The 144,179-nt window shown below is 46.3% G+C and overlaps 2 protein-coding genes across 4 annotated transcripts; both read left to right on the top strand.

Moving 5' to 3' along the window:
- Positions 1–13,994: 13,994 nt before the first annotated feature.
- Positions 13,995–68,492, top strand: TARS3 (threonyl-tRNA synthetase 3). Its single transcript, XM_084772907.1, has 19 exons — positions 13,995–14,317; positions 15,397–15,465; positions 16,494–16,684; positions 19,202–19,325; positions 22,053–22,174; positions 26,484–26,601; positions 27,668–27,732; positions 28,731–28,809; positions 30,275–30,421; positions 31,262–31,360; positions 42,348–42,514; positions 44,474–44,636; positions 55,485–55,622; positions 57,858–57,935; positions 58,018–58,118; positions 61,499–61,603; positions 65,263–65,335; positions 66,344–66,458; positions 67,700–68,492. Exons 1-19 carry the CDS (start codon positions 14,048–14,050, stop codon positions 67,846–67,848), a joined length of 2,373 nt encoding a protein of 790 aa, XP_084629033.1. The 5' UTR covers positions 13,995–14,047; the 3' UTR covers positions 67,849–68,492.
- Positions 68,493–69,867: 1,375 nt separating this feature from the next.
- Positions 69,868–79,671, top strand: TM2D3 (TM2 domain containing 3). Of its 3 annotated transcripts, XM_084773955.1 has the most exons (6): positions 70,063–70,188; positions 70,451–70,543; positions 71,718–71,875; positions 74,782–74,956; positions 76,808–76,883; positions 79,360–79,671. In XM_084773955.1, the coding sequence occupies exons 1-6, from the start codon at positions 70,098–70,100 to the stop codon at positions 79,523–79,525; spliced, it is 759 nt and encodes a 252-aa protein (XP_084630081.1). In that variant the 5' UTR covers positions 70,063–70,097; the 3' UTR covers positions 79,526–79,671. The 3 variants fall into 3 exon arrangements, with proteins under 3 accessions (XP_084630082.1, XP_084630081.1, XP_084630083.1); XM_084773957.1 differs by lacking the exon at positions 70,451–70,543; XM_084773956.1 differs by lacking the exons at positions 70,451–70,543; positions 71,718–71,875 and having other exon boundaries at positions 69,868–70,188.
- Positions 79,672–144,179: the final 64,508 nt, after the last annotated feature.

Below are 144,179 nucleotides of genomic sequence, written 5' to 3' on the forward strand. Positions count from 1 at the left end.
CTAGCCTTGAACTTACAGAGATCCACTGCCCGTGCGTCTTGGATACTTGGAGGCCTGTCATTGGGGCTGGCTTTTGGGTATGTGACTCCTCACCCTAATCCCAGCTTGCTCTCTCTGCCTCATGTTTACAGCTCACGATACAAGCTCTCAGCACCCAGTTTGTGCTGAATGCCTTCCTTGCACTGCTGCGCCTTCCTGCTACGATGGGCTCTTGGCCTGCTGGAACCATACGTCAAATAAGCCACCTCTTCCACAGGTTGCCTGGGTCGTGGTGTTTTATCACAGCAAAAGAGAAATAGCGAATACACACATCCACTGAGCCTGGCCCTAGGCTTGCCCATGGCAGACACATGACTTGTGGGCTATACTAAAGCCCAGGGCAGGAGAGGCTTATCCTAGACGAGCTACAGGAAGCGTGGACTGGGGACTGCTCTCTTGGCTGTTTCCTCGTATGCTCACACCTGAACTGTCCTTCGAGTCTGGCTCCTCTTTTGTACTAGATAGACCAGTCTCCCTATCCTGAGAGAGCTCTGCCTGAGAGCTGCTCACTCGGATTACTTGAATGTGTCTAATAGCATGCACCCAAACAATAGCCCCAGGCCCCTTTTGCACTGTAAAAACTGCAAGGTCTCTTTGGCACTGATATAAACTGATGCCTCCTGCACGTAGTGAAAGAAAGAAGGTGGATGCAGCTCCATTCCAGGCCATCAAGAGTGAGCCCCATAGAACAAGATGGGTCACCCAACGCGAGGATCTGAGCCTTTGCAGAGGCCTTGATTAACAGCCCAGAATGAGCACCAGGTAATGGCCCTTACACACTCAGGCTAAAACTCAAATTCTGACATTCAAGTGCTAAGGGAGCATGAACATTTTTTAATTTTAGTTTTCAAAAACTAATACTAGAAAACAACTCTCCAACGCTGGGCATGCTGACACAAGCCTGTAATCCCAGCACTGGGGACACCGACAATGCTGGGCATGCTGACACAAGCCTGTAATCCCAGCACTGGGGTCACCAACAGTGCTGGGCATGCTGACACAAGCCTGTAATCCCAGCACTGGGGACACCGAGGCAGGAGGATAATGAGCTTGAGGTTAGCTTGGGCTATACAATAAAACCCTGTTTCACAACATTAAAAACAAACATGGTTTCCTTAGTTCCATTTTGATGATGTCATTGCTATTATCTTTCCCTTACAGTTTTAAAATTTTTTAAGTCATTTTACAGTTCCATAGAAATGTCCAAAACAGCATGGAAATTTTCCATATAGGCTTTCCTCAACTTTTCTTAACGATAGCATTTTTATTATCTTACACTGATTAAAATCAGGAGATGATGTTGCTGCAATACAGAATTATAGATGTTATCTATCTATCAATCATCTATCTCTCTATCATCTATCATCAGTATCTCTATGTTTATGATAGGGGAACATACCAAGTTATATGGAGGCAGAGGACAACTTTGTGGAGTGGACTCTCTCCTTCCACCATTACATGGCTAGTGAGAATTGAACTCGGGTCATGAAACTTGCACGGCAAGCACTTTTACTCACTGAACCATCTTGCCACCCCTCAAACTGAAAATAAAAAAACTCTTAAATTTTTATTATTTATTATGATGATTTAATAAAAGTACATTACAAGGCTAAAAAGGCATTAGCAACTATAGCCACGAAGCTTAGGTTGAAGGGATTGTGTGACTGTGATGTTTAAAATACCCACTGATTAACACAGGCTTCTTAGGCTTCTGCTTGGCCTATTGATCTGCCTGTTTGTTTTGGGTTTTGGATTTTTTGTTTGTTTGTTTGTTCTTTGGTTTTTGTTTGTTTGTTTTTGGTTTTTTTTTTTTTTTTTTACTTTTTATTGGTGCTTTGTGAATTTCACATGATATACCCTAATCCCACCCATCTCTCCATCCCCTCGCATTGGTCCTCCACCCTTAGAATGCCCCTGCTCCCACAACAGAGAAAAAAAATCTCATTGTGGAAGCTGTATTATGTCACAGTGTGTTCCGCAGTGCGCCCTTTTGTCCACAATTTTTCTGCTTGCACATGCTCATTGCGATGACTTGGTCTGGAACGAGGCCTCTGGCTTCTGCTACTCTGTCGCTACTGGAACCTCCCTGGGACTCCTCTGAGACATGCTATTGTTGCCCTGTGTCACGGAGATCCTGCAGCTTTGGATCTGTGGGACCGGCCACTTCATGCGCTCCAGCAGATCATCGATGGCGTAGATGTTGGGGTCGGCCAACTCAAAGCCCTGGATCTGGGCCTGAGACATCAACATATCCCAGGTGGCAGCCCAGATCAGGGACATCCACCTGTCCTTTGGTGTCAACAGATTCCTGCTGCTGCAGGGTCATGCACCCAGATGTGGGCCTTGGTGGCAGCACAGGCCAGGACCCCACCATGGTCCCAGGTGGCATCACCAACTACTCACATCAGGCTGTTCCTCACTACCCTGGACTCTCCAGTCCTGCCTCCCTTCATTGCACCCACACCCTTCTGCTTCTCTTTCTCTTCCATTTCTCCACCATCTACTCATCCTCTTAGTGGTACCCAGGGTCTCTGGGTGTCTGGCGTCATCTCAGGGATGCTGTGCTAAGCTCGTGCATTATGGCAAATGACAGGGGTCATCTTAGGCATGGTTTGCACCCCTACACCTGCTTGGTGCTGGAATAGTGGTCATCTCAGGCTAGCTTCCTGTCCTGGCTGCCTGGCACAGGACTGGTGGTCCTCTCAGACTTGCCTTTTTCAGGGAGTGTTAGGCTACTAATCACTCAGATGTTCATAGGTCAGAACACTGGGCATAGACATGACCTCTCTCCTCTCTGCCACCTACTGATGCGCATGTGACACAGCAGCCACACCTGCAATGCCTCTAGGGACAGAAAAAATATATTTTTTTCTTTTCTTATATTTATCCATGCATACTTTTGCTTAGTAACACTTTTAAACATGCAGAAAAATACAAAAAATAATGTGATGGGTGTAACTCTAGACTTAAGAAACATTAACATTTTGACATATATGCTTTAGATTTTTTTGTTTGTTTTTGGTTTTGTTTTTGTTTTTCAAGACAGGGCTTCTCTGTGTAGCCTTGGCTGTCCTGGATTGGCTTTGTAGATCAGGCTGGCCTTAAACTCACAGCGATCCACCTTCCTCTGCCTCTGCCTCTGCCTCCTTAGTGCTGGGATTACTGGCGTGCTCCACACACCCGGTTAAAATTGTTTAAAAGACTAAATAAAATATTAATGACATGGTCAACACTTCAACTGAACTATTTTTCTGGCTCTCTTCCTTTTCAGCCATGGTTATTTCTTTGAATAAAAAAAAAATGAAATGAGCAAATTAACCAAACTCACTCTGTATTTGTCCCTTACCTCAAATGTTAAATAGCCACTGCCATATATATAAGGCATATATATATGGCATATATATATATATATATATATATATATATATATATATGTTTTACTTATCAGTATTTTAAATTACACTGTAAAAATATTTCATGGTTTTCAAAAGCATAGCAAATATTCAATAGCAAAATATTTGACAATATAAATTGATTTAATTGATCATAGTCCACTGAAACACCAACACTATGAAGTTAGGCTGGACATCTGATAAATGATCAGATCCACACATGCCTGTGACATACAAATTTATATTATTTTATATCTTAATGTAAGAAGTCACTTATAAATATTCATATAGACTTGATTTGTCTACTGACTATTTTATTGAAAGTTACAAGGCAGGAGGACAGGCCACCTACCATAACCTGTAATCTACAATGTCAATCCTACAAGCTAAGGGCAGAAACATAGAGACAAATCTTAAAAGCCACCACTAGAAAGCTGGTCCCTTACGGTTTAGCTGTGGAGACGTGTCATACACAAACACCACTTCAGGGTGGTCAGACCTCTTGTTGCATGCCCATGCAAGCCACAGCCTCACAAGTAGCAATCCCCTCCATTGGCTTTCCTAGACCAGGCTTTGTCTAGTTTTCCTCTTTTCAGTCCATTGTTGTCCATGTATTGGGCAGTCCAGACACTATCTCAGCAGGGCACAATCTTTTCTCTGCAGAAGAGAGGAGTTGAGAATGTGCAAGTGTCCACTACTACAGGGCTCTCTCCAGAAGACTAAGAGAAGGGAAACAGCAGCTGCTTGTATGATGATTTTTAACTAGCAACTCCATATACATATACTCCACACACCGTAACATTTCTGTTTGTTTTTCTGTGTGCTCACGTGGGTGTGTAGTCTCAGGACTAACTTTTTTCACACCCCATTGCCACAAGCATGCATTCCCTCGTCCTATGCTCCCTGCTCCCAGCTCTGCTCACCAGTGATCTGCTTTATGCCTCTACAAATCTACCTATTTGAGACTTTATTTTCCGGTGCCAGGGATTGAACCTGGGCCTAATACACGCCAGGCAAGGGCTCCAGCACAGAGTCCAGCTCCAGCCCTGCTCTGGACATTGCATGAATAGAACTAATTTCATGGCATTTTGTGAGTAGCTTCTTTCTTTTCTATAACACGTTTTAGGTCCATCTGTGTTGTAGTGTGCACAAAATCTCCAGTACTTTTAATGGCAGAATAGCATTCAATTGTATAGACATGATGCAATTCATTCACTTATCAGTTGATGAACATTTAGGGTATTTCTGCTTTGGGGCTGCCATAAACTGTGCTCCTGTGAATATTTTTAATTCAGACTTTTGTGTGCACACACATTAATTTCTTCCAGGTGGATGCCTAGGAGTGGAACTGCAGAATCATATGATAACTGATGCTTTTAAAGAAACATGGTAATATTTGCATCTTTTGTGAACAAAATTTGAGCCCAGCCTTCTTAACCCATTAGCACTTTCTAGACTGCACTTGAAAACCATCATCAGAACACGAAAGGTAGAAGTCTTTTAGATACTTAGAAACCCCTCGGGCTGTGTCAGAAGCTGTACACGATTTTCTTTGATATCATAGCATTTATTTCTACATTGTAAGATTGTTTTTCTTAAAGCAGTCTGGACATTTTTATAGTAAGCTATAAACCAGCGCTGTGTTGAGACTCGGCACTCTGCAGTGTGACCTGGGCTATCACAGATGTCTGGATCGCCGTTGTTACACTTACTCTCTCTAGAGCAAGTGGTGATCTTACCTTGGTAGTAAAGGAAAAGGGAGGTGAGCAGGTAAGGGCTGAACTCCTCCAGATGCGAGCAGAAGGCACAGAAAGCACCTGGGCCTTTGGAGAAAAGCTTCTGGAAAAAGCTCTCCACTCTTTCCGGGTAGCGGTGCTGGGAGAGGATCTCTCTGTACTCTTTGAGGGAGAACACACCGTCATACACCAAGTAGGGGAGCACCCGGGCCAGCTGGAAGCCCTCCAGCATCTGGTCCTTGTATCTCGTCAGTATTTCTGAGAGCCACTGACCCCTCTTCTCCTTCTCCCTCTGCGTCCTTGTTTCGCAGGAATAAAACCAAGAGGTAGCTCCTCGCTCCAACATGCTGGGCCGTGTAGAGCCGGGGACACGTCTCCCTCCCGGTGGCGGCTGCTCTGCGGCCTTGCAGGCAGGATCTATACACTCAGATGCCTGGAAGCAAAGGCATCTTGCTGTCTGGAGTTATTATAAGTGTGCAGGGAGAAGGGAGGCACAGGATTAGCCTGGGGAGATTGGAGCAAGGACAGTCTTGGCCCAAGAGGATTAGGCTACAGTCTCTCACCCCTAGCCCCTTGCAGCAGCCAACTTCAAAAAGATAAACAGGAGGCAGCCGAGATGAATTCGGTTCAGTTTACATTCTCCCTTTCACCCCATCTTAATCATTTTCCCAGCACCACTCCCCAAATGATTCTTTCGACATAAGGAATCTGTCATGTTCACAACCGAACTGAAATCGTAATATCGGTGGCTGTATCAGGAACTACACTGCTATCTCAATGTGGTAGGTGTGCGCCCCGCCACGCATTTTGGTGTGTAAAACTTTGTGGTACATCTGTAAGGAGTGCAGGTGAGGAGTCAAGGCCAGCTGTTGCCTAACAGCCTCTTTCTTTTTATGAAGCTGTCTCCTGCACAGTGTTTCTTAAGAGCATAGTTATTTTTATTATTTCATTTTTAAAGAAATGTAAAAGCTTCAAAGTGATCCTTTGATTAAATAGCCCCAGTCTCATACAGGACCCCTGTCCCCTGATCCAAGCCCGGTGTCCATTTAATGAAACCAGATTAGGAGGAGGGATTATTGTTGGCTCGGGGCAGGCTGCTGCCACAAACAATGTGTCACTCAAGATTGTGTGGCTATAATACAGTTGTGCCCAGCTAGCCTCTGTGTTTACACCTACCTAGAAACTCTCTGTCCCCAGGGTCACCTCAGGGCAGCACCCTAGCTGGCTGCTTCTGTCAGGCAGACTCTTGACCAGATTCTCTAGACTTGTGTAGACACATGAGTCACTGCAGCAGGGTCTCTCTTCCACTTTCAGTCCTCATGGGACCATGAGTCTGTCATGAGGAGAAATCTGAAGCATCAGTGTTGCTGACTTTTTCTGAGTCAGGGAACTGGTGAACAAAGTCTGCCTCCATCATAATATTCTTGCTAGTTTGGGTCATAGAAGAAACTAGATCTTTCTCTGTAGCACGTGTGTGGATGATTTGTTTGGCAGTAAATCGGAAGTCACTTGAGTGATCTGAAGGCTCACAAGTCTTTGCTTGGCTATGCTTCAACCTCATATGGGACCTTGGGTTCTCCTGCTCTGATACTTTGACTCGCTGGCCCTGGAGAGATCGGCCCCCCTCCCCAGATTAATCAATTCCAGGAGATAGCAAAAGAACTTTCAGAAATATTTGCTTTTCATGAGCAAGCCAACCAACCCAGAACCCACCTCTGATTACCTCTTTACCAGGCTCTTAGGCTTGGGGTCACTGTCTACCTTCTCTCATCAACTTAGGATCAGGTACCAGACTTGAGGAACAGCCCCTATACTTATCTCAGAGCTCTACAATTATTCAAACCTGCCGATCCTAAACTGAATACCTGCCTCCATTGTTGCCATAGAAACCACAATAAAGGCCCTAGCTGCGTTTTCATCCTCCTGCCTCCTTATCTCCAGCTGGGATGTGCCTTCTCTGGGTGGCTGTAATGAGCCATCTTCCCAAAACGGCTTTCTTCTGGTCTGTTGGCTTTACCTTATCTGAGCAATAATAAAACCTACAGTTAATAAAGACCCATTGAACGTACAAAGAGGGGCTCAGCTGTGGCAATATGGTGAAGGACTGTGAATTTCAGAGCCAAGTCGAAGAAGCCAGAATCTGAAGCTATGTTCTCAGCACCAGCAACTTCCCTGATTGGAGAAGACCTCATTAACATTTCTGAGAGAAATGGTGCCACCTTGTGGTGGTTTTTGGCCTCTGGTCTCTTAGGTGTTTTTATTTATTTATTTATTTATTTAATGGTTTGTAGCTTTCTTGTTTTCTCAGCAAAGTTAAGCAAAAAGTTACAGACCTCCATATCTTCCCTGCATGTGGCTTCATTGTTCTTCACGTCCCTGCCCACAAGTGGCCTCACATGTTGGATGCGTTGGTCCAGTGACGTCACTCTCCAGGGCCCTGGCACAGTCAGGGTCACTCTGTTGTTCAGGCCCGTGTGTTTGGAAGGACGGACGACAATGACTGTCACCACTGTGCTGTCATAAAGAACTGCTACACTGTCCCAGATAACTCTGCCCTCCCTTCGCACTCCACCCCCAGACGCTGCCACACATCTTTTGTTGCGGACCAATTTTACTCAAAGGCTTCCCTCAGCACCCCGCTTTATTGCTGTTAGATGCACAGTAGGGAACAGTGATGAATCAGGCAGTTGACCTCCCGAATGCAAGGAGGAGGTGCAGGTTGGGTCAGGTAAAACTCAAGGAGGCAAACGCATGGACTAGTGATCCCCTCCAGCTGGAAAGACTGGCAAAGAATGTTGGCAGAGCTACCGCAAGTAGAGTGAGGAGGGGCACACCTAAGCTAAAAACTCCAGGATGAAAATTAATTAGATTCTGGGCTGGAGAGATGGCTCAGTGTGTAAAGGTGTTTGCTGCCGAGTCTGATGACCTGAGTTTAATATGGGGCCTAGAGGGTAGAAAGATGGAACTGTTTCCTGATGTGCTCTGACTTCCACATGTAATGTACACACACACATATGCACGCAGGCACACACACAATTTTAATGAAAGAAGTCAGAGATTGAGCGAGGACAGAAGATATAGGTATTAATGTGCACCTGGAAAGAGTAGAGCTTGAGGTTCTGACAGCTTAATGAGTTAGCACAAGGGGTTTCAGGTGCAGGACATGGGACAATGTTAGAGGGCACTGGGCACTTGGTCTTGCTGGCACGGTAGGTTCTGATAAGAAGCTGCATGTGATGATTTACCATCAACTGCCAACTTTCTGAGCTGCAGAATCACACGGGAGATCTGGGCATGCCTATGCCTACGCCTGTGCCTATATAGGCCTATGCCTATGCCTATGCCTTTGATTGGGTTCACTGGTATCAGGAAAGCCTGTCCTCTGTGAGTGCCAACATTCTCTGTCCTGAGGTCCTAGACTGTGTATAAACTGAGTGGAGCACAGGTGCCCATCACACTCTGCCCTGGATGCCATGTGACCTCGCTGCCTTCAGCGCCTGCTACCAGGACATCCCCACCGTGATGGACTGCACCTTTCAGCCGTGAGCCAAAACGAAGCACCCGCTCAGGCGCTGCCTTCAGTCTAGGTTTTCAAAGCAACACCAAAAAGAATTAGCATGCTTCATTTGCAGTGGAAGGCTCTGGAAGCCTTTACTCACAGAAGTAGCATAGTCAGATAGATTTCTAAGAAGTGTGATGGCTACTTTTGGGTCAACTTGACGCAGACTAAAATCATTTGAGAGGGGGGAGCCCCAATTGAGAAAATGTCTCCATAAGATTGGGCCGTAATCAGACAAGCCTGTTGGGCATTTTCTTGATCAGTGATTGATGGAGGAGGGTCCAGCCCATTGTGGGCGGTGCCATCCCCGGGCCAGTGGTCCTGAGCTCTGTAGGAAAGCATGCTGAGCAAGCCATCAGCTCCTGCCTCCAGGTTCTGTCCCTGTATAAGTTCCTTTCCTGACTTCCTTCAATGATGAACAGCGATATGGAAGTATAAGCCAAATAAACTCTTTATTCTCCAATCTGCTTTTGGTCATGGCGTTTATCCCAGCTGCAGTAACCCTAGCTAAAGAAAAGAAGCCTACATCTGACGTTACTATTTTACTTTCCCTGTGCCATCTGTTTGCTCTCCTAAAATTTTCTTTCTTGGACCATTTTGGACATAAGTTATATCCCGACTAGGTAGAACTCCTTAGCCTGTTTTAACAAGGACTATAGAGAGGGTCTTATCTAGCTGTCTTAGTTTGCTCTCTATTGCTGTGATAGACTGTCAGGTGTCAGCTGTACCATCAGGGCAGGAACTCAGGGCAGGAACCTGGAGGCAGAGACTAAGCAGAAGCCATGGAGGGGCACTGCTGATTGTCTTGCTCCTCCCGGCATGCTCAGCTTACGTTTTATACAACCTAGGACCAGCTGGCAAGGGTGGCACCGCACCATCCAGCTTTTACTCTATCCAGGATTCAGTCTAGGGTTAGAGACCGCATTTGATTGTCATGACAACAGTTCTCTTTGATTTGGAATGTTTCCATGGGCTTAAATCTTTCATGATATTAAATATTTTTTAACCTGAAATGTTTATTTATTTTTATTATGAAAGGTTGTGTGGTTTGCTTGTTCACTTCTCATTTAGGCCTTGACATTGGTCTATGAGCTAAGCTCTGCTTCTCTTTTTGTTTCAAAGAATTATTTGTTTGTTTTTGTTTTTTCGAGACAGGTTTACTCTGGGTAGCCTTGGCTGTCCTAGACTCACTTTGTAGACCAAGCTGGCCTCGAACTCACAGTGATCCGCCTGCCTCTGCCTCCTGAGTGCTGGGATTAAAGGCATGTGCCACCATGCCCGGCTACTAAAGGATTATTTGTATGAATATGTGAGTAATTATATTTCTAATAGCTTATCATTCATTATGGCTACTTAATCACTTTTTTGTTCAAATGGCCCCAGTTTGGCTAGTCAAAGCCCTGTGAGCTGGGCCCTGTCTCCTTGTGACATGTGGCTGTCATGTTACTGAGGAGCCCTCCCTTTATCTCCACAGCAAGTTGGGCTCCTCCAGGCTTATCATGAGCCTACATGTCCCAACCTTTCCATAGCCCTTCTCCCTGGAGCTCTGGCTCTTCTCCTGTGGAGAGTTGTGAGGGTTCAAACACTGATGCCAGATGTCCTGACTGCCTCTTCATATCTACTTCTCCGCTGTCTCCTTCCACAATCTCTTTCTTCTACAGTGAGAATGCCACATCTCCAGTCAGTACACATCCCCAGTCAGTCAGTACACATCCCCGGTCAGTCAGTACACATCCCCAGTCAGTCAGTACACATCCCCAGTCAGTCAGTACACATCCCCAGTCAGTCAGTACACGTCCCCAGTCAGTACACGTCCCCAGTCAGTACACATCCCCAGTCAGTACACATCCCCAGTCAGTCAGTACACGTCCCCAGTCAGTCAGTACACGTCCCCAGTCAGTCAGTACACGTCCACGTCCCCGGTCAGTCAGTACACGTCCCCGGTCAGTCAGTACACGTCCCCGGTCAGTCAGTACACGTCCCCGGTCAGTCAGTACACGTCCCCGGTCAGTCAGTACACGTCCCCGGTCAGTCAGTACACGTCCCCGGTCAGTCAGTACACGTCCCCGGTCAGTCAGTACACGTCCCCGGTCAGTCAGTACACGTCCCCGGTCAGTCAGTACACGTCCCCGGTCAGTCAGTACACATCCCTGGTCAGTCAGTACACATCCCCGGTCAGTCAGTACACGTCCCCGGTCAGTCAGTACACGTCCCCGGTCAGTCAGTACACGTCCCCGGTCAGTCAGTACACGTCCCCGGTCAGTCAGTACACATCCCCGGTCAGTCAGTACACGTCCCCGGTCAGTCAGTACACGTCCCCGGTCAGTCAGTACACATCCCCGGTCAGTCAGTACACGTCCCCAGTCAGTCAGTACACGTCCCCGGTCAGTCAGTACACATCCCTGGTCAGTCAGTACACATCCCCAGTCAGTCAGTACACGTCCCCAGTCAGTCAGTACACATCCCGTCAGTACACATCCCCGGTCAGTCAGTACACGTCCCCAGTCAGTCAGTACACATCCCCAGTCAGTCAGTACACGTCCCCAGTCAGTCAGTACACGTCCCCAGTCAGTCAGTACACGTCCCCAGTCAGTCAGTACACGTCCCCAGTCAGTCAGTACACGTCCCCAGTCAGTCAGTACACGTCCCCAGTCAGTCAGTACACATCCCCAGTCTGTTTCATTGAGCTCATGTATCCTAAAACGGCATCAATGTTTCCTCACAGTTCTTCTTTCCTGGCCCTTTACTAGAGTTTTTCATTGATAACTTGCATTCTTTTGTTTTTATCGATGTTGATGTTAGCTATAATACGTTCTCAGATCCTTGCACTCCCTACATTTGTAGTATTTCATTACCCTAATTTAAAATCCTGTACCTCTCCACCCACTTATCGCCCTACCGTGTGTGTGTGTGTGCGCGCGCGCGTGTGTGTAAATGTGTGTTGTGCCTGCCCATGAGTGTTCAGATGCATCTGCATGTGTGTGCATGTGCATGTGGAGGCCAAAAGACAACCTTAAGCATTATTCCCCAGGAGCCCACTGTCTTGTTTTTGAAACAGAGCCTTTCTCTAAAACCTGGGCTCTTCATTTAGGATAAGCTGGCTGGCTAGCAAGAACCAGGAATACGCCTGCCTCTGGCCACCAGTGTAATGTCAGGATTACAGGCAAACACCACCACATGGTGCTGGGGATCCAATTCTGGTCCTTATGCTTGCAAGACAAGCACTTCAACTGAGCCATCCTCTCCTCTCTGTTACCACCCCTGCCCCATCCATTTCTTCTTCTCGCCCTCTTTCTCTTTGTTCCTTTTTTTTTTTTTTATCTTGACATGCCCTTGCTATACAGCCAAGACTGGCTTTGAGCCACTAGACACCCCACCCGCCACCCCTGCTTCCACCTCCTGGAGTGATGTATAGGTGTGCAGCGCCACACCCAGCTGGGCTTCTTCTTCCCAGCTCCTTTTACCCAGTTCTCCAGAGTAATTTATCTACCTGTCTGTCCACCTTTCCGCTATCATCCAGCCTTCACTTCCCAGAGTAATTTCTCTGAACTACCCCACACCCAAATAAACCCCATTTCAAAACTCTTGTGGCATTTATTCCCCCATATCACATCACAAGACATGTTTGACTAAATTTACCAATTGTGAAAGACACCAGAGTCTCTGCTTAGTCACTGGTACCAGGTGTCTGGGTTTGAAGCCAGCTCTGTACACAGTAGCTCTCTGACCTCAGTCAAGTGATATGCATATATACATTTGCATATGCTCTCTGTGTCTTAATTTCTGCATTATATATGGATAAAAATGGTAGTATCTCTTGTGATGAAGGTTTAAGGAGTGACTATTTGCAAATAGCTTTATGTATGTCTTGGCACATTCTAGGAACAGAAGAACAGTAGAAGTCGGCTTATGTTCTTGACACAGGAAGCTTCTTGCTCATGGTTATAAGACATGCAAAGTCATATGTGGAATTATTATTGGCGTTGTTAGAGTTAAAGCCTGCATTCCACAAAGCCTCAACCAGAGAGGCTCAGCTACCCCTTTGCAATATGCCAATTAAAAGGACAGTTAACAGTGAAAAGCAGAGAAAGGAGATTTATTCATTGTGGTTACAGTGGGAAGATGAGCAACTACAGGGGTCCAGTGATCCACTCTGAGCCCACCTTTGGAGTGCTAATGTGAATATTACATTAAGTAGAGGACATGATTAAGTGGTGCTGGTGGAGGTGTGGCCCCATCATTGGCTCAGTTCCAGTCTGTGTAACAAGGTTGTCTGGTAAGTTTATGGGGGCTGTGTGAACTCTCTCTCCAGGGCAATTCCTCCCCTGGGGACAGCAGGATTGCAGCCTTTTCCTGCTCCAGGATGAGATGCCTGGGGAAAGATTACTTCTTTTTGGACCGTTGTTTCCATAGTCTGATAGCACAAATGTTTCTACTTAAAATTACCTTTTCTGCCACCACAGTTACAAACACTGTTTGTTCTAGATCCAAATAGTCAGCAATGTTATGCTAGTCAGGCTGAAGTTTTTGTAGTACTCTTCTGTGTATCCTTGCCAAGTGACCGCTGTGTTTGCACAGCCTCGGCATGAAGGTCCGTTTCCAATGGCCACTTTTCTGAACGTGTTTGCACACTGTGGTGAATGCAAGAATTCAAGAGGAGAGTGAGAGAAATTCATCAGGCTTTGCTAACGCTACAGACGATCTGGTCAAGAGACGTACCTCTTCTGTGCTTCAGTTTTTACAACTACAGTTTCAACAGACTGAGCACACTTCCAGTAGCAACCTGGGCACGCCTCCAAGTGCTAGAGATGCCCATCCAATGGTCCCACCCCCTACTGCTTAGGTCCAGAGAGTAGTTGCACCCAACGTTGACCGTGCCCCTCCTCCCCGTGATCCCCACCTCATTCTTCTGCCTTGCTTTAAGAAGTATTGCTCAGCCATCCCATCGTCCCTAGCAGTGATGCCATGCTCTGGTCCTGTCACATCGCTTTGCCTCGGCAATGTTGCCCAACCCTTGCCTCTTCCATTGCCCCGCCTCTCCCGTGATGCTGGCCCCGGCCCCGCCCCTTACCGTCTTATAACCCCTTCTCATTGCCCATTGCCTTATACCCCGCACAGTTGCCCGAAATGGCATGGCCTCTTATTCGCGCATCGCTCCGCCCTGTGCAGAGATACCCAGCCTAGGCCCCGCCCCTTATAGTGATTTCCTTCTCCCTCCCCCTCCCACGCTCCACCCCCACGCAAGGCCCCTTAGCTCCGCCCCGCCCCGTCTCCCTGTCACTCTGGCTAGGTGGCAGCGCCGGTGGCTTAGGGAGGCTGCCATGGCGGCCCAGGCCCTAGCGGCTCAGGCCGTGGCCTCGCGCCTGCAGCGGCAGGAGGAGGACATCCGCTGGCTGTGCGCAGAGGTGCAGCGCCTGAGGGACGAGCAGCTGCGCGGGCCCGAGCGGGGCCATGCCGAGGGCCCCCGCCTGACGCGCGAGGTGGCACAGCTCCGGGCAGAGAACCGCGACCTGCACCAGCGCCTGTCTGACCTGCGGCTGCGCCTGGCCGAGCAGCGCGGCCCCGGGGCACGGCGAGCGGCGGCGCAGGAGGTAACCCGGCGAGCTTCGGGGCACCCGGCCCTGGCGCACTCAGTGCTTCCCAACTCTGTACCTGGGAGCGGGTAGGGCTGCAGGGTGTGTCCCCCACCGGTAGCCTGCCTGCTGCCCACGGCCTGGGGAACCGTTAGGTTTCCACCAACCTCCTAACTGACCAGCTGGTGTAATTTCTCAGCTCTTCATTGGATAGACTTGCAAGCAGCCCCGCACCCCAGTAGCAGAAATGACTGAGGAGCAAGCCTCCAACCCAGAACTCTGGTGCCTGAGGCAGGAGGATGGCTGAGAGTTTGAGGTTGGCCTGGGGTAAAGAGCGAGTACTAGGCCGGTCAGGGCTATGTAAGCAGACACTATCTCAAATAAAACTTTTTAAAAAGGCCGCTGAAGTTTTTAGGATTCAGTCTCCTTGGAGAAGAGGACTAACAGTTTCTGTTCCCTCTGCTGACTGGTTCCCGCGCTATCTAAAACTGGTTATTTTCACTGCCTTGTTTTGGCAGTCTACTTTGAGGGCCTATTTGTGTTCAGTGTATTTAGCAGGAGTATTTGATTACAGTGTTTTCATGTTTTAGAAGATTATTAAATAACAAATTATCTTAGAAGAAGATTTTTCTAAGTTCTGAAGGCTTTAGAAAATTGAGATGGTTTTTAGTTCTTCGCCGGGAGGAGCATGGTGCGCTGACAACATCTAATGAAGTAGTGCGATGGAAGTCTGGTGGCAGCCACACATTTTCCAGTGACATTGTTTGCTTAAAGTTTAAGGGGAAGAGAAAAAGAGACACAGCGACAGTATGTATTGCAGCTTCACGCATACTGGGCAAGTGCTCTATTACTTGGCTACATCCCCAGCTCTTGATTAGAAGCATTTTAAAGTAAAACTTATATTTAATGTGCTTGGACAGGAAGGGCTCAACTCTGAAACTTGATTCCCTGAGGGTTATAGGTAGGTCTTGTTTCCCACAGCCCAGCAGGGACTCTCAAACCACGAGCCCCTTCCATGAGCTGCCTGGGTTCCCCCGCCCCCTCGGGTTTCTAATATGCTGCTCTTACCTGTCATTGGTGTACCGTTTGTCCTTCAGGCTCCTACTCAAAACCAGGAAAAGGACACCAAGAAGAAGAGATTGAAGGAGAGTGAGCTTACTAGGGAGGTAAGTTGTTGCCATAGAAATAACATAAAATGCTGGCTGTAATTTTAAGCATGGGTCTGCAGGACTTGGGGTAAGAACATAATTACTAATGAAATTATTGTTTGCACCAAACCAATAACCTCTTACAGAGTTAAGCTAGTCACTAACTATTCCACCCTTTTCCCCTCCTTTCTCTCTCTCTCTCTCTCCTCTTCCTCCTCCTCCTCTTCTCCTCCTCCTCCTCTTCCTCCTCCTCCTTCTTGCCCCCCCTCTTATTTCTGGAGTCAGGGTTTCTCTGTAGCCCTTGGCTGTCTTGGAATTCCCTGTAGACCAGGCTAGCCTCAAACTCACAGCGATCCACCTTCCTCCTGAGTGCTGGGATTAAAGGCGTGTGCCACCATGCTTTTCCACTCTCCTTAAGGTGAATTAATAGCAGCCCTTGTCAGACACAAAGGAATAATACCTAGTCTCAAAGACACTATCCTAGCTGTGGAGGTCAGACGGAGTCAGGCGGAAGCAGCTGGAGGTAAACTGAGGTGGCACAGCCAGCCCTTCGTGTGCATATACATATTCCTCATCTGTGAGTTTTTAAACCTGAAAATACTTGGGGGAAAATGCTTCTGTGTTGACTTTTTTGGTCACTATTCTCCATGCAATACAGTATAGCAGCTATTTTCTGAGCATTGCATTTCGTTTTTCAGTAATCTAGAGATGACTTAAGGCACATGAGCGGATGTGAGAAGATGTGCTAGTACTGTGTGACTTTATTAAGGGCTTGAGCACTCATGGTGTTCTAGGAACCCAATCCTGGGGATACTGAGGGTTGTCTACCAAGAAGCGTTACACTGTATAACCTTGCATATACTGTATACTGTATACTGTAAATAGTGGGAGAGGGAGGTGTCCATGGGTGTAGCTAAGAGGGGAGAATCTGCCAGAGGGCACATGGAGAGAGGGTGAGCACTGCTGAGAGGTGAAGTGGAACTCCGCTGAGCAGCTAGCTCAGCCGGCTGAGTCCTTTAGCCTTACTGTAAGCTAATGACTTTCAGGTGAAGCAACCGAGTTTTATAAAAGGGAGATTGGAGCTTTATGAAACACTGAAGACAAACCGTCAGCTCTTACCTGCCGCTCAGGACAAAAAGAACCCAAGTGGCGTGATTACAGTGAGGGTGGCTGGTGGGAAAACAGTGCAAGGAGAAAGGTGGAGGACAACACCTTATCAAGTGGCCGCTGAGATTAGGTAAGATCCCCAACCCCCACCCCTTGGACCCCGGAAACATACGCATGCATGTGTGCATGTATGTGTGCTCCTGCACAGACATACACACATGTGTGGACATGGCAAACACAGTACAAAAACATGGGCTTTTAAACCCCACGCATCACACACAGGCTTTTGGCCCACTGGATCCCTGCTGTCCTTTCTTCACTGTAAGGCACTGTCCTTGGTGGCCCTAGGTGTGGGTGGGTGGGTGAGGAGGTTGAGCCTTTTTCTGGTCAGTGGGTTTTCATTTGCTAATTTATAGCCTCTACACACCTTACTCTGCACCCCGCAAGCCTCCCGAGACCTGTGGTCAGGGATCCTTTTGGGAAGCTGAAGGAAAGGATCTATTCCCCATAACCGTTTATACAGTGATTAGAGGCATAACCCCTGTACAGAAGGACAAGGAAACTCTGTTCTAACTATGTGGAGAATCTGGGGTGTAGCAGAGATTTACTGGAACCCCTGCCTCACAAGGAGTCCATCAGGAACTGATGTAACCCAAAAGACTCATTTTACTTTACAGGGACTACAGACACTGGTCCAAACAAGAACCAGCATGATTATGTCAACCAGTGGTTCCCAAAGGGCAAGACTCAGGAAAGCCACATGGCTGTGTTTGGTCCCAGAGAGCAATCTTTATATAGCTTGTTCCCAGGGGTGAGATCCCTGGGTTGTATATCAGCAATGTGGTGAAACACAAAAGAACAATTTTAGGAAGGAAAGCAGTGGTGGGGTAGAGTAAAAGGGAAATGGTGTGAGATTGTGACAGGGCCAAAAGAAAACAAATGGAAACCTACGCATAAAGTCAGGTGACAGCTGCTGGTAGATTTGCAAGTGGGATTTATCTTTGTATTTAAACAGTTAAGACATGCTGGGTGGTGGTACATGCCTTTAATCCCAGCACTTGGGAGGCTCTGGGAGGTTAATGTCTGAGTTTGAGGCTATACAGAGAGAAACTCTGTCTTAGGAAAAAACAAAAAACAAACCAAACAAACAAATAGAAGCAAGCAAGCAAGCAAGCAAACAAACAAACAAACAAAGCCACCTTGTGTTCAGATGATCTTGAGCCGGTGGAAAGTCAGAAGTTTTATTCTAGAGAATAAATTTGCTTTGATCTGCATGGGGGTAGGCTTTTGTTCACCGAGAGAAGGGGTCAGCACATGTCGGAAGATGTTTAAATCTTTGAGCCGGTTCTGCGGTTCTGCTACCTGCAGTGCTTTGGGTTCTATAGGCTATGAGCCTCCCAGATGACTATACACTATAGAGGAGCTGGGGAGGTTAGCCATGGCTCTAGCAATGTCCCCTGCCTTTTAGTGAAGACTGCCTGTGTTCATGCCAGGCTGTTATCAGCCCACACATAGAGTGAGTCTCAAGACTGCAGTGGCAGAAATGAGTCCTTTGGTTTTTGGACATTTCCATTTATAACTGCACACTGTCCAAGGGCATTTAGTGGGATGCCCCAAAAGTTGTCTGCAGTTGTTTGAGTGCAGGCTTTTTACCAAAGAACCTGGAAAATATCAGTCGTCAAAGGTCACCTTCACTGGAGATGAAGTCCCATCCTCCCTTTAGAGCAGTGGGTCTTAACCTTCCTAATGCTGGGACCCTTGAATACAGTTCCTTGTGTTGTGGTGACCCCCAACCATAAAAATCATTTCATTGTTACTTCATAACTAATTTTGCTACTGTTATGAACTGTAATGTAAATATGTTTTCCAATGACCTTAGGTGACACCTGTGAAAGGGTCATTTGACCCACTGCTTTAGAGGTGGCAATATCCACCCCTAACATGGTTTCCCTCTTTTTGGATGGGTAATGCCATGTTTCTTAGGACCCTGTTGAGGGCCAATACAATTTCCCAGCACCTAGCTTGAGCACGGGTTGCAAGGGACCCCAGTGCCTCTGCTCTTAGGAAGTTTGGCATTGTAGACCAACACAAAGCACTAACACATTGCCCTTGACATCATGCTTTTACCTTGAAATTTTTTTCCCAAGGAAAGGATTGCTACAAAAGCATGTGTTCACGAATATTCATTACAGCAACAATAAACCAAAGTCCACAAAAGTGTAACCAAGGTGCCCAGCAAGTCTTCGTCCTGTTGTAATGACTAAATAATGTGCGTGGAAGTCTGTCTACAATAAGTAGTTGTGGCTTTTGCTTTGTTTTGTTTTTAACATGGATAAGAAGCCAATATAGAAAAAGACTATAGAGTGATGTACCCAAATGTTATAAACAGTTATTTTTAGGACTAAGGGGTAAGATTTAGATGAGATTTTAATTTTATCCTTTGTGCTTTCTTTATTTTTTCAAATTTTAAAAATAGCAAATGTATAGGACTTTTGTATATAAACTAATCATTACAAAATAAAAGATCCTATTAGTTCATATTTGTACTTTCTGACTTTTTTTAAACCCTGAAATTATTTTAAGCTTTTCTTATAATGAATTGTAATATGATAAATGTTAACCTCAACTGGTCTTTTTCTCTGACTAGTCAAGAGCTGGCTGAAAATACAGTAATTGCCAAAGTGAATGGTGTGCTATGGGACTTGGACCGCCCGCTGGAGGAGGATTCCACTGTGGAGCTCCTGATGTTTGACGATGAGGAGGCTCAGGCTGTAAGTACTGACACCAACCAGCAGAGTTGGGCCTTTAGGATATAGGAATTATGGGTAACGCCACACATTGGGATCAAGGGTGATGAAACTTTTGCCTTTCAACATTTAAAATTAACAACAGCATTTAATGATAGCTAGTGAATATATCTGTAGCATGTATAATCAAGTAGACCATGTTTATTATTTCTTAAAATAATTGTTATCTTAAGTTAAATGTTTTAGCTATTAAATCAGTGTCTATTCAAAATCAATTTCTAGTCAATTCTTAAATGTATGCGCCTGTAATTTAATATTTGGAACTTGGAAAAAAATCCTTTATTTGTAAATGCAGTACTGTATATGATAAGTACCACATTATGCGTTTTTCTCCGATGTGCACCTCACTTTAGCTTGTAGCTTCTTTTCAACTGGCCTGTTGCCTCTGTAAAAAACCCAGCTACGCTAGCTGAAGTTATATTTTATACTTTCTGGATGGTACGAACTGTAAATCTCAAGCATGCCAAGGCTATTAATTAGTTTTTGTTACTGTGTTAAAACACCATGACAAAAGCAGGATATGGAAGAAAGATGTTTACTTTGGCTTAGGGATCCACAGGGGGCAGTCCATTGGGACTGGGAGGCGTGGCAGCAGGTGGCTGGAGCAAGAAGCTGGCTGGTCATCTCCATCCACATGCAGGAGCAGGGAGAGCAAAGTGAAAATCGGCCAAGGCTATAAACTCTCAAAGCCTGCCCCAGGGATGCACATCTTCCAGCAAGGCTGCACCTCCTAAAGGTTCCACCTCCCGGAAACAGCACTATCCGCTGGGGGCCGAGTGTTCAAATAGTTGACACTAGGAGAGACAGTTCTCCTTCAAACCACTACACCAATTATAACCGTAAAATTGTTAAGCAACACAGTATGAATAAAGCCATGTTCAAAGGGGATTCTGAAAATGGAAGTCTACACACTGTCCACTCAGCAGTCTCCAGGGGGATGCGCTTCAGGGCTGTGTGTTACACCTAAGTGATGTAGATGCTAGAATTTCACCACGAAATTCCTGATTCTAACCACCAAACTTACTCCTGTGTTGTTTGCCACCATGTACCCAGCTCTCTCAGCCCAGACCCTGGTGGTCCATGCCTGTTTATTCCCCTCCTCAGTTCTCATCTCAAGTTGTAGGAGAGCCCATTAGTCTGGACTTTGCTAATGCTTGTGGATCCTGCTCATCTCTCTCCATCTCTGTGACCACTGGCTACGGACGGACGCACCCTCAGCCTATTATGTCATCAACGCCCAAACTGCGTTGTGACTTCGCTGGTTTCTGCTTTAAACTCATAAAACTCAAGCTCCTGCTGTGGTCTGCCTGTCTTTTTTCCTACCCCTCAAACCTTGGTAAGCGCCTTTCTTACCACGGACAACCATGCAGACCTTCCTTCACTGTGAGCGCAGGCTTTGCTACTTATTACTGAGAGCCACGGTCGCCTCATGGCTACCACATCACTAAGGTGTAACTCACAAAGAGCTGAGGTGTGGCTGGCTATCTAACATATTGTTTGGTTTGACAAATATGTAGATAAGGGCAACACCCCCAAAAGATGCAGGCAGGCAGCCAGCTAATTCAGCAGCACCCTGAGTCTAGGTGCTCTGCTGCAAGGAGAGCATTCTTGGTCTGTTACCAGAGCCTATCCAGTCTGCTGCCACAGACCAGGTTCACTCACGGCTTCCCTGTACCTACTGCTTTCCGCTCTGATTTGCCAAATGGCACTGTTAATTGTTAGGACTCAATTATCATTCGCTTTTGGAATCTATATTTAATTAATTAATTAATTTTTTTAGTGACTTGGTTAATTTTAACTCATGAATAAATGAAAATTAATTCCTTATAAACTAAGCTAATCTTGTTTTAGTTTTAGTTACCCCTAACATACTACAAATTTCTCGGGGATTTGAAACCAAATCAGCTTTCTGAATCTGTGGGGATAACTGGCCCCTAGACTGTGGGAAATTAGCCCACACGTGTATTCCTCCGGGGTCTCCAGCCGCTTTTCCTTCTTGAACCATCTTTCATATTCTTTCAAACTTCCACAGTCATATGCTGTTCAGCCTATAAAGACTTGTCTTAGTTAGGGTTAGTGTTGTGACGAAACATCATGACCAAAAAGCAAGAGGGGAGGGAAGTGTTTGTTTGCCTTACACTTCCATGTCACTGTTCATCACAGGACAGGAACTTAAGCAGGGCAGGAACCCGGAGGCAGGAGCTGATGGAGGGGTGCTGCTTCCTGGCTTGCTCATAATGGCTTGCTCAGCCTGCTTCCTTATGGAACCCAGGAGCACACAGTCAGGGATGTGCCACTCACAATGGACTAGACCCTCCCCAACTAATCACTAATTAAGAAAACGCTTTATAGCTGGATCTTATGGCAGCATTTTCTCTATTAAAATTCCCTCCTCCATGTGGTTACTTAGTTCAGTGTTTTGAGTCCATGGGCTGGTTCTGCACAGTCAAAAGCACAGAAGGAAAGTAGAGAGCCACAGTGCTCAGCAGAGCTACTCTGAGCTGGACCTAAGTTCCCCCGGGAGTGCTGGGGCGGATGCAGGGAACATCCCTTCCACGTAGGCACCACCGGGGACTCTCTATTCTCGGTATTTGTCCCCTCGCCATCCGTTCACTGGTTGCCCGTGCTCTTTTACTGCTCATGTCCCGTGATTGTTTGGTAGCTAACAGCTTTCCTGCCCACATCACGCAGGTGTACTGGCACTCCAGTGCTCACATCCTCGGGGAGGCCATGGAACTTTACTACGGAGGTCACCTGTGCTACGGCCCACCCATTGAAAATGGGTTTTATTATGACATGTTCATTGAAGACAGGTAAGGCTGCCCACTGATTGCTTGTGTATATCCCGTTGTTTTATATTGGTTACATCTTAGCTCGTGTGTTATGTGATTATCAGGAGGTTAGCCATTTGTGAAACGTGCTCTTCAAATGAGCTCAGGCTGGAGAATAGCTTTCAACATATTCTTTCTTCTGCCTTGAAGGGTATTGTGTGCTGCTTACCTAATGTAGAACTTGCTAGAACATTGCACTAATTCATATCAGATGGTTGTGCTCCATCCTGGAGAGCAGCTGTGCACTTTTGTTCACGATGAGCCGAGGTGCTGGAAACTCCACTGAATGTCTCACACACTTGAGTGCCAGGTGGTGGTGCTCACAGGGGTGTCACACTCGGTAGGTCTGTGCTTGCAGTCATAGCTCTCATCCACCCCTGTGCTGTATCCCTCACAATTCTTAGGGACACCACCAGTGGCCAAACTGAAACTGTGGATCCTTCTAATTCTTCTATATATGCTACCCGCTGCCAATCTGGAGCCTAGGCCAGTCCTAAATCCCCCATACTCCTCAGCGCCCCAATAGCAGCCCTGTCTAGTTTGCCAACTTTATCTCCTAAACATTTCCATCTTCTTTCATTTGTGCTTTAACTTGGCCTCACAGCTCCCCTGCTCCGGTGAATACTGAACATTTTTGCCTTTGCCCATCACCCCATGCTGTGTAAGACCTCACTAACAGGGTATCTGACATTATGTGGCTGGTGGTTTTGTTTGCTTTTATTTTTAATTTTTTTGCTTGTTTATTTGTTTTTGAGACACAGTCTCACTATGTATGCCCAGCAGACCTGGAACTCACCATGTAGATCAGGCTGTTCTTGAACTCACAGAGTCTCCTATCTCTGCCTTTCACATGCTGGGATTAAAGACATGTGCCACCGCATCTGTCTTATGTCGCTATTTCTTACAGGCTTTGCAAGTTGGAACTGTTTTTACTTCTGAGTTTAGAGTATGTTTATCTACACTACCAATGACCATAAGTGTGTGGGGTTTTTGTTTGTCTTTTTTCTCCCCCCTCAGGCAACATCTGATTCTCCAAGCCTTCTAGATACCAACTAAGCATTAACGCACACCTGCAGCTCAGGTTTCAGTCCTATACGGCTGCCACAGTTGAGGCCTTCTATATCTTGACCCACAGCTCACTACCTGGCTTTAGTGCTTGGTGAACTGGCTCGTAGAAGACTGTTGGTTTCTTTTTTTTTTTTCCTTTATTAATTTATTCTTGTTACATCTCAATGGTTATCCCATCCCTTGTATCCTCCCATTCTTCCTTCCCTCCCATTTTCCCCTTATTCCCCTCCCCTATGACTATTCCTGAGGGGGATTACCTCCCCCTGTATATGCTCATAGGGTATTAAGTCTCTTCTTGGTAACCTGCTGTCCTTCCTCTGAGTGCCACCAGGTCTCCCCCTCCAGGGGATATGGTCAAAGGTGAGGCACCAGAGTATGTGAGAAAGTAATATCCCACTCTCCACTCTACTGTGGAGAGTGTTCTGTCCATTGTCTAGATCTGGGTAGGGGTTTAAGGTTTACCGCCTGTATTGTCCTTGGCTGGTGCCTTAGTTTGAGCGGGACCCCTGGGCCCAAATCTGCCTACCATAATGTTCTACTTGTAGGTTTCTAGGACCCTCTAGTACAACCACTTTGGAAATCTATCTGGTGCTATCTCAGAAAAATGGGAATAGGGCTTCCTCAAGATCCAGCTGTTCCACTCCTTGGAATATACCCAGAAGATGCTCCAGCACACAACAAGAACATTTGCTCAACCATGTTCATAGCAGCCTTATTCATAATAGCCAGAACATGGAAACAGCCTAAGTGTCCCTCAATAGAAGAATGGATAAAGAAACTGTGGTACATATACACTATGGAATACTATTCAGCTATTAAAAACAAGGAAGTCCCAAAATTTGTGGATAAATGGATTGAGCTAGAAATGATCACAATGAGTGAGTTAACCCAGAAGCAGAAAGACTCAAATGGTATATACTCACTTATATCTGCATATTAGCCCAAGGGGCATGTCCCACGAAAGCCTTCACTTACCAGGAAACTGAGACAGAGGGGAGGACATTCTAGTGGGACTCTAGATGAGAGAATCATGGGAGAATGGCAAAGTAGAAGGATCCAGAGGGTCCTAGAAGCCTACAAGTAGAACATTATGATAGGCAGATTTGGGCCCAGGGGTCCCGCTCAAACTAAGGCACCAGCCAAGGACAATACAGGCGGTAAACCTTAAACCCCTACCCAGATCTAGACAATGGACAGAACACTCTCCACAGTAGAGTGGAGAGTGGAATATTACTTTCTCACATACTCTGTTGCCTCACCTTTGACTGTTGGTTTCTTACAAAGGGGAAGATGAGCAGCCAGGAAGGGCGTGGTGCTCTCCATGGCCATGGGGCTGCACCACTTGCTTGGTACCTCTTGGAGTCTTGTTGTTCAGTAGTTTTCAACAGATGTTTTTGTTTGCTTGGTTTTTGTTTTTATAATTTATTTTTATTTTATGCACATTGGCATTCTGCCTCTGTGTGTGTTTGTGTTTGTGTGTGTGTGTATGAGTGTGTGTGAGTGTGTGTGCGTGTATGTGTGTGAGTGTGTGTGTGAGTGTGTGTGTGTGAGTGTGTGTGTGTGTGTGTGTGTGTGTGTGTGTGAAATGCCCTGGAACTAGAGTTACAGACAGTTGCAAGCTGCCACATGGTACTGGGAATTGAACCTGGGTCCTTTGGAAGAACAACCAGGGCTCTTAACTGCTGAGGCATCTCTCTGGGCCTCAGTGGATGTTTTGTAAGATGCACACATTTGATGAAACCACTGGTCATCGACGATGGACTCAGTCTCTAGCCCCTCTCCCTTTCTGGGGCTAAAGTTCTAACCGTCTGCTAACACAGTCTCTGGAGGGCCCCTTCATGTCCTTACGCAGTGGAGGCACAGTCATGGATGGAGACACTCTGATCACAGTAGCATATCTGGCACCCTCCCTTGATACCCTTCTCCCAGTTTCATGGGGGCAACATGAGCTTTTTAACTATTTACCTCATGTTCTCTGGTGCTGGCAGCTCAGCTGTGAATAAGCAGGTCTGTCTTTATGGAGCTGAGTCAGCCGTGTGAAGACAGATGACATAGAAACAGCCAGCTGCCATCAGGTGGTGATGAGTGGAAGAAGGAAAAGAATCCTGCAGATCACCAGGGAAACCAGAAATGTTAAGCATGCAGGGTTGTCCTCTCAAAGGGAAGAGCATTTAGCCTTCTCTTCCACCCGGAAGGCTGGGAACTGGAGGTGATTAACAGCCTGGTGCTCTGCCTTATCTGTAGGGCCAGGCATACCACACTCCCACACCCAAGACCAGAGGTGGCTGGAAGTCTAAATGACTCTTACATTATCTGTATAGCCAGGGGCTTCCCCCAAGCTCTCACAACCAGGACTGGAGATGGCTAATAGTGCAAGTGACCTCTATGTGATCTGTGTGACTGAGACCACACCAAATCCCCCCTAGGCCCTTAAACTAATACAGGTAGCCTATCTCTAGAACCCATCTTCCTGGAAGAAATGACATGTACTTTGAGTTGAGTTTCAACGTAATTATGCCTCATTGTGTACTGGTGATTATATTACACCAGAAAAGTTTACCTCAAATTGTACTGTTTAAATATACTGGCAGTAAATGTCCTGGCATCAGACTCTCAAAATTTGATCCAGCCCAACTAAGTTGAACTGAACCGAGTTTTCATTCTCACCTCTTCAAGAATCATTTTGCTTCTGGCTGGGGCAACTGTAAGGATGCCCCTCCCCCCCCCCCCCACACACACACAGAGGAGTGGGGACTTATGTGCTGCAAGAGGCAGGTGGTTAAAAAAAGCAGAGTGTGCTTGAAGCAGAGGCCAGAATAGAGGAGAGAGAGTCAGACCAGAGGAAACTAAGGGGGAACGTTCCAGTCCTTGCTAGGACTATGTGTGGCTGTTCAGGAGCAGCAAAGAAGCCAATGTGGCAGGAAGGGAGTAAGCTCCAACCAGGAGCAACTGAAAGTTCAGGCTTTGTGCAGAGCGAGCATCTGTGACCACAGCTCACACACACCTTCCTCAGAGGCTAGCTCCCCCAAACCACTGAGGGGAGGGGTTCAGGGAGCCCAGCACACAGCTCCCTGAACAAAAGCATATTTGCCTGAAGCACCAACTCGGTTTAGAAAGCATGTCAACTAGCAGTGAAGGCCACAGGACCGAGGAGGAAGAGGCGGATGACATCTGGAAGACTGTCCTGAAGCTCAGGGCTGCTTCCTCTTCTTTGTTTCTTTAGAGTGGTGTCCAGCACTGAGTTGTCTGTCCTGGAGGACATATGTAAAAGTATCATCAAAGAAAAGCAACCATTTGAAAGATTGGAAGCCAGCAAGGACACCCTCCTGGAAATGTTTAAGGTAACTGGGAAACAGCATAAAATCCTTTCACTGGCACTATTAAGCTAATACCATATACTAGTGTTTTTCTTCCCTCCCTGCAAATTATTGACTGTTGTCCAGCAGCCAGTTGCACTGTCTGGAGAGCTGTTGTGAGGGTATCAGGGGTCACATGCACAGTCTGGAGAGTTGTTGTGAGGGTGTCAGCCATCACTTTCTTTGCTGTTTCATGTTTATTGAGACATTACAGGCAATCAGAGGCAGATAAAGAGCCAGGAGGGCAATTTTCCTGTATGTTTATATATCATATATCAATATCTGACTGCTGAGATTTCTGATCTATTTTCAGAATGAAGTGTTATCTGATTCAAAAGCAGAATGTATGACCAATTAACAGCTGTACTCTGAATTCTATCTTCAATAATATATATTTATAATCGTATACAGAATTCTCTAGTCTACATTCCCTTCCTCCCTCTAAATTGTTTATTTATGTGTGTGGGTGTTTGCCTGTGTGTATGTCTGTATGCTGTGGCTGCAGAGGGCATTGGGTTCTCTGGAACTGGAGTTACAAACAGTTGTCAGCCTCCATGTGGGTTCTGGGAACTGAACCCAAGTCTTCTGCAAGGCCAGCCAGTGCTCTTAATCCCTTCTTCCTCGGTCTTGTGGTCTTCATTGCTGGTTGGCATGCTTCCTAAACCAAGTTAGTGCTTCAGGAAAATATACTTTTGTTCAGAGTGCTGTCCAATGGAATCTGAGCCCAGTGTATAACCTTCAGTCATATGACAGCTGCACTTTAAGAGTAAAACAAAGATGGAATTTTGGACACATAACCAATGTAAAATATGTGTGCATGCCACCTCTGTGGTCCTGTGTGTTTTCACTCACAGTGTGGTCATATGTGAGAGATCACCAACCATATGACACTGAGGTCTTGTACTGGACAGTGTGGCTTTTTGCTGTGAGCACAGCATGTCCATAGTGTCTCAACATCCCGAACACAGTACACGGCCTCTCAGAGCTTCTTTAAAATAGCAGTTTTCCCATTAAACATTTTTGTAATAATACATAAACATTTTCTTTGTAGTACAATAAATTTAAGTGCCGGATTCTGAAGGAGAAAGTCGACACTCCAACGACCACTGTCTACAGGTCTGTGCGCATCAGCTTTAAGTACTGCTTAGCGGGGCCCTGGAGCACAGCAGCTGCTGCCCTGAATCCTGGGAGCTTTCTGGTTTTATCACAGTGATGGGCCAGTTTTAAAAAGGGTTTCTCAACATACATAGTGTCTTCAGAAGATCTTTTACAGCGTTTGAATTTGCATAAAGAGAGCCATCTGTGACCTGAGGCTACGTGGGTTGCTTTTCTTCTTGACTGTAAATTAAAGGTGGTCTCAGACATATAGAAAAGTGAGACCTTTCACTTAAAAATATGTGTCCTGGTCACTTTTCTGTTCCTGTGATAAAATGCTGAACAAAAGCAAGTCAGTGGAGGGAATAGTTTGTTTGGCCTGCATTTGTGGGTTACAGTCAGTCATTGAGGAAAGAAAAGACAAGGACCCGATCAGGCGCTTGAAGCAGAAGCCATGCGGAAAGGAGGCAGAGGCAGGCAGGTCCCTGTGGTTTCAAGGCCACCCTAGACTACAATTGAGTTCCAGGGCAGCCAGGAGTACATACAGAGACTTGTCTCAAACGCCCAAACAAACACGGAAAGAAGGAAAGAAAAAGAGAGAGGTGGTGGGTGGGGGCGGGGATGGGGAGGAGAAAGAAGAAAGAGGGGAAGGGAGAGGAAAAAAAGAAAAGAAAGGAAGGAATGAGGGAGGGAGAAAAAAAGAAAGAAGAAAGAAAAGTAAACAAGCAACCCTGCTACCTGACTTGCTCTCTGCTGGTGTCTTACACAGGCCCAAACATCTGCCCAAGAAGGTGCTGTCCATGCTGGGCTGGACCCGCCTGTGTTAATTAAGACAATCTCTCACAGACATAGCCACTGACCAAACTGATAAAGACAATTACTCTACTGAGATGCTGTGATTCTAGGCTGTGTCAAATTGACCGTTAATGCTAACTGGAACAGTATGATCATGTGGTTTATACTAAATAGTTCAAAAATCTGTAATTATGTCTGGATATGTCTTAAATCTCTCATTATAGGTGTGGTCCATTAATTGACCTTTGTAAAGGCCCTCATGTAAGACACACTGGAAAAATTAAAGCCATAAAACTTTTCAAGGTAAGGTTTCTGTTTTTGTTTTTAATTTATAAAAACAGCAAACAAGGGTACTAGATAAGGAATTTCACTCATGTTTTCTACAGTCTGAACATGATAGTACTTTAAAACATTTCATTTTTATTTCACTAAAAGTAATATATTTTAGAATCATGATAATTAAAACACTAAGTGGCTTTTGATAATTATTTATCCTTATTCTAAATACTATAATACATATCTTTTGTATGGCCATTTCTTAAGATTTATATTTATTGTGTGTGTGTGTGTGTGTGTGTGTGTGTGTGTGTGTGTGTGTGTGTATGTGTGTGTGTGTGTGTGTGTGCGCACGGGCGCGGGCGCACCCGCATCCCTACAGAGGCCAGGAGTGTCACATCCCTTGAAGTCACCACTTGATATGGGGGCTAGGAACAGACCTCAAATCCTCTGCAAGAGCAGCAAATGCTCTTAACTACTGAGCCATCCTTTTAACTTTCCGTATAGTTCTTAAGTATAGTGTTCCTTACTTAGATATTCCCCTGTATTCACAAGTTTCACATACATGGATTTAATCAACTACCAGATAAAAATATATAAAAAAACAAATTGTGCCTATGCTGAGCATGCATAGACTTTGCCCACGTGGGGGGTTGGGAACGGTGGTGGTGTGGGGCAATGGCAGTGGTGCCATTATTTTCTAAACAGTACATTGCAACAACTACATACATAGCATCAATTTCGCATTAGGTACTCCAGAGATGGCTTAAAGGGTGCAGGAGGCTTGTACAGATTATGTGCAAATATACCATTTCATATAAGAGATTTAAGAGGCTGTGCGTTTAGATGTCTGTTGAAGAACAAGGACTGTGGATTTCTTGAATTGCCCAATGAGAACAAGAAATCTTTCTGCATATAGAATATGACCCACAAAAAAAAAAGTAAAAAAAAAAAAAAAAAAAAAAAAGAATGTGACCCACAGGCAAAAGAGAAAAGCAACAGGAGTAGGAACGCCTTGCTGGCAGTCATAAGGAGCAGGGCTGACTTTGAAGCCCTGGCCTTTCTCGACCTTTGTTTTCTCGAGGTTTTCCTTTCCGCCCATTGATGCTTGTCAGTCACCACAGGGCGCCGGCTAGAGAGGCTGGCACTCCCATGAACCTGTGGTGGCTCTGGCTTGGTGATCAAAGCTGCTCCTCAATCTTCCTTCTTCCTGTTCCCTGCCAGGCTCGCTCTGGAATCCACAGCAGACTCTTTACGTGGTTTGGTGATCAGTACTGTCATTTGGATGGGAAGTTTTTTGTTAGACTCATTTTAAGACTCTTCCAAACACTACAAAGAACTCTCTAACTGAGCATTATGGCTGTTATGATAGAAAACTGCATACACGTTGAAAAGTGGTATTACTGATATAGGGTTTGTGTGTGTGTGTGTGTGTGTGTGTGTGTGTGTGTGTGTGTGTGTGTGTTTTAACCAATATCTTGTTGGTGTCTAGAATTCCTCAACGTATTGGGAAGGCAATCCTGAGATGGAAACACTGCAGAGGATCTATGGGATAGCCTTTCCTGACAGCAGAATGATGAAAGACTGGGAGAAGTTCCAAGAGGAAGCCAAGAGCCGGGACCATAGGAAAATCGGGAAGGTACGCCCATGCATCACCACACAGACACGCCTTCATTGTCCATGACTGCATCTCGCAGAACAAAATTTTAAGAGTAATGTTTCTTCTCCTCTCGTGTTTTATTCCATTGGCACTCACTGCCGGCTGCTGAGTTTCTTCTATGCCCACACTCCGAATTCATGCCTTCTAACCGGCTTCCTTCCTCTTTCTTTTGTTAGAGATTTAAAAGCTTTTATGAGAGTTTATTTTTATCATGATATAAAAATAAAGTTATTTTTTTTAATGCTCATACTTGGTGATGTGCTGTGTATTTAGGAGGCAACAGTATGTGGACATAGAGAATAAAAATTGAAAATAGGTGGACCTAGGGCTTTGTTCTCCATCCTGCCAGGCTTGAGCTATGTCAAATGAGGGCCACGTCTGTCCACATCTGTCCTTCGAGCTGTTGGCAGGGCTGCTAAGAGACACACCTAAGAGACACAAGGCATGCTCTCAGGGGGCGACACCATAAGAAGGGTCACATCACTTGGAGCCTGCCCTCGCATCTTGTCAGGTGACCACGTGATGCTTGTATTCTAAATGCATGAAGAGCACTTAGTCAATTAGCTATGGATTTACCCTAAAAAAATTAGTAGTGAATAACACAAGATTACAGAAAAGCCAAGTTCAAGGCTAAGCAATCATAAACATATAATTATCTTCCATGCACTATCATATATGCATATATATCTGGATAGATACTTTGGGATGTCTAACAATAGATGATAGGAGGATAAAATAACATTTTATGATTGTCATATCAGGTATGATAAACATTAAGCAAGAGATGAAATTTGAAATACAATCATTGTTTCAATCTAGGAACAAGAACTTTTCTTCTTCCATGATCTGAGCCCTGGAAGCTGTTTTTTCCTCCCAAGAGGAGCCTTCATTTACAACACACTTACGGACTTCATCCGAGTAAGTTAGTTCTTAAAGTATTTTATTCTTACTCATCTGCATTCTGCACCTTACTAACTTTGCTCATAAATAATGTGCTATGTATTTCATAAAATGCAGGCATTGTCCTCACTCTCTGAGGACGAGGCACGCTAATGAGCTGCTGAGTGCAGAGCTCCTGTGGCAGAGAATGCTGCTCTGAGGGGCTCTGCTTCTCAAAGTGCCTAATGCCCGCTGCCTTCTGCTCACTGCCGGGTAACTACCAGTAACCCGACATCTCCAGGAGTGGGACGTGGTTGTGTCTGACACCCAGTGGTTTAGTGTATTTAGTGTTGCAGGGTTAGGCCTCTGAAGATACCATTCAGAGGCAGGTCATCTGGACTGCTGGAACTGACTTTCCAGTCTTGTCCCGTTTAGCCATTCCTATAACAGTTACAGCGGCAATGTGTGGTGTGGTGTTTCAGTCAACAGCCGACCACAAATCTATGGTGATCCCTTAAGAGTGTGTTGTCCAGACTGCAGCGAGCAGCCTTACGGTCCCATGGGATTTGCTTCTCGTTGTTTTATTAGCTTGTGTGAGGGGGCTCTGATGTTCCCATCATCAAGCTGCCCCTCAGTGAGTTTCTCAGATTAAGCCATCAGTAAGTAAGGTACGCTGTGGCTGTCTGCGGCCTGATTTCTGTGTGCTGATCGCTGATACACTCAGACCCTCTCCAGTGACCACTGCGCTGCCTCCAGCTTATTTGCAGAGGCTCTAATTAGCTCAGTAAATCTTTTCCTTCATGCCTATCCCCTCACCCCAGACTTACCTTCATGCTTATATTCTTGTGACCTCGTGTCTTACTCAGCACCATCTCCTCCTGTCTGGCTTTACCCTGGTCACTCTCTTCGTGTCTCAGATTCTGAAATCTTTTCGGAGCGCCTCTTCCTTGTGCTCATTTCTCCCTAACTCTCAGAGGATTGCTTTCTTCGGAGCTTTCTGAGAAAAGGTGCATTCATGGAATGTGCTGGGTCTTTTCGGTGGCTACTCCTCTCACTTCTCTTCCTTCCCCTCTTGAGCTGTACGTCTGGGGACCTCTGTGGAGTAGCACGCAGCCTGCGGCCACTGCGAGGCAGTGGAGCAGGGCCAGGGAATGAGGCCTGAAGCGTCACTGATGGTTCTGGAGACTGGTGGGTGACAGTGACCGCTCACTGCTGCTGCCTTGACGTCAGCACAGCCCTGGTACCGGAAATGCACTGAATGGACTGTGGAGAGTAAACAGAAAGCCTTTATGGTGGCCTTAAAGGGCTCTCTTATCTTTTATAGATGCAAGACAGACATGGCCGATGATCAGGCCAAGCCTGACTGTGTGGGTGGCTGCATTGGAAAGCATTTAAATATACAACCCCAGTGGTCTCTAATGCTAAGGTAAGGGCTGAGCCCCTTAAATTCCCAGACACCCTTGTATGACATAATTGATCTTATGATGCTTAAAAGAACATCCAGTGAACTCAGCTACTTTTTTATGTTTGTTTCTCACTTGCTGTTTCCCCCCCCCCCCCCCGAGACAAGGTTTCCCTGTGTAGCCCTGGTTATCCTGGAACTCATTATGTAGACCAGGCTGGCCTCAAACTCACAGAGATCCGCCTGCCTCTGCTTCCCGAGTGCTGGGATTAAAGGCATGCACCACCATGCTCAGCCACTTGCTTTTTTAAAAAGGGGGCTCATGTAGCCCAGGCTAACCTTGAGCTTTCTATGTCTCAAAGGATGGCTGAATTCTTGATTTTCCTGCCCCACTGGCCAAGTGCCGAGGTTACAGCAAGTGCTACCATACCCAGAAACTCCTCTGCCAATATGGAAAATGATTATTCAGTGTCCTGATTTGTTTGTTTGTTTTTGTCAACTTGACACAAGCTGGGATGATCTAGAAAGAGGGAACCTCCACTGAGGAAATGCCTCCATCAGATTGGCCTGTAGGCAAGTCTGGGGGTGTTTTCTTAACTGATGACTGAAGTGGGAGGGTCCAGCTCACTGTGGGCGGTACCATCCCTGGGCAGGTGGTCCTGGGTTCTCTAAGAAAGCAGGCTGATCCTGATGGAGCCATGAGTAGTAAGCCCCTCCAAGGGCTCGACTTCATACCTCCAGGTTCTTGCCTTGAGTTCCTGCCCTAACTTGCCTTGGTGATGCAGTGTGACCGAAGAGTTATAAGATGAAGCTAACTCTTTCCTCCCTAAGCTGCTTTTGGTCACGGTCTGATGAGATCAGTGTAGTTTGATTTCATCCTGTTAGAAGGACTTGGTTCTCTGTGCCTCCGTTTGAGAGGCTGATGGGTCTGTGTCTCTTGTCAGCTCCAAAAGACTGGAAGAAAGGCGTCTCTGCCCCTCTCCTGTGTTCTGTCACTAGGGAGTAAACTATTCCAAGTTTTGTCTGGTTGACACACTGCTGAGTGTTCAGTCAGATCTGGTCCAAGTGCAGATGAGGCTCCTTGATGGCAGGTACATTCCCTCTTTATCCTCAGACCTGTGAGCAGAAGATCAGACACCTCCTGGCAGCCTCCCTCTTTCCCCACATAATGAAAAGATGATGGAGGGCAAGGATTTGGTAGACAGTTCCTCTCAGAGAGGGCTGGGGACGGTAGGAAGTACTTGATGGTGACCAGGCTGTAGAAATTCTGATGTCTACAGTTGTCCCTGCCCCTAACTGGTTGTCCCTGTGCTGCTCTCTGTCAACATCGATTAGCTTTTCCTTGCCTGAAACTTCTTGGTGGGACCACACAGCACTTGTTTTGTTTTGATGTTGAATCTCTGAGATTCAGCCAAGCTGTGGTGTTATGATAGGGGTTGGAGGTGTTATTTCGGGCACTCCTTTTTGTGGGTCCAATCCATGATAATCCATTCTCCTGTAGATATTTAGGTCACTTCCAGTTTAGAGATGCTATACACAGTCCACCATGACTTGTGTGTCTGTCTGTACACACACACACACACACACACACACACACACACACACACCTGCCCACTTTTGGTAAATAGAAATCACAAGAAAGTTGTTTGGACTGAGCTTCTATACTAGACTAAGTCAAAATGGAGTCAGCCATGCTAAAGTTCATCGCTAATGAGGGCCTGCTGTTTACCTCACATTCAGAGAGATTGGGGTCAGAGAGAGAATAGACAAATTCCTTGAACACACCATTTTCTATTGGCATAATAGTGACATTTCCCTCTGTTCATTTTTAAATGAAGTACTATAAAATAGCCAAGGTTGCCTCATCACTTGTTTTCTGTCTCCTATTCCTCCTGGTGAGGAAAATAGCTTTGTAATGAGCAGTTCACTTCTGGCCTTTGTTTCCTTCATTAGTCTTTCTCTGTTCTTGAAGCCTGGTGCCTTTGCTTGAGGTGTCAGGGCACTTGCCCTTTTTAAGATAATAAAGTGTGGTTCCATTCTGGAATAGAAAGTAAAACCAGTTAATATAACTAAATTACTATAATTTGTCCTTTGATAATCTCTAAAAAATAGAACTACTAGCTTGTGAGTATTTTTATTTATTGTAAATTTATTTTGACTCACATTCTTACTACATTCACATTTGCCTCAGACTTGCAATCTTCTTGCCTCAGTTTCCCATTTCTGAATATTAAAGATGCATACCACTATACCCTGATAAAACTTGTGTTTCTTCCATACTTTCCTCCTTTGTGTACCTGGGGTGGGTCATAGAAATTGAATGAAGTACTTAATTTATTTTGAGACAAGGTGCCTTTATGTTGAGCTTGGTTTTGTAATAGAAAGATCTCCCATGTTCATGGCTTATGGTAGAGTTGATATTGTAAAAAAAAATCCTACCAAAAGTAACCTATATATTTATTTCAATCCCAGTTAAAGTTGGTATTCTTCAAAGAAATAGAAAAACAATTTTAAAATTCACATGAAAGCACAAATGACACCAGATAGCCAGAGCAATCTTTAACCAAGAGAATCATGGTGCTAAGACATTACCATACCTGACTTCAGTGTGTACTACAAAGCCACAGCAGTGATCATGATAAAAACATGATTGCTTGGCATAATGGCACATGCCACTTGGGAGACAGATGCAGGGATCCTTGTGAATTTGAGGCCAGCCTGGTCTACATAATGAGATCTTGTCTCAAACAAACAAGCAAGCAAAAAAACCTAGCCTGGTCCTGGCATACCCACAAAAAATAGACACAAAAATCAATAGACTTGAACAACCCCACCAGTTACAGTCCATGCAAAGATGCCACAAATACATAGTGGAGAAAAGCTAACTTCTTCAACAAAGACAGGTAAAACTGGCTGTCTGTATGTAGAAACAGGAAACTATATCCCCATCTCTCACCCCACACAAAACTCAACTCCAAATGGGCCACAGACCTCAACATAAAACCTGAAACTTCTAGAAGAGAAGCTAGGGCCTGGGGTGCAGCGGACATGTAGGCATAAGCCAGGAGTTCCCAATGGGACCCCATTCACTCAGGAAATAAGGTTGGCAACTGACCAATGATGTCTCGTGAAACTGAACAGCTTCTGTATAGTGGCGAAAGTAGTTCAGTCACGTGAAGAGGCATTTGACAGAATGAGAGAAAATCTCTGCCAGCTACTGTCTTGGTTTGGGTTTTATTGCTGTGAAGAGACACCATGACCACAGCAACTCTTATAGTGGAAAACATTTAACTACAGTTGGCCTACAGTTTCAGAGGTTGATTAGTCCGTTATCGTCACGGCGGGAAGCATGGCGGCACACAGGCAGCCATGGTGCTGGGGGAGGAGCTGAGAGCTCTGCATCTTGATTCCCATGCAGCAAGGAGGCTGTGTGCCACACTGGAGTTAGCCTCAGCATAGGAGACCTCAAGGCTCAACCCCACAGTGACACACTTCCCCCAGGAAGGCCACACCTCCTAGTAGTGCCACTCCCCACGGGCCAAGCATTCAAACACACATAGCTATGGGGCCATACCTATTTAAGCCAGCAGAACTACTTTCTTGTTCTGTTTTATTTTTTTATTTGTTTGGTTGGTTGGTTTTTTTGCTTTTGTTTGTGCCCTGTACATTCCAGGCTATCTGGTCCTCAAGCTCTGGGCCAGTTCTCCAGTCTCCACCTCCAAACTTGCTCTAAGAATGCTGGGATTACAGATACTCACTACTGCCTCCAGCTTTTAAAAAAAAAAAAAAAGATGGGCTTTGGAAGTCAAACAGAGGTCAGCGGGCTTGTCTGGCAGGGGCTTTTACTCACTGAGCCATCTTGTCAGCAAGTAGCTAACATAATAAAACCAATGGCCTCCTCTGGCTATGTAACATAATGTAACCTGTCAACCAATTCCTCTCCTGGCTGTTTATCAAAGAGAAAGGGAAGGTATTTCTGCACAGTGTGCGCTGGGGGTGTTCTCAGCTTTTTCTTACAGTGACAGAAAGTCACCAGCTTGTGAAAGGCTGGGCGTCATGTTTGTCCAGCAGACCACTCTTCAGCTAAAAGGAACAAGGTACTGACACTAGGTGAGAAAGTCATCTCCAAATGTTATTGAATTATATGCTTGAGACTGGTGAACTTTCTTGCATGTAAGTTGTGCTTCAGTAAGGTTGTTTTGTGATAAAATATACTTAGCATCAGTATTGACAAGTTAGACATTTTAAGCTTACTGCCATCACCAGCCAACACCAGAATTCTTTTCCTCTTATACAGCTTAAATGCTTTAGGGTTTAGTCATGATCCCAAATTGAAATTATGTACCCATTGTACACTAACAGTGCTCTTCCCTCACCAGTGCCTGGCACCACTCTGCTTTCTGCCGTTCCTCAGAAGTATAACCAAAGGATATTTGACCTCTTCCAGACTCTTTAAAAGTCTGTTTTATCACTGATACAGGCAAACCAGCTCTCATATGCTGACATTTACTTAGTATCTTTTCTTAAAATTTTCCTCCTGTTTCTGATTCTTTACCTAAACTATATCTTTTGTAAGAGGAATAATGTGCAATTCACACCCCTGCATTTGCCTACCTCTGCCTGTTTTCCTGTACTCTCCTCTGTGAGTCACTGTTTGGGAGAAGGCGTGCACGGGGACAGATTCTCAGCAATGACAGGTTGCCTCTTGGACTATCACCCACCCAATAGCAATAGCCTTTGGCTTGATGGCAAGCCCGTGTCTGCCCAGGTGAGGGCAGGGAGATAGGGACATGCAGTGGCAAGTACAGCAGGCCTCTGTGGAAGCAGTGTGGACAGGGCCTGTTCCCTCCCAGGCAGAGCTGTGATTCTGTGAAAGATCATGCAGGCAGCCACATGGATTGAGTGGGCAGACATTTTCAGACCCAAGGGAAACTCCAAAGCTCTGAGGTAAGATGACTTCTGCTTGTAGTAAGTAAAGGTGAGGCGCCTTTGTTTCCGTTGGCCACCAACTATGTAGCCAACAGTCATGCATAAACAGTGATGCGCTGTCTCCTCTGTACACTTCTTCTCCCTTGCATCTTGGAATCTACCCACCCACAGCCTCTTCCTTTACCCGTCTTACCTTTTAAAAAAATAATTTTATTTTAAAATGCCATGCAACGAAGTGTACACTTTTTTGATAGCATGCAAAACTGTGTTACCACCACAACAATTAGGCTATAGAACAGTTTCGCCATCTCCAGCCATTCCCTCTGGCTACCCATTCTGAGCTGAGCCCACCCCCTACCTCCTCAATCTTAGGCAAACTCGTTGGATTCATTCTCTGTCCATAAACTTCAGTGTATAAGTGGGATTATAACTGATTGACCTTTTGGAAGTGACTTACTTTGCTTACGGTATCTGCCTAGGTTTTCCAGTTGCCGAATGGGATGCCACAGTTCAGACGCCGCACAGCATACCTATCTTCTTCCCAGTTGAAGGCTGTTTGGACATTTGTTTTCAGTTGTTGGCAATTGTAAATAGTTTGAGATATATATATATATATATATACACACACATGAATAGGTTTTTGTATGCGCATAGGTTGTCATTTTACTTTAGCAAAAATATCTAGAAGGGTCACTTCAGGGTCTCGTGGCACGTTATCCCGAACTTGAGAAGAAAACACTGCACAGATTTCCATTCTTAGTGGTTATTGTTTTTGCATCCTTCCAGCAATGCATGAGGTTCCCGTTATGAATCCTGTCAGCCATGAGTTTTGAATTCCCAGAGCTGTCAGACTCGTTGAGGCATCACTAGGGACCTTATGGGGAGAAGAAGCTCAGCTCATCGGACTAGCTCAGCTGGAGACTATGGGTACTTTTTCCTCTTAGACTCAGTGGAATCCTTTGCAGACGTGTCAAGTCTCAGGATGCTTCCTTTCCATGAAGAGAGGGTCCTGGGGGATGCACTCAGTGGTTTAGCTAAAAAGAGTCTAGAGAAGGGAATAGTGATGGGGAGTCTGTCTAGTCTAGGGGAACTAAAGAGGGAGGGTGGAGCACACAAGGATGTCCCCCGGGGGGAGGGGGGAGTCACTTCATCCTCACTGTTAGATCTGAAGAGGAAAAGGGTCAAGCAGTTATACCCAGAGAGCTGAAAGCCACAAAATAGAACTTAAGAAGAGAACAGCATCAGGACCAGGGGAACTCAAGGCAGAGCAGGAGTAGAGAAGGAGACCAAGAACCCTTCCTCTGCTGTTCTTGGAATCTTTAGCACTTCTCATTGGTCAAACCCAGCCAGAAGTCAGACGAGACGTATTAGGCAGGATTTGCCAGAGAAATAAGACCAATTGGATACATAGATACATAGAGGAGGAAGCTCACTGTGTGGACTTGCTATTGAGAGAGGTAATGATGGGAACTGGAGTCCAAGGACAGAAGACTGACCTATCCCAGCTCTGTGGGCAGTCAAGGGCCAAAGGAAGCAAATGACTCTTCCTTCACATTTCTGTCCTTTTCATGTGTTCAGTGGGTTAAATGCAGCCCATCCACGTTCTACTGAATCAGTCTACTCACTCCACTGTTAGTCTCATCCAGAAACACTTCCTTTGATGCACCTCAAAGTAGCATTTCTTCAACTAGCATTTCTTCAACGGTATTGATTCTTAGGAGCCACTGAGATGTTTTTGAGTTATTAAGTCACTAGGTGCATGGAGAGAGAGAGAGAGAGAGAGAGAGAGAGAGAGAGAGAGAGAGAGAGAGAGAGAGAGAGAGATGACTGGAAATTGTTGCTTCAGAAAGCAAATAAATGTGCTTCTCTGCTCAAGAGTCAGTTTTCAAGATTCTGCAGGAGACCAGATGGAGGTGCACCCTGCTGGATCACGGCTGTGCTGATGTGCTGGAGAGTTTATTTCAACTTGACATAGGCTAAGTCGTCTGAGGGGAGGGAAGCTCTCAATTAAGAAAATGCTTCTATAGGATGGGTTTGTAGGCAAGCCCATAGGACAGTTTCTTAATTAGTGGTTGATGGGGGAGAGCCCATTGCACAGTGGGTGGTACCACCCTGGGCTGGTGCTACTGGGTTCTATAGGAAAACAGGCTGAGCAAGCCATGTTGAGTGAGCCAGTAAACAGCACCCCTCCATGGCCTCTGCATCAGCTCCTGCCTCCAGGTTCCTGCCCTGTTTGAGTTCCTGTCCTGACTTCCTTCAGTGATGGACTCCAATGTAGAAGTGTAAGCCAAATAAGACCTTTCCTCCACAACTTGCTTTTGGTCAAGGTGTTTCATCACAGCAACAGAAACCCTAACTAGGACAGCTGGGCCATGGGTACTGCTTGCTCCTTCCTAGTGCTTGCCTTGCTTTGCTTTTGAGAAGTTGGTAGCATAGTGTCTAACATTTTTTCGCTTAACTTTCCCTTTTGAAAAGTTCAAATCTGTAGGAAAAAGTGCAGTCAACATTCATATTGCTTTCATCGGGGTCTATCAGCTGGTTGAATTTTGAATTTGCTCTACCAATATGTGATTATATTTTATATGTTTTATAATATATAGAGATACATATGTGTGTGTGTGTTTTATATTGAAAATGTAGTATCTATTGACTTCCAGGCATGGTGGGGGCATTCTGGGAGGCCAAGGCAAGGAAGACTGAGTTTGAGGACCAGTCAGGGCTACATCATGAAGCCCTGTCTAAACAACATCAATAAAAGATCCATCCATAAAAACTATGGTATCTCCTGATGCTTTGTTTCCTAGAAAAATGTTTTGTGTGGCAATAACAAAGTCCTAGAGATTTAGAGGCTTATAAATAATAAAAATTCATTTCTCCCAGTCCAAGGGTTAGAAGACCCAGATCAAGGTCCCCACACAGTCAGTCTGTTGAGGGCCTGCTCTTAGTTGCAGACTGCCTCCTTCCTCAGGCTGTAAGACAGAAAGACACCGAGTCCCTTCCGTAGGGTCTCTGGTCCTTTAGAACCTTCATGCCCAAGCCGCTGCCCGAGACCTCACCTCTCAATGCCATCTTTTAGAGTTAAGGTTTCTGCTTGTGAGTTTGGGCTGTGAACATAAAACTTTATTCAGGAGCAGTCTGACACAATTTCTAAGCACCCTAATAAAATATTAATATCTCATGTGAGTGTGTTCAGAATGGATAACTTTTTTTTTTAACCATCTCCTTAGCTCAGCTTCAGAAGAGCTCTCTAATGAACACAGTACACACGTGTGTATACACACACAATTCCAGGATCATTCTGAGGGTACAGGATTGTCTGTCATAATCACCAAATAATTTAGCACCATTTATATGGCATATATCTTTGTTGAGAATTTTTAGTTTAGACAGACATGGAGAGTGTGGGCAAAAACCTTACTGGGTAGCTGACATCTAGGTCCACTGTCCTACCAGGAAAACTCTCTGCTGAAATGCGCCAGGGACAGCTCTTTCCGCTGTAAAAGTAATTGCTGTAGTAGTAGTAGTAGTTGTTGTTGTTGTTGTTGTTGTAGTTGATTTGTGAGAAACACTTTTTAGCTTGTTTGAAGTATGGTGGTCTAGATTTGTGTCATGTGTTCATTATATTATTTACAAATGATTTAAGAGTATCTAAGGAAACTGATATGTTGAATTTTTAAAAAATAGAAATAAACATTTAAAAATACTTGTGGAGTTCTTCTCCCTTATCCCCATGGAGTTTATGAAGGAATCTGCTAATAGGTGGGAGAAACTGCTGTGGCTTCGTAGACACTCACTACTTAATGTGTTGCAAATTAAATGTCTCAGTTTTCTTTCTACTTAAAACTAAGTGGGTCAAAGCTGTAATATGGGACATGGTATTCAGACTTACACATTATAAAATTATTAGGTCTTTTAAATCATAGGAGAAAAGGTGCTATGGTTTGTTTAGAACATAGAACTTTTTTGAAGTTTTTAGTCATGGTGAAATGAGATACTAGGTATATCGACTTTCAGGTACTAAGTTTTAAAGCATTGAAACATTTGTGTCTATACTGCTTGTATCCGTTTGGATTTTTTCTATAAGATACCTGAAACAGTTTAAAAGGGGAGGGATTCATTTAGGCTTCCAGCATCAGAGGTGTCATCCACTGTTGGTTGGCTCTACTCTTTGGGGACTTGCTGAGGCAGGGATGATAGAAGGCCTTGGAGGAGCAAAGCCATTCATCTCCTGACAGCCAGGAACAGGAAGAGAGAGATGCAGCCTCCAAGGAGATGCTCCAGGGATCTACTTCCTCTGAACGTTTCCAGCACCTCCCAACAGTGCCATCAAATTAGAAACCCAAGAGTGAGTTAACCCACTGCTGAAGTCAGAGCTCTCACAGCCCAGTCGTCTCTCAGTGCCTGAGTCCACTGGCTGTGAACCAAACCAAACATATGGGCCTCACAGGGGAAACCTCATACCCAAAGGGGAACCCGGTGCTGTTTTGTGAAATAGACTAGTGAGAAGTTTGCTGTGAGCATGCAACCTTTTTGTTCAAAATCCACAGAACTGCCACCCTAAGCCTGCCATGTGACCCCGAGGAAACACGAGCTAATAGAAGACATGATCTTAAGTTTTAAAATAGTTGCTCATAGTATTTCTCTGTGTGGAGTTGTTCTTGGATGGTTTTCACATCAACCACGTTTGTCTTCAAGGAGGAATACCACAAGCGTAACTTCACAGAAGTGCTGTCCCCTAACATATACAACAGCAAACTCTGGGAGACGTCGGGCCATTGGCAGCATTACAGCAACAACATGTTCACCTTTGAGGTTGAAAAGGACACCTTTGCCCTCAAACCCATGAACTGCCCAGGGCACTGGTGAGTATTGCACATGAAGGGGCCCAGCACGTACACAGCACTGTCATTAGAGTCCTGAACTGTCCCATGAACTGTCCACGGCACTGCTTTGCTTTTTTAATTTATTTTTTAAGTGATTTCTTGTAATGGAGAGAATGAAGGCTGTTCATCACTTTTACTGTGTTATTTAATTCTGGAGAATGTCACCACGTTACTTAATTTTAGAGAATAGAGCTCCTTTTTAAAATATGGCCGGCCTCTGGCAGGCATGGAATGCTAGCTGGGAACTCTCACTTTCTGTGCTTCTCAGGATAAGAGTGCGCATTGATTTTATAGATCACTATATTTGTCTTCCTAATTATACTTCAAATACACATGCTTATAGGCTATTTAATTCTCATATACTATTTGGATGACCATAATAAGATCTACAAAGTCCTGATCAGTGGATGATTCTAGAAGGTACCTTTTCCTCCACATTTCAATATCTCTGAACTGTGATACATTTTAGAATTGGTGGTATGTTAATATTATATCACAGTATAGCCCAAAAGTTAAGATGGCTTTCTGGGTAAAGTGCCTGCTGTGCAAGAGTAAGAACGTGCGCTTGCACCCCTGTTTGTGTCCCCAGTATCAGCATAAAAAGTTACCCATAGTGACACATGTCTGTTGTGATATCAGTGCTTTGGGACAGCGAGGGGCAGTTGCTGGCCGTCCAGTCAGACCAGTCAGTGAGATAAACAGTAAATGAGGTGGCGTGTGATAAAAGAGAGCACCCAACACTCCCAGCCTCCACAGGTAACCGATGGGCATATGTACCCCCACACACGTGTGCACACATACCACACATACACACAAAAACATTGTGTTATTTCTTAGTGGCACATAAAATAAAGGTGTGTCCTACAATCAGTGCGATTTTGGAGTCCATGAGAGATTGCAATTATCATTAACTTAATGTGCAAATTCAGCCTTCTTGTGTAAATGGATTTTATAGATAGAAGTGAATAGACACAATCTTCTATACACACACACACACACACAAGCTTACTGCTTTTTTCTTAGCAATATACACAATTTCTAGTAAAATGACATTAGAAGACAGCTATTAAAACAAATCTCTGAAATTCAAGGAATCCTTATGCCTGTAAAGAAAAGATAAAAAGAAATTAGAATTTAAGGTGGAATCACATTTTTAAAAATGTGTTTGCAACTCTAATATTATGAAAATTGTCTAAATATAATCTCCATTGTCTTCAAACAAAATGGAGCCCAGCTAGTGCCCCACTCTCAGAAGCATTATCAATTTCTCAGGATCCTTTCAAGCTGTGTGAGTGGTTTCAACTCTGAGGTAGGCTGTGTGAAGTAGAGAATGCAGTTTGTTTCTTCCTGCTTCCGGATAAGCAGTTGGGGACACAGTGGCTCAGTGGGGACAAACTAAAGGAGCAAGGGGTGTTTCCTATGGAAGACGAGTCTCTTATTCTGCTGAGATTCTTAGCTGAGTGAGGCTCTCTTAAGCCTGGTGCTAGAAGTCCTCAGGACACAGCCTGTTTCCTCAGAGCTCGGAGGAGACCAAGAACAGACAGGTGATGGTTTGCAGCACTAGACTAGCACCCTATATATATTACACCCAAGGTGTTCCCAGAGCCTGAGGGGAAACTCAGCGCCCTGCCAGGGACTCCCTTTCAGGAACAGAGGGTAGATCCGAGTGCTGTGGTGATGGCAACTCACAGTTGGTATTTCCCAGAAGGCTGTAGCTCTCTGGTAGTTATTATGGCACATACTTAGTGTGTGAGGCCAAGGGTTCAATGCCTGCTGCCAAAAAGATAAATAAAAAAATAATCTTAGAAAAAAGGTTGCCTGTTGACCTGAGACCGAGAACAAGGCATTTTGTACGTCTTGAAACTTAGTTTCTTAGTGTTTAGGTGATCAGTTTTCTCTCCATAATGTGAATTCTGTTTGTTTCCACGTCTTTTCTAGTTTAATGTTTGCACATCGCCCGCGATCCTGGAGGGAAATGCCTGTTAGATTTGCTGATTTTGGAGTTCTTCACAGAAATGAACTGTCGGGAACTTTAAGCGGCTTAACCCGAGTCAGGCGCTTCCAGCAGGATGATGCTCACATCTTCTGCATGGTGGAACAGGTAGGCAAGGACACTGTGGGAGGCTGGCTCTGCAGGCTCATAGCTCAGCCTCTTCAGCCGCTGTGAAGTGGGATGTGTGCCCTTGTCTCTGCACGCTCGCTGAGCAAAACCTTTGCTGGTTGTCTGGTTTAGAGTTAAGACGCCAATCATTTCCTGGCATGAAGTTTATTGTTTTCCTTTGGTTTCCTTCACTTACTTTATTAATTCAAGTTCCACAGCTGGGATATTTTAAGGGAACTTTGGGTTGTTTTTTTCCCCCAGTGTGTTGCCTGGAACTTAAAATCCAAATTAAAATTGCCACACAAAGGTCATTCTCAAACACAGCCAGACTGCTAGACTTCACTGCTTCGATAGAACAGTACACAAACTGTTTGCCAAGAGGTGCTGCACTGTACAAGTCTTGGGAACTTTAAAGGATTTGATAAATTATAATGTTTTTCTGACTACTGAAATTACTGTGAAAACCAATATCAGAAATCTATTTGGAAACTGCACAGCACACTTCTAAATGACCCACAGATCAAAGGAGAAGTCCAAAATAAAACTAGAAAATAAGACCTATATAGTACAAATGAAAACACACGCACCACAGATTATGTGATGCCATTAAAATGATATCTACATGGGTATTTACAGCACCCCAACTTCTACTTAAGAAACCAGAAAAAGAAAAAGATCCAACTGTATCCAGTGTAAGCCAAAGAAAGAAAATAAAGTGATAAGGTGTGCTGGCTATTTTTATGTCAACTTGACACAAGCTAGAGTTCATTTGGATGACAGAACCTCAATTGAGAAAGTGCCCTTACCATACGTTAAGGCAAAAGCTACTGAAACAGAAAAATAAAAGAGGGTGCCAACAAAACCCAAAGCTCATTCTCTGAGAGGATCAACCAAATGGGTAATCTTTTAGACAGACTGAAGGAAAAACATACAGATTCCAGCATTAGAAATGAGAGGTGTTGTTGGTACAGACTCTGAAGATAGTCAAGGAGTAAGGCATATGTTTTTATCATTACAACAGATTTTATCACACCAACAAATAGACTATGTCTAAAGGTTTGGTTAGAAAGCTACCAGGCCTTTTAAAGCAGCTGAAGTCCAACGTCACACACTCTAAGCATATTTATGACTAACTATAGGCTTTTTATCTTTTTAAAACCTACTTTATTTGGGTTTATTTAATGCCTCTACCTCCCTTCCAATCCATCTACCTTAGATAGAAGAGAAAGGAGGTTAATAGGGACAGTAGAAGTAGACCTTTTAAGACTCAGTTCCTTGGAGTAATTCCACTCTTCATCAGAATTCTGGCAGACGTGTTAAACAGCAAACGCTCAATTCAGCAAAAGTGACTGCAGCCATAACAGCTACCTGGAACCTTGAAGCATTCTCTGTAGCGTTTCTCTCTAGGAGCATAAGTGGAGCAATGAACAGCCAGGCAATTGGGAAGTGATGCAAAATGTACAAAGCAAAGCCTCTCTGTTTTTTGGGATCCTATTAATCTTCTCTCAGAGTCCATCCCAGAATGTTTTTCAATTGACAAAGATCATGCCCCCCCCCCACTTCCCCTCACACACAACAGGCAGTTCCTTTTCTATCAGACGAACATCACATGCCCTCACACAAGGCACTTCTACATCCCACACTTGGGATCAAAACAAAAACATGTTTACATCCACTACAAATAACTTGATGCCAATAAATTTGGTAACTCAATAAAGTAGGCAAATCTTTGAAAAACACGAACTACCAGCCTTTATTCAAGAAGTCAATAAGCAGCCTTGTGGCCATCACAGAAGTTAAACTGACCACTAAACCCTTCCTACAAAGAAAGAGCCAGTGCACATTGGTTTCACTGATGAATTCTCCAAACACTGAAGGACACTCTAAACAGAATCTTTAAACAAACAAACAAAAACTGAAGAGGAATAAGTCATTACCGACTCATCCCAGGAGGCTTCCAGCACTCTGAAACAAAACAAGGCAAAGGCTGAGCTGAGCGTAGCACACAAAGGACAATGCATCTTAACCAAGTAAGCTATGTTCCACAAATGGAAGATGTATAATATTAGATAATGCTTAGCATAATAAAATGAGCCATTGTAATTTACCATATTAACCAACTGAAAAAGAAAACTCTCGGCTTTGGTGCTGAAGAGATGGCAGGGTGGTCAAGAGTACTTGTTGTTATTATTCAAGCTGAGAACCAAGGATTGATTCACAGCATCTGCATAGTGCCTCAAAACCATCTGTTACTCCAGTTCCAGGGGACCTGACACTTTCTCATAGCTTCCATAGACACTGAATGCACACAATGTACAGACATTCATGCAGGCAAAGCACTCGTACATAAAAATAAAAATCCTGAAAAAAATCCAAGATGGCAGTGCCGAACATACACCTTGTTTGATCATCAGGAAAGCAGTGACTGTACAACAACCTAAGGACCAATCTGAGAACCACAAAACACCAGTACTGATGACCCATAGGTGAGAGGGGTTGAAACTGTGTGAAGCATGGTTGGGTCCAGGCTCTGGCCACCTGACTAACCCACAGAAAAGTCCTGAGTCCCTGCAGGCATGGGACATGCACACCAAAAGCTAGTGCCACACAACTGACTGGCAGACAGCTTTGGAACTCCTGGGACACAGAGGGAGCTATGGCCTGCAGGGAAAAAAAGAACCCAGCATCTGTGGCTTATAGCACAGAACAGATACCACAGTCTGGAACACAAGTGGATCTAACCTCAGGTCACCCAGCAATCTGCAGAAAATTCTGGGGTCCAAACAGGCACTAGGTGCATGCTCCAACTAGAGACATCACAATGGGAAGAGGTTAGCATAAGAACACAAGCAACAATTCGCAGGACCATTTAATACCACCAGAAACCAGCAGCCCCATAACCATAACAAACCCTAGAGACACTATCACATCCAACACACAAGAGAAAAATTTCAAATCTGAGGTTATGAAAATGATAGAGGCCTTAAAGGAGGAAAATAAATCCCTCAAACTAGAACAAGAATACACAAAGAAAGAGATGAAATAATTGAACAAATAGCTTAAATTTGCAGAAGACAGGAAACTACGATCAAACAGAAGGAAATGAATAAAAGTATTCAAAACCTAAAAATGAAGAAGCACAATACATGACAATCCCGGAAATGGAAAACCTAGGGAAGAGGACAGGAACTACAGTATAAGCATCATTAACAAAATATAAGAGATAGAAGACAGAATCACAGGGCTAGACGATATGACAGAAGAAATCAATACAACAGTCAAAGAAAATGTTAAATCTAAAAAGTTTCTGACACAACATCCAAGAAATCTAGAACACCATGAACAGACCAAACCTAAGAATAATAGGGATAGAAGAAAAAGAAGATTCCTAGCTGCAAAGCCTAGAAAATATTTTCAGTAAAATCATAGAAGAAAACTTCCCTAACCTAAAGAAAAAAATGTTCATAAATATACAAGAAGCCTACAGAACTTCAAATAGATTGGACAAAAAAGAAAAAGAAAGAAAGAAAGAAAGAAAGAAAGAAAGAAAGAAAGAAAATCCTCCTACCACATAATAATCAAAATACTAGACATACAGAAAGAAAGAATATTAAAGAAATTCAAAGAAAGAATATTAAAAGATGCAAGAGAAAAGGGCCAAGTCACATATAAAAGCAAACCTATCAGAATTGCATCTGACTTCTCAATGGAGACTATGAAAGCAAGAAGGGGCCGGACAGATGTCATGCAGACACTAAGAGACCACAGACACCAACCTAGACTACTATTCCCAGCAAAACTTTCAATCACCATAGATGGAGAAAACAAGTATTTCCATGAAAAAACCAAGTTTAAACAGTATCTAACCACAAATCCAGCCCTACAGAAGATACTAGAGGGAAAACTCCAACCCAAGGAGGGTAACTTTACCCGGGAAAACAAAGGAAATAAATAACTCAACAAAACCAAAGAAATAAAACACACACACACACACACACACACACACACACACACACACACACACACACACACTACCACTACCAACACAAAAAAAAGTAACCAATAACTACTGGTCATTAATATCTCTCAACATCAATGGCCTCAACTCCCCAATAAAGAGACACACGCTAACAGGACCTATCATCTGCTGCATACAAGAAACATACCTCAGCAATAAAGATGAACATTACCTTAGAGTAAAGGGCTGGAAAATGGTATACCAAGCAAACGGACCCAAGAAACAAGCTGGAATAGTCACCCTAATCTCTAATAAAATAGACTTTCAACCAAAAGTAATCAAAGGAGATGGAGAAGGACACTTCATACTCATAAAAGGAAAAATATGCCAAGATGATGTCTCAATTCCAAACATCTATGCCCCAAATGCAGGAGCACCCACATTCATAAAAGAAACATTACTAAAGCTTAAATCGCATATTGAACTGCACACATTAATAGTGGGATACTTCAACACCTTGCTCTCACCAATAGATCATTGCAGTGGAAACTAAATGGAAAAATAATGAAACTAATAGATGTCATAAATCAAATGGACCTAACTGATATATATAGAACTTTTCAACCAAACACAAAAGATTTTACCACCTTCTTAGCACCTCATGGAACCTTCTCCAAAATTGACCATATACTTGGTCACAAACCAAACCTCAACAGATACAAGAATATCAAAATAATCCCTTGCATTTTATCAGACCACCATGGATTAAAGCTGGAACTCAACAATAACAGAAACAACAAAAAGCCTATAAACTCATGGAAACTGAACAACTCTCTACTCAATGGCATCTGGGTAAGGAATGAAATAAAAAAGAAATTAGAAACTTCCTAGAATTCAATGAAACTGAAGGTACAACATACCTAAATTTATGGAACACAATGAAAGCAGTCCTAAGAGGAAAGTTCGTAGCACTAGGTGCCTTTATAAAACACTGGAGAGATCCCACACTAGCAAATAAACAACACACATGAAAGCTCTAGAACAAAAAGAAGCAGACTCAAAAAAGAGGAGTAGATGGCTGGAAATCATCAAACTCAGGGCTGAAATCAATATATTAGAAACAAAGAGAACAATTCAAGGGATCAACAAAACCAAGAGCTGTTTCTTTGAGAAAATCAACAAGATAGACAAACCCTTGGCCAAACTAACTAAAATGCAAAGAGAGAATATTCAAATCAACAAAATCAAAAATGAAAAGGGAGCCATAACGGAAAACCAAAGAATCATTAGGTTGTACTTTAAAAACTTATATGCCAGAAAATTTGAAAATCTAAATGAAATGGACAATTTTCTTGATAGAGTCCAATTACCAAAATTGGATCTAGATCATATAAACAAATTAAATAGTCTTATATCTCCTAAGGAAATAGAGACAGTCATAAAAAGTCTCCCAACCAAAAAGAGCCCAGAGACAGATGGATTCAGCACAGAATTCTACCAAATCTTCAAAGAAGAGCTAATACCAATTCTCTTTAAACTATTCCGCAAAATAGAAACAGAAGGAACATTACTCCTTCTATGAGTCCACAGTCACCTTGATACCTAAACCACAGAAAGACTCAACATAGAAAGAGAATTTCAGACCAATTTCTCTTATGAATACAGATGCAAAAATACTCGATAATATACTCACAAACTGAACCCAAGAACACATCAAAAATATCATTCACCACAACCAAGTAGGCTTCATCCCAGGCATGCATGGGTGGTTCCATATATGTAAATCCATCCATTTAATCCATCATATAAGAAAACTTAAAGAAAAAACCCACATGATAATATCCTTAGACACTGAAAGACATTTGACAAAATACAACACCCATTCATGTTTAAAGTCTTGGAAAGAGCAGGGACACAAGGCATATACCTAAACAATAGAGGCAATATTCAGCAAGCCTATATCCAACATCAAACTAAAAAGAGAAAAACTTAAATCAATTCCACTGAAATCAGGGATAAGACAAGGCTGTCCAATCTTTCTGTATCTCTTCAATATAGTGCTTGAAGCCCTAGCTAGAGCAATAAGACAACTAACGGAGATCAGGGTGATAAAAATTGGAAAGGCAGAAGTCAAAGTATCACTATTTGTGGTTGACATGATAGTATACATAAGCGACCCTAAAAAATTCTACTAAGGAACTCCTGCAGCTGATAAACACCTTCAGCAAAGTGGCTCAAAAAAAAAAAATCAGCAGTTCTCCTGTATTAAAAATGACAAATGGACTGAGAGAGAAATTAGGGAAACAATACCCTTCACAATAGCCACAAATAATATAGTGTATCTTGGTGTAACTCTAACCAAGCAAGTGAAAGACTTGTATGAAAAAACTTCAAGTCTCTAAAGAAATAAATTGAAGAAGATATCAGAAGATGCAAAGTGGAAAGTTCTCCCATGCTCATGAATAGGGAAAATCAACATAGTAAATATGGTCATCTTACCAAAAGAAATGTACAGATTCCCTGCAATTCCCATCGAAATTACAAAACAATTCTTATAGACCTTGAAAGATCAATTCTCAACTCCATATGGAAAAATAAAAAACCCAGAATAGCTAAAACAATCCTGTGCAATAAAAGATCATCTGGAGGAATCTCCATCCTGGATCTCAAGCTGTACTATAGAGCAACAGTAATAAAAACAGCATGGTACTGGCATAGAAATAGGCTGGCTGATCAGTGGGATCAAATATAAGACCCAGATATAAACCCACACACCTATGGGAATTTGATTTTTGGCAAAGAAGTCAAATTCATACAATGGAAAAAAAGATAACATCTTCAACAAATGGTGCTAGTCTAACTGTATGTCTATATGTAGAGAAATGCAAATAGGCCCATATTTTTCTCTTTTTTAATTTAATTTTATTAATTTATTCATATTACATCTCAGTTGTTATCCCATCCCTTCTATCCTCCCATTCCTCCCTCTCTTCCATTTTCCCCTTACTCCCCTCTCCTATGACTGTGACTGAGGGGGATTTCCTCCCCCTGTATATGCTCATAGGGTATCAAGTCTCTTCTTGGTAGCCTGCTATTTTTCACCATGCACAAAACTAAAGTCCAAGTGGATTAAAGGCCTGACACTAAATCTGTTAGAAGAAAAAGTGGGGAAGAGCCTTGAACTCCTTGGCACAGGAGACAACTTCCTGAACAGAATACCAACAGCTCTGGCTCTAAGATCAACAACTAATAAATGAGACCTCATGAAACTGAAAAGCTTCTGTAAGGCAGGAGATACTGTCAACAAGCAAAATGACAGCCAACAGACTGGGAAGAGATCTTCACCAACCCTACATCTGACAAAAGGCTAATATTCAAAATATATAAATAACTGAAGAAATTAAACACCACCAAGTCAAATATCCCAATTAAAAAATGAGGTACAGAGCTAAGCAGAGAATGCTCAACAGAGGAATAATGGATGGCTGAGAAATGCTTAAAAGAATGCTCAACATCCTTAGTCATCAGGGAAATGCGAATCAAAATGACTCTGAGATTCCATCTTACACCTATCAGAATGGCTAAGATCAAAAACTCAAGTGACAGCACATGCTATCAAGGATGTAGAAAAAGGGGAACACTCCTCCATTGCTTGTGGGAGTGCAAACTTGTTTGTTTTGGGGGTTGTTGTTGAGACAGGGTTTCTCTGTGTAGCCTTGGCTGTCCTGGACTCACTTTGTAGCCCAGGCTGCTCTTGAACTCACAGAGATCTGCCTGCCTCTGCCAGGATTAAAAGCATGTGCCACCACGCCTGGCTGAGAGTGCAAACTTGTACAACCACTTTTGAAATTAATCTGGCCTTTTCTCAGAAAATTGGGAATAGTATTACCTCAAGATCCAGTTATACCACTCCTAGGCATATACCGGAAAGATGCTCCACCATACAACAAGGACATTTGCTCAACTATGTTCCTAGAACATAGTTCATAATAGGCAGAATCTTGAAACACCTAGATGTCCCACAACTGAAGAATGGATAAAGAAACTGTGGTGTATTTACACAATGAAGTACTACTGTGCTATCAAAAACAAGAAAGTCTTTAAATTTGCAGGTAAATGGATGGAACTAGAAACAATCATCCTGAGTGAGGTAACACAGACCCAGAAAGACATGCATGGTATATACTTACTTATAAGTGGATATTAGTCCAAAATAGATGTACACTGAAAGACTCCACCCAGAGGGGGATCAGATCAGATACTGAGACTCTTGGTCAAGAACTTCGAGTTATATGGAAGAGATGGGGGATGAAAGGACAGAGTGGGAGGGTTTCAGACACTCCACAAAGAGACTATGAAGTGGCTTTGTACCCAGGGGGCCTGCACAAACTGATGCACCAACCAAGGACAATGCATACAGAGAGCCAATCCCCCTGATCAGGTGTAGCTGATGGACAGTTCATTCTCCACATGGAGAAGGGGAGAGGAGAGCAGGGATCTGCCTCTGATATGAACTCTAATGCCCACAATTTGATCACTGCTTCTTGGTGGAGAAGCCCTGTGGGGCCACAGAGGAAGGGGATGCAGACTATCCAGATGAGACTGGATAGGCTGTGGTCAGACGGTGGGGGAGTAGGACCCCACTGGTCAGAGGTCTAGGGGAGGGTGCGTTGGAACAGGAAGATAAGAGCAAGGGGATTACAATTGATGTGTAATGTAAATAAATTATAATAAAAATAAATAAATTAATTAAAAGATCATTTTTTTTAAAAAGAAAGAAGCATATCTCAATAATTACTGTATCAGCAGATGCTGGGAAAGCATCAGGAAAAACCAACTGGTCGTTCCTCATTGAAAACTCTAAGAAAAAAGGAAGAGAATTTCCTCGACAGGCACTTCTGAAAAACCTAAGCAGGAGCAAGACCAGGATGTCACTTCTCGTTGCCTCAGTCAGCAATAATTACACTGGAAAATCTCCTGATGAAATAATAAGCAAACATCCAGATTAGAAAGAGTAACATCTGCAGTTCCGCTTGCAGACGGTAGGCCTTGCCCAGTGTTGGTCAGGTCATGTGCTCTGTGGTTCACAAAGGCCGTGAGAAGAGCCAGAGCCACCAAGCCACTGGGCAGCAAAAATGAGCTGGTTCATCCCTGAGGAAGAAACCCCACCCCTGCCTGGGAACAGTTAGGCTGGAGCAGTGTTAGAAAAAAAAAAAAAAAAAAAAGCAGCCAAAGAAAGGTTCTGATCCAGAGTCATACCCTAAATACCTGGGGCTCAGAAGCTGAAAACCATCCATTGTTCCAACAATTAGAAAATCTCATCTTGAATGAAAAAGGACAACCCTTGAACAGCAACACTGAGATGACCGTGTGTGTGTGTGTGTGTGTGTGTGTGTGTGTGTGTGTGTTCAAGTGCTCTCAGAGGCCAGTACAAGTTGTCTGACAGAGTCACAGGCAGTTGTGAGCTTCCTGGGAATTCAGGTTGTGTATTGGGAAGAGACTTTGAGCTGTCTCTCCAGCTCCATTACAAAGATGTTAAGGCAGCCATCATAAGAATGCTTTCGGGAACAGCTACAACCCATTTCCAACCAATGAAAACCATTCCAAGACTCCGAACAGGGAAATTTTAGAGAAGAATTAAAGACCATACTGAAGAACTAAGCAGACAAATTACAATGAAATGTGTAATTAAAAGCCAAAATAAAAGCTCAATAATTGAATTCATGAACAGAACAGAGGAGACAAAAGAACCTATAGATATAAAAATAAGGATAGAATCTGAAAGGCAGGAAATTAAACTGGGGAAGACACTGGCTGTGACTGACCCCACCACCACCACCCCACCCCTCACCTGACATCCATGTCATCATCCTCTGCAGGGAGATGGGAGGGGCTCTTAAATGGTGGCTGAGAACTTGTCAAATCCAATAAAGGACACAAACCAGCAGTCAGGAAGCCAAGCAGGTTCCAAGACAGGACATACCCAGAGAAATCCATACTAAGATGTGAGTTAAATGTGGGTTGCGGGGGGAACAGAAAGAAGATGGAAGGCAGAGAAAAGTTGAATGACAAGTTGAATGACAGCTCCTCACACAGAGGTCAGCAGTAGTTTAGCCTTTTTCAAGGACTATAAGAAAGCACTGTCAAGCCAGAATTCCCAGGCTAGAGGTGATAGAGACGTCAGTCAGCCATCCCTCAGAAGGATAGCCGTGGGAAGGGAGTGGTGGGCGGAGTCTTAGAGCATGAGAGACTTTAAAAGTGTGAAAGTAAAAGTAAGTAAATGTTCTCTTTTCCTTGTGAGTTCACTAAGTTGTGTTTAATGGTTAAAGTAAAACATACCCTTGCCAGATGTGGTCCTAAACATGTGGAGAGGAAGTGCTTAGTCAGATGCCGCTGCTAATGGAGGAGGGTGAAGGGAAGCTGGGTTTTTGCACTCATCTGAGTTTGTAAACCATGACATCTGTAGGATACAATGCTATATAAAGTGTGCCTGCGGAGATGCACTAAGATGCCTAAAAGTCTAAAAGAAAGTATAGTAAATGTTAGCAATTGTGTGTTAAAGTCAGGCTCTATGGGGCTGGAGAGATGGCTCTCATTGGTTAAGAATCCTGCTGTTCTTGCAAAGGACCCAGCACCTACATTTATAGCTCACAACTATCTATAATTCCACTCCTAGGGCTCTGATGCCGCCATCTTGCCTATGCAGACATCAGGCAGGCATGTGGTATGCGTACATACAGGCAAACACTCATATTCACGTAAAAATGTTAAAAGATTTTAAAATTAGTCTTAATAACTATTTAACAAAATTATTTACTATTGAAAATACTGTATTATAAGTGGATTTAAATTGGTGTTCCATTTGAGTGTTTCACCTGTTTTGATTTCAGATTGAAGAAGAAATAAAAGGATGCTTGCACTTTTTACAGTCTGTTTACTCAACATTTGGCTTCTCTTTTCAATTAAACCTGTCGACAAGGCCTGAGCAGTTCCTAGGAGAGACTGAGGTGTGGGATGAAGCTGAAAGGGTAAGCACTGTGACAAAAGCCCAAGAGACCGCAGGTCCCTGGCCCTTCAGACTGAGGAGTCTGGGCCTGCGGAATGTGGCTAGCCAGTTCCCACCTCCATGGTGATCATCTGGGCCACACTTAGCTCCTGATGTGAGGTTTTCATTTGTACAATTCAGTGCTGGTCCCCTTCTTCCTAAAATGCTCACAGAAACTAAACATGTCCCAGGAGGCAGGAGAGCGGAGGCACCATATAAAGAGTCTCGCAGTTATTTTCGTGTTCTGAGTAGATGGATGCCGGGCGGAGGTGCTCAGACACAGGCTCGGCTTAAGCTGATAGTCTCCTCCTCACATACTCCAGCCCGTGCCCTTTCTACGCTCTTCCCTGTCTACTGAATGGAGGATCAAAGTTAAATGGGGTCTCCTGTGCCAGGAAGGACAATGACTCAGTCACACAGAAGTCTTGATGCTTTTGCTTTTTTGGTTGATATGGCTAGAATTTAGCAGCCAAGGCTGAAGTCTCCCAGGAATATGGTATCACATGACAGACCTTCCTCTACTTTGGGAGCCTTTTCCCACAGTGACCATCTTTGATCATCTGGGAGTGAGTGAGATGAGCATCTGAAGGGGTTTATTTTACTGTTGCGCTGTTGTCATCCTCGTCTTCTTCCCAAGTCTCTGAGCTACCTTGAAAAAGCCCAAAGCTTTCTTAGCCCTGCCTATAGCTACTCCCGTTCCTATCGCATTGCCTCATCCTGCGTCCACAAATTAGAAATCTGGTGACCTCTGCTTTGTATTCTTCCCCAAACCTTGGCCTGTCTTTGGTGTTTTAATGCCTTAGGAGTTCCGGGGTCCTCTAATTGCTGTCACGGGGCCTTAGTTTCTCTGTCTTGTACCCCTTCTCCTTCAAGCCTGAGAAGCACCCCCGTGCAGGTGCCCTTTCTTGGTCCTAGGAGAGGGGTGCTGCTTCTGTAGGGTTAGGTCCACTTGGGATGTTGCTAGCATCTCAGAAATGAGATTCTCTCTGTCAAGAGCACACTTGGACTGGGACCTGCGAGAGCCCTCCGTGACCCAGGAGCCAGTTACCTTGGTATTTTCCGCTGCAGCTCAGAGGTGACATTGCTGCCTTGACTTCCCACAGACCCCTGCATTACCAAGTATCCAACCCCTCCTCCTCTTCAGTATGTTGGATTGTGACAGGAATCTGGGTGGCGTTTTGACTTTTGCCTCCATGCTCTCCAGGAAGCTGACCCAAGGCGTCTTCTGTTAGTGCTTATCCGGACACCCACTCACTGTCAGCTAGAGCCAAGAACCCTCACCACAGGCTGCAGCTCAAGCCTGAACTGGCTTAGGCTGAAAAGCCCGGGAACTCAAAAGGGCTGCCCCTCTGTGCCCCTCAGAGGCACAAAGGGAAGTAGGGACATACTCAGTGAGTACAGGGAAGCAGGATCAAGGCTCCCGTGCATCGTCATGTGTGGAAGCCCCACCCACCCAAACAAGAAATAGCTCTCAGCCCCATCACGAGGAGACACGTTCTGGTTTGTTTTTGTCAACTTGTCACAAACCTCGACCTATCTTAGAGAGAGAATCTCAACTGGGGGATTACATCCATCACATTGACCTGTAGGCATGCTCATGTCTATGAGACTTTTGGAGTTTTGTTTTGTTGCTTTGTTGGTTTTTTGTTTTTGTTTTTTGTTTGTTTTTGACTCCTGACTGATACAGGAGGGCCCAGCCCACTAATAGTGTAGTGCCACCCCTGGGCAGGAGGTTCTGGAAGGTACAGAAACAGTAGCTAAGTATGAAATGGGGAGCAAGCCAGTAAGCAGTGTTCCTCAATGGCCTGTGCTTCAGCTGCTGCCTCTTGGTTCCCAAGCTGACTTCATCAGTGATAGACTGTGACCTGGGAATTGTGAGATAAAAGAAACCGTTTCTTTCCCTGAGTTGGTTTTGGTCATGGTTCTATCACAGCGACATGGAAACAAACTAGGAGGCACCTGCTGTCAATTTGTAGGTCAGAGAAGGCCTGTTTGTAGGTCAGAGGAGGCCTGTACTGGAAGGAAGGTCTTTTCTAGAATCTTCTAGAACAATTTAGAAAGTGGTTCTTTCCCCCCAGTGTGTTGTTGATAAGTATGAATTAAATAAAGGTAGGATATAACTAATATGTATAGATACTGATGAGCTATATGGTAAAAAGGATGAATATGTGATAATGTAGGAGGTTTTTAAAATAATCTTTCTTTTAAAATAAAATAGCAACTGCAGAATAGCTTGATGGAATTTGGAAAACCATGGAAAATAAACCCAGGAGATGGAGCATTCTATGGCCCTAAAGTAAGTAGAACATATTCTGAGAGAAAGGGGGGCATTATAAAAAATAAAAACTGTTTCTAAACAAGCATTACTTAATTTACAGATTGATATACAAATTAAAGATGCCATTGGCAGATACCATCAGTGTGCTACAATCCAGCTGGACTTCCAACTGCCTATTAGGTTTAATCTCACATATGTTAGGTGAGTGACTCAAATACCTTCACTACCTGTCTTAAGATCATGAGAATACAGAAACAAGCACTAGTGAGTTCTGGTGTCTATGTCATATACTATACATTTGTTTACACCTTTGTAATCTGGGTATTTTCTTCAGCCATTTATGTTGCCAGGTAAAACTACTTAGGGCTGGGTACCTCATAAAGAAACTGGATTTATTCGGCTAAAATTATGGCAGCTCTAAAGTCCAGACAGCATGGCACAGGCATCTGGCACGGGCCTTCTCCAGCTTCCCACGTGGCAGAGCCGTAGAAAAGGAAGTGGTTTGGTGCAGCAGACTTCACAGGCACAAGGCAACCCTGCTTCTCTGGAGAGCTAACCTAGCTGTGTGAGAACTACAGTGACCCCTTCCTGGGGTATCCCCCCGAGCCCCCACCCTTGCCCCCTACCCCCAACCTAATCACCTCCCACCAGCTGGAGCCTCCCACTTCTCGGGCTGGAGGTGGCGCTTAGTGACAGAGTGGTTGCTTAGCCTTTGCCAGGCCTTGGATTCAACCCCCTCCCCTACAAAAGGGAAAAAGTGCTCCCCGATCTTTCTAGTGTCCAAAGAATTTATCAAGAATTGTGTTATGTGTTTCCTTTAGCTTGCGGATATGGCAGGTGGTGTTTAGTTAGAATACTGAACCAGCCTTACACTGCTAGGGTAAAAGCCATGTGGGCCCTGATCCTGTCATTAGTTTGTTGAGCCTGTTGGACTGCACATTCATACAGGAGACTGGACTGTAGCTTTATTTTCTTGTACCAGCTTAGTATGGCTCAGTGCCTAAGAGTGTTGTTCTTTTAAAGCCACCGGAAGCATGTTCCTTTCCATTCTGCTTCCTGGAAAAGATGAGGTGCATTTGGCGTTATTTCTCTTTTAGATAATTGTTAGAATTTCCATTAAAACTGCCCACAGCTGTAAGTCTCCCTTTTGGGGGAAAAATGTTATTGTCATATTTAAAATCCAGTCATTTTCATAGGATATTTTCTATCAGGGTTATTATAACAAATAAACAACCACTTCTCACTTGAGGGGGAATGGAGGGGACTAGACGGTCCATGTAAGCCATCCATCCTAGGAGTGTGTGGAGGGAGGGTGGGGAGCAAAGAGCACTGGTCCTTAGACAGGTCGGAGATGGTGCTGGTTAGAACCAGGCAGTGTCAGGAAGATGAACCAGGTGGCTGTGTTGGGGCGTATGCTGGAGAAGGAGCTGATGTGATTTTGAGGCCTAGGGAACAGGAGCATGAAGCATCGCTACTGTGGGCAGTGTGGGCACTGTGGGCTCACTGATGACAGTGTGGGTACTGTGGGCTCACTGTGGGCAGTGTGGGTACTGTGGGCTCACTGTGGGCAGTGTGGGCACTGTGGGCTCACTGTGGGCAGTGTGGGCACTGTGGGCTCACTGAGGACAGTGTGGGTACTGTGGGCTCACTGTGGGCAGTGTGGGCACTGTGGGCTCACTGAGGGCAGTGTGGGTACTGTGGGCTCACTGTGGGCAGTGTGGGTACTGTGGGCTCACTGAGGGCAGTGTGGGCACTGTGGGCTCACTGATGACAGTGTGGGTACTGTGGGCTCACTGAGAGCAGTGTGGGTACTGCGGGCTCACTGAGAGCAGTGTGGGTACTGCGGGCTCACTGAGAGCAGTGTGGGCACTGTGGGCTCACTGAGGGCAGTGTGGGTACTGCGGGCTCACTGAGAGCAGTGTGGGTACTGTGGGCTCACTGTGGGCAGTGTGGGTACTGTGGGCTCACTGTGGGCAGTGTGGGCACTGTGGGCTCACTGAGGGCAGTGTGGGTACTGCGGGCTCACTGAGGGCAGTGTGGGTACTGTGGGCTCACTGTGGGCAGTGTGGGTACTGTGGGCTCACTGTGGGCAGTGTGGGTACTGTGGGCTCACTGAGGACAGTGTGGGTACTGTGGGCTCACTGTGGGCAGTGTGGGCACTGTGGGCTCACTGAGGACAGTGTGGGTACTGTGGGCTCACTGTGGGCAGTGTGGGCACTGTGGGCTCACTGAGGGCAGTGTGGGTACTGCGGGCTCACTGAGAGCAGTGTGGGTACTGTGGGCTCACTGTGGGCAGTGTGGGTACTGTGGGCTCACTGTGGACAGTGTGGGCACTGTGGGCTCACTGAGGGCAGTGTGGGTACTGCGGGCTCACTGAGGGCAGTGTGGGTACTGTGGGCTCACTGTGGGCAGTGTGGGTACTGTGGGCTCACTGTGGGCAGTGTGGGTACTGTGGGCTCACTGTGGGCAGTGTGGGCACTGTGGGCTCACTGAGGGCAGTGTGGGTACTGTGGGCTCACTGTGGGCAGTGTGGGTACTGTGGGCTCACTGTGGGCAGTGTGGGTACTGTGGGCTCACTGAGGGCAGTGTGGGTACTGTGGGCTCACTGAGGGCAGTTTGGGTACTGTGGGCTCACTGAGGGCAGTGTGGGCACTGTGGGCTCACTGTGGGCAGTGTGGGTACTGTGGGCTCACTGAGGGCAGTGTGGGTACTGTGGGCTCACTGAGGGCAGTGTGGGTACTGTGGGCTCACTGTGGGCAGTGTGGGTACTGTGGGCTCACTGAGGGCAGTGTGGGTACTGTGGGCTCACTGAGGGCAGTGTGGGTACTGTGGGCTCACTGAGGGCAAGTGTGGGTACTGTGGGCTCACTGAGGGCAGTATGTTGGTACCCATTGCACACAGCCATGAGGCAGGGCATCGGACAGAGCTCAACATCCATTCCTGAGAAAAGATATGGCATAGTTACCAATCCTCTTCAAACTTGCCCATGAGGTCTAGGCTGCTGAGATTATCTGAGGGGGATTTGGCAGATATCCTAAAGTTTGTTGGATATCATAAGTGTATAAGCATAATTTTATATCACTGGTTGATTAAAATAAAAGATAAGAGAAAATTTTGGATACATAGAGGCCTGCAGAGACCTTATCGTATTTGTCCTTTACTTCCTACATAAAACAGCAAATAACATTTAGGAATATTCCATACTGCTCCCCATGGCGACATTTGCACAAGTCCCCACAGGAATGAGTTCAGTCTGCTCCCATACCTCCTTTCCCCAAACCCAGGGCCAAGCTCTCTGGGATACTCAGCCTTCTGCCTGAGTCTGCAGTGAGCATCAGCAGGAAGGTATGTGGTGACAGTGTGCTCTTTTAGCGTGTGAATTAGGTTAGGTGAGGACCTCTCCATGTTTGTTTGTTTCACCAACCTGCAGGAGAATCACTGTGAGTTCGAGGCCAGCCTGGTCTACAAAGCGAGTCCAGGACAGCCAAAGCTACACAGAGAAACTCTGTCTTGAAAAAAACAAAAACAAAAACAAAATGGAAGGTAACTTATACACATTTTTTTTCCTTTCATTTTTCCAGTAAGGATGGGGACGATAAGACCAGGCCTGTGATCATTCACCGCGCCATCCTGGGGTCTGTGGAAAGGATGATAGCCATCCTCTCAGAGAACTATGGGGGCAAATGGTGAGTGCCGTGCACGGGGAAGCTGGGTGGACGCTGCTCTAAAATCCAGGCCGAACAGATGAAGTTTCTGCCTCATAGTTAGCAAGTATCCACACAGCAAACAGAGGATTCTTGTTCCACGTGGCTGGTGGGAAAACAGGGGGTTCAAGCAGAGTGACACAAAACTGTACCATTGCCCTTTATTTAAGGACTCTCAGGGTTGAGTTATCTTTTCACCCTTTTCAAGCCCACTGGAGTTTGTGTTGTTGTCTGGAAAAGGCATCTTACCTCACTGTCATCCTTTCAACTCTGAGACTCTGATTGGTATCCCACAGGGATCCCTGTAGCCAGTGACTGAGAGAAAGACATCCAATCCTCGTGTGGTCCACACAGTACACCAGCACCATTGTAGAGAAGCTACCCCAGCAGCACAGGCCTAGCAAGGAAAGCAAATGCTATCATGTGCTATAGCTTGGGGTCCTCTCTCCTGGAAGCAAGCTGGCCACAGGTGTGGTCAGCGAATGCCATTCTGGTCACAATTATGTAGAAGCAATTGGATTAAAAAATAGGTGACAGCTTTGGGGAAGAGGAATGTTGCTGATAACAGCCATGGGCCGTTGCACTGGCTAGTTTTATGTCAACTGATACAAGCTAGAGTTAACTAAAGGAGGGTGCCTGAGTTAAGAAAATGCCTCCATAAGATCTGATTGTAGGGTGTTCTCTTAATTAATAATTAATGGGAGAGGACCCAGCCCACTGTGGGTGGGGACACCCCTGGGCTGGTGGTCCTGCAGTCTGTAAGAAAGCAGGCTGAACAAGCCACAGGGAGCAAGTCAGTAAGCAGCACCCCTCCACAGCCTCTACATCAGCTCCTGCCTCCTGTCCTGTTTGAGTTCCTGCCCTGGCTTCCTTCAGGGTGAACAGTGTAAGTAATATAAACCTTTTTCTCTCCTGGTTGCTTCGGTCATGTTTTTTCCTCATAGCAATAGAAACCCTAACTAAGACACCCGTGGTGGTGGAATCGCCCAGCAGAAGGCCCTTACTGTCGAGGGCTTTTTGAGTAGTCAAACACAAGAGTACCCAATCCGTGGTTCATGAACAGTGGCCACTAAAGCATATTCATGAGAGCCACCACATGAGTGTGCCCTCACTAGGTTCCACCTTGCTACACCCCTCCCGAGGACTCAATTCTCATCAGTAGTGACCAGTCCTAGTTTAGAGGAGCAGCAAGCTAGCATGGAGCAGCTGATTGCTGCTTTGGCTCCCTTTCATCAAGCAAGGCTGATTCCCGAAGATAGTGATCTCCCTAGAAATGTGGGAGCTCTGGATGTTGCTTTGCCCTGTTCTCCCAGCAAAGCCATGGAGTAGTTTCTTAGCAGAGAAGTGAGGGGGTGAGCCAGCATCCCTGGACCCAGGAACCCCATGCTGAGAGGCAACTGCCTCACTGATAGCCACAGCACCTGCTGGCACTAATATAACACACCTTGGGATACTGATGCTGCAGACCAGCATCCACCAGTGAACAATAGCCTCCTCTGCCAATAGAGCTTAGCTCTAGCTTCAGAATCCACTGTCTCCAGAGCTATCGTCCCTACACACAGCCCTTCCCACTCCCACAGTAAATGTTGGGTACCACTGTCAGGGCCACTGCCTCAGTTCCTCTGAAAGTTCTGCACCATTGCATCAGCCTTGCCAAATGACACTGTTCCCAGGCAGCATGCTGCCCTCATCCCTCTCATCAGTAAAAGTAAGGAAGGAAATGTCTGAACGGAGCATCTAGCAAAGGTCCAGCTTAGCTAGAAAGCCGTGGGCATTCCTGATAACTCATTTAGAGCAATGTACTTGTGGTCTCACCGAGAGGCTAAACTATTGAGATTCCACAGAAGCCAAAAGCGCAGGTGTGATGCACATGCTCCCTGAGTATGAATGAACATGCTCATATTTCATTATAGTTGGCTCTGTTTTGATATGTGGAAGTAGGTGAGGTGGTGGTGCCTTGTGCTAGAAAGGAGTAGTAAAGTGGGCCAAACCCTAAGGGAAGCTGGTGGGCCTGGGACATGCAGTAGGGGACAGGAGGTGACCCTGTGTGAAGTGCCCAGTCTCTCCTCAGAGACTCAGTCATAATCCCCACACTCCATACCTCAAGACTTCAAACACCTGCCAGACTTGTCATGACAATGTCTCCAAGAGTGAGATTCCCTAGGGGAAGTAGGTTGGGGTGTGGGTGAGGCCAGAGCCTAAAAGCAAACATTTTACTTTATACACTGTGCTTGTCAGTTTTGCCAAGTATTTGATTTTATGCATCATTTCTATAATTTAAGAAAAAAGTATGTGACTATGTATATTCTTAAAGTAGCAGCTGGGAATGGTCCCCACTGCCCTCCATTCCACTGCTAAACTAAGTTCTCACCACAGTGAAGAAAAAGGTAAATGTGTCTCACATTAAACATAACCCTCTATATTTTTAAAAACAGCATTATATTTTAGCGTAATCATAGGTTCACATGTAGTTGTAAGAAATAATACAGAGAACTGCATAATTTTCACACATAGGGTTTCTATTGCTGTGATGAAACACCGTGAACAAGAGGAAGTCCATCACTGAAGGAAGTCAGGACAGGAACTCACACAGGGCAGGAACCTGGAGGCAGGAGCTGATGCAGAGGCCATGGAGGGGTGCTGCTTACTGCCTTGCTCCCCATGGCTTGCACAGCCCGCTTTCTTACAGAATCCAGGACTACTAGCCTAGAGATGGCACCACCCACAGTGGGCTGGGCCCTCCCTTATCAATCACTAATTAAGAAAATGCCCTACAGCTAGACCTTATGGAGGCATTTTCTTAATTGAGGTTCTCTCCTTTCAGATAACTCTAGCTTGTGTCAAGTTGACCTACGACTAGCCAGGGCACCCACATTCCCCCAGAATTATACAGTACATCAATCACAAATAGGATATAAGCATTGATATTGCTAACCCTGTTCAGATGTTACCATTTCACATGCACTTAATTCTATGCATGGGTGTACGTGGTTCCGTAAGACTGTGTCCCATGTAAACATGAAGTCATCACACCAGTCACGGTACTGAGGAGAGCCAGCGCCTGGAACAGCCTCTCATGTTTCCCTTTATCCCACTGCTGTCTACTAAGCCAGCAACCATCAACCTATGTTTTTCTCCACAAGTCTGTCATTTCAAGAGTGTCACATAAATAGGGCCCTGCAGTGTACAGCTTTCGGAGGCTCACTGGACTCCCTTGAGAGCCACCTGTATTCTGTCAGTCGTTGGTTCACTGCGATTGCTCTTGGTGTTCCCACGTGTGCTTGACCATGTTTGACTGTTCACCTGCAGAAACACATTGGGCTGTATCTAGTTTGGAGCTGCTCTAAATAAAGCTGCAGTGGCCATCAGAGTGGAGGTGTTGGGTATGGATTCCAGGCTCTTGGGGATAGATGCTCAGGAGTGCAAGAGTGTGCCTGCCTTACTTTCCTATCACAATTCCAAATTTCCTTTTCTGTCTGTACTGTTGCCTTCCAACTTAATAAAGTTTCATTTGCTTCTATGCCATTTTACCAGTACCACTGTCTTATAAAGATCACCATGATAAAGCTTTGATTACTTTTAATCACATAAGTGGTCATTTTGAAATGACTTTAAGCACAAATATTTTATATATTTTTCAGGCCTCTCTGGCTGTCTCCTCGCCAGGTAATGGTCATCCCTGTAGGTCCAACTTGTGAAAATTATGCACTACAGGTAAGATTACAGACATTTGAAGGGCATAATAACTTGTCATATATTCTGTGTAGTCAATGACTTGATATGTTCATGTTTTAAGATAATGACTAGCTAGCATGTTGATAACAATCTTTCCTTCAGTCCTTGGGAGCAATGCATGAGTTATATCTATGGAGCTGTGCTTTCTTAATGCTTTTGAGAAATGGGTGTTTCCAAGCACCTCACACTTACTCTATCCCACGTGTGTTTATTGAGGAAAAACACCTTCCTATCTACACAGTATAATAAATATTTACTACCTTACTTTCAGGGGGAGAGGGCAGTAGTCTGGGAGCAGCTTAGCTAGTTCTATTTTTTAATGTTAAAAATAATATTTGTTTGTGCTTTTTTTTTTTTAAAGACAGTGTCTTTCTATGTAGTCCTGGCTGTACTGGAACTCACTATGTAGATGAGGCTGGCCTTGAGATCCCCCTGCCTCTGCCTCCTGAGTGCTGAGATTTCAGGTGTGCACCACCATACCTGGCTTATTTTCTATGTATGAGTGTTTTGCCTGCCTGTCTGTATGCCTGGTGTCTGAAGAGTTTAGAAGAGGGTACAAGGTCCCCTGGAACTCGGGGTGGTTTTGAGCCACCAGGCTTGTGCTGGGAACTGAAACCCGGTTCTCTGCAAGAGCAACAGGTGCTCTTAACTGCTGAGCAGTCTGTCCAGCCCTCTAGCTGTTGGCTCCAGCGTGGCACCTCATGGGACTCAGCCTTGGGACACAGGCACCACCCTGAGGTCCTCGCTGTATGGGATGCTTCTCTTGCTGTCGATGGCCTCCTGAGCAAGGGAGGCTTTGACAACCCAGACTCGGTAGTAACTATTCCTCCCTCCCTCCCTTCCATGCCTTACTGTGAGTCACACAGACCAGCTCTGAACAGTGTAGCAGGAGCCACCTAGGGCTCAGTGCTAGGAGATGGGAGACACAGGGCTGCTGTGGAGTCTGGCTACCGTAAATGATGTAACGACACCCCCACTTTCTTCTAGGTGTCCAAGGAATGCTTTGAAGAAGGCTTTATGGCCGATGTGGACTTAGACGACAGTTGTACGCTAAATAAGAAAATACGGAATGCACAGCTGGCTCAATATAATTTTATTTTGGGTAATTGAAGCTCATTTTTTTTTTCAGATGCTCAGCTTGGAGATTTACTTCAAGAAAATAAAAGAGGGGTTATATAGTAGCTACTTACCACAGTTGACTGTTGAGCTGTAGTATACAAGGCAGAGTCCTGCTCCCCCATGTGGAGTCTGTGGTGCAATGTTCCTAGCAATGGGTAACATTCAAGCCCAAATGGAGACAAACACCAAGATTATTTCTTCTGGGGGAACTGCACTGCCTTTGCCCCAGCCCATTTCAAAGCTCAGATGATTCCTTTTTGATTTTCTGGTTTATTAAAAAACGTAGATTAAGCTATGGGTAGAAAAAATTTCAAATGATCAAAAGAAATGATACATTCTCTGAGACTCATGAGTACTCATGAGTAATTAAGTACAAAGTCCAAAAATTTTGGCTTAAAAAATAAATGAAAATTAACAATAAAATCAAGAGAAACCGATATTAACATACCTGGAGGTATAGTATAGATACATTCTGTAAGTTGAAAGGGTCTGTAGTGAAAAGAGAGAAAAAACAAAAAAACAAAAACTTGGCCAGAGCCGTTCGGTCAACAGCGGGTCACTGGCAAGGTTTGGCTGTAGAGGGGACTGAGATGTCTCAGTCAGGCTCTTTCTTGTGATAGTCATGTCACATTAGCCAAGTGGAAGGGTCCCTGAGTGGCCGGTGACCTGGAAGGCCGAGGAGATAGCTAAGCTACTGAAAGAGTAACCGGGAACTCAGCCTTGCCGTGTCTGTGTCTCTCCGTTTCTGGTTCCATTTCCTTTATACTTGTGAATATCCTTGTAATTCCACTTAACAGTTTCTTCATTCAATATGGGAAGAAACACGAGTGCAGATTCCTGCATCTTCTCACAGAATGAGTTATGAGGAAGAACAGGCTTCCCTTCTCCCCCATTCTAGAACGTTCCAGTTGGCTTGCTTAGATCCAGCCACATTACGTTTCCTTGGAGTCATCAAATGCATAGGAACAAACAAAACAAAACAAACAAAAAGCCCTTCCCACCTGTGCTCTCAGACTACAGTGGTGTGCTCTGGAGTAGGCAGCAGAAGGCCTGAGACCCCGTCCCTCCGCTCCAGCTGCTCAGCTGCGGAGGGAGAACCCGACCCTCACCACACCGAAATTTAGGGAGTAACATTGAGGAGAAACTCAGGCGTGTGTCACGTGGCTAACTTATGGCGGGTAAGCCATTCATTTTGAAAATGTTTACTTCTCTTTCTTTCTACAGTGGTTGGTGAAAAGGAAAAAATAAATAATGCAGTAAATGTTCGAACAAGAGACAACAAAATTCATGGAGAAAGATCGGTGGCTTCTGTCATTGAAAAACTGAAGAACCTCAAACAATCACGCACCCTGAATGCCGAGGAAGACTTCTGAAGTCTGCGCCTTGGCTTCATCTCTGAAGATGAATTTTTCCAGCCACTTAAGATACTAGTACTTCTAAGAACCCTAGGGCCAGAGGTAGGCCACAGATTCAGCCACCTAAGAAGGAAGAATTATTATTTGATATATACAAATTTTTCACTCATTGTGTTCTGAGACTAAATAGGAGAAGCTGGGGAAATCCACAGGAGAGCAAGACCTCAGCGGTAAAATGTTGTTCATGCAAACAGGAACATATCTTTCCCTAAAGATGTGCTTCCAGCCTGGGGGCGGAGCTTCCTGACAGCACCTGCCTTGCATGTATGAGGCCTGGGCTCCTGCCCCAGCAGCCGCCAACAACAACTAAAATAGACTTTCAATGAATCCCACATCCCTTTTGAACATGGCAGGGAGGTGTCTTATTTCTAATACACATCTCAGGTATTTTTACGGCTGTTTTACTAAAGTTCACACTGAAACTTCATGCCCCAAGTTGGATCATTACTTCATTCATTCAGCAAGCGTAAGAGAAGTGCTAAACCTGTGTTAGTGGCAAAAGAGTATAAACTCAGAGAAATGTTGTGGAATCTGTTTGCATTGTAGCTTAAGAGTGGCTTCCCATTCATAATTCCTTATCTTTAGAAAAAATAAAGTCCTAAATACAGTGCATCATGTGGTGTCTCTAGTACCTCTGCAGTGTATGTCCATGTTAGGCTGCTTATCCAGAGTTGAATTACTGCGTTCGTGGGGTGTTTCACTTATTTGCTGAACCACATGTATTTCTTCCCTCCCCCCCCCCCTCTCTTTTGGTTCTGTTTGTTTTTGTTTTTCGAGGCAGGGTTTCTCTGTGTAGCCTGGCTGTCCTGGACTCACTTTGTAGACCAGGCTGGCCTTGAATTCACAGCAATCTACCTGCATCTGCCTCCTGAGTGCTGGGACTGATTTTTTTTTTTTTAATGAGGTAAGGTTTCAGTAGTCCTGGCTGGCCTAGAACTCAGAGAGAGTTGCCTGTCTGTGCTTCTGGATATTATTTTGGATAGTTTTAAATTTATTTTTATTATTTTCTATGTATGGGTACTTTGCCTGTGTGTCTGTGCACTACAGGAGTGTCTGGTGCCTGCAAGAGGCCAGAAGAGGGTACCAGATCCCCGGAACTGTAGTCATGGATGGCTGTGAGCTGCCAGGTGGGTGCAGGAAATCGAACCCAGGAGGTCTGGAAGAGCAGCCAGTGCTGTTAACTGCTGAATCACCGCTGAAGCTCCTGTAATTCTGATTTTCACTGAAAGGAATACCTTACTGTCTTAGAACCTAATTATAATAGCAAAAGAGAATTTAGCTACAGATTTATTTCACTAGGTGTTGCAGAATTCACATCAGACACAGAAAAGCATCTATCTTTGATCTATTAATCATTTATCTTCCTGGGAACATGAGTGAAGCATCAGTTAGTGTCATAGATGAAGCCAGTGTGACGGTGTAGGGTGCAAATTGTGACAATTTTTAAAGCTAACATTTACTTATTATGGGTTTGTCATGTGCCAGATACCATCTCATGTACTTTTTCACTTAGGAGATGTGCACATGGAGGAATTAGGAGTTTGAGGACCCCCAAAGTGCATGTCAACAGAATACAGGCATAGGGAAGAGAGGCATATCAACAGTGCGCTTCTTGAGGTATTCAAGATGGAATCAGTGTAGACTGCCCTGCTCCCCTACTCCCCTGCTGGAAGCTGGTGATCTCTTGGCTGAGCTGGGCTGGGCCTCTGCTCCACGAAAATTCCACACACTAGGCTCTTAACCCAGGACCCTGAGGCCTGACCTGCTTTTCCCAGTCTCAGTGGAACTAATTCTTAAGAACCTCATGTCGCTGGACAGTTAGGCTGTGATGAAACCTAAGGCAGGAGCCCTGGGTCCTGGCGCGTAGGACTCCAGCCACCTGTCTGTCACTCTTGGAGCTGCTTTGCTTGCTGCGTGGGCCAGCTGAAATAAAACGGGCTAACCGCATAGCATCAAAACCCTCTCCCAGACTCCTACTGGAAAGAGAAGGGCATGAGGGAGATTAGGTCCGAGTCACCTTCTGTGCTGCAGGGCCTCAGCTCCACCCAATTCCCCTATTCAGTAGCACTCAGGCTCCAGAGAAGCATAGCGGGGATCTTGCGACGCGGACTACCAGAGCCCACTAGCAGTGCGCCTGCGGGCCACGCCCGGACACGCCCCCTTCGGCCCCGCCTCCCGGCCCGGAAGTGCGCACGCGCGTCGGCAAGATGGAGGCTGCGGCTGAGCCGCTGCGGTCTGTCCGCCGCCTCTCCCGCGTGCTGCTCTTCCTCTCCCAGTGCTACATTCTCTCGGGCGATGGTGAGTTCAGAGCCGGGGGCCGCCTCGGGCGAGCAGGTGGTAGGAGGGATCCAGGAGCCGGGGGAGGCTGGCGAGGGAAGGCTGGGCGCCGCCGCTTTCCGGGCCACGGCCGCCCTGCGCTCCAGCCGGCCGGGAACCGAACCCGAGTCCACACCGTTGTGTCCGTTTCATGAACCATTATCTGCCCAGTGCAGCCTCTACCTATTAAAGCACACAAACCAAGGGTGTCATATCCCAGGATAACATGTTTCTCTAATTGTAGGATCCTTAAATTTAGAGCATTCGCAGCCGCTGGCTCAGTCAATAAAGGATCCGGGCCCAACACGTACATTCACAGTAGTTCCCAGGGCAGCAGGTACTAGACATTTTCTTTTCTAGTAATGTGCATATTTATATGAGTAGTTTTTCCGCCCTTTCTGTTTCCGATAAACATCTCTTTAGTATACGAAGTTGGCTTTTGTTTGGGCTATTTCATGTGTTGCTGTTTAGGTATGTAAATTAAGGGCGGCAGCTGCTTTTAAGTAGACGGTTTTTGGTTGATTCCGTTTTGAAATCTGTAACTCACCTCTTCATGCAGCCCCGCAGGACTCCGCATTTCTGTGTATTTATTATTTAACACTCTCACCCAGTGTCTTAACCAGTGCTGTTTTCCCTTGAGTTTAAACAAAACAAAACAAAACAGATTCTGCAATGCTTCCCTAATTTTAATGTGATTCTCAAGGCCATGAAGGGCTGGGCTGTTAATCTGATTGGGGTCCGGCTGTTGGGGTTGTGAGGAGATTACCGCTTTAGGATCTTTGTTCCCTCATCTTTCTGGTCGTTGTAGTTAGCCTAACTTAAGGCCATTTCCGCTTTGTGATCTGAACCTTCCAAGCTCAGGCCACAAGGAAATAGGAACAATAGGGGGAGATGGCATTTTACAGAGTGGACCACTTCAGACCAGCTTCAAGTATTGCTGCTTTGCTAAGTGGACGCTGGCTCTTCTGGTTCATCTCTTTGGAGTTCTGTTGTTTCAGTGACTTGGACTTGAAACGGGCAGAGGTATTTCACGAACCCTTATTCAGACGTATATACTAATAACAGTATTAACAGAATTGGAGTCCCGAGGGTGTCCATAGCTTTATTTTTCTATCAATAAATTCTCTGAGAATTGCCATAGGCATCCAGGCTTTAGTTTCCCGTTTGGGCCTGTAGCTATTGAGTATCTAAGTTGGACCCAGCATTTTCCCTACATCAATGAGCACTGTCAGTTTTCATAGCCACTTGGGAAACAGGAATGAAATGGGTTTTTTGTTTGTTTCTTTGTTTTGTTTGTTTGTTTTTACAAATGTCACACAAGTTACCAGGTCACAGCTAGCTGGTGACAGAACTACTCTTAGGTTGCAGGTATCACAGGCTCCAAGTCTGTGCCGTTTGCATGGCAGCACATGTCTCATTGCTAATGATTGCTCTCTCCCCCTTAGAAAATTGTATTTCACTCTTCTTCTGATCACTATTCATGGAGAATAAGCTGTTCTCTCACCTCACAGAAAGTACCGAAATCCCCCCTTATATGACGAAGTGTCCAAGCAATGGTTTGTGTAGCCGACTTCCTGCAGACTGTATAGAATGTGTGACCAATGTCTCCTGTACTTATGGGAAGCCTGTCACTTTTGACTGTACAGTGAAACCTTCTGTTACCTGTGTTGTAAGTATTGCAGTTTACTTATTCCGACTGCATGCATTATAATGTTAAAAATGTAGCTTATAGATAGATAGATAGATAGATAGATAGACAGACATATAGATATCCTTGCCCTCAACAACCTCTGAACCATTTTTCCCCCCAAAAATGAAAATCTGGGCTGAGAAGCTAGCTCACTTGTGCAGGGATGAAGAGCAGTTTGGGCCCCCAGCACAGTAAAACCCAAGGCATGGCTGCGTGCACCTGCAACCCCAGAGCTGCAGAGGCGGGCGCAGAGGGCCTTACGGGCTGGCTGGCTAGCCCTTCTCTCTGAACCTACGCTGGGGAGATGGCTTAGTCGGGCAAGTGACTGCTGTGCAAGCTAAGCCTCTGAGCTTGGAACTCGAGGTTCAGTGGGGAACCATCAGGGAAGACACCAGATTTCAACCTCTGTCCTCCACATGTATGTACACAAATGCACACGTACAAGAACACATACATACATACCACGTACACACCGAAGTCAGACACGGCTATAAATAAGATCTTCCGTCTCCTTCCAGATCAGATTATCCCTATTCTAATGTGAATAGACAGGCTCACTGTTGTTGGGTGGCAGTGAAGGTGTCCGTTTACCAGCCTAAGTCCTTCATGAACTTCTGGGTTCTCAGTAGTGAGAATTGGGGTACAGGGGGGATGGTAATGTCTTTTTACCACAGATGAACTTGCAAAGGGATCAGCCTTGTCAGGGGTAAGAGAAACAGCATACATAGCACTGTGGCCCGTGCCCCACTGGGGACCACCCACTTAGATAAAGCCATGACTAGGCCAGTGAGAAGCATTCCAGCACAGTCAGAGTGAAGCAAGATTTATTAAAGTAGAGATATGTGCTGTGCGCACTTTAGATACAAGGATGGATGTTGAAAGAGACTTAAGGAAAGTGTGTACTCCCAAGGTGTCTTCACAATGGCTGTTTATATAATTCTGTACAATTCTAAGTTAACATAATATAAAGGCTGTAATTTACAAGATTTAAAGTTTCTTCTGGTTTAAAACTTAAAAAGTAGGCTCTGGTTTACGTAGTTTTCTTAAAGCATAGCCCTTGATAGGAGGTTGGGCAGCGGTTTTGTGGAATGTGCTGTTTAGAGCTGGGGAAGAAAGGGGAATCCTGATGCAAGTGTGCACAGTCAAGGCTCCAAACGTCCTGGCCTTCAGTGAGGAGCGTCTTGTCCTTAGGGCCGGAGGCGTGGCTTCTGTGGGCAGTTTGACTATGCGTTGACTTGAGATTTTTAACTGTTGGTTAGCAGAAACTATAAACTAGATCCCAGGGTAAGAGGCTTGCCCCTTCCTGTGTTCCCATAAGGTGGTGGTGGTTGTTGTGTTTGGTTTTGTTTTTTCTCGCTCTATCCAGTCTTATTCTTAGTGGTGGAAAGATGAGTCCAATAAATGCATGGGATACCTGGTAGCTTTCTGTAAAAATGAGGGCATGAACCTTCCAGGTAGATGAAAAGGTCAGGTGATTGTCTTTGTTGAGACACTGCGCTCTGGTCCCGGTGTCGTCCTTCTGTAAGCAAAGCGCACAGCCTCATCTCAGTTCTGAACAGCGTTTCCTCCTCCTGACTCTCAGGGCATTACACCACCATAGTGCACTATAATGCAGTCCAGCTGAGAGCGACGTGAAGGCAGGACCTGGAAACGCTGCCTGCTGTGTGGTTCCTCTGAGCCCTGAGCAGCCAGAGTGAGATGGAAAGCACACATCGGCCCTCTCCTCCTCCCCCTCCTCCCCTTCCTCCTCCTCCTCTTCCTCCTCTTCCTCCTCCACCACCTCCTTTTCCTCTTTCTTTCATCAGTTTTGTTTTGTTTTTGTTTTTTAGTGTGGGTATTTTGCCTGCATGTGGTGCTCCTGGGGTCCAGAAGAGGGCATCTGCTCCTCTAGAACAGGAGTTAGAGGTAGTTGTGGGCTGCCCTGTGAGTGCTGAGAATGAAACCTGGGTTCTCTGGAAGAGGAAGAGCGAACAGGGAAGAGGATGGCCTTTTTATTTTTTTTTAATTGAAAGAAATTGTTTTCTTAGAATATATTCTGATCATGCTTTTCCCCTCCTCTCAGATCCTCCCCACGTCTCTAACTGCCCAACTCCACACCCTTTTTTCTTTCTTTAAAAAACAAACAGAAAGCCAGGAAACACACACACCAAATTTAAGCAAACACACACTACAATACAAAATTGGGAACTAGAATATACAAGCAAAAGACCAATAAGATCAAAAACTACCCAAACAAAGCTATTTGAAACAACAGATCTACAGAAATAGTTCATTTTGTGTTGGCCATCATCTACCCCTAAAGTGTGGTTAATACACCCAAGCAGACCCCATTAAAGAAAACTAGTTTTTCTTCTGCAGATGGGCAGCAGTTGCAGATAGTGTTTTGGTTAGGGATGGGAGCCCTTGTCCCCTGCCCGCTCTCAGCACTCAGCTCTCTGCGGTCAGGGTTCTTAACCACTGAGCCATTTCTCCAGCGCCCCCCCTTTAATATATTACAAAAATATGGGTACTCCTTACTAAAAAGTTAACCAACGTGGTGAAATACCACTTTGAAGTTTTTCATTTTTTGACACAGAGTTTCTCTGTGTAGCCCTGGCTGTCCTGGAACTCAGTACATAGACTAGGCTGACCTTGAACTCAGAGATCCACCTGCCTCTGCCTCTCAGGTGTTAGAATTCAAGGCTTGAGCCACCATGCCCAGTCCTAAGCCTCTTTTCTTTAGGCAAACTATATAGATTTTTTCCCCCTTGATACTATTTACTAACCTGCTTCCTTTACGTACTGTTAGGTCCTAAATATAAATGTTGTAGAAATTTGGCATCTGTTGATGTCGTAACAAGCTGCCATGTTGCAGCTGATGCGCTGTTCTCTGCTTGGGTCCATAGGATCAAGACCTGAAACCCCAGAGGAACTTCGTCATCAACATGACTTGCAGGTTTTGCTGGCAGCTTCCCGAAACAGACTACGAGTGTACCAACTCCACCAGCTGTATGACGGTGGCCTGCCCGAGGCAGCGCTATCCTGCCAATTGCACAGTGCGCGACCACATTCATTGCTTGGGTAAGGAGCAGAGTTCGAGCGAGCTATGTAAGCAAAATTGTTTTTTCTGAGCTTACGCAAGAGCCCTTAGCCAGAAACTTGAGACTTACACTTACTGAATTGTAGTCAACAGATCAATTCTCATAACAAGGCTGACAAACTGAAGGGAAGAAAAACAGAAAATACATAATCTGTCATAATACAAGAAAAAGATCTCAGGTCTAAAACAGAAATTGAACTTGACCCAGTCAGTACCGATTGCATTGTGGCCACTTGAGGGCATTGCTCGCCTTCGTCCTCTTGCTCTGTCTTCACAGGGTGCCAGATCGGAGCTTTATCCTCCTCTTCCTTTCAGGAGAGTGTCTACTCCAAAGCTCTCTCTTCCAGAATGGCTGCCTTCCTTAACCTTCCCAGCAGTGGATAGTAGACAGGGCCTTGACAGCCCAGCTCTTGTCTGCACCTGCTCTCTTGTCATTCACAGTTGCTAGCACTTATTTGTTGTTTGGAGCAACCTTCAGCAGCACTAAGGCCCTGTCCCAAATTGTGAACTCCATTCTGGTGATAAACAGAGTGTGAGTGAGTGAGTGAGTATGTGAGTGTGTGTGTGTGTGTGTGTGTGTGTGTGTGTGTGTGTTGGTGGTGGTGGTTGGAGATGTGTGTGGGCACATGTGTTAGCCTGAAATTGGTGTTGGGTGCCTTCCTTGCTCTCACTGAGCCCAGAGCTCACCAATCCCAGCTCTTGCTAGTCAGCTGGGGAGGGGCAGGGCTTTCCTGTCCCTGCCCCTTCGGTACTTGGGTCACAAGCCTGCCAGCTTCTCCGTGAGCTCTAGAGATCCAAACTCCAGGTCTTGTGTTTGCACGCAAGGGCTTTATCCATCGAGCCATCTCTCCAGCCAAAACAGAATGTTGAAAACACAGTCAGGAGTTCAGTTACCTGCAAAGCCAGCCTCTTTAGCATGTGTTTTTATTGTTTTTTTATTCTCATAAAGAGAAAAAGCAGTTTCTTTTAAAATCCAAATTTGGCTTTTCATATTTAGGTCTATTTTCCTTCCGGAATTCATTTGGGTAGGTGATATAAGGAAGATGCGGCTTTTTATTTTTCTCCATGAGGTTAGCCCTAAGCTAACAGTGTAGCCACAACGTCTGGGTCCGTCCCTCCCTCCACTTCGCTTTTGCCCCTGGCTCTGGGCTGTATCCCCACCTCTCAACACACGTTTCTACACTAACAGGGATTGAAGCTGGGCCCTCTGCGTATGAGATGCTCCCTGTTACATGCCTAAAGCTCTTATATATGTCAGGACACAATTAAGTTATGGGAAGTTCTGTACCTGTATTTGATGCTGATCTATAAGGGATTTCTTGTATTTATGACTTCAGAGACTTGTGTAATGAAGGCTGCCTTTCTTAGGTGGCTAGCACTCAGTCACCAGTGGCTGGGGCAGACTTGTATATGTATTTTTTCGGTTCTGTAGGTTTCTATATCCCAAGGTTTTGAAATGTTTCCTATAAAAATAAATAAATAAATAAATGGGAAGGGTTGTTGGGCAGTGGTGGCACACACCTTTAATCCGAGCGGTTGGGAGGCAGAGGCAGGCCGACCGCTGTGAGTTTGAGGCCAGCCTGGTCTACAAAGTGAGTCCAGGACAGTCAAGGCTACACAGAGAGACCCTGTCTCAAAAAATCTAAAATAAATAAATAAATAAATAAATAGGAAGGATTTTGTTCTATGCCATTCGCTATGGTAAATGTTTTTGTAAAGACAAGTAACTTTAAAAATCCAAATTACACGACCATTGTTCATAAGTAACTGTGAGAATATTTTATGTGCCCAAGTTTCAAAGTAAAATACTTTGATTTTTTTTTCCTGGTAAGGTAACCGGACTTTCCGAAAACTGCTGTACTGCAACTGGACTGGAGGCTACAAGTGGTCGACTGCTCTGGCCCTGAGGTACGCGATGGTCCTTCTGAGTTTAAAATGCTCCTGGGATTTTTTTGGGGGGTCTGTGGGATCTTCCAGCATAGTCCTCAGCCAAGCTTAGCGTCCTGCTAAATTACATTATATGCGCTGACGGGTGCTAAGAGACACAGAAGGGGGATCAGACGAAACTCTGTGGAGCTGAGCTGTGGGAGCTTCTCCTCTGAGGTGTAGTGCGATGGAATCACTGGTCCACGTTGTTAGAAATAGCCAGTTCACACCGGAACCCACTGGGGTCACTAAAATGCTGTATCCTGTTTAGACAGGTCTAGAGTGACTATTTTACATAATGCGCTACAGAAAGTAGAAACATGCTCACTGAAAACTAAAAAGAATGAAAACGAAAACATTTTTTTTTTGCAGTGGTGGTGGGGGGAAGAGAGAGTGTGTGCGTTTGTACAACACACACATGTGGGGCCAGAGCACAACTCTGTGGAATTGGTTTTCTCTTTCCCCTCCTGCTTGGGTTCTGGGGATGAGACCCGGGTCCCCAGGCTTTGATGCAAGCATCTGTGCCTACTGAGCCATCTTGCTGGCCCAGGAAACACATTTTAAATTACCTGGAATTGTACTGTCTGCACAGTCATACACCTGTAACTCTACATAAAAGTGAGTGTTGAGTGAGAGGTGGTTGCTGCACCAACACGGGAACCTGGGTTCAGAGTCCCGGCACCCTGTACCAGTGAGTGCTGGGTGAGCTTGAGGTGCAGTCACGTGATTGCTAATAGAGCAAGACCCCTCTGCACACACATACACACTGCATGCACAAAAGGAAAAAAATGCACTTAGGTTTTGTTAAACTTTTCAACAGCATCTAAATATCTAAGAGAATTTGTACCAACTCTTCCCATGAAAGGAGAAACCGGGCGGGACTGCAGTCAGATGGTTGCTTTTACATCTGAAGTCTTAGCTTAGGCCTGAGACCCTGAGGCCTGTGGTGTGTGATGCTGAGCAAGGCCGCTCATCCATCTTACTGTTGACATTTTGGGGCCAAATTCTTTGTCTTCGGCGCTGTCCTATACTTATTGGAATGCCTGGTGGCACCCTGGCCTACTACTAATTGTCAGGACACCCCAGTTTTGATAATCAGAGAATCTCTCCAGACATTGCCAGAGTCCCCTTGGTGGCAGCATTGCTTCTAAATACAATTTAGATCTAGGCTGGGGAAAGAGAAGGATCCTACCTGGGAAAAGGGATAATTGAAAAATAAAAGAGGAATCCAAGGTGGAAACTCAAGATGGAACAAATAAAATCCTGTAGCTGGCTGAACCTGGGCTTTGTCCACAGTGACTCAAATTAAAACTAATAACTGACTTTCAAATCTCTCTGTTTGTTCATTTTGTTTCTTGAGGTAGGTCCCTGCCATGTAGTTCTCACTGGCCTGGAACTTACTATGTAGTCCAGACTGGCCACAGACTCCCAGCAGCCCCACCCCAGCCTCCAGGCCTAGTGACACAGAGATGACAGAGTCCCCATGACACCCTCACCTGGGCCCCCTTACCTCGTCAGCGTTTTACATCACATGCTGCACTGAGCAGCTGACGGTATGGAAGCTTTTTGTCACAGCTCAACATAGTTATACAGAATGTTCACTCCAAGGAGAGGTCTGCGGGTTTGCTCCAAAATGCTGTTGGTTTCATGGCCCCTTCAGATACCAAAATCCATGGCACTCAAGTCCTTTTTATCAAATAATGTAGTGCTTGCCCACAACCTGCACACATCCCTTCGCCTCGTGTCATCTCGACATGGCTTACGCTATCCAGTGTAAACACTGTCAATGCTTGTCGCTTGTTGAGGGAGCAGTGACGAGGGAAAAGTTGTACTTGTGCAGTAGATATGCACTTCTCCTCTTAAGTATTTTTCTTCAGTTGGCTGAGATGCAGAACTTCCTTTGGATACAGGAGGCTGACTGCTCTGCTCTGGGGAGGGCGTAGGACCCCTTGGCCATGGGTGGGTACTTAGTGGAGCCAGTGCACAGGCGCCTCTCCTGTGCGCTGTTGTTATGCTTTGGGCTTTTACATTATTTCCCTGCATTGTCAGATCTTAGAATTTAAAGGAACTTTTAAGAATCAGTTACAGCACCAAATCTGTAGGGAGAAGTACCTAAGGCCAGGTGACTTGATCTGGATCTGCCAGGTGTGTCAGGTGCCTCAGTTCCTGACTCCACACCAGCACTCTGCAGGCTGGGTGAGGGTCATTTCTGTAACAGAAAACATTGGGTTTCAATATAGCTAAAACTTGTGTATTTCCTAATTTTCCCTGTTCCTAAGAATCCAACCCGGGGCCTCACACAAACTGAGTTCCTTGCTTGTCTCTGGCAGTCTTCCCTGTGATTATTTGTTGGTGTAAGTGTGTAGTCACGGGGACCAGCTTCTCTCAGCCCTCTCCTACCATGGCGTAACTACGCACCTGCACTAAGGAGTCTGGCCACTCTGCTCTTCTCTTGCAGCATCACCCTTGGGGGATTTGGAGCAGATCGTTTCTACCTGGGCCAGTGGCGCGAAGGCCTCGGCAAGCTCTTCAGCTTCGGTGGCCTGGGAATATGGACACTAATCGATGTCTTGTTGATTGGAGTTGGCTATGTGGGACCGGCAGACGGCTCTCTATACATTTAGCTGTGGTTGTGCGCTCCAGTGGGCCATGTGGAGAGTCCTGTGTGTGGAAATGGATGTGGTGTGAGAAATGTATTTATGTTTTTAATGTACAGCATCTGTACTTGGCTTGCCTTGATGAAGGTGAAATAAAGAAATGGAACACTGAACCACAACAGCCTAGAATTTGTTTATTTGCCTGAAGTCCTTTTTGGTTTTGTTTTGTTTGGAAAGCGTCAATTGTTAAGCCAGAAAAACAAGATGGCAGAAGGTCCTGTATGAGTCCCGCGGTGTTATTTTATTGTCTCCCAGCTTCCGGTGCCTCAGCTTCCTCCATGGCAGCTCAAGTTACTCCCACAGGCTTCCGCCATCTGTAAGTCGTGAACACAGCACTTCATAGTACGAGCTATCTGAAGGGAAATAGAGTTTTATGGCGTAAACAGTACAGAGTATTGAAAATTAATAAAATTGCAGACCACATTAAATCCAGAACAGCCTTTTCTATGTTTCCTGTGTTGAAATGTCTTCAGTAATCATCATAGCTTGCTTATAGAAGTAAAATTTTGATTTTTTTTTCAGCACAGCTTTCCATTCCAACAGGTGGTTGGTGATAATTACCTGCCTCATTGACCACAGTGGAAGTGTTTTTAAAAATGTGCTTCTGTATGAATGGTTACAGATCTATTGTAGGCCTCTCATGGAGGAGAAATAGTGACAGTTTAGTCCAGAAGGAGCCTTTCAAATTAGCATTCTTCTGTGCAAATTCTAGTATCTGAGGTCTGCACTTAATGTCTGCACAAGCCTATTAGCCAACATGTAGATCTAGAAGCCAAAGTGTAGGCTGTCTGGAAGATCTTCACTGATGAGGGCTGTGGATGTAGCCGGATGCAGTTCCAGCACTGGCCACTAGACGGCGGGCGCAGCCCCCTTATGTTCTGAGGCTGTTTCCTGAAATTGCCAAGCTGATTTTCAGCAGTGCTTCCAGTTGTGTGGGCTTTTCTAAGAGTCAGTGTTACTCCTCTTATCTGTCAGACTTGGCTGAGCAGGTATTTTTATAGGAAAAGAAAACATTTTTTATTCTTTCATAAGAAGCAACCCTTTTATCAACTCTGTCTTCCTTCCCTTCCTTAGCTCTTAAGCCTTCTTTTTTGAACAACCGAGGTGGGGCAAGGGAAGTGACTAGAACACCATAGTAAAGGAACTAATTAGCCACTTGCTGGACAGTGGACCATCCTTGTGGCCTCCAGAGCTCAGATAACAAAGCAGCAGGTTTTAAAGGTGAAAATGTAAACATTCTGAGTCCATAAAAGGAGACCTGAGTTCTACCCAACACACTAAGCAGTCTGCAGGAAGGGGTCGCTTGCTTTTGGAGGCAGTGGCGCATTACCCATAGTATCCTCAGAGGTTTGCTCCATGGCTCAGAGACGGGATCCTTCGAATACAGTTTAAACAAATTCACAAGGAATGGGAGTCATGCAAGACCCCTGGGGAGCCCTCCCTGGCAGGCCACCCCGCCCCCCAGCTGGTGACAGGGTTTGAGGTTTGGGGTTGACTTCCGGGCTGTCCTGTGCTCAGTGGGCTCATGAAAGGCGTAAGGAGCTTGCTCATATCTTGTACAGTTGAAGATCTGAGAAGTCTGAGATCAAAGCGCGGGCACATGGAGGTACCCTGGCGACCGGCTTCCTCTTGGCATTGCCTTTCTGGGTCTACCCATCGTGTTCATAAGGAGGGTCCTGCTTGGCCTCCTGTAACATATGAGGGGTCAACCCCTATGACTAGTTACTTCCTGTTGGCCTGCTTCCTCAGGTGTCAAGATTTCCACAGGAGTGGAGGTAGGAAGACACCATATTTGCATCGTAGCGTGTGTGCCGCATGTATTAGGAAGCCACACCAGGCAGCCCCTCTCTCCTGAGGCGGGACTGAGGTGCAGCATGCTATCTGTCATATCGCCTGTGTCTCCACCTTACTTTGTCAGCACTTTTGCCTTTACGCTACAGTTCTTCCTGGGAAGGTGTCATGTTTATTTCTGACACCCCCTTTGTCCCTAGCACAGCATCTTGTACGCGCAGGCCCTTCAGAATATCTGCTGAATAAGTTACTTCTACGGGTACCTTGGAGGCATCATCGAGCATTTCAAAGACTGGCAATCAAGGTGCCTGCTGGGAGATAAGACATACGGATTGGCTTTGAGTAAGTATCTGTCAATAACACCATGTTAATCTTATTTCTGCAAATTCCTGGGAAACAATACTGGCTTATGGTGCTCGTAAAAGAGATTTTTGAAAAGAAAAGAAAAAAGATCCTCCGCCTGAAGATTCCCCAAACTTACAGGCACCCTTGCTATCACTGCCTTGATGGACTAGGCCACTTTTCTACCATGAGCTGTAATTGCGTTTCTATTGGTGCAGCGGCACGTCAGGTGCTGAGGAATCTGCAGACGGTTTGAATTCAGAAGCATCAAGTAGAAAATGAGTTGTATCTGCTGACACTTTCCTAATTTGGGGAGGCGGGGAGAGCTCACAGTAAATATAGATTCCCCCCACCCCCACCCCGTGACGTAGCTAATGAACTCTGGGTTCGGTATGAAGAACAGTAAGAACGTAAGAGAGATGGCTCGGCTGTTAAGAGCACTTGCTGCAATTCCAGAGGTCCAGAGATCAGCTTTCATCATGCCCATGGCTGCTCCCAGCCACCTGTAACTCCAGCACTAGGGCATCTGAAGCCCTTTTCTGGACTCTGGGTACCCACACCCCCATGTACACACAGAGGGATATAAAAATTTAAAATCTAGATGGGATTTGTAAGTTAATTTCTTTTATCATATGTATGTGGATGCACTCAACTACTGAGCCACATCCACGGTCCTTAAATTTTTTTTAATTTTTAAATTAAACTTTAAATTAAAAATTATATGCTTACAGTATACATTGTGTTTTGATATAGAGAAGTCAAGAAAATTAGCATACCTGTCATTACACATAGTGATCAGGCCACTTAAAACCGACTCTATACATTTCCAGCTAGAATTTAGTAACCAGTTCCGATGTTCATTGTATATGTAAGGGTTTTTTTGTTTTGTTTTGTTTTGTTTTGTTTTGTTTTGTTTTGTTTTCTTTCTGGTGGTGCTAGGTGTTCTCAGGGCCTTGTGTATGCTACAAAATACGCTGTCACTGAATTATGCTCCTGGTCCGTGTGAGCAAACTCTAACATGATTTATGAGAGGTGTTGTTTTAATTGAAAATCCTAATTGTTCTATTTGACCAATAAAGGCTCCGGAATCAGATGTGGTAAAAGGCCTGCTCGCTCAGAGAGGCAGAGAAAGCACCCAGCTGAACTTCCTAGTTAGCTCACAACCCGAAGGAGAAGAGCCCAAAAGGCTCACTAGCTCAGCTGACAGCCCAGGAGGAAAAGGGAAAACAAAACAAAACAAAACAAAACAAAACAACAAAACCAAGGCCAAAGGTTTGCTAGCTCAAAGCCCAAAAAGCCAAAGGCCGAGGAGCTGAGGAGCTCAGGAGCTAGAGAGCTGAGAGCCAAGCTAAAATCCCAAGCTAAAGAAGCGCCAAGGACTCAAAGACCCCTTCTACCTCTCCACGCTGTCTTAAATGCCTCTCAACTCAAAGTCCCTCCTACTCTTTAATCCCTGTCAGCTGGTTTCTCGCTCCCGCCTCGACCTAGGGTTAACTTTCGTAAGTCCTGTGTACATGGATTAAAGCCGAGTGTAAGGCTGGCTGAAACACACCTTAATCACCTGTTTACAACAACCAGAAAGATCTTGGAGTAAAGGTGTGTTAGGGCTCAACCACAAGAAATAGAGATTTACAGTTCAATCTCAGGGATCACAGTGGGATCAGTGAGTGACAGGTTTTTACAGTTCACAACCTCAGGGATCACAGTGGGATCGAATACCCTGCACCAGAGAGGTGTATTTTAGCTCCTGGTTTCAGAGAGGGTTCAGCCTGTGAAGGTGGAGGCGGCAGGGACACAGGAACAACCAATTTTCAGGGCAGAAGCAAAGATATAGCAATATATATATATATATATATATATATATATATATATATATATATATATATATTTCTTTTATTTATTTTGGTTTTTCGAGACAGGGTCTCTCTGTGTAGCAATATTTTTTTGTTAAGTTATAACATAACTGGTGTCTTAGTTTGGGCTTTATTGCTGTAGCCAAGGCAACTCTTACAAAGGAAAACATTTAATTGGGGCTGGTTTACAGTTTAGAGGTTTCATTCATTATTATCATCACGGTGGGAAGCATGGCAGCGTGCAGGCAGATGGGTGCTGGAGGAGCTGAGCGTTATAACTTGATTTGAAGGCAGCAGAAGGAGACTGTCACTAGGTGTAGCTTGAGCATAGGAGACCTCAAAGCCCGCCCCCACAGTGACACACTTCCCCCAACGTGACCACACCTACTCCAGTGAGGCCACGCCTCCTAATAGTGCCCCTCCCTGTGGGCCACGCATTCAAACCCAGAAGCCTGTAAGGGCCGCACCTGTTCAAACCACCACAACTGGCTTCTAACCACGTTTCCAATTGAGCCCTTGTTTTCCATCTAAAGACATGAGCCATGTTCTTGCCCAGCTGCATTCCAATCAGCCTTCTGGTCTACCCATAATTACCCACTAAGTGGGTTTATAGTATTCGAAGGCCTCTCTGCCCCCTCAGGCCCAAACTCTTGCAAGTTTCTCCTATAAATCAATTCCAAAGGTCAGCCATATGGTTAAGTCATCACACCAATGGGCCCGTTTCTTCTGTAAAAGGTTTCTACGTTAGTCGCTTTGACTCTTACTGTGACTAGCCATTCAACAGCAGCAATTTCAGAAAGGAAAGACTAGTTTTGGCTCCCGGTCCCACAGAGGTTTCAGTCTACCATGGTGGTAAATATGTAGCCCAGGAGCAGCTGCACGCATAGAGGCGGGAGCACAAGGCAGTGGCTCTTCAGATGTACAGACAGGAAGCAGAGACCATAACCTTAAACCACAGCTAGATATGGCCTTCAAAGACAGGCCTCTGGGCACCCACTTTTGCCAGCTAGGTTACACAGCCTGAAATCTACACGGCCTTCAAAACTGTGCTACAAGGAGGGGAGTGAATATTAAAAACACCAGCCTCTGAAGGACAGCTCAGATTCAACCCACAACACCTTGAGCATTTTGACGTCAACATCTACAGAAGTTTACTATACATTCTTGAATTGGGGGTCTTGGTATTACCTCCTGTAAGCACATTATTTACTTATAAAACAATGACATGTGGACATATGCAGACATGTAACATAACTTAACGTTCTGTGAGGATGGTAAGACTGGTTGGTTCTCTGCTAACATCCACTTGAAGAGTGGTACCTAACATAAGCGAGGTCCACAACGGATAACTGATGAGTGAGCCACTGGGCGTGTCTGAGAATAAGTTACATATCTGCAAGTATTGGTAAAGCTTTTGAAAAGGTGACATTGGGGCTGGAGAGGTGGTGCCGCAGATACTGCCCACTGCTGTTGCCGAGGTCCTGAGCAGGGGTTCCCAGCTCCCTTGCTGGCTGGCCCAAAACTGCCCGTAACTTCTAGCTCCAAATGATCTCCCGCTCTCTCCTGGACTCCACAGGCACACAAATACACAGGCACCTACACATCTGCATGCACGCACATACACTTAATTAATATTTAAAAATTTAAAGATTTTTAAATGGTGGTAGAAAACAACTGGGTAATTAAATCCCTTTTTAATAAAGGATAATCAGAAAGTAGTGGAGACCAGTACATCATTCTCAAAGCATGGCAACACACAGACAAGCAGGAAAAAGACAACAAAATGACCAAAAAAAAAAAAAAGGGAAAGGAAGAGGCATAAAACTACTACAAATGGTGCTGTTCAGCAAAATTCAGGGACTCTCACTAGCAGAGAGGAATAGATTGATTTGCTAAAGGGGGACAGTGTCTTTATCTTTCTCCCTCCCTGCTGAGAAGAAGCCAAGGAGAGGGCTGGTGACCACCAGGGTGGAGACTGATGCATGTGGAGGCTCCGTGCTACATCAGACCCAGACGCAACGCCTGGGGTGAACGTCATCAGTCATAAAATCTACTCCCAACACAAGCGAGGGCATCTTGGTTCTGGAAAGTAAGAAAATTCTAGTAAGTAGGCCACGATCCGTATATTATAGTAAGGATACTGCTTCAGCTTCTCCACTTCACCTCTGGCTGTTAGCCCACGGGATGCTGAATGGAAGGGGGCGGGGTGGGGGGGCAATGAGCTTACTCATACAATATTATGAAGTTGTCCATATCACCCCAAAACAAAAATCACTATCATAAAAGAGTACTGGGGGGGGGGGGAAAGCGGAGAAATTACATCCCTTAGATACTGTTCTTGTGTATATAAAGTGAGTCAACCATCTTGGAAAACAGCATGACAGTTCTTAGGCATGTTAAATAGAACGACCGTGTGCCTGGGAATTCTAGTCTCATAGGCAAGTCCAAGAGAAGTGAAACTATACGCACTCAGAACCCTGGTCTTCACGACATTATTCCTAGGGGTAGCAGGGTAGAAACAACCCAAATGTCCAGTTGATGAACAATTCATAAACTTACGCCTCAGCCCTAGCTGAGGAGGTATTGGCACTTGATTGGTGCTGGGAGAGGGGAAGTTAGTTTCCCTTCGGTGGGGTGATACTTGGCGTATCAACCTCTCTAGGGCAGAGCCCATACCCAAGAGTCCTCAGCCAACACAAACTGGACTCAGTGGTTTGTTTTTAGAAAGAGAAAGGAGGAAAGGAGAAGGTTGGAGACCAAGTTGGATGGCAACAGGGGTGTGGGGGGAGGGGTGAATATGGTAAAAACACATTGTATACTATTTTCAAGAATAAATGAAGTTATTTTGTAAGTTGTTGGTTTTGTGGTTCTAGGGCTCATGCCTGTATACAACAGGGAGGCACTCTGCCATTGATCTGCATCCCCACCCCTTGGGAGCACATATTCTTCTGCCAAAAAATATAACCACAAGATACAGATCTCACAAACCTTTTCCATCATGGAGGGAACATGGATTTGGACTTGCTTGAATAAACACTCTCTGGTTATGAGTATGCGCCCCTTTTTTTTGCCACTTCACACCTTGTAGCACCAAGTATGAACTCATGTTTATATTATAAATATATATTCATATTATATATGCATTTTATGTTTATTATTTACATATATATATTTCAAGACATATATTCCCTTAGTATGCTCAAGGCCATGGGTTTGATAGCTAGACCATTAAGTAAATGAGTTTAATAAATTATTAAATTAAAAGATTGTTTTAAATCTCTTTATTTACTTATTGTTACATTCAAAGGAGACTCCAACTTCCCAAACTCCAAAGGGCAGTCCAAATATCCAGAAATGGGCTGAACCTGTACAATAGGAGGATTTCTGGCAGTTAGATGGAAGCCAGCATTCCTCGGGAACTTGTGAATCTGGTCCCCTCCACGAAAGGAGTCCTTTCCCTTGTCACTGGCAGAAGGGACAAATGGCTACCTGTGGTGTCTTAGTGCACACCAAAGCTCATGATGGCACCCAGGCTCCCTCAGTATCACAAGCACCTGTTACACATGTCAAAGCCCATGCAAGCATCCCGGCCCTTCTCACCTCCTCCCCACGCTGAACTCCTCCAGCGCACGGGCTTCCCTTGCCCCAGCTACTCATTCTCCTTATAAGCCTGCTATGTGAGATATTCCCATTCATTCTCTCCGTGTTCCTTTCTCTCTCCTTGTCTCATCCCCTCCCTCTCTCCATCTCTCTGCTTCTCTCATGGTGAGGTCCAGTCTGCTCGCCATGCTCCGTCTACTGTTTTCTCTCTACTCTGGACTCTTCCAGATGCCTCTGGCCGTTCTGTCTCCACGTATCTACAATAAAAACCTTAACTGTAGCATGGAGCTGTGAGGTTGTCAGGCTATAGACTTATAGACAGTCTTGATTGCTGGCTTGATTAGATTGAGAAGTCCCTGGGAAGTTAATTAAGTGCACCCCTGGGTGTGCCTAGAGAGGGTTAGCTAAGGCCAGCCTGGATGGAGATGGCAGCATCCCAGAGGCTGAAGGCCTAGAGAGAGTGGGAACGTGGTGCAGGAGTGTGTCTCACTGGTGTGTGCCCACCCTTCTTGAGTGGGTGCACTTCTGCCACCTTCATCTGTAGACATCAGACGCCAGGTTCTTGATTGCAACAGCGGTTCCCTGAGGGCTTCCAGGCCTTCCGCCTTGGAGTGGATGGCATTATTGGCTTTTCTCCTGGGGCCTTCATCCTCAAGGATGGAGCATGCCCTGCTTTTCCTTGCTTTCCAGCTCACACAGGGCCACTGAACAGTGTACTGGCTCTGGTAATTTCAGCTAGTCTATTCAGTCTCTCAGTACTATCTGTCTGTCTGTCCATCCATCCATCTGTCCATCTGTCTGTGCATCCATCCATCCGTCCGTCCTTCCATCCTTCCGTCTGTCCATCCGTCCGTCCGTCTGTCTGTCTGTCTGTCTGTCTACCTTCTAGTGGTTCTCTAGAGAAACCTAAATAATACATATGCTTTCTGCACATTTTGTCCACATTGTTAGGAGGCTCCTTCTGTTGTCAACCACCTTTCTGTCTAAAAAAAAAAAAGTTTTAACAGAGCATTTTGTTGTTGTTGTTGTTGTTGTGATTTGGAGCAGATCCGCTAGCAACAAATTTTCTTCCCCTGAGAACACCTTTATTTTACCTTCATCCCAGGATGATGGTCTCGTTGAATATGTTATTCTGGGTGATGAGCTCAGGGTAAAGATTATCCCCTTGAAAGAAATCTCAAGGTTGACTCAAGATCAGACGTCTACACCACTCCTCCTTGCTTTGGGAATTCTCAAATTGTCTCATTTCAGTTGATAGGAGGTCTCTGCAACCAACCAAGGCAGTGTGTCCCAAAGGTTCTTAAGAGAACACGAAATGCGTTGTATTTGGTTTTTTACAAACCGTGTATATGTGCTAGTCTGTTTGTATGTGTGTTAGATCTGTTTACCCGAGCTTGTTAATGCTGGGGTATGAACATAAAAGCAGGCATTTTTGTGATTACCTAACGTTTCAATTTCCATGGATACATAACAAATTACTTCAAATCTTAGTGCTTTAAAACAGTCCCTTGTTTTCAAAGATTCCTGTGGCTTGGATATTTGGATAGGCAAAGCCTTACGGCTTCTCTGCTGTGTGACCCCACAAAGCAGGGAGACTCCAAGGCTGGGGCCTCTATCTCTTGAAGATTTGTTATAGTCCCTTGCTTGGAGCCTCCTCTGCGTTGCTCTCTTTGCATGGGTCTGGTTCAGCTTAGCCTCAGGGTGGTTGTGTGAAGGAAGCTTAATCCTGGTATGCAGATGTTAAGAGATGCTAGGGTTCTTCTCAAGAGGCAGAGTCTGGCAGGATTTGTTTAGGTTACAGGGGTGCTGTTCTTGGAGGGGTTAAGGTAGCTTCCATGGGATCCACAGTAAATTAGTATAAAAGAACAAGTCCCTCTCTGACTTCCTTATTACCATGATCTGTCCCCTTTGCGTATGTGCCCAGGAAGCCACTGCCACAATGCCCTCATCAGAGCCGAGCCAACAGAAGTACCATGCTCCTAGACATCTGGAAACATGAACTAACTGTTCGCTTGGCTCCCTTCTTTCTTAGGCCTCGCCTCAGATGTTTCTTGCCACAAAAGAAAGCCGGCTAACGCTGTTGGCTGGGTGACAGCTGTGTTACCTGTCCTACCTCAGCTCTAGGAGTCACTCTTCAGCAGCCACACAACAGGCCATCAACTAATCTAGTTATACAGAGCCCCGCCCATGTTCCAGCTCTTAGTGCGGTAAACAAAAGACTCAAGAAAAATCACTATGAGGGGGCTGGAGAGATGGCTCAGAGGTTAAGAGCACCGGTTGCTCTTCCAGAGGTCCTGAGTTCAATTCCCAGCAACCAAGTGGTGGTTCACAACCATCTATTAAGAGATCTGGTGACCTCTTCTGGCCTGCAGGCACACATACAGACAGAACACTGTGTATATAATAAATAAATAAAAATTTTTTAAAGAAAGAAAATAAAATATTTTGCTTAGGTCACACGCCCCTCCTCACACTTCAGAGCTGTTTCTCACAGAGCTGACTTTCTGAGTGAGCTACAGCACACAGCAGAGACCCGGCAATGGCTGTGTAGCACAAAAAAAGGGGTTCGTAGGGAAGCCGCCATGACGGAAACAAATTGTGGGCACACAGTGAGTTCAGATGCTTCAGAAAGCTTTGCCAGCCTGTGACACAGATAAAAATGACTGCAGGCTTTGTTTTGTTGGTTTTTAAGACATGGTCTCTCTATGTGGTCCTCGCTGTCCTGGCACTCTCTACATAAACCAGGCTGGCCTTGAACTCACGGAGTTCTGCCTCTGCTGCTCCGGTGCTGAGATTAAATATATGCCCTATCCCACTCTCTCTCTCCTGATGCAGGAGGCAGGGAAGGTCAGAAACTTAGTGGATGGGTCAACCTGATCAGGAATCGGGAGCAATGGAGGAAAACAAAGAAGCCTCTGGCTCTCAAAGATGTGACTATGGTCTTTCATTGCTCAGTCTTTTCCTCTGGAGATTGGGGGGCGAGCTAGTCAACAAAACTATCTACATGAAACAGTGCCAATAACCCTAATTGACACCTGTAATCCACCCTAATTTACAGACTAAAGGATTGCTTGCTCTTATTAGTGATGACTGTCTCTGCTCCAGGCTTACAGGACCCTCCAGGGCGACAGTCACCTCAGCCTAGCATCCTTATTCTTTAGATTCTAAGGGGGAAATTGGGCTGAGGACTGAGAGAGCTCACCACCTTGTGGCCATGGCCCTAAACACAGAGCAAGGCAATGCTGCGGTTTCTATGGATAAGAATGGTTGCCTGTCACGGGTACCCCAGGGCTGGAAGTTAGGGGAGCCTAGAGACTGCCAGTGGGGCCCCAATCAAGGCAACAAGTGTCTGCCCCTTGAGCCCTCTGTGGAACACAATGAGGTAGCCTTTCAGAGGCTCCCAGATTCCAGATGGTCTGGGGGCCATGGCATGTAAACCCAGGCAGAGCTGGAAGACACCGTCTGCCCCTGCAGTCCTGCAGCTCCCCTGCTGCCTTAATCCTAGCTCCGGCCACTGTCCCTGTTCCCACACACCTAGACTGATGGGTTACAAGATTGATTGCCTGTCGGCTACACCAGAACAGTTCAATTGATTATGACCATGCTCGCTTTGGCTATTTTGTTATAACTGACCCCTCCTGGGTGTTTGTAAATTGCCGTGGTCACACAGTTCCAGCTGACCATTAAAAGCGAGCACGCGTGAGGCCAACAGATGTAGCCACCTGGAGCCCTTTCCGTGGGAACCAGATGGTCACACTTAAGTCCTTGCCATCATACCCCATGGAACAGGCCAGCTTTCACTGGGAGGACCCTGGGTCATGAGGGAAAATTAAATTGTGTTTTGAAGGGTTCAGTTAAGGTTAAAATGTTTGCGATAAAATGCTAATTAGAACGTTAGAACGATTTCAGAGCTAATTGCCATTCCCTGGCAGGACTGAATTAATGAGACACCGATGCAGTAAATGCCGTCTTTCATCAGGCTCCCCCTTCTGATGTTTAATCTGAGAAGACAGACTCCGGAGCCAAAGCTGTTCATCCTGCACGTAAGGGGTCCAGCTGTGTCTACTGACCACACAGCTTCTGGGAAGCAGGATGTGGGGATATCACCTAGCCCGTGTTATCGACGTCACGTGCCTTGGCTCTCATGCGCAGGTGCACCCCGGCACACATATGCATCCATTCAGACACTGTGTCTCCCACGTGGGACAAGTAAGCTATTAGGCATCTGATAGTGGCCAACCAGGGAACCATGCACACAATAAATGTGGCTAGCACCCTGGTTTTGTCCTTGGGGCCATTTACATATCTATGGGTGATTCCAGGTGCTCTGTAGGTGGGGTCACTGTGCTCCCACCCAGGGCGCCACGAGCTTGCTTCTACAGATTGCTCTTGCGCTGTCTTTTCCGTCCTGTAGGCTGGTTAGTGGCTGCTTTCTCCTCCATGTTCCTGTTCTGGAAGGCTCTGAAGGCCACTGTGCCCACTTCTTGGACCCTCCAGGGTCCTATACTGCCTTCGTTATGCCACTTTGGATGTCGGTCTATCAAGACTGCAAGGCATCTGGGATGGGATGGGTTTGGGTGTTCTTCAGGAACACCGACATGAATGAGCTGCTGGGATGACCCGGTGGGGGGCGGTGCAGGAAAGTCAGACTCAGAGCTTAGGGAGAGGTGAGATGTCCCAGGCAGGTCTCAGAGTGGCCAGACAGGAAAGTGGGTGGGGAGGCGGGCTGGCTGGGAAAGGGTTTCTGGTACGTTGGAATTTTAGGAAGACCGAAGCAGAGAAAATGCACGTCAAAGCATAGCATCTGTGGCTATATGAGGCTGCTCATGAGACACGACCGAAGGCTGAAAAGTCCTTTCCCCGTCTGCAGACTACGGTGCCCACAGGCATTATATAGTCACTAAGTACAGCTGTAGAAGGGTAAGTGATGAGCTGAGCTGCCCAGGCAGAGGCGGAGAGGAAACATCCCCAAACAGTGTGAAACTCAACCCCCTGCTTGAAAGCACCTGAGTTTTCTGAGTGGTGACGCCACCCAGGCTGCGGCTGAGCTCGCACGGGGCGCTCCATGGTCTCGCGCCTGCTCACTGGAGGCTGTTTCCTTCCCCGCAATTAACCTCTGGCCACTGCCTTTTCCAAGAAAATGAGGCTGATGACATGATAAGCGCATGAAAAATACTTAAGAGATGAGGCAGATGACATGATAAGCATATGAAAAATGCTAGGCAAATGGGGCTGGTAACATGGTCGGCATGCGAAAGTGCTACAGAAGCTCTCCCAGCAAGGTAGCTGGGATTCTAATGGACCCGGGGACTTAGCAGAACACTTCAGTGCAGGTTGCAGCTGGGGCAGGAGGGCTCACCTTTCTATTGCCATTAACACATCCCTACACAGCCCAAAGACCCTCTGCAAGGCTCTCCAGAACCACCTCTGCCCTGGCTGCAGCATGTTCACCTTTGCTTATGGGACAGAGTACTTTCTCATATTCTCAATCTATTGTCAGCCTCTAACTAGGGAATCTAAGAGAAGAACTCATTCCTGTATCCCTCTTTTCTCCTAGTCTTGTCTCTGTTTCTTTCCTGGGTCTCTCCTCCTCTATCTTCCACCCCTCATCCCTGCACCCCATAATCTTCTCAGTCATCACCCTGGTACCTCCACATTCTTACTCCCTGTGCCCCATTGTTACACCCTTCACACCTCCTTCTCTCTCTCCTGAATCCTGTATCCGCCCCTTGCTTCAACACCCCCCCCAAACCTTACACCTGTACTTTGTGTTCCTCCCCCCCCTTCATTCTGTATCCCTATGGCTTCATCCTGATGACAACAGGTCATAAAAACTGGCCAGATAAGGCAAGTGTCCCCCACCCGAATGTCCCCCATAGGCTCTGACATTTGCATAATCAGTTCCTAGTTGACGATGATGCTTAAGAGATGTGGCCTTGCTGGAGGAGCTACATCACTGGGGGTGGGGCTTTGGGGTTTGAAAGCCTCCTGCCATTCCCAGTTCACTCTGCTTCCTCTCCCCAGCTTGCTCCTCCAGGCACCGTGTGCCTGCCTGTGTCTCACTCACCTGCCATGGTGGTTATGGACTCTGATCCCTCTGGAGCCATCAGTCCAAATAAATCCTTCTATAAGTTGCTTTGGTTATGGGGTTTTATTGCAGCAACAGAAAAGTAACTGGCACAGACCCCAAGCCGGCAGTTCGAGAGAGCTAGAGGAGTGCCAGCAGAGAGATCTAGCAGATGCTTCAGGACCGTGATGCCTTGAGCACTGCTGTGAGACTCTGGCCTATGGGCGAATGACAGGGGATGGTGCCTCATTGTCACATGCTCTGTTGGGTTGTCTCCAAGCTGTGTGCTCATGTGCCAATGTCTTTTCTTTCTTTCTTTCTTTCTTTCTTTTTTCTTTTTCTTTTTTTGAATCTTTAGTAGAAAAGCTATCTTTTTTTCCCCTCCATGATGACCAGGGATGCCCTTCTAAAGCTACTGGATAAGCCAGAATCACACTGCCCATATGGCACCTTTGCGTGGGAGTGACAGGTTTAGTCAGTGCTGTGCCTATCTGCCCAGAGCCCTTGTGCCTGACTATTTAGTCAGCAGACCTGGCTGCCTCATGCAGAACAGCCCAGGTGTATCTGCCCCAGTGGATGCTCTAAGTGAGAGCTCTGCAGGGATGAGGCAGGCTGGCATCTCTTTACAGCCAACACAGGATGGTGGAGACAGCTCAGTGGAGAAAGCATTTGCCATGCAAGCAAAAAGAGATCGTGAGAACTCATGTAAAGCTGGATGCTATGTAGTGCACATAAGTAATCCTAGCACTTCTACAGGGAGATGGGAGACGGAGACAAGAATTCCCAGAAGCTCACAGGCCAGCTAGCTTGTACACAGTGACAAATGAACAGAGACTCTGCATCAAGCAATGCAAACAGCTAAGGTTGTCCTCTGACTTTCACATGCATGCCTATACTCACATACATGAACAGGCACACACATACATACAAGCATCACACACACACAGGGAGAGAGAGAGAGAGAGAGAGAGAGAGAGAGAGAGAGAGAGAGAGAGAGAGAGTGCAAACCTTCTCTTAATACACTTGTCAGGGCTCTCAGTCTATTTATTGGTCAGTGGAGAAAGGTGGAAAGAGTTAGAAACTACTTGAAAAAGATATATGCCCATATGAACACATGCGTGTGTTTGCACACACACACACACACACACACACACACACACACACAGAGAGAGAGAGAGAGAGAGAGAGAGAGAGAGAGAGAGAGAGAGAGAGAGAGGCTCACTTGAACTGGACACACATTTCTGGACAGACTCTCAAACTAATTATTAACCACTGGGGAAGACTGAACGGAATTGGAAACTTTTTGAGATGTGTGTAACACTGACATCCACAAGGAGGCTCCACCACACCTGGGAAACATATCCTTTCCCCCAGCCTAGCACATGGAAATGTCCAATGGGACTCAGACGCCAGGGAACTCTCGGGACCATATTGAGACCAGTACTTGTGTCCAATTTATTAAAAATCAGAGAGTAGAGTTCTAGGTAGGACCAGATGGGAGCTTGGAGACCGGGTCAGGCAGATAGAGCCCTGCCCACTTCCGTTTCCTTCCTTCCTTCCTTCCTTCCTTCCTTCCTTCCTTCCTTCCTTGCCCTAGCCCTCTCCTTTCCTCTCCCTTATCATCTTCCCTTCTGCCCTCCTCATCACATGTTTCTCCATCACCTACATCACTGTCCTAGCATGTGTGAGGCCTTAGGCTGAGTCTCCAGGGTGGTTCTCAAATTAGAGAAAGTGTCCTAGTTTTCTTTCAGTGTCAACTTGACACAGCCTGGCGTCACCTGAGCAGAGTTTCCAAGAGGGATTGCCTAGGTCAACTAGGCTAGCGGGGCAGCCTATGAGGGTGGGGGGTGGGGTTGTCCCCATTGTTCGCTGATGTAGAACGGCCCAGCCCACTGTGGGCGTCACCATTCCCTGGGCTGGTCGTCCTGGGGTGTATAAGAAAGCTAGCCAAGCATGAGCAAGCCATCTAGCCAGCGAACAGCTTACCTCCACGGTTTCTGCTTCAAGTTCCTGACCCAATTCTCTCAATGAGGGGACAGTGACCCTGTGAGGAGAAATACATCCTTTCCTCACCCACGTTGCTTTTGGTTAGAGAGTATGTGTGTGTGCGTGTGCGTGTGCGTGTGCGTGTTTGTGCGTGTGCGTGTGCGTGTGCGTGTGTGTGTGTGTGTGTGTGTGTGTGTGATTTTTTTTAATCACACCAACAGAATGGAACTAGAATAGTTTCAAAGCATGGAAGGGCTGTCACTAAACTTAGAGCTAAGACCAGGACGGGATGAAGAGTTGAGTTCTGCAATGATCAATCTGGCCACACTGATTGGAGAGTGAGAATGGGTACCATTCAGGGTAGTGGTGGTGATGCTGAGCCAGGGTGGACCCAAGGAATATTAGGGAATGAAGCCTAAGAGTGCTGGGTGAGGGATGGATGGAGACGGAAGCGGTGGTGCCCAGGAAGCACTCAGGCCTCTGGCTGGGCATCCGGCAGATGATGACAGCATCTTAGGCAGTCTCAGGAAGATGTGAAGGAGTGACTGTGTCTCTGGGTCTGGGGTCCAGGAACAGCCAGGCTGAAGGCACAAGAGTCCTTGGTATCCCTCATGGTGACTAACAGGCATGACCAACATCACTGGAGGAGAGACTAGCAAGAGGAGAGCAGAGGCCACTTTATTCTCTCTGCCACCAGGAGCCTAAAACCCAGGGACACTCACCTCTTGGCCTGGCCTCCTGTGATATGCCTAGGCACCCCTCTGGGCTCTCTGTCTAGAAGGAAATGTTCTCTCTGTGAAGCCCATGCCTGATGCCTGTTTAGGTGCCTGTCTGTTTGAGCCTTGTTGAGGCTTGTACATTAACAGCAGCACCTCCCTCTCTTCCCCCTGTACCCGCAGATTGTAATCATAGATTCAACCATAGACTGAAAATATGCACAGACTATAAAGATGTTTGTTTCTATTTTGTTTTCAGACATAGTCTCTTTGCCATGTAGCCCTGGCTGTCCTGGAACTCTCTCTGTAGATCAGGCTGGCCTCGAACTCACAGAGATCCACTTGCCTCTGCCTGCCAAGTGCTGAGATTAAAGGCGTGTGTCCCCACACCTGGTCTTGCACAGATGTTGTTCTCTCTCTCTCTCTCTCTCTCTCTCTCTCTCTCTCTCTCTCTCTCTCTCTCTCTCTCTCATTATTCTCTAAACATACTGAAGAACCAAGTCTTCAGCTGGCATTTACCCCACGTATTGGTCAGTGCAAGGGTTATATGTAAACACTGCACTGTTTTACATGGCAGGCTTGAACCTGCAGGCTTTGGTACCTAGGATTAATCTCAAAGGATACTGAGGGATAACGGTCAGTACACACAAAAATGTACGTGGACACATAGACATGTGTGGGTATCTATAACTATAGGTCAGTGACTGTAGATAACTATATATACATGTGCACAGCATATTCATATCAGTCTATATATCAGTATTTGTGTTGGTATTTTTCTATCCATCCCTCCTAAATCACTTTCTGGTGACCAGAACCCTACTTTCATCCTTTCTTCTGTCTCTCACTAATGAGACCAAGAAAAGGCACATTGGCTAACACCTCTGTGGATTGCACCTGGGATAAGGCAAGAGGTGAGAAAAGGCAGACCTGACCACACAGTGGGCTCATGATCCGGCAATCTGGCCATTCCTGCCAGTCAGTCCGGAGCTTTCTCAGACTGAGTCAGACTTGCTGTTTTAGGGAAGGGGGCACCCTCAGGCTGAGGCCTGGAGATGGGCAGCAGTGAACGGGCCAGGAGGGGTGGCCAGAAGCCAGGCCCGGAGAGTGGGTCCAGTGTTGGCACCTCCATCTGGGGCGGGTCGTCTCTTCTGAGACCATCTCCTTTGTCCCTGCCAGGTCCTCCTGAGTTTGATTCACCTGAGGAAGATCTCGATCCTTTGAGGAACACAGCGCAGTGTGGAGTTTGCTAAGGCCTGGACTACCGGACATCGGATGGGCCCTAGCAGCAGGAGGGAGGGATCCAGAAGGGAAGGCCCTGGCTGGGAGAAGGGGATCATCATGGCAGTGGTCAGGGGTCAGGGGTGACACTGACCACAAAGGGTCTCTCTGAGTTAACCTTGTTAACCTCACAAGCATACTCAGGGAACACTTTTTGGAACCTTTTCCTAGTGCCTTGCCAAGGTAGAGCCCAGCCAAGGGCACCTTCTCACTGACCCTGCCCAAGCTGGACCCTGGATGGTGTTTATGGGACTCGGTGCAGCTTCGTCCCCTGGACAGCACGGGCTCCAGGCAGGCAGCAGACCAGGAACCTCAATCCAACCGTCTCAATTCTGTTTCCAGCCAAGTGGCCCCTTGGTGGCAGTGATCACTCCTTTGCCAAGGATACCGGAGAAGGTTACAGGGCTGGGCACGGGGAACGTTTTATCTCTACGAGGGAATAGCTCGTTTGGAGTTTATGTTAGAGGCTCTTTGGTCCCTGGGAAACACGCAAGAAAGAGTGAGATCAGGCGGCATGCCTGCGGTTTGTTTTCGGTGGGGGGAAGGCTGGGCTATCTGATAGCGTCTGTGATCAGGACCTGCTGCTGGTTCCCAGGAATAGGCTTTCCCAGGGAGTGTGCAGCGGGCTCCGGCAGGGCTGCTTCAGCTACAGGGCCCCATCCTAGCTTCCGTGACCCCACTCCACCCTCACTGGAGTGGAGTCATGATGCTGCACTGGGCATGCGTGGGTGGTGGATGATTGGCTCAGAGTTCCTCTGCCAGCCAGTAATGAGGTGAGTTTGGAAGGTAGGATACCTATGTACAGTCGCTGGATCATGGTCACCTTCACCAACCGCAGCTGGGAGCAAAACGGTGGCCACCATGACACCCGTTGCTCTAAGATACGCAGGGCATGGTAACGCGGCTGTCCATGAGTACAGCTACTCCCAGGCAGAGTGGGACGAGAGATAAAGGTCACAGTGGAAGACAGGAGAGACAAATGTGGCTGGCGAAGGCTCCTCCTGCCCCAGGTCCCACCTCAGCAAGCCATCAGAAGACCTTCTTTGTGCCCTAAAGAGGCCAGCCCTGGTGGGAAACATGCTCAGCACCCTTGGCATGTTGCCCAAGGCCTCTGTCCCAGGGCCGTCCTGCAGCTGGTTTGTACTGCTCAGGGAAAGCCAACTCTCCAGGGGTCTGGGATTCCGTGAACCCATTGTTAAACACAGGCATGTTAACAATTGATTATGTGAGCTTGCAATTAAATGATGGAAACAGACACTTCCGAATCATTTTTTTTTACCACACTAAAAATTACTTATGCATACGGATTGTATCTGTGTATTGTACCGATTCAATAGAAACTGTAAATAATGGTGGCCACAAAAACCCATGTTATATGATGTGTGTGAAACAGATATTTACACCGTGGAAATTGGCCAACACCACAAGCGAGGGCTTGTTGGTTTTCTACACTATGACTGGAAAATATTAATACAGATTCAACTTAAAATTTGGTCATGGAATCATACCAAGTAGGCTAAATCTAATCAGGAGACAGACATCACCCAGAAAATTTTAATATAAAGTAAAAGGATGATCTACCAGGGGACTTAGGGGAGCTACCCACATATGCAAAAAGCTGTCATGGATACATTTCCTCCCCTCTCTTTGCCCCAGGCATCTCGGAGCCACATTTCTCCTGGGTTCCATCTTTCATTAACACAAGCAGCAGCTTTGAGCTAGCACTATGGCTTAGGAGGTAAAGGCGTTCTGTTGCCAAGCCTGGCGACCTGAGTTCCATGGCCGGGACACGCATGCTAGAGATGGGAACTGAGGCTTAAAAGTTGTGCTCTCACCTCCACATTCTTACTGTGGCATGCACTCATACATTGTGTGTGTGTGTGTGTGTGTGTGTGTGTGTGTGTGTGTGTGTGGTGTGTAATAACTTGAATTTTGAGCAGCAGGTTGGCATTTTCAATCTGTCTTTTTTTTGTGTGTGTCACAGATCTCTGTGTTCCCTCCTAGGAAGGCACTTCTGATTGTATTTAAAGGCCACTACAATGACCCAGGGCAGTGTTTCTATCCGATCTTTAATCTGATGACATTTGCAAAGCCCTCTTTGCCATATATAACAACAGTCATGGCGTCTGTGTGCTAGGACTGGCTATCTTACCACGTATTCCAACTAGGGTAAGAAAAATGAACAGAAAAGTCCGAGAACATGATGCCCAGTGCCAGCTGGCTTAGAAAATTCCAGAATGCTTGCCTGATCTGATTAGGCATAGAAAGTCATCACATCCTTGACAGGAAAGTGAAGTCCCGACATCCATTTCACTGTCTCACCTTAAGCGCATTCAGTCACGGCTTAGTTGTGAGCACGAGTTGGCAAAATTCAACAGATATCCCAGGAGGCATGTTGTGCTAACAAAAATACCTAGCTCTGTGGAGTGTGTATGTGAGTGTGGTGTGTGTGTGTGCATGCACATGTGGAGAGAGAGAGAGAGAGAGAGTCTTTCAGGACCACATGGACACCAAATTCATGATGCCCAAATTCATTGTAAAAGTGCCATCTCTCTAAAAAAGGTGAAGTTGTCCCCTGCCCCACTGAAAGATTTAACAGATTTAACCACTGTATTTAGAGGGAAACCTTGCCATTTAAACAAGACAGAGCTCAGGCCACAAATCACCACAATTCTTTTATTAAAAAATTAAAAAGCAAGGCTGCAGAGATGGCTCAGCAGTTAAAAGCGCTGGCTGCTCTTTCAAAGGACCAAGGTTCAATTCCCAGCACCCACATGGCAGCTCATAACTGCTCATAACTCCAGTTCCAGGGGTTCCGACAGCCTCGCACAGACACACAGACAGGCAAACCATCAATGCACATAAAATAAAAATTAAAAAGTGTGGATTATTCCACAGTTTCTCAAGGTTAGAAACACAAGTGTGACTTCAAACTACTTCTCCGAGGCTCTTGCTTCCTAGCCTACATTATGTGCTAGCCAGGGCGGTGGAGGAATCCAGAGGCTCCCTTGGATGAGAAACACTTTCAAGCTGGCTCAGTGAGAAATAGGGCTCAAACTCAGCCTGTCAGCTTCCGCGGCAAGCGCTCTTGCCTGCTAAGCGATCTCTCCATCCTCTTTTCTCTCTTCAAGCTGGTTATTTCAGGCATTTATTGCACTGTTGTCATTCCAGGAAAGCTAACAGAATAATTTCATATTCTTTTTCGTAAGGGAGCCTTTTAGTTGTATGAGTTTTGACTCCTACAAACCTAGACTTGTTCATGCAACGGTCATTTTTCTGGACCGTGGGTCCCAGCTAGGTACCTGGCTAGCGCTGCCAGAATCTACTGTTGCAGCCCTGAGTACTTATGATACTAGCTGCTCTTCCCGAGGACCCAGGTTTTATTCCCAGCCCCTACATGATGGTGCACAACCATCACTAACTCCAGTTCCAAGGGATCTGGTGCCTTCGTCTGGGTTCCTCCAGCAACAGGCATGCGCACAGCGAGTACACTTCTATACATGAAGTCAAATGCACTCACACAAATAAAATAAATCTCAGGGGCTAGAGAGATAGCTCAGCAGTTAAGAGCATTTGTTGCTCTTGCTGAGGACCCAGGTTCACACACACACACACACACACACACACACACACACACACACACACACACACACAGAGGCTTACAAGCATCTACAACTTCAGTTTCAGGGAATCCTACACTCTCTTCTGGTCTCTGTGTTACCAGGCATGCACACAGTGCACATGCATACATGCAGACAAAACATTCATACACATAACATAAAATAAAAGGTTTTTTTTGAAGACAGAGACGTGGGAGGTTGAGGTTCCAGCTGCTCAGACATTCTCCATTCAGACACTTGTCTTACCTGACCTGACATTCCTCAGATCCTCTCTTGTCACAAACTCATGCAGTGTCTGATGGGAATCCATCAGCAGGCTGGGAATTGCTTGGAAGGCAAAATTCACAAAGCAGAGGTTGTGTAAAATGCATAGAGAATATTTAAGAAAACAGTACGCAGAGGCTTCAGTTTAAGCCTGGGTTTTCCAGAGTATACTTGTGTATTGTATGGGGGGGGTGAGTACTGAATTTTTTCACCTGATACATGCTGAGAAGGTCCAAGAAGAGCCATCTTCTGCAGGCTGGAGGGCCAAGGCAGCTGGCAGTTGCTCAGAAGCAGTAAACCTCAGAATCTCACAGACCAGTGATGTGGCCCCCAGTGTAAGGCCAGAGGCCCAAGAGCAAGGCCAAAAGCCAAGGAGCTTGGATGCTGATATGCAAGGGGGGCAACATGAGAACCACACCTGGTCTGGGAGGGAGGGAGGGAGGGAGGAAGGGAGGGAGGGAAGGAGAGAGGGAGGGAAGAAAGATGGAAGGGAGATGCTGCTAAAAGAGGGACAAAGAGTCTCCTCCCACCGTTCTGTTCTCCCAGGGCACCCCCCTCCTCAATCCTGAAAACTGACTGTTGTCCCACTCAAATTCAGGAGTCGTCTTCTGCACTGAGTGTGATGACCCACATGCCAGTCTTCTTTGGAAACTTTCACTGTCACGCGCTGAAGTCTGTTTCCCCAGCTCCCTTGGCATCCCTCAGTTCAGTCAAAGCTGTCGTCCCCAATTACTCATTACACTTCGGGTTGTCCACTGTCCACTAACAACACTTGCTCTATTATATAAATAATATATACGTATATAACTCTTCTGGATTTGGGGTACCTAAAGATATGTAAGTCAGGGTTCCAGTTTTTTTATTGCTTAAAGAATAAGATGCCAGGCAACAGATACGAGATGGCGACGTTTATTAAATGACCATGGAGAGAGATGGAAACAGGGGAGGGATACCCCAGAGAGAAACAGAGAGACAGAGACAGAGAGAGGAGTGAGAGGTAAGGGGGGGGCGCGTAGGTGGGTCTGTCCTTTTATATGGCCCTAGGTAGGGCCACGCTCCTTGGCAGGTAGGCAATGACATCCCAGGCAGGCTGACTGAAGCCGAATCCTAACACAGTTCTCGGGCCTCCTGGGAACATGGGACAGACAGAGGCACCTGGACCCTGGGAGAGCATAGTAGGCCCACCACAGGCACCCTTAATGATCTTGGCTGCCAATCTTGGAAGGGAGGGCCACTGGCTTTGACAGCTTTCTAGTTGCTCCATCCTGAGGGGGCAGGAAGTGAGGGTTGGCCTCACTGACCCCTGAACAGACATCTGCAGCCTAGAGACCATGTTGCTGCTGGTGGTGTGTCAGGGATTCTCAGTTCCTGGTAAATATTACACTCCATCATATTTCCAAAGAAGAACGGGGTGGCGCGCGGGGGTTGGGGGTGGGGCGCTGTTAAAACCAAAAGCACAACACATATCAAAAAGCTGCTTCTGGCCTCCCCCACAGAAGTCACAGAATATAAATGAAAGTGTTCTTTTGGTTTCTAAATTTATATGTATCTACAAGATTAAAAAAAAAAAGAAAATAAAAGAAAGAAAGAAAGCACATGTTAACATTTCAGAATGTAGCCCTCAGTAGATGACACGATGAGCATTTGTCAGAAGCATTGATTCTGGAATCCGGTGTGGGGAGGGAAGATACCCTGGCAGCCGGCAATAATGACAATCATTTCAAATGCAAAGAGACAGCAGAAGCAGGTAGGAAGCCGCTGTTAACTCAACTGGGCGTTCAGGATGCTCTCGCCTTTGTGATTTGATGCCTACTTTCAAAAGGCTTTAAGGAAATAGCATCTTTTATTTATGGTAGGTGCTAGGTGTATCTTGTCTGGTGCTTGGAAATGATGGGGCTCGGGCTTGCTGAGCCCTTCTGATTTTTTCAATCACTCATACCAGTTAAGTCCCTAAAGGCCACTTACCAGATCTCAGGTAGAAACATCGGGTCTGGAAACTGCAATCAGCAGACCTTTGAGGTAAGAAAGATACCCTATATTTATGAATCTTTACTCCGGATCAGACCTGGAGCATCAGTATTCATAGGCGCTCTCTGGGAGGCGCTGTCATGACAACATGACTTCTCATTTCAGGGGAAGGACAGACAGAGGCAGGGAAGTGGTCCATCGAGTGGTCACTCATTTCTGGATCTGTCTGGACATCCCACTCATTCCTCCCGCCCAGTGGCATCCCATGACTAGAGCCATGTCTACCAGGAAGAGCAGGCGAAATGGGTGGGACGCTCACTGGTGCGGGTCCAGTTTGTAGCAGAAGAGACCATGAAGGGAAGAACGCCCACCGGTGCCTTGCACTTTTCAAATTTACATTAAAATCTTTAGTATACAGACTAGCTGATTTCCTGTGGCAGTTTCATTGTACTTGCTCATATTCCTGTGTTATCCTCTCTGCTCTGCATCGGAGCGCGCATACACAGCCGGCATAAAAAGAAACCCTTTCCCTCCTGTTAGAAAGGAAAATGAGCACATTTCCTAGAGGATATAGCCTCGTATTTCATTGGCCAGAACTGGTCATAGGCGTGTTTCTAAGCTCACTGGTAGAGGAAGTCATGGTTTTTTCCTGGGTACCAATTGTATTGCTTAGTGTCCTCCTTCCTATGTCACAATACGTGACAAAAGCAACTTGAGGAAGGAAGTATTATGTCTCAGAATTTGAATCACGGTCCATCCTGGTGGGGAAGCTGGCAAGCCGGAGCATGGGGGAGCTGGTCACGTGGCTTCTGCCATCAGGAAGCAGAGACAGGCTGATTCCTGTGTTCTGCACTCTTCCTTCTCTTCACTCAGTCCGGGAGTGGCAAGTCTGAATCCGGCCAGGTTGATAATTGCGCTGGACACAAGTTAGTCACCCGAGAGGAGGAGACCTCAGCTAAGAAACTGCCTCCATAAGATCAGGCTGTAGGCAGGCCTGTAGGACATTTTTGTAATTAGCAACCACTGTGCGTGGTGCCATCCCTGGACTAGTGGTCCTGTGTTCTGTAAAAAAGCAGGCTGAGCAAGTCATGGGGGAGGGCGGGGCAAGCCAGGAAGCAGCACCCAGCCATGGGCTCTGTACCAGCTCCTGCCTCCAGGTTCCTGCCCTATTTGAGTTTCTGTCCCGACCTCCTTGATGATGAACAGTGATGTGAAAGCGTAAGCCAAATAAATGCTTTCCTCCTGTCTTAGTTTCATTGCTGTGAAGAGATACCGTGACCATGGCAACTCTTATGATGGAAAGTGTTTAACTGGGGCTGGCTTACAGTTTCAGAGGTTTAGTCCGTTATCATCATTGTAAAAAACTGAGCAGCAGAGGTTATGGGTGAATGGCAGAGCTGTACGGAGGGGTGGAATCACACCACGCAACAGATCCTCTTGGAGATACAGGAGATACACGTGGAGAGAGAGAGAGAGAGAGAGAGAGAGAGAGAGAGAGAGAGAGAGAGAGAGAGAGAGAGAGCCACGTAAGCAGTGACATCACAGGTAGGTGGACTGTAGCCAAATTCTAACATTCATGGCAGGAAGCATGGCAGCATGCAGGCAGCCATGGCACTGGAGATGGAGCTGAGAGTTCTATGTCTTGATCCTCAGACAGGATGAGACTGTGTACAGCATTGGGTATAACTTGAGTATATATAAGACCTCAAAGCCAGTCTCCACAGTAACACACTTCCCAACAAGGCCACCTACTCCAACAAGGCTATAACTCCTAATAGTGCCACTCACTGTGGGCCAAGCATTCAGATGCATGAGTCTATGGGAGGCCTAACCTATTCAAACCACCTAACTTGTTCTTGGTCACGGTATTTCGTCATAGCGGTAGCAGCCCTAACAAAGGCAGTAATGAAGATGAATGAACCATCATACCAAGCATGCTGCTACCCAGATGCAACCAGAGGCCTGTGGGCAAGGAAAATCAGAGCAGACAATGGGTGAACCAAGGATGGGACTTGCTGTCCTAGAGAGCCATACCCAGTCCTGTAGAATATCTCGAGCTTTCCGCATGAGACGTCTGTGATTTGCAGTCTTCCCTCTGCCTTCCTAGAGAGGATTTGCATAGTGTGCGCATGCACGCGTGCATTTATATGGACACATGATTAAGTATCTCAAGGTTAGTGAACAGCCCTGACAACTATCCCCCACTTCATACAGCTGAAGGAATATTGTCATATCACACAAGAATGAGACATCACGGGCAAGTTATATGTCCTAGATACGTGCCCTACCAACTCTACCGCTAAACTAGAGTAACAGAAGTTCTTCGGCTTCATCAGCCTTTTTCTTTTCCCCCTGCAGCAATACTGGCCTGTTAAGGTGGCCTGAGGAGCCCATGACAGATGAGTATCAGTGAGATTAGCAGAAATAGGAAAGCGATGAGCTGGCTGTTGTCAGGTACATCTCATCTCTCTATCTCAAGTGAAGTCTTTCAGACATTCTTCATCCCTTCCCCGGGGGAGCTGGGAAACGGCCAGATCCCCCTGCATGTGTGTGGTTTAATATAACTGTCCGTTAAATTTCCCCTGCAATTTAGGGAACTCTATCTGATTGGTTGGTTTGGTCGGCTTTAGGATATTGGTCTGAAAGGGGGGTCATAAATTCTGTTTTCAATTTTGTTTCCGTTGCCTTTTATACTTTAATATGCCCCTGCAGACTTGCTGAGCCTGACGCTCAAGCCAGGGAGAGAAATGGTTCCGGGGGAGAGGCCTCTACCCCATGAAAGAGTTCAATCCCAACAAAGAGTCTCTTTTGACCTTTAAGGACTTTAAGCCTGGGTGGGACTCAAATAGTGTCCAGTTGACGGTTCCCTATCTTTTGTGTGGCCCCCTTCTTCAGCAGGCTCCTTCTTCGTTCTCTTCATCCTGGCTTACCTCACTTTAGCTGCAGGGCTTGACATTTGATTCAGGACACTCCATTAGAGAATTCACTTTCTTGGGATGAGAAGGGATCACTACAGCTGCACCTATAACAGCCTATACTGGAGCTGCTGGGCAACAGGCTGCCCATCCCACTGGTCCTACCATCCCTAAAGCCCAATACTCCCCTGGAAGTTCCTATTGCACAAGTCAATAAGTCCCTCCAGGCTCCCCCCTTTCTCCCCCCCCATAAGCATTTTGAGTTGGAGTTTCATTGTTTGCAACAGAAAGAGTTATGAATGACACTCTTGAGTTCCAAGTCTAGGTGTGCATCCAGTGTGCCTGGGATGTCACCTTTGTCCTCCACTCCCTGTTCTTCCATGAAAAAGTGTTTGAGTGGTTTGAGCAGCTGTTGCCCTTCCATCTTCGTTATGACACACCTGCCAAGACCATCCAAGGACTGTGCTCGGTGCCCCAGCCTGGGTGTTCTCCTCTAAAAGGATTTGCCTACTGTTGTGGGTGGCACAGCCAGAGAAGTGAACCCCCAAGCCCCTAGGAGCCCAAAAGATCACGAGTAAGTGCCAGACATTGGACACTGAGCTTTTTTAAAATATATTTTATTAATTTATTCATATTACATCTCAATTGTTATACCATCCCTTCTATCCTCCCATTCCTCCCTCCCTCCCATTTTCCCCTTACTCCCCTCCCCTATGACTGTGACTGAGGGGGACCTCCTCCCCCTGTATACACTCATAGGGTATCAAGTCTCTTCTTGGTAGCCTGCTATCCTTCCTCTGAGTGACACTGAGCTTTTTACACTGTTTCATGTGGGTTTTGCTTTGATTGGATTATAACTGTGCCCTTGTCCTTTTCTCTAGGAGTAAGAATGCATTTAACTTGTTTTTTATTTTACAAGATCCCACAGTCAAGAGACTTCGGATTTTTAAAGCTAACTTGGACTTTTAAAGTACTGAAAAATGTAATACTGAGATTTTTAACATTGGATTGTGGTATTAGCATGAGATTTGGGGGATAAAGAAGAAAGGGAGGGTTATGGCTGAATAGTGTGTGTTTGTGTGTCAAAGCTGACAAAGGGTGAAATATCTTTTATTTAATTTTTATTGATTCTTTGTGCATTTCACATCATGCACCCCAATCCCATTCATCTCCCCACTTTATATCCACCCCTCACCCTTGCAACCTTCCTCCCAAAAAAAAAATAAATAAATAAACAAGCTGGGCATGGTGATACACGCCTTTAATTCCACCACTTGGGTGGCAGGGACAGGAGGATCTCTGTGAGCTTGAGGCCAGCCTAGTCTACAAAGTGAGTCCAGGACAGCCAGGGCTACACAGAGAAACCCTGTCTTGAAAAACCAACCAACTCCCGGGCGTGGTGGTGCACGCCTTTAATCCCAGCACTCAGGAGGCAGAGACAGGCAGATTGCTATGAGTTCGAGGCCAGCCTGGTCTACAAAGTGAGTCCAGGACAGCCAAGGCTACACAGAGAAACCCAGCCTCAAAAAACCCAATAATAATAATAATAATAATAATAATAATAATAATAATAATAATAATAAATTTAAAAAAAAAGAAAAAGAAAAAAAGAAAAACCAACCAAACAAACAAACAAACAAAACATTAAAAAATAAATCTCATGTGGAAGCTGTAGTGTGCCACAGTGTGTCCCACAGTAATCCTTTCATCCGCGCATCTTTTCTTGCAAATGTTCATTGCAAGGAGTCTCTAGTCAGCTCAAGCCTCGAGCTTCTGCTACAGTATCCAATATTGGATCCTCATCAGTACTCCACTCAGATGTCCTGTTGTTGCCCTGTGTCATGGAGATCCTGTAGCTTTGGATCTGCAGGGCTGGCCCTTTCATATCCTCCAGCAGTTCATAGATGGGGCAAATGTTGGGGTGGGCCAACTCACAGCCCTGGATCTGGGCCTGGGTGGTAGCTCAGTCGGTCAGCCTGCCAGCTCTCCCACACACTCACACCACCAGGGCGAGTTCTTCTACTACTTCTGGGGCCAGCTCCCCCACGTCCATGTCACCAGAGCTAGCTCTACTGTGCTACTCAGGCAAGGAGCAGGGGTGGGGGGTGGGAGTGGGGCTCTCCTGAGCACTGCAGCCGACAAGGGCCAGGTCCAACTCTCGAGAGGTAAAATATTATAGTTTTTGCCAACTGGACACAAATCTAGACATACCTGGAGAGAGGGGATCTAAATTGAATAAGTGCCTCCTCAGATTAGCCTGTGGGCATGTCTGTGAGACATTCTCTTGATTAATGGTTGATGTGGGGAGGCCCAGGCCACTGGTGATGGTGCCATCCCATAGGCAGGTGGGTCGGGCTTGTATACAAGAAGCAAACTGAGCAAGCCAGGGGGAGCAAGAAGACAGACTGGGGATAAAGTGGGCTGAGGCAGGAGCCCCTGGGCCACTTTATTCTCATTCTGTCTTCTTTGGAGATGCACTCTTAGTCTGGACAGGCAAGTGGGTGTAGCCTAGGAAACTAGGCTCAGGAAAGGCATGGGGAGGAAGGAGAGAGTGAAGCTTCACTTCTTTTTTTTTTTTTTACTATATTTTATTAATTTATTCATATTACATCTCAATTGTTATCCCATCCCTTGTATCCTCCCATTCCTCCTTCCCTCCCATTTTCCCCTTACTCCCCTCCCCTATGTCCTCCTCCCCCTTTATATGCTCATAGGGTATCAAGTCTCTTTTTGGTAGCCTGCTATCCTTCCTCTGAGTGCCACCAGGTCTCCCCATTCAGGGGACGTGGTCAAATATGAGGCACCAGAGTTCGTGTGAAAGTCATACCTCACTCTCCACTCAACTATGGAGAATGTCTTGTCCATTGGGTAGATCTGGCTAGGGGTTGAAGCTTCACCTCTGCTGCTTCCATTCTGCTCCTGGGTAGTGGGGTCGGGGGTGACTGGGAGAGGAGACGTTTTGCCTTTTTTTTTCCCCCATCAATGAAACTGATGGGCTTGTGTTTGCAAGATTCAGGAGAGGCCGTGGGTGGCTAGTGTGCACTGTAACAGAGGAACCAATGACCTACAAGTGACAGGGGGATGGGGGGTTTAGGGAGGATTCCTCAGTCAGGGCTGTGTGTGGAAAGCCAATGGCTGACTGCTTCCCCTGCCCCCTAGCCCCCCACTTCCTGATCATGCTAGAGACGAAGCTCAGCTCTTACAGCATCAATCAGTCCTGAAGCCATGTGGAGAGCCTGTATCTCTAAGTGACTTATCACGTACCCAACGCCCTGATTAACCCATGATCTTGATCGATTCTGCTCTGTTGTAATAGAACACCTGAAACTGAATCATTAATAAAAAAAACAGACATGTCTTACAGTTCTTGGGAGCTGAGTAGCCCAAGCCTGTGGGGTCCACACCTAGAGAAGGATCATGCTGCTTCACCCCATGGCAGAAAGCAGACGCACAGAGAAGGGCCTGTGCATGAGAGAGGAGGTAGGCAGAACTCACATCTTTTTCTTGAGAAACAGGGTTTCATGCAGCCCAGGCTGGCCTTGAACTCTGTATGTAGTAGCTGAGGATGACCGTGAGCCCTTGATGCTGCTGCCTCCACTCTCAGAAGTGTTGAGACTCACAGGCCCGTGCCACACATCTGGGGTATTGGAAATCACAAAGGCTTAGACAAAAGATTAAAGACAAAAGGGAGATAATTTCATGATGTGCGCACACACACATGCACACATATGTACATGAAAGGAGGAAAAGAGAGACAAAGAGGGAGGAGGGAGGGAGAGAGGGGAGGAGGGAGGGGAGGAGGGAGGGATGACTTAGCAACAATCAAGATTTGCTTAGGCCAAGAGGAAAGGTGTGTGGAAGGGCCTAGACAGGAGATGGGAGTGAGGAGTAGGTCTGGAATCCCATGGATGCAGCCAGAGATGGGAGCAGGAAGATGAAGGATCAGATTCCCCTCTCCTCATTGCCAGGTAACAAGTTAGCTTGAGGGTGACAGTAAGTGCAAGTAGCCATAATTCTGCTAAACCAGCCCAGGAAAGAAAGGAACAGGAGTGCTTTCTCTTTGGTGCTCCTACAAATTAAGATGTTTACTTTCAATTTGTTCATGAACTTTCTTTTTTTCCTTGTTTCTTTTCTTTCTTTCTTTCTTTCTTTCTTTCTTTCTTTCTTTCTTTCTTTCTTTCTTTTTAAAGATAGTATCTTGCTATGTAGCCTAAGCCAGTCTCAAACCCATGATCCCCCTGAAGGTTGGGATTACAAATGCCATCTTGCCCAAAACTATTTTTGTTGTCCTGGTGACTTGATACTGATATATATGAAATTTCTAAATGGTACAAATTACGTGGAAAGAGCAGATGTTGGAGTTTCTTTCTCATCTCTTTTGTTCAATTTTTGCTGCTCTGGCAGAGACGGGGTTAGGGCAGGGAGTCAGAACACTGGGAGACAGCTAGGGTGAAGTTTCCTCTTGGATGAGGGAGGGCCATTCAGGGAGGGCTAAAAGGCAGGAAAACCAGACCGTGAGCAAGGCTGTTTGGAAGGGCTGGGCCCAGGTGTCATAACCAACCCCAACATCCATCCCTCTGGTATGGATGCTATCTGCGAAGATGGATGCTATCTGTGAAGGTTGCCGATGTTAAAATGGAGTCACTTATGCCAAAATCAAACTCAATGAGTCTGGGAGGTCATGCAGTGGGGCCTCTCAGGTGTATTTTGTGGATGAGAAGAACTATTGAAAAAAACCACTGAATATAACCTTTCAATGAAGACCTTGCCTGTGAGGGTGTCTTTCTAATCACAGCCAGTCTGAACCGTGACCTTCATGACCGTGAAGCCAGAGTTGCCTCTATGAAGATGTCTCCCTGGCAACAGCGAACTGCTGGGCCAAAACTAGTAACAGCCATGACCCCCAATCAGCACAACGCTTCTGCGCCATTCATCTTTTCTCAAAGAAGCTCACATGGGCTTCTCTTTTTCTCCTTTAAAGTTTCCACATGCCTCAGTCCTCCGGGATGCGATCCAGCATAGCGTGCGTCCCTCAGACGGTCCCCTGCTCTTTCCTGAGCAGATTTACTTTTCTCTGCAAAGTCTCTGGTTGTTGTTTAGGTTGACAAATCCACCCAACCGTGACCAAGACCAGACCATCACCAGCTGCCACACTAGGCTCACGGCAGGTCCCGCTGCCTTGGACTTCCCGGGCTTCCTGGCTGGGAAGTCTCAGCCACGGGCCTGTCCTTGTCTCTCCCCAGCCAGCTCTCCTCAGCTGCAGCTACAGCCCTTGCCTCCTCTCCATCTCCTAGGAGATCTCCCTGGCGACCCATCCTTTCCCACAAGCCCCACTACCCACTCTAATCTTTGTCATTCTGAAAGGTTGCTCGAAGTCACATCTTGATATCAAGTGTACCGGCACCTGTTCATCTGCACTTGAAATTCTTTGGTAAATCGCCTGCTTCTAACCTGCATCCGCTTTCTGGTAGGTGGTTCCGTCTTTTTTCTTTTCTTGTTCCTGTTTTGTTTTAAGGCCTCGCTTTGAAATCCAGACTGGCACAACTTCAGCCCTCTCCTTCCTCGGCCACCCCGGGGGCTGAGTTTGAGCCGTTTCCACTCTCGCTGGAGTGGAGCGCCTTTTTCCACGTGATGCACATTAACCCTGGATCCACTATACACGGCAAGCATTGTCTCTCGGCGTACTTCTTCCACTGTGGCATGCAATTCTGTTCAGGAAGACTTGATTAGGTGGTTTCCCACATGTCCTCTTGGCGCACATAGACACGTTCTCTTTGCTGTCCAGCACCTCCATGAGTGGGACATTTGTAACAGTTAATGAACCAACACAACATTACAGTGGTGTGGCACACTGCTATCCCCCAGACTCCATCATTTACACGGGGTTCACTCGTGGGCTTGCACCATCTGTGGGACTGGGTGTGTGTAGTGGTGAGAACCTACCATTGTAGCCCCATGAGCAACGATACCAGAGCCTTGACTGGCTTCCCTGCTCACCTGCCCATTACCCTCCCCTAGCCATTGGCTACCACTCATCTCTTTGCCCCTTCTGTTTTCTTTTCATTACTGGTGATTTTTTTCAATGGGGAGGGTATGTGATGGGGAGGGGGAGGGGAGTCAAATACCTTTTTTTTTTTTTTTTTTTTTTTTGGTTTTCCAAGACAGGGTTTTTCTGTGTAGCCTTGGCTGTCCTGGACTCGCTTTGTAGACCAGGCTGAGCCTTGAACTCACAGCAATCCACCTGCCTCTGCCTCCCGAGTGCTGGGATTAAAGGCATGTGCCACCACTGCCCAGCATGTTTTTAACTTGTAATTAATTCCATGAGTTCCTTGCATGGAAACTGGGCTCTGGTTCTTGGTTGGAAAGGCCTTCTCAATTCCAGGGGTATAGTAATATTTCCACTTATTTTGTCCTGATTCTTTCAGGGCAGAGTTTCACATTTAGATCTTTAATATACCTGGAATTTGCTTTTGTGTGTGGTCTGTGAGGTAGGGCTCTAACATGCTGGTCTTTTCTTTTTTTCAAATCCCCTAACATTTGATAGATCATGTTTATCAGCGCTCTTAGTTAATACTGGGAAGCTAATAATGCATATTAATAATATATTAAGAGGAAATGATATTTTAAAAGTCTCCCACTCAGCCTGATAAAAATCCTCAACAAACCAAAATATAAGGGAATTTTCTCAGTCAAAATAAATAAGCTACTAAGTCAACATCGGTGCATTCATCATCACAAATGTCCCACACTTGTGTAAAATGTTAAAAGTGGGAAAATGACAGGAAGTGAGGGCTCTGGGAGAACGTTCTGATTAATTATTTTCTAAAATGTGGAATTGCTTACAAATGACAGACAAACAAGCTACACTGACCCCAGCATCATTGAAGAAGCATCACACACGTGTGCATTAAAGTCAAAAGGAGACATCATGTGTCTTCAACTTCTACTGTTTTTGCCCTGCAACAGAACAGTTGGCCCCTGAAGTCTTCACTTTTGCACATGAGGCCATCACAGTCTTCTTGGCCTGCCTTCTGCTTCCCAGACACTCAACCTCTGCCCTTCACTCTTGTGATGGGTACCTGTGGCTGGGTCTGAGCATGGGGTTCAAGAGAGAAAGCTGATATATGAGGTAAATGGTGCCTTTGGACCACATAAGACCTGTTATTTGAGGAGCCAAGTCATGTTCTAGAACATGGTCTCAGATCTTATCATCAGCATCAGCATCACCATCAGTATCCATCGCCGCCATCACCATCACCACCACCACCACCACAACCACAACCACAACCACCATCATTATGTTTTCAAACAGGGTCTCATACAGCTCAGGTTGGGTGGGCTCAAATGTGTTATGTATCTAAGTCTGATCTTGAGTCTGGCTCAGGATAAACATCTGTTCAAGTATCTATGACTTGCTCCTCAAAAAAACCTTTCCAAAATCCTTCTCTGGCTTCTTAAAATACAGGACACGTTTGCCATCTGTCCTCACCCTCCTGTGCAGGATCTCACCAGGCCTCCTCACTTTCATCTAGTTTGTCATGTAGATTGACAACATGACCACCACTTCTTCCTCTTCTTTGTTGATTTGGTTTGGTTGTGACACAGAGTCTCACTGTGCATCCTGGAACTTGTTATGTGGACGTAGCTGGCCTCGGACTGAGAGACCTACACGCTCCTGACTGCCTAGTGCTGGGAGTAAAGGTGTATGACACCACATCCAGCCAGGACGGCCTTCTCTATGGGTCCACTGCCAGTATCCTTGGCCCCTTCTAAGAAATCATTTCAAACCCCCTGGGCTTTCTACTGTACGCAAACCCATGACACCTCTTGGACTTCCTGCTTTGTAAATCATATCTTCTCTACTCTGTATGGAGAGTGAAGAAATGTAGGCCTTCTTCAACACGATCCTGCTGCCTCGCTGGCGTTCCACACTGCTCAGCACCAGTGTCATTCTTGTTCTCAACCCCCACCCAGATGCTGCACTGATTTAGGCCAGGTGCTTCCTGCCTAAGTCATGAGCCGGCATCCTTCGGTGGTTCATGGAGCATGGATGCATTTCCCGTCCTTCTTACCCACTATGCCTTTGTCATAGCTCCGCATTCATCTACTCTTCAGCATGTGGTTCATCTTTGTTACGGATCCTCCCTCCCAGAGCTCTTCGACCCTTGGCCCCAGTGTAAAGTGCTTCATATCCACAATGCTGCTCAGATGCAGTACTGGGCCTTCCTGTCTGCTCCTCTGGATTTGGAGTTATTGGTTTCTCTTTGGTGATTCTTTGTCTTGCTTTACTAGATTATTCTCTTTCTTTGTAAGAAAATGCATGAGCCTTCAATGGGTGTTTGTGTGTGTGTTTTATGTATGTGGTGTGTGTGTGTGTGTGTGTGTGTGTGTGTGTGTGTGTGTGCGCGTGTGCTTGTGTGTGTGTGTGTGTATGTATTTGCCTGTATGCATGAGTACGGAAACCAGAGGTTGACACTGGTGTCTTCCTCTTCCCGCCTTCGTTTTTGAGACAGGGTCTCTCACTGAGCCTCACCTTGCCATTTAGGCTAGACTCGTTGTCTACCCACTAAGCCCCCAGGAAGCATCTGTCTCTACCTCCAAGTACTGGATTACAGATGCGCACCACCGCATTTGCTCGTATGTGGGTGCTGGCACTCCAATTTCAGGTTCTCCCATTTGTGCAGTAGGCCCAATGACGAGCCACCTCCCATGCTCATCCCAAGCCCCTCCCAGTGGTGTCCCAGACTCTCTTTAGTATGTCCCCATGCTTGACAGTCACTCTGGCTGTGCCGTTAGCTTGACGCCATCTTCCTCCAGTCTGAAGTCTCTGCTCCGCAGTCTCCAGCTCCTAGCGAGGCCGTGAGTCTTCCGCTCGTGTGATTCTCATTCCTGTGAGGGTTATCTGTCTTTTCCCCTGCTGGCAGCTTTTTAGGATTTTCTTTCCTTTGTAAGATTTATCCTGGCTATGCTGACAATCCATCATGTGTGTTTAGATGGAGATCACCGTGTCACTCAGAATGCTTTCAGCTGCAAGTAATTGAACACCCACCTTGTGGCAACTTCAGAGATAAGGAGATGAATTAGCTCCTATGCTGCCAAGCGCCACAGTGGTGCAGTACCAGGCTGCCTCAGCCTTGCAGTCAAACCCCACCACCTCCCCAGCATCTCTCCCCTGGCTGTTTCCCAACCTCAGGCGAGTACCAGTCGGTGCTCCCGGGCCCTGCTCTCTATACTCTTGCTTTGCAATGTCAAGAGCAGAAGAGGACGTGATCTTTTCCTCGTGTCTTGTGTTAAGAACTTAGAAATGCATCCTGGGAGAGGATTTTCTAATAGCTCATCATCTAGAGTCAGGCCTTAAGCCTTGCCTGTGTTTGCGGCCAGATATTTGCCACAACGTGCTTAGACCAGCACGGGCCCGGTCGCCGGGTCCCACAGACAATTGTGAGGAGCTGAGAAGGCAAAGTTGTATTCTAAGTAAGGAGAGAAGATGTCTCCTTGAGCCTAGGCTATTTCCCGTCAAAGTGTTTTCCCGTTGCTTTCATGCTTTCAAACAGAAAGAGTCAAACTCATTTTAAGTCTACGCTGAACTGGTTAGAAGCATGTCTTTTTAATTTCCTCGTTTCAACAGTGGTGTGCTCAGCAGGTGTGGCTTTCTCTGGATCCAGGATAAGGCTGTAGAGACAGACGACAGATTAGAAGCCAGAAACAGCTCATCTGTAAAGTCTAACCCCATTAGCGTCTCCCACCAACCCTCTCTTCCCTTAACTAAGAAAAGTGTGGTGTCTGCTCATTAAATAAAATTCTGTTTTCAAAATACCCAGAAGACAGATGCCTGCACCACACCCAATACCCACAAGTCTTAAAAACACATGATCACAGTACCAAGACCCACTGCTAGGGACTCCCCAACGCTGTAGGGTCTCCAGTGCTCCACCGCTGAGCACTCTGGTAGATGCCATCCTCTGAGTTAAATGGCCGTCATCTTTATCGGCTCAGCTTTGCCTGTTGATTGTTGGCATTGTCTCATAGAAGAGGGTGTGGAGAGGGTCACCCGGCCCTCTGACACCTCCCGGCCACCTATATGCAATTTCATCCTTAGGACGCGTGGGTGTGTCTGGAGGTGACTGAGTATAGGAGAAGACTAGGGGAAAGGGCTCCATCTGCGAGGCTATGGCAAAGCCATCCTCCATGCCGGGTGAGGACATCCCAATGTATCTGCTTTGGGGTCACCCATCCTCCTATAGCCTCTCAGGCTCTGTGAGTAAGTCCAATCAACTCACTGCTAAACTTGGGTGGGGTCATACTTAGAACTGTGGTTGGAACCTTATAAGGAGGGGACAGGAATTCTGACACTGTCTCCTGGAGGGAGCGTGTTGATTACTTCAGCCTCCAGATTCCCCAGCCACAGTAAGCCTCTCTCCGTTTTGAAGCAGCCAGTGTCAGGCGTACCACTCTAGAGACATGAAGAAGCTGAGGGATGTGGCAGAGTCTCTAAAATGGACAGCTCAAGATCTGGCAGTACAATCAAGTTATACAGAGATATGGATATAAGTCAGGGAAAAAAAAACCCTACAGAGCTCAGATGTTCCCTCAGAGGAGTAAAAGGTAGAAGTTTAATGGGAGAAGCACAAAAAGATTTTGTCGTGAGTTTGAGTAAAGTCTCTGAGTTTTCAAACTACGTGTGTGACGTAATTAGAGATTTCAAAATGATTCCTTGGTCACGCAAAGGAATGTGAAACCTCTATTCAAAAAAAACAAAATCAAAGGCCATTTTCAATAAAGTTCATGTATCTAATTTTCAGAGCGCACTGCAAGAAAATATCCCAGAAGCAGAGATTGGTGGGCTGAAACGCAACGTTGTGGAATGGCTTTCGATCTCAGCTTAGCAAAAGCTAAACGGTAGCATGAAGACATTGTTTCCTCCCCCACCTTACCCTCACCCCCCACCTTACCCCCAGCCCTGATCCTACCCCCACCCCCACCCTGCCCCCATCCCCTACCCTACCCCCACCCCCAACCCCTCACTTCTGCTCCTAGCTTTTTCCAACTGAAGCATTTTAACTGTAGACAACAATGAGGAAAAAAAAATGTTCCTCTAACCTTAAGGTGTGTGCACAGCTGGATTTCATTGCCCCTGTCAGGGCATCAGCAGGTATGGACACATTAGATGGGAGTGGATCGCAAATGTGAGCGAAAGTCCCTTAGGGTGTGTATCTGGGAGTGGTGTGCTGGGCCTGCGGTGTTTTTCGGTTTTTTGAGAAACCTTAACGCTAATTTCCATAGAGCAGCAGCATTTACACTCCCATCAACAGTGAATACAGACTTCACTGTTCTTCACCTTCCTTGCCAGCACTTGTTGTTTTCCTAGTAGTAGCTACTTACTCTGAGTGGGCGAGAAGAATTCTCAAGGCAACTTCAATCTGCATTTCCTTGATAGCGAAGGGTGTTAAATAATTTCAAGCACTTACTAACCCCTCATATTCTCTTTCAAAAACCATGTAATTAGCTTATTAGTTCATTTATTGGTTAAATGATTATGTTAATTATTTATGTGTAGGTGTGTATTTCTGTGTGAAAGTATGCCACATGTTTGCAGGTGTCTGTGGAGGTCAGGAGAGGATGTCAGATTCCCCTGGAGCTAGAGTTACAGGAAGTTGTGAGCTGCCTGACTCTGGTGCCATCAACTGAACTCAAGTCCCGTGAAAGAACAGGAAGTGCTCGTAACTGCTGAGCCTCATCTGTAGCTCCTTGTTGGGTTTTCTAGTGTGGAGTGAGAACTTCGGTTTCAAACAAACCAACCAAACCAGTATGTTATGTGAATATGGGCTGCTTCTGTTTGTTCACAGCCACTAAGATTTGTCGTGTGTGTGTGTGTGTGTGTGTGTGTGTGTGTGTGTGTGTGTGTGTGTTGTGTGTGTGTGTGTTTATTACCTTTTTTTTTTCTTTAATAGAACTGAGGTTCTAGTTTCACAAGATCCAACCTTTGTACCAAAGACTAGGATGATTTCTATTAGGACTGATTAGAACTTTTAGCACATCATGTACTAAGCCAATGGCAGTCTGTCACCCTTGGCTTGTCCCCTTAACCCAACCAGAGAGATGACCGTGTGCATTCCCTCTTCACCCAGTTGGAGGGTGGTAACATGCCGAAGCCCACTCTGCCCGTCTTTGACTTCTACCGTATCAGCTGCTAACTTTGTATGCGTTGCTGCTCTCCAGCCTTGGCTGGCAGCTTGTTGGCTGTTAATTAAACTCTGCCCCCTTTGGTGTCATGTTTATAAACCAGCTTGCAGTTTCATCGTGAGCCTTTTTCCCTTTATTTCCCAGGGAGATCTCCCTCCTGCCCTGTTACTGTGGGCCAGTAGTGAGGCAGTACATTATGGTAGCAAGAGTATGGGGCATAACAAAGTTTCTCACCTCTTCGCAGCCAGGAGGGAGGGGAAAAGGGAAGAAGAGAGGAAGAGAAGAGGGGAGCGAGGGACAAGATACATCTATCTTTCCAAGGCATGACTGCACTGACATACTTTTTTCTAGTCAGGCCTCACCTCCCCAGATCGCTATCATTTCCCATAAGGCATCACTTCTGGACACCGCTTGCACTAGAGACCAAGTCTTTGACACGTGAGACCTTGGGGGAGCGTGCTTCACACCCAGCCCACACAGTACTGTGTGGTGGCTTTTCCCTTCAGTGCTTCTCCATCATGCCCCAGGACTCCTGCCTTGGCTGGATGTGTGAGCCCTAAGTGATGTGGTCCAGTCCCATGCTTCTGAAGGGAAGAGATGTGAACCAGGCACTGTGATTCCCTGTTCTTTCATCATTGGAAAAAAATGGTCTTATAGCGGCACCGGCATCCATTTGAGAAGGACATTCAAAACAAAGCTCTCACTTTCCCCGAGCCTGGCTCTTGCTGACAGAGATAAATAGGTTACAGCACACACTGAAACGTGAGATCTGTTGCTCTCTAAGCCTCTAATTCTGAGCACTCTCTCGTAGGCTACTGGACCCTGCGTTATTCTTCTATACACAGTAGAGAGCTGCATCTCCTGGATGCTGACATGGTTACTGTTTCTCAGTCAGGGGAGAATTAAGAATACTGCCTTGTAGCCACTCTCTGTTCCAAAACTGATTCATGTCCTGTTTGGTTGACTTCATGAACTACCATCTATTTATAGAAGGCGCATTGATTACGAAACAGATATTTATATTTCCAGTGAGTTGCCCATGACCAAATGATCATTTCTTTCTTTCTTTCCCTCTAATGAAAATGTAGCCTGTCATCTGAGTGAGCTTTCCAAGCATTTGTACAAACAATGAAGTAATTTCCTAATGTGAGGAGTTAGCGGGGACTAGGCAGCCAGGGCAGAGGTGGAGGGAAGAGAAAACACTCCCCCATAGCAACTGCAGTGTACAGATAGACAACGCTACTTCTCTGCATCTGGGATGCTCCTGTACTCACCTTTGTTATCTTCCCAGGGCAAGGACCATGAGGATGGAGGAGATGATGTAGTGAGAGAGAGGGGAGGAGGGAATCAGGAGAAGAAAAGGAACCAAAAGAAGGGAGAACCCAGGGACCCTCGACAAAGTGCAGCCCAGAGATCACTTGAAGGTTTGCCAGTTCTGGAGCTCCTGCCCATGGTTTCTGCTCACCTCAATAAACATTTTCACTTCCTCTAAGCCTTTACTCCATCCATTCCTGACCATCCAATTCTTTGTTCGCCTGTGGGAAGGACCCAAACCCTTAGACAGCCAACCCTCAGCTCAAGGGAACTTTACACTAAGCTGGCTGCTGGCCTCACTTACACACAAGCCCCTGCCAGACTGTGGCAGGCACCCCTACAGCAAGCTTCTCTCTGCTAGGACTGCACTTCTTCTCAGAGACATCTCTAAAGGGTGATGCTGGACAGTCTTCAGTCTGCCCATTTTCAGGACCAGGGAATGCTCGTATTTTTTTCACGGTCACTACAGGCTGCTCCCACTCCCGTTCTTTTGTTTTCCTGTGATGGAGTGACTAGCTTAGGAGAAGTAAAACTTTCACTAGACACATCCCTCACCGATCTGCGTGGAGGGGAACTGTGTGTGGAGGGAAGGCATGGTGTGTGTGGTGTGGGTAGAGGGCAGAGTGTTCTGTGAACTTGTGCCATCCCCTCTGAATTGATAGCTCCCTGTAGAGAGAGGAGCAAGAGACCAGAATTCATCAAAGTCCATCTTTCACAGTGCCGCTCCTCTGATTTCTGGTTCGGCTAATATGGTCATAAAGACAATATATGTGATGGGGCCCGGTCCTGTCTTCTTCTTTGCAGACACTGCTGTAGCAGAGAGAGACTGGGGTGGGCAGCGGGGGCTTCTAGCTCTAATCTCATTATTGATTCCCTGGGCCTCAGCCTCTTCAAAACGCAAGTGAGAACATTCGAACATTTTTTTTTTCTGACTCGAGGAAAAGTAAATTTTAAAATATTTTTGGTTTAATTTTTAAAATAATTTTTATTATTTATTTGGTTGCTTGGTTGGTTTTGTTTGTTGGTTTTTGTCTGTTTGTTTGTTTTGAGAGAGGGTTTCTCTGTGTAGCCCTGACTATCCTGGACTCGCTTTGTAGACCAGATTGGCCTTGAACTCACAGAAATCTGCCTGCCTCCCTCAGTGCTGGGATTAGATTTTGTTTTCTTTTGGTTTTTGTTTACTTGCTTTTTGTTTTTGTTTTTGTTTTTATTTTGTTTTTGTTTTTGTTTTGAGATAGGGTTTCTCTGTGTAGCCTTGACCGTCCTGGAACTTGCTCTGTAGACCAGACTGGCCCTGAACTCAGAAATCTGCTTCCTCTGCTTCCAAAGTGCTGGGACTAAAGGCATGCACCATCATGCCTAGCTTAGAGGAGGAGGAGGAGGAAGAGGATATAGTTATAAAATTTCTCCATTTCCTTTCCCCCTCCAAATCCTTCTATACATCACTCCTTGCTTTCTTTCAAATTGTGGCCTTTTTGTTTCATTAATTGTTACTGTACATATGTATGTACATACATATATATTCCTAAGTCTAACCTGCTCAGTCTGTATAATGTTACCTGCATGTGCAGAACATTTTTATTTTAAATCTCTTATCTGGAGGAACTTTGACTGTTTAGTATTCCCTAGGAGTCAATTAACTTGAAACATTCACACACTTCCCTTTCCATAGACATGACATTTTGGATGTCTTGATATCTCAACCTCAGAGTGTGACCACAATTGCCTACGACAGATCCTCTATTGTCTGAGTAAAATATGGCTTCTTGTTTTCTCATTTCAAGGTGTTATTCTTCAATGGATAATTTGGGTTATCTGTTTGGCTAGCATAATATATTGATTAGGACTATATTGTGAGTGATGGTCACTCAAGTCCAATTATGAATAAGAGGAAGTTATTATTGGTTTTCATCAATCTAATCTGCTTATGAGAAACAAATCTCCTATATATTGGCAGTTTGTACATTTCTAAGCAGTTTATGGACTCAACTGAGTTTGCATAGTCAGGAAGACACTGACTAGACCCTGGACTCTTCTTCATGGCTTAAGATGGAACATAGGACTTTCACCTTCTCCACTATAGAAACCAAGCCCTGGTCAATGCTGCAGATGTTCTCTCTCTCCCTCTCTCTCTCTCTCTCTCTCTCTCTCTCTCTCTCTCTCTCTTTCTCTCTCTCTCTCTTTCTCTCTCTATCACACACACACACACACACACACACACACACACACACACACACACACCACACACGGTCACCTCTTGGGTATGCCTATCGCCAGCTCCTGAGTCTCATGGCAGGATGTGTGCCTGGCAGGTCTGGGTCACCAGTGAGACCTTCATGTCAAGGGAGTCTGGGAAAAGTGCTTGAGCCCTCCACCCTCTCGCTCCTGGGGCAGAAGTTATCTGGGTGAATTGTGAGGGTGTCAGTCTGTAGGGGTAGAAAAACATTGTGCTAGCGCCTTCTGAATTTTACAGCAGCATAAATCTGACCTCAGGCTCAACTGTGCACTGAATACTGTAGGGAACAGAAAATATCCTATTTCATCATGCATTCTGTCTCTCTCTGGGTAGCTACTGCTACGTGGAACACAGTTTCCGTTAGCTCCCGTTTTACCTGCTATATAGGTGTGGTTCTTTACATGAGCCAGTATCCCACAGATCCAGACGTGTAAATACTTGATCTCCAGTTGCTAGCACCTTTTGGGAAAGTTCAGGAGATGTGGCCTTTCTGGGGGAAGTGTGTCCCTTGGGGCAGACTTAGAGGTTTCAAAGCCATGTGCATGTCCCAGTTCTCTCCCTCTCTCTCTCTCTCTCTCTCTCTCTCTCTCTCTCTCTCTCTCTCTCTTTGATTCCTGGTAGCAGTTCAAGCTATGAGCCTCAGATTTGGCTCCGAGACCATGCCTGCCATCTGCTGCCACACTTCCAAGCTATGATGAACTCTCATCTCCCTGGGACTGAAGACAATTCTTCCTCCTATAAGTAGTCACGGTCATGGCGTCTTTTCACAGCATACAAAAGTAATTAATATGGGAGAAAGCTATTGACAGATCTGATCACGCTGGCTTGTGTAGGAATGTGGGAGCCTTTGGGACTCTGGGCTAGAAAAGTGATTGAACATTGCAAATGAAGCTTAGTGGGCCATCCGTCTAAGAGCTTGGAGGTCAGTAGAGCTAAGAACAATTGGTCCGTGGAGGGCTGGCTCAATAATTCCCAAGGGGAACAGCAAAATTAGCAATTATACTATAGTCTCTTCCTGGATTGTTTCAGTTAAAAAAAAATATGGCTGCTTTCTGTCCATGTCCTAAGAACTTGCCTGAGACTGTTTAAAAAATTTAAAGTCATGGATTAATTTCTTTGGCACAAGCAATTTCATGATAGCCTAATATTGATTCTTTCATGTGATTACTAATCTTTCTTATGCAGGTCTACAGTGAAAAGAGAAAACAGGGCAGAAAGAAATACAGAGTGCACACTTTAGAGACAGAAAGTACACTGGAAAACGTAATGTTGCAGCCAAGGTTTGTGCTGAAAGAGAGAAAGAGATCGGTGCTGTTAAAAAAGGCGTCCAGCTCAGCACTGGAATAAAGACTAGGGCTCCTTCAAGGAAAGACCCTCATCCAGCCTTCATCCTAACCTCATGAAGAGAGCACAAGGCCTTCTCTGCCCTCTGAATGGCAGCAACCGAATGCTGCTGCAGAGGGCAAGGGGATACCTCAAACTGATCAGCAGCCAACGGTGGCCGTGTGATGCTAGCTTCCAAGCCATGAAGGATGTGAGAGTTAAGAGGTTGTGTAATCTGCTCCCAGGACTTCAGAGAGTGGCCAACGTGAGGCGATATGTGGCAGGGAGCCCCTTTTGAAGACTCGAGAGGACAAGAGGACCTGAGAGGCCATTGAGTGAAGCCTGTCAGAGAGCTTTCTTCTCCACTGTGTACTGTTGCCCTCTCAACAATCAGATGGCTGTAGGAGTGAGGGTTTATATGAGTCATCACTTCTGTTCCATTGGCCGACGTGTCTATTTTTATGGCGGTACCATATTGATCTTTTACTAAAACTCTGTAGCATCACTTGAAGTCAGACACAGTGATACCTCTCGCAGCACTTTTATTGTTCAGCATCTTTGGTCTTTGTGTTTCCATATGAATTTTAAGATAAAAAATTTTTTTTTCTCAAATTCTCTGTATTGGAATGTTGAAGGGGATTGCATTGAATCTGTACATTGACAAAAAAGATAGCCAACACCAGGGAAATGCAAATGAATACCTCACAAGATGCCACTGTGTGAGCATTAGAATGGCTAAAACCCGGGACTGTGTCGCCAGTGAGAGTATAAAGAAACCAGAGTCCCGTGCTTGGATGTAAAAATGCTCCGGGACTGTGGGAAGAGGTCACAGCATTGAACACACCCCTACCCTGTGGCCCTGTGTGTCTACTCCCGTCTGCTTAAGAGAAACGAAGACATATATCCACAGATTCCTGGGTGACTACATGTGGCAACTTTACTCAGTCATCCTTCCCCAATAGAGATCATCAAAATGGCCTTCAGCAGGTGAATGGATCACAACCAGTGGTACATCCTTATGTGGCAATACTGCCGCGACCTGGGATGTTCCACTGTTGCCTGGCAACAAGCAGCAATAAGCCACTGGGGCACCCAATAGCAAGGAGCCAAGGATGGGGCGTGGCTGCAGAAGAACAGGAGGGTTAGGAGGGTGACGTCATCATTCTGTACCTGGGTTGTAGTAGTGATTAAAGGGCTATGAACAGTCATAACAACTCATTAAATAGAAATATCTTTTTTTCTCGTGGCAGTGGGGAATCAGACCTCAGGCATTTCACGTGTGTGCCATTGAGCCACCCAAAAGCTCCAGGGCTCATTCAATGCAACACCTAAAAAGGACGAATTTTTACTTAATGTAACATTTATCTCGCTATGTTAATTTTTTAAAAAGTCTCTTCCAGAGTAAGTTTCTAGGATCTTGACTGACACCTTCCCTCACTGCTCTGAAGTGTCTGCAGGAGCCCACGCCCTGTGCCCCGAATTCTAGCAGACCACCTCGCCACAGGATTTGTCAGTCACTTTCTGCACAGCTGGGACAAAAATGCCTGGCAAAAGCGCTTCAGGGAGGCTTTGCTTTGGCTCATAGTTCAAGTCCATCATGTTGGGCGAGCCATGGTGACAAAGCTTGAGACTTGGCTTACTTTGCGTCCACAGCCAGGAAGCTGAGAGAGTAAATGCTTGCATGGATTTTGCTTTTTATTCTAAGGCCTCAGGCCCGAGAATGGTGGCGCCTACAACTAAGGTGGGCCACCTCATTCAACGGAGAGACCCGACACAGGCGTGCCCGGAGGCTTGTCTCCTGGGTGTCTCAGTTGACAATAGTAACCATCGCACAGTGAGCCTTCAGGCTGTTTCAAGCTCTTCCCGTCACAGAGGATGACTAGGAAGTTGGCCATCTGGTCTCTGGCCTCCTTCCTGGCCCTGTGGCTGTTCCAGTCAGGCCCCGATCCTGAGGTGTTTTTAAGAGAGAAGCAGGCACCACAGTCTCTTATTTCCACTTGCAAACAACATCTGAGAATTTTCACCAGGAACTATTAACTCACTGCACAGCAGGCAGAAGGATCAGGGAGTCCCATGCTCCGCTGTCTTTCTGCAGGCGGCTGAGGTCTAACGGTGTCATCGTCAAGGCTCTTGCCCTCAGGCCCAACTCTTCAGGCCTGCCAGCTGCAGGCCTACCGTCGCTCTCCAGTCTCTTTTGTTCTCAGCCCTCTCAGCGTCCACTGCCAGTGGGCTGACGTCACTCCGTCAGGTGTTACACAACCAGCTTAGACTTGTCAGCAAGCCTGACAGTGGCTTTCCTGTAGCTTGTTGCTTGTGCTTTTTTGGACATGGAAGAGGTGTTTTGCCACTGTGTCCTCAGTGGTAGGGCCTCAGTCAACATTCAAAGGCTCCAGGAAAGACAGCCACAACAGTTGGCAGCGGCCTGACCTTGGTTAGCCTGTTGGAAGATTTCTCTTCAGTGTCACCAGAGTGTCATCTGAAAAAGCAGGTTTCCCCCAGGCCACTGCACAGCCAGGAAAGAGCAGTAATTTGTATGCTGATGACATCTGAGGATGGTGCCTCCATGGAAGCTGCTGAGCAGAGAGAACCTGTCAACACCAAGACTCCGAGATTTAACATCTAAAAGGACACAGACACAAGACCTACATAGACACCCCTCACATACACACACACACACACACACACACACACACACACACACACACACCAGTGTTCTGGCCAAGATAAGTACCTTCTCTGATATTTTTAAGAAACTTACTGTCGGGCTGGAGAGATGGCTCAGGGGTTAAGAGCATGGACTGCTCTTCCAAAGGTTCTGAGTTCAATTCCCACAACCACATGGTGGCTCACAACTATCTATGAGATCTTCTGGCATGCTGGTCTACATGCAGACAGAACACTGTATATGTAATAAATAAATACATCGTAAAAAAAAAAAAAGAAAGAAAGAAAGAAACTTACTGTCATAAGCACCAAAGGCCAGGCAAGGCTAAAGGACCAATTTCCCGCAAAGTGTCATCTGCTCAAGACCCAGGCGTTAGAATTAGGGGGCCTGTTCCAAAGGTAGAATCTCAAGGTTTTATAAAGGCTTTTCCAAAAGGACAGTCCAACAGCAGCACTCACCTGCTGGAGAGCACGAGAGGCCTCAGAGTGATTGGGAGGACCACATGCTTACAGAACCTGCCTAACCATGTCTCACCATGGAGAGCTGCCATGCTGCCCCTGTACAGTGAGGACAGTGAGCGCGAAGCGGCCGTCTTGTTCTTCCCGCCTTGATCACTGGGGAGGTATATGCAGAGGCACCAATGGCAACAGTTTTCATGGGAATTGGTAAAGCAATCATTTTAAAACCATGCTCACAGGGCTGGAGAGGCAGCTCCGTGTTTAACAGCGTGTATGGCTTTCCCAGAGGATCTGAGTTCAGTTCCTAGCACCCACACTAGGCAGCTCAGAGCTGCCTGTGGTGGCCCTAGCCTCCCTGGCACCTGCACTCACATGCATGTTAGCCACACACAGACACAGACACATTCACATTGGTAAAGGTAAAAAGAAATGGTTTTTTTAATGCTCACATTTTGAATATCAGTGGGTCACTTTTAATGGTTTAGAATCAATGCCCTCACTGGCCATGCCCACCTTTGCTCTTTATGACACTTGGCCTCTTTGTTAGCACAGGAAATAGTTCATCGTTGGTTGTCCCTGGAATTGCAATTGGTTTCTCTCAGTTAAGACCTGGACTGGAGTCCGAGGTTATAGCTTAGATCAGTGATTCACAAACTTCCTGATGCTACAGCCCTCCAGGTCCTCATGTTGTGGTGACCCTCCACCATAAAATTATTTCATTGTTACTTCATAACTGTAATTTTGCTACTGTTATGAAAAACAATGTAGCTATATGATATGTAGGATGTTGGATATTCCATCCCTGTGAAAGGATCATTTAAACCCCTCCCCAAAGGGTTGCAACCCACAGGATAAGAACCACTGCTTGGCGGAAGAACATCTGCCTAGCATGTACTAGGGCCTGGGTTCAATCCCTAGCACTGGAAAAACAGGAGGAGAGAAACTGGAAACTGGGACCTGTCCCCAAAATGAGCTGTAGTACTTTTCTTGGGTGAGGAGCATTTGGGATGTAAGACTGAATTTCTCTTTCAATTGTAAATACTTCCCACCTTGGAGAAAAACCAGAAGCAAAAGGAAGGCCCCTCTCTCTCCCTGACAGCTGACGTGGCCTCCCCTCAGCTGCTAGTGCTCATAGTGAGCAAAGTCCTTCAGTCACATTCAGATGCACACAGGCGCTAACCATTTGTCCACACTGTGCTCATGCCCACCCTCACCAAGCTGCCCCTCCCCCACCCCCTAGTGCCTATCACCTGCCCGAGCTCCATTACTCCCTTCTCTGGACCCCACTGGCTTCCCCTGCTTCTTGGGTTCTGTGGTTTTCCCTCTATTTCTCTTCCAGACACACATTCCCTCCCTCCCTTCCTGGATCTCTTTGGCTCCCTCATCCCTCACCTCCCTCTACTGCCCTTTCTTTCTCTCCCCTCACCCTAGATCCCCCGTTGCCTTTCTTTCCCTGAACCCTTCGGCTCTTCTGACCCCTGGCATGGAGTCTACTGCCTTCAGAGTCTCCTGGTCCTGGAGTTTAGTTCCTCAGAGCTAAGGCATTGACTACATGCTTCTGTGAAACTGTGCCATCAGCTCCACGTTCCTGTTCCCAGGTTCACAGATATGGTTTTCCCTGTCTTGTTTTCTGTCAGACACTTGAGAGCGTTCTTGGAGACACTCGATCCCACCCGTGCCCCAGCTTCCTGGCCCGATTCCATGATTGCTCTTACCACCTGTGGGACCTGTTCGCTCCTCGCCCCCGAGTGACTGAAGTGAAACCAAGCATATTTCATAGGATTTTAATTTTTTTTCCTTCATGCTGTACAACAGTCTGCAGAAACTGTAGATCCAAGAACTTTTACACTCCAGAAACTAGAAACTAGAAACCAATATTGTCCAAAGTCTTGATGGCTGCTCCCTGGGATCTTACCCCAGGCTGCACACCCTGGCCTTGTTCAAGCAGAGAGATTTCACCACACTTCTCACTGTAACCAAATACTAATAGATGTAGGCTTTGACCTTTTCCAAACCTACTTTATTTGGGGCTCTTAATTGCTAGACCTCCCTTCCAACCCACCTACCCTAGATAGGAGGGCAAAGAGGCTAATGGGAACAGAAGTAGACCTTTTTAGACCCAGTTCCTGGGAGCGAGTCCCCTGGCTTAGTCGGCAGGATTTCAGCAGACCAGCAATTCCACCAAAGTTGCTGCTGGAACATGGAACAGCAGCCGGAACCTGGAACAGCAGCTGGAACCTGGCACACAGACATGATCTCTGGTGCGGCTCTCTAGGAGCATCTTGAAGTGGAGCGATGAACAGCCAAACAATACCAAGACCCCAAAAGCCCCCGCCTCCTGTTTGGTCATATCTCCTTCCAGAGTCTGTACTAAGACGTGTTTCAGCTGGCAAAAACCAAGCCCCCGCACAAGGTGTTTATCTTCTAGAGGATAAACATCACCTGCTCTCTCACAGGTCTGTTCCCCATCCCACACTTGGGGTCAAAACAGAACCATGTTTACATCCAATACCTATCCCACACTTGGGATCAAAACACAAACATGTTTATATCCACCACAAATAGATGCTCATCTAGTGCTAGGGTATGCCCTGAGGGCACTTTATGGTTCTGCAAGAGCTCCAAAGAATGCCTTCTCCCCTTCTGCCTACCCCCTTCCCTCCTGTGAACACAAACAGAGAATACTATTATCTTCCTCAAAGCTGGATGTGAACAGGGTCTTTTTCTTTTCATTTAAATTTAATTTTACCGATACCCAAAAGTTTTAAAATCAAAAGGGAAAGAACGTGACCGCTCCTAGGTCTGGTGGAGCAGAAGGGTTATTACAGATAAAAGGGAGACATAGCTAAAGTCAGAGACATCTGAGAAAGTCCAGAGTGGTCATAACCCCGAACCATATAAGAAGGAGGGGTGACAGGGGAAGGAAGAGGGGAAAGAGAGGAAGCTGGTGCCCCACTCAAGAGGCCAAAGGTACAAAAGAACGGGTAGCCAAAATGGCTGGGTTGTATAGGGGAGGTCAGCCCACCCCGTGGCCTGGAGAGCTCAGGGAAGGTGGCGTGGGGGTGTATGCTAGCTGTACCCTAACAGGTAGAGACTGGGAGACAGTGGGAGATCCTGGAGACAAGTTAAGCAGGTACCTCAGCCTCCTGCCTTGGCTTTGAAACTTAACAGTGTATTGTTAATAGGCTACCATGCTTGGAAACATGTATACTACGTAATGTTTACATAACGTACCGTCTCCCTGCCCACCCCATCTCCTCTAGTCTCTGAACATTTCCACATTCTTTGAAGGGGTCTGCTTTCCCTTCCTCGTCTCTCATCAGTCTGTAAGCCCATGGTGATGCTCAGTCTTGGGGCCACCGGAGGCTTTCCTCAAGAAGTAAAGGAGCTTCCAGAAGGACACCCTGAGGACACCGATCTGTTTCCTTTTGAGTCCCACAGAGCTTAAACCACACTCCTGGAGCTCTTCGCTTTGAGTACCTGATTTAGAAATGGGCCTCATTGCTCCTGAGGAGGGATGCCAGAGAAAATACAGGATGCCTGGTTAAATTTGAATGTTAGGCAAACAACAAATAATAATGCTACATATGGGCATGAGACTATGCATTTGGAAGACATGTGTGCTAAAACCCGTTCATTGTTTATCTGAAGTACAAGCCAAGTCAAAGTTAACGGGCCATCCTCGTTTCTTGCTTCTAACCCTGGCAGACCTACTCCATGGAAAATAATGTCATATCATCAGTTCTGAAGGACAGACTGCCTGCCTCAAAGGTAGCAGAGGGACACTGGGACTTGATGTTTTTATATTTCCCTTGTCACGTGCTGAATGGTGACTCAGCGCTGTCTTCAGAATGCACAGCCCTTTCCAGAGGTGCCATCTTGTTGCACGGTGGCCAGGCAGTGGTCCACACTTCCGCATCTGTTGAGGGGAGCGGCTGGGAACACTCCAGGGCTAAACACAACTTGGTGTTTCACTCTAGCAAGATGGAGCAAACCACTTAGGGCTATTTTAAGTTCATTTTATGGAAATATTTTTAAGAGGACCCAAGCACCATTTGGAACTTGAAAGTCACACAAAACCACATCCAGTTCCATGAAAACAAAAAAACAAAAACCGGGGCAAGTCTTGGCAAAATGGAAGCTCAGCCCCCATTCCAGGAGCCAAGGACGTCTATGCCTGGCTCATAAGAACAGCTTCTCACCTAAGGGTTTCAGGGCACATGACACACAGCAACAATTCAAAACAGAGCTGGCCCACTCAATACTTATAAGTAGCAACCCTCCAAAAGGCCCCAGGTCTACACTGTTCATACTATTTTCAATGTTGTTCTTAGGGAAAGTAAGAGGGCTTCTGGGTAGTTGCTGACTCATGATTTCCGGGGAGTTAGCTCTGGCTTCCAAATAATGGCTCCCAGCCTTGACTTCTCTTTGCTCAGTGAGGAAAAGAAGAGCATCTTCCTGGGAGTGGGGCAAGAACCAACTTTTAAATGGGTAATCCCCCTCAAGCTGCTTGGTTCACCATTGGCACTAACATCCAGTCAACAAATGACAACCAGCATTGCAGCGAGTGGAGTGATGGCCCCACCAAAGATGCCCCATCCTCATGTCCACAACCTGTGAGGTGGTCATGCCACAGGACCAAAGAGGTTCCACAGGGGTGATCACAGTTTGAGGATTATAAGGAGGAGATGGTCCTGGATTTCTAGGAGGCTTCCACGAAAGCACAGAAACCCTTTAATGCAGGGTCTCTTCCACTGTTATGTTAGAGAACGGCTCTGAAGATGGAGGAAGACACCACAAGCCAAGGAATGTGACCGTTCTCTTGAAATTAGAAGATGGAGCCAGGCTTGATGGTGGCGCATGCCTTTAATCCCAGCACTCAGGAAGCAGAGGCAGGCGGATCACTGTGAGTTCGAGGCCAGCCTGGTCTACAAAGCGAGTCCAGGACGGCCAAGGCTAACACAGAGAGACCCTGTCTCCAAAAATCCAAGAAGGAGGAGGAGGAGGATTTTTGGAGACAGGGTCTCTCTGTGTTAGCCTTGGCCGTCCTGGACTCGCTTTGTAGACCAGGCTGGCCTCGAACTCATAGCGATCAGCCTGCCTCTGCCTCCCGAGTGCTGGGATTAAAGGCATGCGCCACCACGCCCGGCTCTGTTTGCTTGTTTTTCAAGACAGGGTTTCTCTGTGTAGCCTTGACTGTCCTGGACTCACTTTGTAGACCAGGCTAGCCTCGAACTCACAGTAATCCGACTGCCTCTGCCTCCCAAGCGCTGGGATTAAAGGTGTGCGCCACCACCGCCGGGCTCAGACCCCATTTCTTTAGCGAACCTCAAGTTAGCGCCACCAATGGGGAGCACTCAAAACACAAGCCCCTGTGGGTAGTCACGTTTCAAAGTATAACATTTCTCCACATTTAAAATATGTTCTACCACGATAGTTCCGATTTAGGGGAAGTCCGGGAGAACTACAAAACAGGTCCCACTCGGCCACAGGGGCGGGGGTGGGGGTGGGGATCGGGGTTGGAGCCTTCCCTCTAGGATGTTGACAGAGGTCTCTGGGTCAATAAAGACCACGGGATGAAGGAGCCAGGTGACATCCATCTTCCTTAGTTGTACTGATTTTTCTAAGTGCTCAACAGAAGGCCCGGAAGGAGCGCTGCTTTGTCGCCCCCTCCCTCTGAAAGTTAGAGTGACGCGACAGGGGTGCCAGATCAAAGGGATCTCTGCCTCACAACTTGGCAAGCGTGTTCTGAAAATGCATAATTTTTCAATGAGAGCACCCTATTCTTTTCTCTCTCGTCCGCCTGCCACACTTGTTCGAACTAGAGGCTGGGTCCTTGCTGGGGACAGGCACTCAGGAGACTCCATGCTCTTCAGCTGCGAGCTTAGTCTCCCTGCAGACTCTACACTGTCGGCAAGTCATCACCAAGCAACATGGCGCCAGCACTCAGGAGCAGGAGGGACCCAGGATCCCCAGCCACCTGAGGGAGGATCCACTGCACAGGACACTGAGTCTGGTTTTCTCGAGCCATTTCTTCTGAAGGGACAGAGGGCCCCATATTTGACCACCTCCCCTTGGTGGGAAGGCCTGGCAGCACTCAAAGAAAGAATAAGCAGGCTACCAAGATGAGATTTGATAGCCTATGACCATATAGTGGGGGAGGAGGTCCCCTTCGGTCATAGACCTAGTGGAGGGGAATAGGGTGAAAGCGGGAGGGAGGGAGGAACGGGAGGATACAAGCGATGGGATAACAACTGAGTTGTAATCTGAATAAATTAAAAAAGGAAAAAGACTGTCCTAGGGCTAATCTCACTCTTCTCCCAGTTTTGGAAGATGCAAACGGCAGCTGTGGGATTTTATAGTTCTTCCTGTTGGCAGAGCTCAGTGGCACGGGGTCAAGTCCTTTTACCCTAAACGGGCACGTACTTGGTGTCGGCGCTGTTGGAAGCTAGGAGGTATGATTAGGAAGTACAGATCACTTCAGATGCTGCCACCCCAAAGTCAAGCGAGAGCCCCAAGGGCTTGTGGGTATGCACATGGCCCCAGGCAGAGCTGTTATGTGTGGCTACCCGATGCTTCTGCGGGTTATTGGTCCGACCTAGGTAGCCATCCTGCCTGAGGCTGAGCTCCACCACAGCAGGTGCTGTGGTGCAGCTGTGGTTTGTCTCCGCCCAAGCTCTTGTGGAAACTTGGTTGCTACAAAATTGGTTCTGGGAGGTACTGGCCTTGAAGAGGTGGTTGGGTTGCTAAGAGAGGTTAATGTCTCTTGTGAGGCTGGTTCTTGTAGAAACTGATTCACTCCCTGAGAATGGGTTTTAAGGTGCATGCAGCTTTCTTGGCGTGGTGGTTGGAATGCAAGGCACCTCCCCCTCACCCCCTGCTGCCCCAATCGTTCGTATGTTTGAATGTTTGTACCCCAGTGGAACTATTTGGGAAGGATTAAGAGGTCAGCCTCATAGGAGGAGGTGTGGCCTGGTTGGAGGAGGTGTGGCCTGGTTGGAAGAGGTGTGGCCTGGTTGGAGGAGATGTGGCCTGGTTGGAGGAGGTGTGGCCTGGTTGGAGGAGATGTGGCCTGGTTGGAGGAGGTGTGGCCTGGTTGGAGGAGGTGTGGCCTGGTTGGAGGAGGTGTGGCCTGGTTGGAGGAGGTGTGGCCTGGTTGGAGGAGGTGTGGCCTGGTTGGAGGAGGTGTGTCACTGAGGTGACACTGAGGTGGGCTTTCAAAAAAGACCATACCAGGTCCAGACTCTCCCTCTACGGGCTGCCTCTGTATCTGGATGTCAATCTCTCAGCTCCTGCTCCAGTGCCGCACCTGTCTGCCTCCTGCCATGATGGTCATGGACTAACCCTCTAAACGGTAAGCAATCTCCAATTAAATGCTTTTTGCTATAAGTTGCCATGATCATAGCATTGGAGCTGTGGGAACACACACACACACACACATACACATATACATACACACACATATATACATACACACATACATACACACACACACATACATACACACATACATATACATACACATACACACACATACGTACACACACACACATACATACATACACACATACACACATACATATACATACACATACATAAATACACACACACACATACATACACACATACATATACATACACACACACACACACACACACACACCTACCTGTCAGAGATTTTCAACATCACCTTCTATGACTGGGGCTGGGTGGGGGTGGGGGGTGTATGCAATGGATTCTTACCTTTCTAGTCCTTGCTGCTTTTAGATCCTAAGGGACAGGCTTTCTCTAACTCATGGTTTGGTGTGATGCTCCAATGAGGGTTTTGTAGATTCCTGGATCTGACCAAGCAATCCCCTTCCTTCTCTAGCTTATGTAACATTTCCAGGATAAACAGATGTTGGATTGTACCAACCTGTATCCGGTGGTACATAGGATTGTCTTCTTCAGTGTGTCAATGTGAGTTGTGCTAACGTTTGAGTGTTAATCCAACCTTTCATCCTGGAATATCCTTCCTATATTGTGAGGTTGGTATACAAATACATCAAAACATTAGCCGGTATTTGTTGACTAGTATCTTAAGATTATCCTTGTATTTATGAGAACGAGTAACCTACAACTTTGCTATTCATAATGATTTTCTCAGGTTTGAGTATAAACCTTTTCTTGCCCTATAATATGTTGATGTTTTGATGGCATTTCCTTTTTTGTTGTTGTTGTTGTTTTTGTTTTTGTTTTCAAGACAGGGTTTCTCTGTGTAGCCTTGGCTGTCCTGGACTCACTTTGTAGACCAGGCTGGCCTCGAACTCACAGAGATCCGCCTGCCTCTGCCTCCCGAGTGCTGGGATTAAAGGTATGTGCCACACCGCCCAGCCTCCATTTTTATTTTTCATTTTTCTCCTCTCTGGAAGGGTTTTTATGGGATTAGTGTTATCTATACCTAAACTGTGTGGATTGATGCCCTGAAGTAGTTTGGATCTGGATTTTTCTTTATAGGAAGGATTCCTAATTATACATTGAATAGACTGAAAATTGTTCAATTTTCTATTTCCTCTAATGTCAGTTCTGAACAGTTGGCGGGAATTTTGAAATTTTATGTAAATTTTCAACTTGATTGACATAATTCTACCTGTATGCTCTCCCTCTTCTGGTACCAAGTTTGCATGGAACATATACATGCACGCAGGCAAAAACATTCATGCAAATAAAATAAGAATATTTTAAAATATAATAGAATGATAAATTCATCTCTTTTAATGTGATTTTTGTAAGTTTAGCTTTACAGCTTTGAGGATAATTTAACATTATATTTTTTCCCAGCAGAGCCTCTTCTTATTGTTTTGAAGTATCACACGTTCTGGAAATACTAAAGTTGCTTCATATAATCTTCGTTTAGATTTACCTGCCTTCTTATTTATTTATTCACACATTCCTTTATTCATGAATGTTCTTATTGGACATAATTACTTCTACAGCTTTGAATCTGTGGCTCCATCATCCACCGGCCCATACGGTTTCCTTTGGAGGAAATAAATCTTGGTCAATGGCAGCTTTCTGATTTTCTATTTGTTTTCCAGTTTTACACTTATTTATCTATCTATGGCTTTCATTTATACTGCTATTTGTTTGCTATTTGTTTATTTATTTATTGGTGTGTGTCTGTGTGAGTGTGTGTGTGTGTGTGTAAGAACATATGCAATCGTAGTAGGTTAGCGGTGTCCCCCCACCCCACCCCCCACCCCCGTGCCTGCTCTTCCTGAGCAGGTGACTCTGCCTTACTCACTTTTGGACCACCCTCAGTCATCATCTCAAATACTCCCTCCTCCCAACCCTCACTCTGGAGCTCTAATGATGTGTTTTCTCTCAAAGTAGAAAAATCTATATTTTTTTCCTTTTATGCTTTGGTCTGCACATATTTTTCTAACTTGCCTTTATAATTACTTATTTTCTTAAGCTTTGGGTAAACTTAACCATTACCTTAAGTTTAGTTACATTTTCAAGTTCTGAGTTTTCTATTTATTGCCTCTGTGATGTTACTGAAAATACCCATGTTGTCATCTTACTTCTGGCATGGATTAATCTCCTTATCATAAAGGTTTTTCACTTTGCTTTTTTGGACAGATCCCAGTGCGTAGCCTCAACGGCCCTCCAACTCATGACTCCCCTGCTGTAGCACCCCCAAGGGCTGGGATTATAGGTGTGGGCCACCACACCCAGATATTTTAACGTCATTATGAGCATAGTAACAGCAGCATCACATTTCCCAGTGAATCTGTTTCTAGTGTTTATTTCCCCTTCTTCTTCTTCCAACCCCATCACTTTCCACACCTTTGCTATTTTTTTATTGACTATTAGCCATTTTGTATAAAACTGTAGCAGATACTAGGGACCCTGGGCAGTATCCTTCTCTGGACTGTAGAGGATACTAGGGGCCCCTGGCAGCATCCTTCTCTGGACTGTAGAGGATACTAGAGGCTCTGGGCAGCATTCTTCTCCGTACTGTAGAGGATACTAGGGCCCCTGGTAGCATCCTTCTCTGGACTGTAGAGGATACTAGGGCCCCTGGTAGCATCCTTCTCTGGACTGTAGAGGATACTAGGGCCCCTGGTAGCATCCTTCTCTGGACTGTAGAGGATACTAGGGCCCCTGGTAGCATCCTTCTCTGGACTGTAGAGGATACTAGAGGCTCTGGGCAGCATTCTTCTCCGTACTGTAGAGGATACTAGGGACCCCTGGCAGCATCCTTCTCTGGACTGTAGAGGATACTAGAGGCCTTGGGCAGCATCCTTCTCTGGACTGTAGAGGATACTAGGGACCCCTGGCAGCATTCTTCTCTGGACTGTAGAGGATACTAGGGGCCTTGGGCAGCATCCTTCTCTGGACTATAGAGGATACTAGGGGCCTTGGGCAGCATCCTTCTCTGGAGAAGATCTGCTATTGCCTCTGCCTGGCACTCAGAATGAGTGAGAACACTTAACTTCCCCCAGTGACTGAGGACATTTGAAACTAGGTATCAGCTTTAGTCTCAGGGTGCACCCAGGCTCAACAACCACCTTGGCTTGCCTTGGACTAAAGAATTTCTCAGAACAGAAAGTTCTGGTACTAAAGACAGGCAGTCAGGTGAACCAAGATAGAGAGTCACCACGGGTCACTCTTTAGGACTCCAAAGGGTTGGGGTATCTGCTTTGACTCCTCCTTGCAAGCCGTCTGTGCGGGGGGGTTTTGTCCCCCATCCCATGATGCTCCGGTAGCTCTGCCCACCTTTTTGACTTCTCATTCCCCACTGCTGCTGCTGGCTTCTCAGCACCTGTAAGCCAGCCAACGCCTTGAGACACGAAAAGGAACCCAGTTTCAGGCGTATGCCCCTCGAGCCTCTCCTCTCTCCAGGAACTTGTCTTCTCAAGTCTTCCCTGTTCTGGGTTTACTCCAGTGCCTTCGGGCAGACAGTGGTTAGGCAGCCTTTTCTAGTTGTTCTTGATGGGAGGCGTGGCCTGAAACGAGCGCCTCTAACATCATTGGAATCAGACATTAGACCGCGTGTTTTCAAGGCTTTCGAGTAGTGCCAAAATGCCCTCCAGAAAGATGGCAGAATACTAGTGTTCAGTTGTGGTCAGGAAAGGTGGTTTCTCTCTATCTTCCCAACACTGGGCGTCACCACCGATACCAAAGACGCATTGTCTTTATGGCTTCGCCATAGATGTAGAAGGAGGCGGAGCTTCCCGTGTCTCTCCTTCTGTGAATCCTGTGAGGTGGAGCCTTCTTGCCATTGCATTGCGTGAGAAACGTGGGGTATTTGAAATGTTGCACAGCCCATCTGGTAAACAGAAACGGGAAAACACGCTGTAGATGCCTTTGTGGCCAGCATCTGTTACAAGTTCACCCAAGGAACTGGTTCATCAGTGGCCACTCCTTAACCAACATCAGTTGCCCCTCTGATGGGAGCTATTTTGTGTTGTGTGGCTCAAGAGCTCTGGCAATCCTGACCACAAGGGCTGGGTGCTGACCCAAAGACCTGCAGGATCTGTGATACGATCTCAAATACAATGATGGAGAAAAAATACACGGTCAACACTCAAAATCCGGAGGGTAAGGGGGGAGGGGCACCCTCAGCTTGCTTCTTCCCGTTCAGAGACCATTCTCACACTTAACAAAGGGTGTTGCTTGTGCGAGAAGATTGTTTTGACACTCCTTGAATCCCATGGGAAGAAACCAGGCTGGTATACCCTGTCTCAAAACGCTTTTATCCTTCTAATTTGGGTCCCATAGACAGAGTACTTGGGCAGCATCTTCCACAGCAGAATGCATTTGTGTCTGGGCTCCTTTCAGGTGTTTGCTCTCTAAATAAGTCCCTTGGCATGCGCCAAAACAGCTGAACTTAGGTATTTGACTAGTCATTTTAAAACACAAGAAGGAAGGTCAAAGTGTGCTTAGTTGAGGAGGGGGAGAAGGCAGCTCCCCCTTTTTCCCCTTCAATCCCGAAGCAATTCTCTCTGGGTTCCTTTGTGGTCACAAAGGCCATAATTCTGGAGGCAAATTTCGGTATCCCACAATGGTGGGTTCAAAGAGGGGTTTTCATTTCTAATTATCCCTCAGGTAGCCCCCGTACCTTCATCCAGTAAATGTGTAATTGGGAGTTCCTGCTTGGAGACTGAAGTCTCCGGCGACAACAACTCAGACAAGCTTCCCACTGCTCTAAATGGTCTTTTATAGGGCAGGCTTCCAGATACAGGGCTGTTTTTCAAAGGCTTTATGTAGCAGTTAATGGCTGCAAGCAAATAACCAAACCTCAGATCCTGACCGTGTGCCAAATTCTTCCCTGGGAGGGGAGGCTCTCACAGCAGTGTTTGCTGTAAGTTGCTCGGAACAGGGAGTATTTTACACCCATAAATAACTGCTTTGGGAAGGGGGTGGGGGGGGGGACAGGTGAGCCACGCAGGATTTTTTTTTTCCAAGAAGAGGAACAGTAAACTTATTATGCCTCAAGAAATTTCCAAGGATGTCGCATATATTCCTCGCAGGAAATAACCCTGTAATTTTCCCTCTTTCTGTGCCAATTTTCCTCACTTTTTATCTTAATGAATGAGGTTCGCTACAACCCATGTTAGTGCTGGTCTCTTTAACATTTTTTCCATATTGTTATTTGGAGACTGGGTTCTCTTCAGATTCCTTTCCGCCCACACATATGGTTAGGTCAGAACTGGCTGTCCAGACCGTATCAGTGGGCAGGGGGCTTCTGTGAGGCAACAGCCAGAGTCCCGGCAGCCACCAGCTGATGGAGACAAGATGAAGGTGCGTCAGAGGGCATTGGCCCCTCAGAAACTGATATGGAACCCACTACCTTGCTGAAGAATGGAAGGTTTTCTGTAACACTTTCTTACTGGGAGCATACAGAGAGCTGGAAAAAATGGCTTAGATTGAAATGGTTCAAAGCTGCCTGCTTGAAAAGGAATAGTGGGACCCTAAGCGGTGCCTGTGAGCTGAGCACATCCTCAGACATCTCAGCAGACTGACGCTGCTGTGGGAGCCAGCCTGTAAAGTGAGGGCAGCCCTGTGCCATGGGTCTGGGCTACATACATGAGTCAGGTCTCTGGTTTCAACTTTGCTCCACTCTTGCTTTGTTATGGAATCCAGCTAGCCCACTGCTGGCTGTGTTTCTCTCCACCCCACTCCACCACACAACCCCTCTGCCCACTGACACCCCCACTGACAGCACTGTCCATGCTGTGATGAGAAATCAGCATTAGGGTAGGGCTTGGCACAGGCACGTGCTCTGTAATGTGGTGTTAGCAATTTGCTGGTCCAGTACTTCCTATGACAAGAATATGGAACCTAACACTTGGCTTGGTAGGTGCTTCACAGGCTGGATAACAAGAAAGACTGAAGAAGAAAGGATGAGATGACGTGAGGACAAACATAGACACAAGAAGAGTGAAAGGGACCAGGCCTCCCTGGCCCATGAGTTCCCAGGGGCATCTTCTCGGGGCCACCCCTCCTGGACACTTACCCCTGCCATTCCTCCTGGCCCCTTCTTCCATCTCAACTGAGGAGGGAACTCCCTTTCCTGCCCTGATACCCTTCCCTCCTACAGACACAATCCTTCTAGAACCCACCTTGAGTGGACAGAGAGCTGCTTATGCCTCTGCATTGGCTTCTAGCTCAAGTAAGGCCTCCTGGGCCCAGTGAACACCCACCGACATGGGTGGGGGATGCTGTGAGTGGGGTCTGGTATGTGGGAAGGTCAGATATACAGTAAGACCATAACTGCCCCTAGGCTGGCATATTCCCTGGGCTGACTGGAGAGGAGCCAGCATGGAGAAGCATGCCTGTCTGTCTCCTCCACAGGACAGTTGGGCCACAGCATAGTCCTCTAAGTTTCTGCCCACAGTGCCCTGTGGTGGGTTCAGAAAGAAACCATGAAACCAGGGGACTGCCCAAATTGGATGCTCCACCAGGATACTGTGTAGGTGCAAAGCTGGGCAGAGAGGAGAAAAGAAAGGATGAGGGGCCAGGGAGAGGGTTTTCAGAGAGAGAGCCTTTTGTCCTTGGGCAAGTTAAGGACAGAGTGAGTGGGCTGTGCAGAGACGCCAGACACAATCTGAACCCAACCCCTAGGCCAGTGAGATGGCTCAGCGGGTAAGGTGCCTGTATCCAAGTAACTCCGATGACCTCAGTTCCATTTCAGGACCCGCACCAGAGGGAGAGAACCAGCTCTCACAAGTTGCCCTCTGACCTGCAGGGACACGCCAAGACTCACACACATGCTACATTAGTTAATTAACTAAGCAAACAAGAAATCATAACCCAGGACCTGACTGACCACAGCCAAGTTGGGTTTTCCCTTTCAAGCTAGGGAGATGAATTAAAAGAATCCCATAAGACCCCTGGGGGCACAACTGCTTCAGACAGAACAATGCCATTGGAGCTCAGGAAAATATCTTCCATGTGCCCAAGAGAAGAAAAAAAGGGGGGGCTTACAGGAGAGGGGGGGTTCTGAGGGGAAAATGAATATGTGGTAGGCCCTGCAAGGTCCAAGCTTGACAGCACTGTTGCCGTTTCTTTCTCCATTTGAAGTAAGTACACCTCCCTCTTTCCTGTCCACTGAGATCCTACCTAGTGTCGACCATGTTCCTCCCATCTGGCCCTAGGCAAGAGGACCTGTCATGACCCCACAGCCCTGTCTGCAGCTGTACACAGTTATTTTCACACATTAAGGCACATGACTGTGTTTCATTTACCGTTGTGCCTCCAGCACATCCCCCAAGAGCCTGGGTCGCTCATTGGCTCAGCCACCGTCTGAGCAAAGGCATCATGAGTAGATGACCCTGAGCTCAGTGGGTATCAGCAGCCTCACCAGCAGCATCTCATCCTCCTGGTCAAGCTGGCATCCTAGAGGGGAAGATGGGAATGGACAAGCACACAGGCAGACAGGGCAGCGTCCGAGTATGGGCCATAAGCCAAAGAAGCAGATGCCTAGGGTGATGGAAGGGTAGCTCTGGCCTGAGCAGGCTGGGCAGGGTGTCTTTGAGAAGGCCACTTCTACATAAGACTGACACGGTATGACAACGAAGAAGTGGATGAAGCAGAACTGGTGGCAATGGGCAGGGATTCGGAGAGGATTGTGTGTCCTGCAACCTTGACCTCTCAGCTATTCCCTGCCTCCCAGGTGTCCCCCTTGTACCCCAAAGTAATTCAGCCAAAGGGTAGACCCAAGTGCAAGAATAGGATTTAAGCATATTTCTCAAGACCAGGGTTCGGCACCTGGGCCCTGAGAGATGGGCAGTGGGAACGTGTCTGCTCCTCATCTCCTGCCTGTATCAGCAATGACAGATCTGGGAAAGGAGAGGGCAGGAGGCCCGTGCCTCCCCCAATTCCCAATTTGCAAAGAGCAGAGTAGAAGAACTCCAAGAACAAGGTCCCTGCTCCAACAGGGCATTGCCATCCTGGGTTCCTATGCTTGCTGCTAGCAGAGACCCCAAGTTGCCCAGGTGACTATCATGTAAATACCTTCCAGAACCTTCCCCTGTGGAGGGTCCAGGACCATCGAGGCAGTTGGGTCTTGGAGTCCCTCAAGCATTGTTTCTCAGCCTCAAGGCCTCCCAGGTTCCTGGTGTTCTCTTTGTACCTGGAGAGATGCTCTGCCTACTGGAATCTGTTCCCACAGGGGGACTTGCATCGTTGGGTTCTCCTTCAGCCTGTCCCCAGAGGCTGGCTAGCCTGTGCATTCCACTATGGCCTAGACACCGGACTTCCTGGTGCCCGGGATACATGGTGAGAATAGATCTTTGCTGATTCTTCTTCCTGTCCCTAGAATGCCCCGCCCCCACCTGCCCTATTCCCAAGAAGCCCAGCCCAGCTTCCCACAGAGGCTTCCTAATTCTCAGCCCTGGAGGAGCACTATTGACTAGACCTGGATCCTGGACTCTGGCTCCTCCACCCCTGGACCAGCCTTGGGTCCCCAGTGAGCATCAGCTGTTCTGCTCCTCCAGGGGAGCCTTGACCTGTGTCATGCCTCTGAAGGTCTGTATTTCTGCCCTGAAAGAGGATTCCCTACCTCTCCCTATGCCTGAAAGTTCCCTGCAGTGACTTGTGGTTTCTATGCTGGCGAGCCAAGACCTTTGACCCTCCTCTTCCTTCTCCACTCCATCTTCCTGCAGTGTGCTCCCTGCCATCTGGAGATCCTCAAGTCTAGAAGTGAGCCTGGGAATTGCACTTCCCGATGCCTTCTCCTGAAATCTACATTGCGAGCCCCAAGTGGAAACCAAAGCACAATGCTTTTCTTGGATTTAGTGTGTTACAAGCGTCTAGATCGTGAATCGATGCTGGGGCTGGAGAGCTGGCTCAGTTGGTAAGAGTGCTTGCATGAGGACTTGAGTTCAACTCCCAGCATCCAGAAAGCGTTGCTGGCTATGGTTGTGTGCCTGTAAACACAACACGGTGGAAAATCGAATCTAGCATCAGGAAGACTGCTGGGACTTGCAGCCTTAATTCAGTGAGAGACCCGGAATGAAAGGAACAGAGTGGTGCAACAGAAAGCACAGCCAACTCCTCCTCTGGCCTCTGTGTGCACACAGGTACAGGTTCATGAACCAACCTGTACACAGCGCTCTCTCTCTCTCTCTCTCTCTCTCTCTCTCTCTCTCTCTCTCTCTCTCTCTGTCTCTACTTGTCTCTGTCTCTGTCTCTCTCTCTCTCTCTCTCTGTCTCTGTCTCTGTCTCTCTCTCTCTCTCTCTCTCTCTGTCTCTACTTGTCTCTGTCTCTGTCTCTCTCTCTCTCTCTCTTTCTCTCTGTCTCTGCCTCTCTCTCTCTCTCTCTCTCTCTCTCTCTCTCTCTCTCTCTCCACACACACACACACACACACACACACACACACATACACACGGGGGCCAGTGGGGAGGTCGAGGACTACCTTGGTTCAGATTCTTTTGGAAACTCAACCATGGCAAATAACAAAAAGCCTGAAAATAAAATAAAGGAAGCCTTGTTTTCCTCTGTTTCTCCTGAAGTCTGGATCCTGAACAAAGGGGTCTTACTCAGGTGTGGAACTTCTTTGACCCTTGACAATGGCGGGATTCCATGGAGGAACTTGTTAGGGAGAAGTAAGGACAGATATAAAAGAGGGGACAAACCGAATTCTTCCTGGGTTTAGGAAATACTTGGTGAGGCTCCATCTACCTGCAGAGTCTCACAAAAAAAAAAAAAAAAAATCCGAGGCAGGTCTGGCCTTGACTGCTCTATGCCCCAGCCACAGCTGTACTTGTCCAATGTTTGGCAACTTGCATTTTGAAAAACTCAAAATGAAAAGGCTCACATGAATATTTTAATACCATATTTAGACGCAGCATTCCAGGCTAAGCCTCTTAATTAGCCTCATATCTGCAAGGTGTTTGAAGATGAAAAGTTTGGTCAGGAATGTGTCAGTGGCCCAGCAGGAGCCCCCTTCCACCTCAGCACATGCCTGTTCCCATAATACCCTTCACAAAGGCCAGCCACACCCACCTGAAAGCAGGACAGAAGACATTCCGGCTAGGAGAAGGGCCCCCCTGCCAGGGCTCAGACCCCTTCCCGGGATCCTACAGGGCAACAAGGCTGGCTAGCTGGGCACAGTGTGCTTGGGTATATGCTGTGTTCCTTTCACTTGGGAAATTCATATTGCTTTTACATTTATAATACAAATAATGCCAACTTGTTGTTGAAACATTAAAATTACAAACAAGCCATAACTTGGGAGATCCCAGCACTAGAAAGGCAAAGTAGGCAGATTTTTGTAAGGTCAAGGCCAGCCTAGTCTATGAAGCAAGTCCCAGGCCAGCTGGGCCTACATAATGAGAGCATGTCTTGAGGGGGTGGGGACATGAGGTAGACAAATGGACTACAGAGAGAGAGGAAGAGAGAGAAACAGAGTCAGAGAGACAGAAATAGTGAATTATGGGGAAACAAGTCCATAGCAGCCCAACCGCTCTGTTCAGGTAGGTTTCTCCATTCACACAGCCAGACACTGCCCCCACAGGCCGCTTCCAGGCCCTATGGCTGAGAAACAA

The sequence above is a fragment of the Acomys minous genome (assembly GCF_964271855.1).
Source record: "Acomys minous genome assembly, chromosome: 2".
Classification (NCBI taxonomy): Eukaryota; Metazoa; Chordata; class Mammalia; order Rodentia; family Muridae; genus Acomys; species Acomys minous.

Bases quoted from the DNA above. Each gene is read 5' to 3' on its own strand.
- TM2D3 (XM_084773955.1), top strand. From the start codon at position 70,098: ATGGAGGCTGCGGCTGAGCCGCTGCGGTCTGTCCGCCGCCTCTCCCGC. The intron at 74,957-76,807 runs GTAAGGAGCAGA...TTTCCTGGTAAG, and splicing joins CGACCACATTCATTGCTTGG to GTAACCGGACTTTCCGAAAA. The intron at 76,884-79,359 runs GTACGCGATGGT...CTTCTCTTGCAG, and splicing joins TCGACTGCTCTGGCCCTGAG to CATCACCCTTGGGGGATTTG.
- TARS3 (XM_084772907.1), top strand. From the start codon at position 14,048: ATGGCGGCCCAGGCCCTAGCGGCTCAGGCCGTGGCCTCGCGCCTGCAG. The intron at 19,326-22,052 runs GTAAGTACTGAC...CACATCACGCAG, and splicing joins ACGATGAGGAGGCTCAGGCT to GTGTACTGGCACTCCAGTGC. The intron at 26,602-27,667 runs GTAACTGGGAAA...TTTTCTTTGTAG, and splicing joins CCCTCCTGGAAATGTTTAAG to TACAATAAATTTAAGTGCCG.